Source organism: Cinclus cinclus, chromosome 3 (assembly GCF_963662255.1).
Source record: "Cinclus cinclus chromosome 3, bCinCin1.1, whole genome shotgun sequence".
NCBI lineage: Eukaryota > Metazoa > Chordata > Aves > Passeriformes > Cinclidae > Cinclus > Cinclus cinclus.
In genome coordinates this window covers 116,196,101-116,313,827 of record NC_085048.1, presented here as the reverse complement: position 1 = coordinate 116,313,827, position 117,727 = coordinate 116,196,101, and the positions used below count along the sequence as shown (strand labels likewise).

Sequence of the window (117,727 nt, the reverse complement as noted above, 5' to 3'; positions counted from 1 at the left end):
TCAATATTCCATGCAAAGTTTCCTGTAGCAAGGTGGATTTTGTGTTTGGGATTTGGGTTTGGTTTTTTGTTTTTGTTCTTATTTTTTTCCCACTATATCTTAAAGTATAATTCCTGCATACACACTAGATTTAAATGGAAAAGCATTTTTCTTCTCCATGTATATAGGAAAAATGCTTGCAGTTAACCCATTCTCAGTGGGACTCCTGTTTGTGCTTTTCTTCTGGCTTTGAGCCTCAGTGTGAAAACCATCCAGACATTTTCTAAATACAAGAAATATTTGTAGCTACAGTTTATGGTTTTAAATAAACCGTAAATTACCACCCAGTTGGATTTATTAGAGCTTATTTGGGTTTGCATGATTCACACTCAGTATTTTTCTTGCTGCATTGTTTCTTGAGGTGTATGAACCAATGGACTGTAGTTTGTGGAAGGCTGTGCACGGATCTGAAGGTCAAAGTCCAACAAGACCAAAGACTGGAAGAGCTTAGCACAAGGTGCCTTTATTTCCACACCCTGACAGATCTCTGCATCCTTGCTGCTGGCCACACTACAGAGTGGATCAGCTCCTGCCAGCACGTGTCCTGATCTGCCTCCTTCCTCCAGTGTCCTCTGTTCCACTTCCCTTGGGAGTGATATCGGTGGCAGTAAAGGCTCCTTCCCTGGCAGATCAGAGCATGGCTCAGTCCTACACAGTGGCTGTCCCACGGGGTCCCTCACTTCAGGAGAGCCTGCAGTGGCACGCCCTCGGGAGCGCTGATTTCTGGCGGCGCTTTTACTCTGGAAGAAAAAAAAAAGAGTCACGTTTGGGCTGATGGACAGAAAAGCGGGAAGGCCAACGCACCGCACTGGGTTGTCCCTTCTTCCCCTGCCACCCACAGAAGGGGAATTGCAGGCAGCAGAGAGGGATGTCCCCCGATCTGGTCAGAATCCACGTGCAGGGCAGGATGGAGGTGGCGTGGATGTGACTCACTGTGGCTTCTCGATGTCCTCGATGCCTTCGGGAAGGCGCGCGTTGAGCGTCTCCGGCAGCAGAAAGGCCACGGCACCGCTGCACACCGCGACCCCGCAGTACGTCACCTCTGGCAGGGACCGCCACACCTCGTCCAGCAGGAACACCAGTGGGGCCAGGGACCCTCCCAGGCGTGCCAGGAAGGAGGTGTACCCCATCCCATTCTGCCTGGAAAGGTGCACACCAACATGGGAAAGAGAGGGCTACTTGTGTCATGTCAGACCTCTGCCCCTTCCCCTGCAATTTTCTCTTAAGTGCTGAGGTTTTCTCCCCCCATGGCTTTTTCCTCTGCCATTTTTTTCCTTTTCTTTCTTCGTATCTTCCTAAAATCATCATATTTCCCAGAGATCAGCTGTAGCTGCTGAGAGAAATAGATTTACGTCTATTATGATAAAGAAGCTGCAGTTTCACACTAAGAATACCTGCTCTAAAGCTGTTTCCACTTTAAATGTCTAAAACCCTGAGAGCATTTTCTGATAGTAAGACTAGTGAGTCTTCCAACCTGCTTAGAGCAAATCCAAGTTCCTCCTTCTACCAGGTACTTCCAGGCAGGTGGAATACACTAGAGATACATGTGAATGTTTTTGGTTCCAGGAAGGAGACCCTGGAGAAATAAGACCCTTTTGAGGGGATGGGTGGCACTTCACACTGATGACAAGGATCCCAGCACCTGCCTGTGCATATACAGAACAAGCACTGCAGAAGGAACCAACAATTTTGTCTTTGTCAATGTCACTGAGCATGAAAGATACAAAATGATCTGGGATAAAAGGTAGCTGATCACTGTGACCACTTTGGTTTAAATGTGAATCATTCCCTGCATACAACAGACCTTTCAAAGCTAAAGGACTAAATGGCAGAGGAGGGTACCCTGGGCAGGAAGGGACAGAAGTGAAGTAAGCCACAAGGCCTGCTGTGATTCATGAGGGTTTTCTCAGACTTGCACAAAGAAATCAGTGAGGTGATTCCCTCTGCCAGATTTAACTATATACCAACCTATGCAAATGCTAAATCTGGTGTTGTGTTACCATTACTCAGGTATGTCAAATAAGCTCTGTTTTTTCCTCCTGAAAGGCTGGTTAATCCCTGCTCTAATATCATCCAATGTCCAAAACACTCTCAAACGTGGTAGTGTGTGTCCCTTGTAAAACCTGATATTTCAAGTTATTATTTTCAGGCTCTTTTAACAGTTCCTGACAGATTATCACAGGGAACAAAGACTTTACTAACCACAGGTGCTTTATGGAGTGCAAAGACCTTCCCACACAGAATACTCCTCACCTTTCCATTCATCTTCCTATCAGCACAATGTATAGCACCAGATGAAAAGAAGGGTGGCTTTCTGCCTCTCTCTTGTGTGTATATGAAATCCCTAGAACCTGCCACTTCCAGAGGCAAGGGGCCAGTGCTGGCTGATGGCCAAGGCCTGAGGGCAGCTCCCCAGCCAGGCCCTGGAGATGTGCCCAGGTGGGTGGCATCTCTTACCTCAGAATGGTGGGGTAGAGCTCTGAGGTGTACAAGAAGATGGTGGTGAAGGCAGCTTCTGAGAAACCCTTGCCCATAACGGCCACTACAGAACGCAGGGAGGTGAAGGCTGCGGGGAAGAAAAGGCATTTATGGCAATGAGCTGCCTCTAGGAAGAAACTTCCAGGTATAGGAAGGGAGAAGGTTTGGTGCTCCCACATGCAAAACAGGAATCTTCATAGCCCTGGGGCTGTTGTTTCCGAAAGTTGGATCTGTAGGTTTAGTATTAGCCCAGGTGGGCGCTGAACTGATGTCAGAATAGGTCCTGACCCTGTCTCATAGACACCCTTCAGGTGGAGGACTTCTGTGCACAGAATTCCCCGTGGACAAATCCACGACTCTCCTCCAGCATTGCACAGAATGGACTCCCCCCCTCTTTAGCAAGTCCTGAGTAGAGCAGAAGAGCATCTCACTCTTGGGGATGGCGATGTTGGCTCCTATGCAGACTCCGGTCAGGATGAGTGTCCATGCCTGGCTCGGCCGCCGGCCAAGTCGGTTCACCAGCACGTACATGACCATCTTGGCTGGAATCTCAATGATGCCAAAGACAAACTGGGAGAGGTAGATGCTGAGCCCAAAGCCAGTCAGGTTCAGGCTCATGCCGTAATAAGAGAAGGCAACGCCAAACCTGCAAGGAGTGGGTGGAGATGGGACTGAGGAAAATTCCTCTGGGAACTGCAGGATGAATTCCCCCCCTGTGGAGTGACACAGCTTACCACACCACGCCAGAGCACAGAGAGATCTTCCTCAGAACTGGGGTCCTGAACAAGCTGATGTAGGAGTAATTCCCTCCAATGTTTCTGTCTGTTGCCATCCTTGTGAGGGCCTGGCAGAGATGAAAGAAAGAGAGAAAGAAAGAAAAGAAAAGAAAGAAAGAGAGAAAGAAAGAAAGAGAGAAAGGAAAGAAAAGAAAGAAAGAAAAGAAAGAAAAGAAAGAAAGAAAAGAAAGAAAGAAAAGAAAGAAAGAAAAGAAAGAAAGAAAGAAAGAAAGAAAGAAAGAAAGAAAGAAAGAAAGAAAGAAAGAAAGAAAGAAAAGAAAGAAAGAAAGAAAAAGAAAGAAAGAAAGAAAGAAAGAAATCTCAGCTGCTGTGCTTTCAAGATACAGACATGAAACCCTAGACAGGCTGGGGGGCTTTGCCCTTTTCGGCTTCAGATCCACCTTGAATTTTCCATACATTCCCTTTGCAGCGCCATTCTCTGAGCATACATTGTCAAAGGCATGTTTTTCTACAACTTTACAGACTGCCTGCTATTTTAGACCTCTTTTTTTTTTTTTTTTTTTTTTTTTTTTTCCCTCATGGCTCCTTCTTCCTTCTCACCTCCATGCCCCGTGTAGCAGAGAAGTCTGTAGAGAAATGGCAGATGGAAAAGTCAGTGTTGGCCAGTTCCACCCCCTTCCTCAGGTGGCTTCCTGCTGTTGTATGAAGAGCTAACAGTGAGCTCCATGCTTTGTTCTTAGGAGTGCATTCATTTAAAGAGTAATTATTTATCCATCTACTTATATAAATACAGAATACCTAAAAAGCCAGGCACTGAGAAGTGAGCCCTGCCTGTGAAGAAGAAGGAGTGAGTGCTTGTCCACAAAGCCTTTTGGCAATTGATGGAGGGGTAAGTACCAGCAGAGTTAATAAATTCTACTCACTGTGTATTTACTCCAGTATCCAGTCCACTGAGACCACTTGCTACAGAAAAAATGAGTGGAAAGACACTCCACCTAATGGATGGGATTTCTGGGCTTATGGGACCTGAACTGGTGCTTTATCTTTAGGAGTGAATTTCTTCTTTCTAGAGCAAAATGCCCACAGTGCCCTACAGACCACACTGCAGGCTAAGAATTGCTCCAGGTGTCAAACAGGAGTAAAATAGAGAGAGACAAAGTGGGAAAAGAAGAACATGCATCTGTATCCCCAGTTCCTTACCTCTGGTGAGACAGCAAAGTCTTTCCTTCCATTCATTCTTGCACATCTGAGCAGGTGCCTGTGGGCTTGCTTCACTTTGCCCTTGGCTATGAGCCACCTGGCAGACTCTGGGACCCACCTGCAGGTGCAAGGAGAGGAGACTGTTCCTGTTGGAGATGCCTGTTTTCCACCCCATACACATGGCTCTGCCATCTTCTCCATGAGATTTCCACCTCAGCTAAATCCAGCAACTGTGGTGCATGGGAAGAGTAGTGGGGCACTCTTTTGACATGCTCTTCTTCTACCCCTAAGGCATGAGCAGATTGAAGTTTCAAACTCTCATCAATTAAAACTGGCCCCAGGGAGTTTTTTATTGATACATTTGTGATTTCTTGGTCCCTTTAAATTTTGTAATTGTCAGGTATTAAAACCACAATGTAGAAAGGATTCAGTGAGATCTATACATACTTAGTTAGTTGCTGAAATGATTTGGTTTTCATAATAATCAAAGCTTTCTGTACACTGGAGTTTCCCACTGGAATGGTTTGAGACCAGATCCCTACAATCCAATGCTTGTGATTCATGTGCCCTAAATCAGATTACAGTAAAACTAATGAACAACTGGTGTTACTATTCAAGCAGGAATTGAAAGTGATGTGTTGAGCAAAAATGCTTGGAGAATTGGTCTTGTTGAAAGTTTCCATCTCCTACCCACAAGCTTACAACTTAGGAAATAAAGAGAAGGAAAGATGGCATTTTGCACTCATTGCCACTGTCTCTAGAGAGTAATGCAATGTCTTTTGGTTGTCTGATGTCTTCACTGAGTTCTGACATTGTGTCAATAATATCTAGAGAGTGCTAAATTAGATTTTAATTCCATACTTCAGAGACTTTCAATTTTCTGCAATCACCGGCCTTATGGGTGCTTGAAGACTAGAGCATAATTTGTTGGAGAACTAGTCTCCATAAAAGATAGCAACATAAGAAGAAAAATCCAACAGTTATGATTAAAAGGGTTGGTCCAAATGCATTTGTGAATTTCAGCACTTCCAAGGACTCTTTTTTTTTTTTTTTAATGGCTGGTTGTCCTAGAAAGAGAGCAAAACAACTTGAACTATAAAAAGTCAGCAGAACATGTATTTTAGTTATGTTGGACTTGATCAGTGAAATACCAGAAGTTACTCTTTACACTGAATCAACTCCGTATTCTACTTTTTATTAATTACTACCTGGGGAAAGTAAAAGGAAAAAAAAATAAGTTTATTTGATTAAATGAACCATCTCCCACTTTAAGGCTTAGGGGATGTCAGGTATTTCTTAAGATTACAGGGGAGAAGTTGCCCATAGAAAGCAGGTGTATTTGGCCCATCAGGATGGATACATACCTGAGAAAAGCCTTGGGAAGTGACTGACCTAGCCTGAAGGCATCAGTGACTTTCATGGAAAAGTTGGTGCCAAAAGTATCCTTCCCAGTGAGGTGGGGACAGAGAATGGATAATTTTTTTATCTTGGCTTTACTAAGGATTAAAGCCTGGATCTGGTTGTGTCTTCCTTTATTGGAATCTGTTTTCTTTGCTCCGAGTCTGACAGAGCTGGCAGCACCAAATCCTGCTTCCACCTGTCATCCAGATGCCTCAGCCCTAGTCCTGCCTCCTCCTTGTCCCCAAAACTGTGACATAACCTTGGCTCCTGGCCTTGCTGGAGAGACAAAACCCAGACCACTCCAGTTTTCCAGAGCTGCCACGCTTTGGCAATCCAGATACGGGACACGGACGAGTCCTGCGAATCCCTGAGCTAATCCTAGGTTCCACAGAGCAGGCAAATCCCAGCGTGCTTCCTTTCTGGTGGCTGCACTCACCACAGGCAGACGATGCTCAGGAGGCAAGGTCCTGTCACAGCCACCAGCAGCCAGTGCCATTCCCGCACCAGGTACGCTGCCAGGGCCAGCAGCATGTTCCCAACGCTCCAGAAGATGCTGCTCAGGATCCCGGTGAAGGTGCGGTGCTGGATGTCCACCCACTCCATCCCTGGAAGAGGAAGGCAGCATTCAGCTGGGACACGCAGGATTTCTCCAGGAAAGGAAGGCCTGCAGGGCTTTTTAACAAGGGCAAAGCAAGGCAACGTGCCGCTAAAATAAAACTTTAAGGAAAGAAATGCTGGACTTGTGTCAAGGAACAGTTCTAAAACCACTCTTGGTGGTGGAGATTTTTTTTTTTTTTATTATTCCATTCAATAGCATTCAGTTGCTCTTGTTCATCACCCAGATTTTTTTTTTCCACTAACTGTCTTGCCTGCACAAGTTTCCCATTTCTCTGTCCACCCGTTATTTCAGATTAAACAAATACATTGAGAAGAATTGTTGTTCACATGGAATCCACCCGGAGCAGAGAGCAGAACACGTGTAAAGCCAGAGGGGCTCTCCTTGTTCCTGTGTGTGAACCAAAAGCCAGTTTTCCTCTGAAGGTTTGCACATCTTGCTACAGCCTCTAACAATCAGAAATGTCCCTCCCAAGCTCTACTACCATTTGCAGGAATCAACCTCTACAACAATAAACAAACACGGCAGGCCTTGGGATTTGTCAGGTCTTGTGTGGGCTTTACCAGTACTGAAACCATTTTAGCTTGATTTTGGCCAGATCTGCAAAAATCCTGGAAATTTCTGCTGCAACTGTAATTTGTTCTTGGGTACAACACTTTTTGCCCTGTATGTCCCAACTGTATCTACAAAATCATACAGTGGTTTACCGGATATCCTGAAATTTGGAACTTGTTTTTATTATATAATTACCTAAATCGTTCAGCTTCATTTTTGCCTAGTTTTGTATGATTTCTATGTTTTGGGGGTTTTTTTGGTAGCTTTTCTCGTTGTAAAATGCAGATTGGTAATTTAGGCAAACTGTGAGCAAACTCCAAACTGGGGAAGTAGAAACATCCTGTAAATGACACATCATCCTCTCGTGCTGAGGACAGGGCCATGCTGCTGAATTGCCCTAACAGTGTGTGCTGGAAATGTGAGAACTTTTTATCAGAGGAAAGGGGCAGAAGCTTTGGAATATGGCTCTTATTGTTCTGATGACTGGACTTGACAGGAATTCGGTCAGCTTGTTACAACACAAGTACTAACAAGTGGTTGTTGTATTTTGAGTAGACTGTTAAATAAAAACTGCAAATTTCAGTTTTGGGATCCTTGCAGGAGGGAAATTGCACAGGCAGCGATTTTCAGCCCCTTGTTCCTACCAAGTCTGCCCTGCCTGGTATTCAAGTCCTTTCCCACCCACTGCCTGCCAGGAGCCCCCCCTGACAGCCACAGCCCCTCCACACTCACCCAAAGGCAGGACAATGAGGGAGAGGCCACTCAGGGCCACCCCAGTGAGGGTCCGTGTGATGGCCAGCATCGTGTAGGACACAGAGGCGGCGCTCAGCATCCCAAAAACCACGGAGCACACCAGGGACAGCTGGAGCATGGTCTTCCGTCCGAACCTGCCACGAGCACAGGCTGGGTTACAGTGGCTGGAAACCTGTCACAGCAGCAGGGTTTGAACTGGGCAAACCAGAGATTTTAGAGGAAAATTAAAGGATGCAGCATCCTGGAGAGGAGGAAAGCGCTCTGGATTAAGCTGGTGCCACAGTGGTGCAATCCCATGCAGAGCCCACCCCATAAACATTGGGACTTTCCAGTGGAAAGGCCAGCACTGCTCAGAAGAACCAATCTAGCTCTCCTGGCCAACACCACCACCAAAAGCAGTGACGCCAGCTTGAAATCCCGTGTTGCTGTCACACCCTGCTCCCTCCAGTGTCAATGTCCTTCTCCCATGGCTTACTCAGGACTGGCCACTGCCACCACCCTCAAGGAGGGGACAGAGTCATGATACTTTCACCCTGCTCCTTGGAAGGAAAACAAAAGAATCCAATTGTCAGCCCACATGTGCAGATAGCCCTGAAATCCTAAGGGGTTTCTGAGGAGTCTGCCAGGATGTTGCTCTCCTGGGGGTTCCTTACCCCATTGTCCAGAGTCTTGTGTGGAGAGTGTGGAGAAATACAAAAGATCAAATGCACACAAATGCACGTGTATATAAATAAACACACTCTCTTACAGACAGAGAAATATGTCTGCACGTGTTTCAACACAACCTGTGAAAATCTAAACATCGAAGTGGAGCACAAGGTGTCGTTCTCCTGACGAACATCAGCACTGCATGTCAGGAAAGCTTAGGCTCAAGCTGCAATTGCAGATTAAGACTGCCAGCAAGTGATGTTCAGTCCACAAGGACCAAAGTCCTGCTCTGATCCCAGAATTAGGGCTCTCCCAGTGGCCACCTGAGAAGGATGGTGGCAGGAACAATTGCTCCAGGGGGAAAAGTGGCATGCCAGGACATAATGCCACAGTAAAATTCCCAAAAGTAATCAAAATCTACTTCATTCAGCAGCTGATAAATGAATCTACTAGCAAAATCCCCCAACTTGTGGCTTTGGTACAGGGAGTTTGCTGGGTCTGCTTTGAAATTTAAGGTGAGACAGTTTGCAAAAGACTTCATGATGCCCCTGGGTAAGAACAGGAAGCACCCAGAAACCCACCAGAATTGGATCCTGTTTCCAATGGGTAACTGCCCAAGAAAAGAAGACACATTTTTAAAATTAAGATTTTTCCTTGAAAATAAAGTAAGGAGGATATAAAACCATAATATTCCCTGCAGGACTCAAGGCAGCTATTTAAAGAACCATTACTAGACTCTCAAATAATGCACACTGCCTGCTGGGAAAACCAGGAGTGACTGGCAGGGCTGAACTTCAGGATACAGGGAGGCTGCTAGAAATAATGCCATTAAATTGTCTTCAAAGAGAGTGGTAGGAAAGCACAACCTCTGAAAGATCGTAGAAAATACAATGAAAGGAGCAGACTGAACAAGCATGAAAATTAATAAGAAAGCCATTGTCGTAAAAACAACCCCAATTTGGAAGTCTGCCAAAGCATTATTGAACCAATTCAGTACAAGGACAAGGCACAAAAGGAGTCTTTGGAGAAGAGCAGGCAGTAACAGAAACAATATATATGTATTTTTGCATATATTTGTTCACAGTGAAGGGTTTTGGAGGGTTTACCTGGGTAAAATTTGTCAGCGGAGTAGTTATCAAATCCAAATATCTGTAATGGTTTAGGAAAAAACTGAACCTGAACAGTAGAAAAACACCAAATGCTTTTCCCTCTGGGGCACCAGAGATGAAATCTCTGTTTTACTGTTAGCAAAAAGAAGTGGGATCTCATCTCTGTCAGAGAAAAGGAAGGTTGCTAATGGGAGGTCGACTTTAAAAGAGATGATAGGTGACCTGTGGGGGGGGGGAACATCTGAGGTTTAACCTAATGATTCTTAATTTTCCTCTTGCTTCCCTAGCCACTATTCATTGCTGTGTGGATGTTTGCCTAGAGCAAAACTGTTTATCTCTCATAATGCCAAAATCTTCCTACTGAGCAGCTGTGGTCAGTTCAGAGGCTCCCTTTTAAATGAGAAGTTTAAATTGTTTCTCTGTTTTAGATTAATCTGCCCAGAAATTTTGTCTTCTGACTGTCTCATCCAGGCAGGAGTCCTTCAGCTCCTTCTGCAAAGTCTCCAAACTCAGACCTCATCTCTGCCAGACTCAGCATCACCTCCCCAGTTGCTCCCTTCCCAGATTATTTGTAAATGTGCTGAAAAGCACAAAAATCCAAGCACAGGCCCTTCCCTTGACACAACAGAGCACTTGCATCCTCCCTTCTTCTTGGCTTTTCATTATTTATTCATGCTGAGACCTGCCTTCTTGCCCTAGGACAGCTTAGTTTCTTAAGAATTCTGTTATTCTCTCTGGAATTCTTTGATTCTGTGATTCTGTGAAGGAGTGTTTGGTAAGGAGACTGAGATGGTGTCTCCTCTGCTGACACGCCTATTGATTGACACAACAAAATCCTGTACATTTGTATGGCTTGGATCTTTTAGAAAAACCCAGCTGATTCTTCACTGGTGTGTCCTACCTCCCCCTGAGTGTCTGGCTCCACTTTTCATGGGAAAGTGTCAGGCACTCCTGAGATCTTATCTGGAGACCAGTTCAAAGCTTTTCTATCCCCAAGATGCTGTAGGGCTCCAGGACAATGTTTCCCTCACCCCTGGCATTTAACTGGCATTCCTCTGGTGTATTTCTCTCTGCCTTCTTCTGTCAGCTTACTTCAAAGCTCCAACTCCCAACACCTGCCTCTACACACTCTCCCACTGTAAGCACACACTCCTTTATGTCTCACACTGCAGTCTTTTTATTTCCAGGGGCTCCTTTTATGCCTTGATCCTCAGCTGGTTCTTCCCCATCACAATCAGTTTGTGAAACAAATTACTTTTCATTTTGTTCTACCTTGTGAGACCTTATTTTCTGCCATATTTAGTCTCGCTCCTTTTCCTGATTTTGAATTTCTCTCTCTCCAGCTGTGCTATAAAGCTATTGTAGATACAAAGCCAAGGCACACAGTTTGAAAATGAGCCAAGTGTCTTGGGTCCTTGTAAAATATGTATACTCATATACCCATAGGTAAAGATATGGATGTAAAAATTCCCATCTGTAGCACTAAAGTCTCTGGGTCCTTCACATTTCAGGTTCCCCTTTGCAGTGATTTTGCAGTACTCTATTATCTACTACTTGCTGTACTCTAATTCCTCCCAGAGGAAGGAAATCAGGAAGCAGTTTCCCAATAATGAATAGTGTACAGGGAGTAGGACATCCCAACTGTGTTCCTGGACTCTGTCCTCTGATGGCATTTTCTGGTTTTGCTGTTGGCAAAAATATTTAGATTCTTAACTAATGTCCTTTCTAGGTTATTACTTGGGGTTTTTTTTTTGTTTTGTTTTGTTTTTTCCCCAGGTTTATATTGTCACATCCCACATTTAACCAGAGAGAGCAAATTTGTTCCTTTTTCTTCATTGCTTCAGCTCTTCCTTGAGGAATAAATACCTCCCTGCTTGTAAATAATATAATCTCCTTACCCTGATTCTCTAGGAATTAGAGAGTCAGATTTTGCTTGCTGGAGACCCTTTTGAGCTATGGCAAGCATTTGCTCTGAGCCCCTCACTTGGGTGTCATTAGCCAATTTGTGTATAACTTGCAAGGAGTTAACTCTTTTAGCCTTTGTTCAGCTTTGTATCAATCAGCTTTCTCCAGTTTTAGACAGGCTTTTTGTTTTTTTGAAACTGGTCTTGCAGACTGGATATTTTTTTATTTGTTTGTTTGTTTGTTATTGTTCCTGCAGCAATTCTAACCACAGTCAGCAGTGCATATGACTGCTAACCAAGGCCAGAGCTGCTTCTCTGATCCGGGAAGAATTCCCTGGCTCACTGATCCAGGAAGCGTTCACTCCCTGCGTTGCTTCCCAGTAGGGCTCAAATCCGATTTCCAAGTGAGAGGCTGGATTCTCCCTTTGCAATTTCCTCCCTTCCCCGCCTCTCTGATTGCCTGTTGAAGGCCACATCTTTGGGGAATTCTCTCCGTGAAGCCGAAGCCCCAGAGGAGCAGCCCGGGAGGGGTCAGACCTGTCGGAAAGGTACCCGAACACCACGGCCCCCATCGTGACGCCGATGAAGAAGAAGGTTGCTGTTGCCTGGTTCAGCCCACGCTGATCACACACGAGATCCCACTGAAACACAAGGCCAAAGTGACACTTAGTGCCCAGCTCAGTCTCCACTGCCTTCTCACACTCCTTCACTCTGGTGGTCAGACCTCTGTATCTTGAAGTTTGTATCTGCCGAGTCTGATGGAGGGGTGGAATCCTGCACTACACTGCACATCAGACAGTGCAAGAGTCCTGGAAAATGGAAAGCTGCATCTTACAAAAGTCCCAGTTATCCATCCCCCATTGTGACAGCTTCTCTGTGAACACTTCATGGAATGACAAAACTGTAGAAGATGCTCAGTTGGAAGGGACCCATCCAAGTCATGGAGTACAACTCCTGGCCCTGTACAGGACCATCCTCCACTCCATGCCTGTGAGCATTGTCCAAATGCTTCTGGAGCTCTGTCAGGCTTGGTGCTGTGACCACTGCCCTGGGGAGCCTGTTCCAGTGCTCAACCACCCTCTGGCTGAAGAATTTTTCTCTGATATTCAACCTAAACCTCCCCTGACACAACTTCAGGCCATTCCCATGGATCCTGTCACTGGACACCACAGAGAAAAAAAACAGTGTCTGCCCCTCCTCCTCCCTTTGTGGGGATGTTGAAGATGCCAGTGAAGTCTCCCCTCAGTCTCCTCCAGGCTGGACAGACCAAGTGCCCTCAGCCACTCCTTGTATGGCTTCCCCTCCAAACCCTTCACCATCCTGGTGGCTCTCCTTTGAATGCTCTCCAATAGCTGAATGTCTCTTTTATATTGTGGTGCCCAAAACTGCCCCCAGGTGAGATGCCCCAGTGCAGAGGAGAGCAGAGGGGACAATCCCCTCCTCTGACCGGTTGGTGATGCTGTGCTTGATGCACCTCAATACATGCCTGGGCATCCGAAAACTTTCCTGGGTACCACGCATGGAGAGTTCCCCATGAAGTTTTCTTCTCCTGACCTCTGCAAGACCTGCCCAGGTGCAAGTCTCCCCCAGCTCCCTCTGTTGTGCCCCTGAGACTGCCCTGGTGAGCTGGGCACTGGAGGGTGTCCCACTGCAGAGAGCTGTCACACCCCTCAGCGAGCATTGGGGAATGTTGTGTTGATAACTGGTTTCTCTTGCCCTGTTGCCCAGTTTCCTTGGAAGTTATCTGTGCAGGGAAGAAGGAGGGCAGAGGGGAAGTAAGGTCAAATACTTGCTCTTAATACTAACCTATTGATTTCTTGCTAAGGAGTTTGTTTGGACATTCATCCTAATTTAGTCAATGTACATATTTTTATTTTCTTGGAAACGCAAATATCACTAATCTCTACAGAATGCTATGGTGAAGCCGCAGAGTTAATTTTTTCTGCAAAAATGAGACAAAATTTAATCATCAACCCAGACTTACATCCGCTCCGACAAGGCCAGTCAGATCTTGAGCAACCTTTCCTGCTACAAAAGCAGAATTCCAGAGGAAGCCCCGGTCCCTTGAACAGGTCCTGAGGCCACTGGCCCATGGAAGCAGCATCACAAGGCTCCATGCTGCTCCTCCTCCTGCCCTTTCCCTCAGAACTCCTTCACATCTTTCTCCCTGAGCCACTGCAGAAATGAGGTGCAGACCCTGTGCACACATGACCCTCATCTCGGTGCCTGATGAAAGCAGGAATGGTTGGATGGTGGGGAGGAAGCGCCAGCTCTAAGCTAAGACTTGTCCCTGCTCCCACTGAGACAATCAGCACTATCTTTCTAACCCAACTGTGCCCTTTTTGCCTGACCAGATTTTCCCTTCCCTGAGACCTTGTGTGATTTGGACTGTTTTCCAAGGAAAGTAAAGCATTAACACCCAGAGGTATCACTGCTAGCCCTGGAAAAGTGTTTCAGAAGGGGGGTTGTTAATATTTGGTGGGCAGGGACCTTTTGCAGGCTCAAGGTTATGGCTGGTTATGAGCTCCATCTCAGTGGAAGAGCCTCAGAGACAACATTTGATTTGGCATCAAGAGATATTGGTGGTAAGAGAAGAGAGGCAGCACCACCCAGGTGGTGAAGAGGAGAAAGGTGAAGATCAGTGGGGGGGGGGGTGGGGGGGTGGCCAAGGGAATAGAAGTTAGAAAGTGTTTGGAAAACCAAGACAGGAAATCAAGAGCTCATATGAAACCCTGGCAGGGTGCAATCCTGTGCAAACGCCATGAGGCCCACACAGAGGAAATCCTGCATCTGTGTCTTTCCTCTGCTATCTCAGCCCCTCCCGAAACTCTCAATCATCTGGAGAAATTAAGATGATTATAATGAGAAATGTTGGCATCAATCTAAGCAAGATGAGATGCTCACAGAAATAATATTAATAAATGTTAGCTCCTAATACTGAGCTTCAGAGAGCTTCCCCCTCCCAGGATATCTTCTCTGAACAGGTCATGTCCACTGGTTACAGTGCACAGATTTCCCTCTCATTCTGTACACTCAGCAAACACCTCTCCATCTCCTCAAAGCACAGAGCTAATTTCAATTTGGCTGTATCACAGGCCAGGAATTACCTGGGTGGAGATGGTGGAGGTGAACTGCGAGTGGTCATAGACCCATCCATGCTGGCAGTGCTGGATGATGGATTTGTTTTCTGGTTGCAGAGAGGAGTTGAGCAGCAGGTGGAACTGAGGGTGTGAGAACATCTCACAGGAACTGAAAGTGCCATCAGGCTTCCGAGGGATGCTGATGAGCAGAACTTCCTCCATGGTGAGATTCACAAATGCCTCTTGGTGTGGAATTGCACAGTGATGAGAGGGGGTAGCAGCAAGAAAATTGTGCAGCAGGAAATGCATGGGAAGGTTGATTCTTGGGAGGCAGAGCATGGCCAGAATCAAAATCTGGAATCTGCCAAAGCCCCCAATTTCCAGCAAGAGATCCTCAAATTTCATTTTTCCTGTGGAATTTGCTCATTCAGAGCAGCTATGTACCAAGGAGCAGCACCATGAGCTTGAAAAGCAGCCTCTGAACTCGGAGCTCAGCTTCCCGTGGCTTTTCATACAGCCACCTCTTTGAACTTTGAGACCTTGCTGAAAGGTGTCAAAAGTCACAGTCTCCACTTAGGGAATAGCCAAAGAAATTATCCTGTGTGCCCACAACACATCCCTTTCAAACAGACCCAGCACAGGGCACCTACTCCTTTTGGAGTCTTTTCCTCCTGCTGTGGTTTTGGAGAGGGACACCTACATTAGGAAGGCAGGCCGTGGGGAGAGCCCTGTGAGAGCACTCTCATTTCTCATGTGAAGGTCCTGCAGCAAACTCTGCCTGGTGAGAGTTGGTCACCAGCCAGACCTGCTGGACCGTAACAGAGGCCTCTGGAAGAGAGGGGTGTCCCACTGTGTCAGGGCATCCAAGGACACCAAACTTGGCTGCTGAGCACTTGCTAAGAGTGTCTTGGTGTGGTTTGTGTCAAGCCCTTGGAGCAGGGAGCTCAGAGAGGCTGCCTGGAAGGGAGATGTGTCTCAGGATGGATGCAAGCAGACAGGTGTGCCCTCTGGGGTGAAAATGTGAATGAGGGCCACCTGCTCACTCGTGCCCTGCAAAGAATGGAAAAACTGAAAATGTTTCCCCACAAAGTCCTGCTTTCCACCTGGAAAGGTGTTTTTTCCAGGAGCAAGACAAGGAGTTGATGAGAGCTGCAGCGCTGGCACGCAGAGGCTGCACCTCTCATGCTGGGGGCCATGACATACTCTGCGAGGGTCCAGCCCCGTGCTGCTGTGCTCTGGGGACAGATGTGACAGCCAAAGGAGTGAGTGAACCTGCAACACCCGACAGGGCCACAGGCACTGCTGCCTCTGCTGCACAGGTTGGGGATGAGATTGGGGCAGTGAAATACGAAGCAGTGGGAGAAGGGGCTGCCTCTGTCTTGGAGTCCCTGCAGGATCTCCTCCTGCAAGTCCCTTCCCATCCACCTCACACCTGGGGACAAGACACGAGTCTGCTTCCCTTGCAGCAAGCCTGCTCCGAGCAGACTGTGCCCATGGGGATAACACATCCCAGAAGGTTCTGTCCCAAGTTCAAGGGGCAGAGCATCTCACAGCAAGCAGGGCAAGCTTGCTCTAAGTTATCTCCCGCTGCATTTTCACCTCTCTCCTCGCCGTCTGTGCCGTCCCTGTGCTCTTGAGTGGTGGTAGGTGCTGATGTGTCATCTCCAACCTTTCTCCAAGCTCTCGCCCTGGCACATGCTCTGCTTAAAAGCAGCTCCAGTTTCATTCACCATGAAAATAGGGTCGTTTTGTGTTGGGATGCAGGCACAGCAATAGTCTGGGCTCAGGGAATGTTGGAAGTGGTGCTGGATGCCAGGTGCTGCCAGGAGCTTGCCTGTCTGCATTGCCTTGCCCTGCAGCCAAGGGCTGGGAACAAGGGGCTGTAGAGCAGCAGGTAGTGATGAGGAGATCCAAAAAAAGCTTTTCACAGGGCTCCTGCTGCGGCTGATTGCCCAGACCGGGTGTCGCCCAGACGTGAAGTGATGCGAGGGCACAGGGCAGGATAACACCACGATCTGTGACCTTAAGATACCTTTCCCTTTTCTGCAGCATACCTGCCCACCCATGTTTCATTAATGTGCTGCCCCAGTGCTTGGTATGAGCCCTTTCAGTGCTCATCCCGGGACAGGCACGAAGGAAGCACAGACGAGTGAAGCAGGGACAACTCACAATGCTTTGCCTCCAGGGTTACAGTTTAAGCTGAAGTTGAACTAAGGGACTTTTTTTTTTTTTTTTTTTCATAACCAGTCTTCTAAGAGCAAGGGGGAAGACACTCTAATTGATGTGTTGCTGAAGATTTAAACTGCAAACAGATCCAGCCTCCCCATCAGAAATGAGATTACAGATCATTGTTCTGCAACTCCTGGGACTCTGCTGCTTGTACTGCATTGCTTAAAATGTACATCACTCTATTTGTTTAACCCAAATGTGCTCCTTTAACCAGTCACCAGGTTTACTTAATGTCCAACACATGTGCAAGGTCTGTGACTGATTTGACTGAATTAACAACATGGTTAATTAGACCTGACTCAAACTGCTTGAACATGCCCAGTGAGAGCAGTCAGACTTCTCTACTGCTGCTGTAGAGCACATAATGCTGAAAGGAAGAGTTTACTTTTTACTTCACACATGTAACACTTCCTTTTGCAATCTTTCTTTCTGCTCCTTTTCGGGATGCCAACTACTTGTTGAGAGGGTTGGATTATTAAATTGTTTGGTCACTAAGGTGTTTGGTTTTCTGTTTCCACCAGTAATTTCCTAACACCTGTGGTGCTGTAATAGCCCAGATGGTGCAAGGAGTGTAGGAGCTGATTTGCTCCTTCAGCAATTGGAGCCACTCACAGGCATCTCAGCTGCTGCAGAGTAGCTGGAGATCTGGTCAGTGCCTGCAGGCTGGTGCTTAAATTATAATTTTCTCTGTTGTCTCCAAGTTACACCTAAGTGCCATGAATACCTGTGTCCATCAAAGCCACCGAGCTGGAGTTGCTGTAAGAGGGCAGAAGAGTCCCCTTCTCACTGCAGCTCAGTGCAGGCTCTGATGCCTGCAGGAAGGAGATGGGAAGCTCCATTTTTTCTCTCTAATTTGTAAAGACAGTTTAGACAGGGAGATCCCACAGAGCTGGCAGTGGCAGCTGAGGATTCCTGCAGTGTCAGTCTGAGGTGCACTGTGCTGCAGCAGCGTGTCCAAAGGCTCTTGGCAGGATGTGTGCACACCAGATTTTGTAGCTCAGTCAGAGAAAAAGAAGGTGCAGCCAACAAAGAGGTCCTGGGGCTCCTGAAGGTTTATTCCATTCTGACTTGCTGCCATGTTAAGAAGACTCTGCTTTTCATTGCTTGCAGTTGTCTTGTGTGCAGCTGTTTTACTCTACAAATGACAGCTGTTTTGCGGGTAGACTGGTTCTAGCCAAAGCTTTTCTTACCTGTGAAAATTACAACATTGATTCTGTCTTAGTGTGAAAGAACACAAGCCAGCCACTTCCATATCTTTTGCTGTGTGTGGTCATGGATCCACAGCCAGCACTTGAATGCTCCCTGCTACCCAGAGAGATCCCCCATGGCATCTAGACTTTGCAAAGCGTATTTAAAAAATTTGTTGTTGCTGTTGTTGTTAAAAAAGCTGGCTTTTCTCTCTGACATGTGCTGTTCTGGGAGTGAATGGCTGAGCCTGCTGCCTTCAGTGTGGCTGTAAATAAGGTTCATGGTGAAGGAACATGTGTTGCAACACCAATAAACGGGAGAAAACACCAATGAAAAGGTAGACAGGCTTTTAATGGCATGATCCAGAATCCCCTTTTAATAACAAATCTAATGACAGCTGTGTCTGGTATGAACAAGAAATGACATAATAGTTTATTTTTTTTAAGATGTGATCTGAAATTAAGACAAATGCCAGGTGGGTCTGTACACAGACAGGGCTTCTGTGATGCATGCCAGATTTTATGGCCAAGAAATTTGCCATGCAGTTGAACCAGATTGTGGTTCCTCAGTCGGAGTCCTACATTCTGTTTGCAGTGTGTAAACATTCTCCAGCTGCTTTCCTAAAGAATGCAAAGAAGATATGTAGAGAGATTCAGCCTTGGGATTCAGTCACATTTCCAGGCAGGCAGTACCACGGAGCAGAAGTCCTGTCTCCAGAGTGTGCCAGAGGCAAAGGAAAACATCGGTGCGCCAGGTACGTCTGAGTGTAGAGTCACATGCTATCGTGTTAAAAGGAGATATATAAAATTATCTGTGTTTCCAGCTCCAATTCCTGTCTGGAGAAGAAGCAGCAGGTCCCATACCCCAGCAGTCCTGCCGACACTGGTTGCACACATGGGGGTACCCCCATGTCCTGCAGAGCTCATCCCATCCCACAGGCAGGGACGGTCCCACGCCTGTGCCATGCATTCCCAAGGAAACATCAGCCCCAGCCTCCTCCAGGGAACCTGTGCCAGAGCTCCCTGCACTCCAGGCAGGGCAATATGGGCCAAGCTAGAGGCAGAGCAGCTGCTGAGGAGCACTGTGCTGACACCAGTCCTGCAGTATCTTCCCCAAAGCAGAGCTCTCACCCCTGAGGCCCTTCTGGTTCAGGAGCTAAGAGCAGGATGAATTATTATCATGATCCCTACCAGGAACCCAGCTCTGGATTTGCTTTGGTAGCTTCTTTCCTCCTTCAGCACAGAGGACATCAGTGTTTACTTTAAACCTGCTTTCCAGCCATTTGCAGCTCCAGAAATAAAAGGGATAATGTTCCTCCTTATGACCCAGCACACTGGCCTGCATGGGGCAGGACCTGCTGCACAGGGTGATGGCCAAGTCTGCCACAGGCTCTACAGAATTCAGGAGGGCTTCAACCCCCCCAGGCAGAAAGGGACTGACCAGGAGGGAACTTACAGTGACTTTGAAGACAAGATTTGCTGGAGGAGCTACATTAGTTGAAGTGACAGGAGGGTGATGGTATAAATCACTGTCATTTCATGGGATTCTGGCTGTACTCAGGATCACAGATCACCTCAGCCTGCAGGCAGAGCTATTCCCTGGCCTCACAAAGATACCAACCCCAATGCTCATGGAGATCTGAGTATCAGCTGGCTCTGCTGCCACTGGCAGCATAGTCCCAGCACCTGGGAATGCAGCACCTGCTGCTGCTGCTGCTGAAGAGCAGAGCCCCTGTGGGTTCTGCAAAAGACCTCGGGAGCCAGCACACAGTCAGCCCACTGGGCTCAGCAGCCCAGTTACAGGCACATTCCACACCAGGAAAGGGCCTGAACAGCAGCCCAAGCTCCGTTCCTCATGTGGAGGTGCAGGAGTAGCTGGCCAAAATAACAAAGGTGGTTGCAAACTCTCGGGTGGTCCCTGTGGGCTTTGTCAAACCAGCCTAGCACTGCTGGAGCACAGGCATGTTTCAGTTCAGCCAGAAGAAACTAATTTGATACCAAACTCATTAAGTCACAGTGGCACTTTTACTGTGTTCACAGGATTAATTTAACTGCAGGTGACTGATGTGTGGGGCGAGGCCTTAGGTGGGAATTGGTGTCTGTGCATGTGGAATAGTGGTGGGATCACGCCGTGGGTTGATGAACTGTACAGAGAAGAAAAAAGTGTGCTGAGGGACCACTGAGTTGCCCCAGGAGCTGCCCAGGCTATCAGTGATCATCTTCTTACCTAGGATCTGCAGTGAGAAAACACCTCTGTGTTGGAAAGGAGTAATGTGAAAGATTTTCTTGCCCCAACACAACCTGCTTTGGATCAAAACGTTTCACCACCAAACTCTCAGTGCTTGAGTTAGCCAGGGGGCATCCACGTGAACAGCGATGCTCCAGATCCTGATCCATGCCCCCCAGAGCTGTGTGTCAGTCCAGCAGCTGTTGCAGGTCTGGTGGCAAGCAGGACAGCTGTCAGCCACCCAGGCTGGCATGTTTTGGCCCTGGTTTGTGCTCAGGCAGGTGGAGCCTCCCAGCTGACACACACTTTGGTAGAGTGGTACCTGTTCCTCCATCCACATTCACTGCACACAGCAGTCAGCCCTGCACACATCTGAAGTCACAGATGAGACTTTTCTGAAGGAAGCAGGATTCTTTTTAACCTTTAGTCACTATATATAATGGTCACTACTTATATTGTTATAATAATATATATATTATAATATTCTTTACTTAAAAAGGGGCAAGCAAAGTCTCCTGCCTCTCACTGGTTCCAAGTACTACTGACCCAGAGATATTTGCTACTGAAACACCTTTTGCACCAAGGCAAGCAGAAGTGCCTGTGCTGCCAACCAGACAAATGAGTTCAGCAGCTCCATCCATCCATCCATCCATCCGTGTGTTTGAGCCTCTCCACAGTATCAGTCTGAATGGTGCCATCTGTCCTTTTTCTCCCTCTGCTCATATAACCCATCACCACATTGGCTTAGCACTGAGAGCTGCATTTCGGATTCCCCACTTGGCACATCCCTCTTGTATCCCTGTTTCTTTGCAGGCAGCTCCTGGCTGGCCAGCAGCCATTGTCTCCTTTTCACCAGCCAAGGTGCCAATCTCAGCTGTTGGGCAAGGCCCCTGAGAGTGAGGACTCAGCACGACACCGGGCAGTCCCAAAGACTTTTGTAGTCCCAAAACACATGAACAAGACCTGTCTCTCCCTACCCATTCAGATGAACACACAGATCAAGGAACAGTGGTGGCGTGTCCCAGGAGTTCCCTCAAAACACAGATGGGCACAATCACCTGCAAGGACATGGCCACACGCCCCCAGCAGTGCTTGAGCAGCCTTATGTACCCTCAAGGTTTGACAGAGCTTGCATGAGACTCATAGCAGAGAACAACAGGTTCTTGCTTCTCCCACCTTTCTGGGATGTGACAGCCACCATGTCCTCTGATGCTACTCTAGACCCTCTGGCATTCCAGAACCACCTAACTTTTCCCTAATGTCACAGGCCTCATCCCTCATCCCCTGTCCCCAGACAGGTTCTCCTCTGTTTGCTCCAGCTATGGCAGATGCTCCTTCAACTTTCCTGCAGGGCAGTAGAAGAAGAGAGGACTCAGAGGAAATTCTGAGTGTGCTGCTGCCCTGGACAGGAGCAGCTCCATCCAGGAGGGCATGACCTGGGCACACCATGCTGTTGATGCACTCTCCTGCTGCTCTCCATGGCAGGGAGAGCTGGGAAGCAGGGCTGTGCAGGAGCAGGGAGTCGGGCAGCACAATCGCAAGGAGACATGAAATCCTGGTCTCAGATCTTTGCAGACCCAGCTGCACCCTCAGCCCAGCCCTGTCAAACAACACTGTGAGCAGTGTTATTTTCTTTGCTGGCCATCTTTCCCTTTCTTTCTGAAAGCTGTGGGACCTGTCAGGTGGCTCTCCAGTATATACCAGCTTTGGCATGTATCCTGGTGGGACCAGGAATCTACTGCACCACAGAGAGAGATTGATATCTTGGTGTCACCAGAATCCTGCCTGCTTCTTGTGGTGGGGTCATGGTAGACAGACCTTTTAGAAGACAACTCAGTTTCACAGAAACCTTTTAATAAGAAAAAGTCCCCATAGTCCTGTGAAAGACTTCACTGGATGGTTGCTTCACAATTAAAAGCCTGCCTGATTTCTTCGTCTGCTGCTCTCGGCTGCTCTGACTTCCTTGCTTCCGTGTGCTAGAGGAAGACCACAGATCCACAGAACCATAGAATGGTTTGGGTTGGAAGGGACCTTAAAGATAATCCAGTTTCAGTCCCCTGCTATGGGCAGGGATACCTTCGACTAGACCAGGATGCTCAGGGCCCTGTCCAACCCAGCCTTGTCTCTGCCCTGGAGCTTCCTTCCTGACACAGGGCCACAGAAAACTGTATTTTAAACTTTTTCCTGAACAAATACACTGTGCTTTATTGACTTCCCATGGTGAGGCAGGTTGGCTAACCCTGTTAATAGTCCTGTAGTCCTCTTTCAAAGCTCTTTCAATGTCATTTTTGGCATGTGCATTAAGACCGGCATGGACCATCTGGTAAAGGTTTACTAAGACAAATCAAGTCTTACCATCTGAGCATTCTAAAATTAATAGACCTCCAATATATTAATAGGAGTCCCATTATGATTTATACTTCTGGAAAGAATCTGTCTTTCAGTTTATTCTGTTTTCTAGTTTCTAAACCTGCAGCACATACTTAGGCTCTAGTCTGACCCACACCTCAAACTCAGAGAAAGTTATAGTGCCACCAGAGGAGGTGGCCACAGTCTCTGTGTGTCCTTCTGTTGTGTGACCAGAAGGTGAACCAGAGTGATGAAATGGACCAGATGAAAACCAAACTGGCAAATCAGCAGTTGGTGTCATGCTGGACCAGCATTTCCAGCCACTTCATCAAACAGCTGCTGCAGTGTAAATGTGGTGGAACTGTGCAATGAAGCATGTGGAACTGGGAGGGATGTTGCTTTTGATGGCAACATCCGCTCAGTCCATCAGACCACAGCCTGAGTTCCCTCAGTTCCCAGTGCTGCTCTGCAAAGATGAGGGCATGGTTTCAGACTAAGCTGTGCTGCTTACTTGGCCAGGGTGAACCACATCAAAAGAAAACACTTTGAACTAGGTGCAATAAATTCTTAGCACTGGCAACACTGAGACTGTCATATGAAGAGGTAATTCCTGTCTCCTGTTTCTACACATTTCCCTGTTCAGGTGTGACAGGCGTACCCTTTTCTCCTAGTCACCCTGTCACAGCTCTCACACTCCTTTCCAGGACTCCTGTAGATATGAGCAGCTTCAGGATTTCTTGAACTTGATGGCCATCAGTGTGACTGTTTGCATTCATATTCAAATGAATCAAGCTTATTACTGTTCAGATTCCTCTGTCAAGCTTTGTTGTCTGGAAACAGTAAATATTTGCAGGTAGTTGCAACTATAAGAATGGGTGTACAGAGCAGCTGTATTTTTGTTCTGCCTTATGCAAAGACTCTTTTAGGCATGACAGTGGTGTGAAGCATAAAGTATTTGGGTCTGGAGTGTTTTCTCCTGTGAGGCGTGGGGAAAATTTTGTCCACTTCAAGATCTCATCAAGATCAGACAGATATCAGTCCTCCTTGCTTTCACTTTCAAGCCTTACTAATTAGTCTGGGGGATAAACAGTTGGTTGCTTTAGCTCTAGCTGAGTGCCAAGCTTCTGCCCAGATAACATTACTTGAAGAGCACAGCCCTTGCTTTTATGTTTACATTGTTCATCCTTAACGTGTGGCAGAGGTGAGCACCAAGGAAAAGACATAAACCCCACCTCTGCCACTCAGCCCACTGTCCCCTCAGATAGCAGTGTAAGTGGCCATGGCATGCCAGCAAACCTCTCATTGCAAAGCAGCAGGTTTTGAGTATACTACAGGATGATAATTTCCCACCCTGCCGTGTAGGGGAACTTTCAACCACAGTGCCAAAATTCACAAACACCAAGAGCGTGACAATAAAACACAAGGAATTCAGGTGCAAGGGGCACCCAGGCTAAAGGCATCCAGTGGCTATTCACATCTTCACGATGGAGCAGTGTTTGGTGGACTGCAGGTCTGCAGCACCAACCACGCTCAGCCTGACCCAGGAATCACCCTTGCTGGGGGATGTGGTGTCCACAGATCACAGTTTGGTAGTTGTGACAGAAGTGACTGCAGTGTGCTCCCTTCTAGCAAGAGCTCTTGATTTCCCAGCAAGCTGCCAGCACTCCTCTACTTCCACGCACCACACAGGCATCTGCTGAAACAGCAGCAGTGTCTGAGCAGCGATGCTAGACAGCCTCCTCTGTGGGACATACCAGAGCAGGTAGGAGCATCCAGCAAGACCTGCCTGTCTCCTAATTCCCACCCGTAGAGGCACCTCTGGAAAGAAGAGCCCTCTCCTCCTTATCCCTTCTCTTAACTCAGCACACAAAGATGCATCCATCCCTCTTGAATAAGCTAGTGGCAATCCCTTGCTAACAGGTGGTGGGAGGTGAGCCAACACACAGGGAGAAGGTGATGGACGACCAAGGCTGCTGTTTTCCCAGCAAGGAGAAAGGAAGGAGCTGCCTGAAGGACAGGAGCCTTCCTCTTTAGCAGGCCTTGCTCTTGTCACCTCTGCTCCTCTTTCCACAGCTGGAGTCGATGTTGAGGACTGGTATTGCTAACAGAGAGGGGGATCCCTGGGGAGGGAGGCAGGTCAGGCACTGGGCAGGCTGCCTGGGTCACGGTTCGGTGCTGTGCGTTAGCAAGCGCGAGCTGCGGGCTGGGTGTCTCCCTTGGAAAGGCTCCGTGGACTCGGAGGCTGCCAGGCCCGTGGGAGCTGATTGCGGTGTGGGGTGAGAGTGAGTGAAGCATTCAAGTACAGCTACTGCTATACACTCGTGGGTCCAGCATGGAAGGCTGTGCTGCAGCAGCTCAAAGTGTATACTATATGTGGAAGTTACCCAGTCTGCCGGGCTCGCAGAAGAAGGTCATTATCTGGCAGCTGCCTTACTTTCCAGGGACACCTGCTTTCCTTTGGTTGCTGGACTTTGAGTCTGGGTTTTTCCTCTTTGTCGTTTTTTGGCCGTGCCAGGAGATGGCAGGGAATCTCCTGTAGGCCCCGGGGCCTGAGCTGAGGGCTGAGGTCGGGGGGAAGGAGGAACTCGCTGAGGAGCAGTCCCTGGTTTATGCTGCCGGCAGGGAGAAGGACTTTCCCTCCGAGGCAGCAGCTGGCTTCTGGGGGAAGTACTGGGGTTCCTGGAAGGAATGACAGGGCTCCGAGGGGATGCACCACTGGACCTCTGCGAGCTGCTCCGTGGAGGAAGAGAACTGGAACTCGGTGACGAAGGAAGCCGACTTTGCACCTGTGTTGTTCGGCCCTCATATGGGACACTTCCAGCTGGTCTCTGTGTCTGAAGCCTGCAGAGGAAGGAAACAGAAGGGAGGATGAAGAGGAATTTTTTAAGGGACTGTTGGGCTCCTGGCAGGATCGGCATGAACGCTGCCAGGCAGTTACAAGGAGTCTCCAGCACCAGGATGACAGAACCTACGCTGTGAACCAGATGGGGCACCAGTTTGAACACCATCCTGTAACTCAATGCAGTTTACTGCTAAGTGTTTGCATTGATCCTCCAGCACTCTCTGAGTCAACACACAGACATGGTATCTGGGACTCTTCTTAACATGCAGAAGGGATGCAGCAACCTCTTCCAAGGCAGGAGATAAAATTTGGGAATGTGGGCATGAGTTGGATTGCACCAGTTGGCCTCTGATGGTAACTGTGATGGAAGACAAACCAACTGAGGCAATCCCAGCTGGCAGCCTTGCTGCCCTCTCAGTTCTAATCGCAGCAGTCAGGCCAGGTCCCCCTGCAGTCATGGCTGTGCTGCAAAACCCCAGCTCAACACTGGGGGCATCTGCTATTATCAGACCAAGTGAAAGGGCTTAAAAAAAGAAAGGTCTCAAAGCCGGGGCAAGCGAAGAGAGGCTTCAAAAGAAGAAGACAGAGAGGTGAGAATTTCACACACCTGCCGGCTAAAAAGACTGTAGGAAACAAGGATGGACTATGCATTCAAGCCAAGTAAAGGATGAAGTCATAGGAGGTGAACAAAGCCCTGGCTGTGTCTCCTCAACAAGCCCAGCTCTTTGCACTTCTCACCATTTTGGTCTTACCTGCAGGCAGCAGCTGCATCCTGTGGGGAACTGCCCAGCCCTGCCACCACGGCAGCCACGGAGCTCTCCGACCTCGCCATCTCCAGCGGCGTCTTCACCGGCACGATGGGACGAGGAATTCTGCTCCTTGTGCTTGCGCTTCTCTCTTCTCTCCCCAGCAGCGCAGCCTTCTTCTCTCCCTTCTGTGGGATGGAGTCATCAGAGTCGTGGGTGTCCTCCTCAGAACCGGTGGCTGACAGGGTTTCGGAGGCTCGCCGCCGCTCGTCGCTGGACGAGGCCGAGGAGGAGGCGCCTGAGGCCAGCCGGAGGAGGCGGCTCTGTCTCTTTTCCATCACCAGGCGAGCCAGGTCGGGTTGCTTTGCCCTCTTATAAAGCCTTTCTTTGGCCGAGAGTGAAGTTGAAAGGTCCGAGCCAGTGTCCTCCTCAGAGAACAAAATGGGTATCCGACTTCTATACCTGGAGCCCAGCGGCCTCCTGGGGCCCTGCTGCGGCGTCTCGAGGAGGGTCTCTGCTCGCTTCAGGTGCTCTGTGGCTGATGCTGCCTTCTCGAGGCCAGGCTCCCTTGTAGCCACCTTGTCAGGCTCTTCTGAGAGCTCCGGCTCATCCTCGGGAAGCTTTGGCATGCCGTTGGGAAGGGCCGGCTGCTCCCCCCCAGTCTCTGAAGCGGTCTCGACGGGGTTGGCCGAAAGCGCGCAGCTCTCCGTCTCTGCCCCTTCCAGCCCGGAATGAATGCTTCCATTCTCCACCAGCACCAGGTTGTGGTGGTCCAGCTCCTCCTCGATGATGACCTCCTCGAACTGCCCCGGGGGGCAGTACTCGTCGTGCCGCGTCAGCTGCCCGCTGGAAGACATCACATTCAGGTGGGTCTTCTCAGCAATGTGAACAAACGTGCGCTCCACTTTGGTAAACGGGGAGGAAGCTGTAGCCACTGCCACGGGAGGCTTTGGTTCAGATTTAAGGACTGAGGACAGGGTCCCTGGCTCAGACACATCCAACTGGCTGCCCATGGGCTGCGGCCGCTCGCTCTGGGGCGTCAGAGCAGCAAGAGTGCCCAGATCAACTTCTGGAGGTAAGTCTGCGGCCACTGGAGACTTCTTCAGATCACCTGGTGAAAACAGCACTAGTGTTTTTGAGCCTTCCTCCAGCTCCAGGTCGCCATCGGCAGTGGATGCTCGACCCTTGGACCCCTTCTGGTCATCGGCCAGGAGCGTGGATGGTGCGCACTCCTGGCTGCGTTCCGTGCTCTTCTGACTCAGGTCACTGCTGGAATCGCTGTGCATGTCAATCTCATTGCCCTCCTCCTCCTCCTCCTCCTCCCCCTCATCTTCCTCCTCCTCGTAGTCTTCCTCCCCTTCTTCCTCCTCCTCCTCCTCCTCCTCTTTTCCATTCATTTCCAGATAAGGTTCCAGAGGTTTGCAAGGAGCAGTCAAGACAATATTTGAGAAATCAACTTTCTTTATCCGCTGGGATAACTTAGGCTTTTCCCAGTAGTTGCACAGATCTTTTCTGAAGTCTTGGTAAGGCAAACTTAAAGGGACTGCCTTGGGCAGGCCATTCATTTCAAATGACTTCAGCATGTATGCCTGCAGGAAAACAAATGTGACAAAAGAAGAGGGTGAGTTAGCATTCAGACACAGCATTGACAGAGAAGACATTAGGACCAGCAGCAGCAGGAAAAATGCCATGGAAAGCATCTAATCCATCACACTTCCAAAATACATGCCTGAGCAGTCATCACTCCATCATTTGATTCATACACACTTTAGAAAGGAGAGATTCACAGATACTTATCAATGAAGGAAAAAAAAAAACAGTGCCAAAGAAGTTTCTTTGTTAGCAGTCTTTAACCTTGACCTAACAGAACAATTTTCAAGCAGGTCTTCAGGATTTTTTCACATTTTTCCATCTTCTTCAGCATTTATATATTTATTTCAGTATTTATATATTTACATAATCACTCCTTCCTCACTGGAACCACTTAGCAACTCTCTTTTATGCCCAGGCCACAGTGAACTCAAGGGGCACCTCTGGGCTGGATAAGTTTCCTAATCACTTTCCATTCCCATCCCTGTAATTGTCCCTGGGGCAGTAACACTTGTAGTGCTGCTGTGCTCTCCTGGTGCACCATCCATCCCCTCTTCTGCTCCCCCATCCCTGCAGCAACTCCTCATTCTGTCTCCTACAGGCTTCTGCTCCCACTAAAATCATCAGCAAGTCATGACAGCTGGCACATGAAGTGTCATTAGCAGACCCTGGGGTGTCCAACCAGAAGAAGTGAAGGGCACACAGGACGGGTGGTGGGGAGACTGTTTCTCCAGCAGCAGCCTGTGGCAGTAGCAGGCTGTGTAATGACTGCAAATGTCCTTACAGAAAAACAGTAGCTCACACACACATGCACACACTCGACCAAACAAGGGCAAAACAAATAGGGAATGCCTGTCAAGCATGGCCTAATTAACAATCAGTTGCAAATTAAAATCACATCAGCGCCACTCTGCAGAATGGATTTAAAACCAAATAATTTACAGCACATTTCTCTTAGGGCTTGGAAACTGTAACCTTTCCATAAAATCAAATGGTCAATAACGTTACCCTTGAAAAGTCCTAATCACAAACAGCAGGACTCCAAACATCTGCATTTTCCAGTGGCATTCTACAGTGCCAGAGGATATTTAGGCTACACAACTAAACATGCACCTACTTAACCATGTGAGCTCCAGAGCTGCTAACAGCTACCACATCCCCTGCCCATGGGAATGGATCTTTTTGTCTCTACTGGGGAGAAAAAACCCTCAGTGGCTTTTCAGTCCAATGGCACAATTAAAAATTGTGCTGAAAATCTGTAGGGGCTGAGCCTGAAAAATGTACTTCTTTAATGCTCCTGTACAACAGAGACATTTCAAATAGATTGGTGGGTAGCATCAAGCTGTTCTGTGTGGTGGTAAGTTGTTACACAGTTAATATTTCTTTTTATATCTTATAAATTAAAACACAGGCTGGTTTTGGCAATGCCTCTGGAATCCAATGCTGCTTCTCTTCTTTCATTAAAGCTGAAGCCCGGCCCCGAAGATGGCCATGTTTGATTAGCCTGGTTTGGGCTTTTGTATCAGGATGGCAGATGTGGAACTTGGATTGCTAAGAGGCACTAACCACCCTTTGCAAAGGAAATTACCCACGTGGCTTCTTCCCTCAGGTATTTCTTGGAAATAACTTCATTCAACAGCCTAGGATTGGATGATGCATGTTGGCTGGGTTTGTTTTTCCCAAGAGCTACATCCACAGTGCTACTCCTGGAATCCTAAACAACAAGATGCACTTCCCCAGTGGGGATGGGACCTGACCAACATCTTGCCTTGTGCTGAGCAAGGAAAGAGCTCCACAACCCCAACAACAGTTCCTCTGCTGCTATATCTCACACCATTCTCTAGATGCTGTGTTTGATGATGCAGATGACAACTGCTGTTTTTCTTTGCATAGTGAAATATGCACCTGAGTAGACCTTCCAATCTCTTCCCAGCCCTTGGCTTGTGTCATCTCTTCTGCTTTTTGGTCAAGGTGAGCTGAATCCAGCCCTTCAGAGCACATCCTATACAGGCTAGAGATATGGCTTCTGTGCCCTGCAGTCTGCCCCACCAACAGCCCTGTCTCCAGCAAACCCTCTTTCCTCAAAAGCTTTTCCCTTGCAAGACATCAGAAGTTTTTCTGAGATCAGGTTGCACTAAGCAATAACGTATGACATGAAGCAGGACAGCAAGATGTTGATGTAAGAAAAACCGTAGTTCTTCATTTCTTGTGCTCTGGTGCCCCTTTGCTACCATTGAGTCATGCTGTAGGTAACTTTCTAAATTCCATATACTTCCACTTCTACAAATTCCTTGCAGTATTTGGTAAATAGACTGCTTTTCTGTCTGACATTTAAATTTCTCCATGTAATTTCTACTTCCCTTTATGGACACTGCACCCTAAGCACAACAGTGACTGCTTTGCTTCTGCCTTTGGGAAACTTGGACTGCTTAACCTGCTGCATGCAGTACCCCAAAAACTGCCAGGACACATTCCCTAAAGCAGCCCGAGACAGGCAGTGCTTTGTTATTTGTAAACACACCACGGAGAAAGTCCAAATAACACAAATATCCACTACAAAAAATTCTGCTGAACAAGGTCCCTCCAGTTTGAAACCCTCACTAGAGAAACTTGGGTCCTGTCTGGACAGTCATTATGTGTCTTCTGTACTACAGCACACTCAGCTGCTCTAGGATTATTACCCAAAGGCCAGAGAAGAACTTTCCTGCTGTGGTGTACTACTGGGGAGGAACTGAGGGAAGATGTCAGAAGATCAGAAGTGGAGAAGCTTAGCTTGTATCTTGTAGAATAAAAAAGATAAAAGGAACCTCTGAAGATGTCTGCTCCAACCACCCCTCAAAGCAGGACCAACTTAGAGCTGGCTGTGCTGGGCCCATGTCCAGCTGAGTTTTAAGCACCTCCAAGGATGGAAATCCCACAGCCTCTTTGGGAGCCTCTCCAAGAGTTTGAGGCTCGTCATGGTGAAAAAGGGGGAGAGGTGTTGGTACCTAATTCCTATATCTAACTTTCTTTTCATACAACTTTTGTCCATAACATCTCATCCTTTCATTATGCACCTCTGAGAAGAGAATGGCATCTCCATCCATCAGGCAGTTCAAGGAAGAAATAAGATGCCACACCAATCCTCTTTTTAGGGCAGAACAAGCCCAGATCTCTCAGCCTCTCCTCATGTCAGATCCTGGCAGCCCTCTGTCAGGGTCACTCTCCTCTGAGCAGGAACTCTGCCATGAGCTAAGGCAGCCACATTTTCCTGCTTGTTCGGCCTCAGATCTCCACTCCTGACTCCCTCTTGTCATTCACTTGTCCAGGAATACCTACAGCATTACATGTGTCTGAGCATGTGTTCCTCACTAAGTCAGCACATATTTCACCCCCTTTAACATTGTCTCTTAATAAACTTGTCTTAGGTTATTATTATGAAGTGCTTGTGAGTGCTGCCCAAACAAATATTTTAGGACTTTACCCACTTTAAGGTCAAACCTAGAAACTCCCAGATGGAACTTCTGGGAACAGAAGGCAACTGGGTTGCCAGAGATAGAAAAAAAATCTGAAAGGATGTGGGACAGTTCAGGGTCTTCAAAACTTATCAACCTATTAAAAACATCAAAACCACTGCCCTCTTCCAAGTTCATTAATGTAAAGGAGTGCCCCCTACCAACAGCAGCATTCATGAGGGTGGTGACAGATTTGGAAAAAAGAGGCATCACTTGCCCTATAAATCACCAGTGTGGCCAGTAAACAAACCAACAGTGGTATTTCATTATGGATTGCCAACAGTTTTTTGCCAATACTGCAACTTCAGCTGCTGCAGTTCCAAACATTGTCGAGATGGTGACACTGCTACAGGGTCTGCTCATACTTGGATGGCTACCCTAGATGTGAAAGACATGCTTTTCATAATTCCCCTCCTTGACCACCTTTTCTTTTCATTATTGCTTGACCTCTTTATGGACTACTGAGGAAAGGCAAATCACGGGAATGATGTAACTGCACATGAATGTATTAGAATTGTTAGTAAGTGAACTGAGATTGTTCCAACAACTCCGTCCCATACACCTTATTCACATAGAACGAGGATTCATTGGGCATGGGTCTCATTGTAATCTATGGCAAAAGGGCCAGAACAGGTGGAGACACCACTGGAGTTTAGCTCCCACCCTTTCAGTGATACCAAAATGAGGAGCTCCTGTGAAACAGGCAGAACAGATAAAGAAAGGATAGAGTGTGATCATGAGGGGACCTTCCCACCTCCCAGATGTAGTTCACAAGGGTGCAGTGTCAGCTGCAGGCACTGCTCAGAACCCTATACTAGTCTGTCTATCTGGGAAGTACCAGTGGAATTATGAAAGACTGGCTCAGCATACTCCCCCCACCCACTGAAAATTCAGAGTGGCAATGGCTCAGGTTTCACAGCCATGATCGCTGAAGGCTGGTCCAAAGAGGAAGAAATCTGATGGGTATTTCACATTCCATAATATCTCCAAGCCAATGGTCCTGTCAAATGAATTCAGGGGTTATGATACGAGATGGAAATTCAGGTCTCGCTTCAAATCTTACGCTGCAGTTAATCGAAGCTTTTGGATTGGACACACAGTATTACCTAAAGCACTGCGTGCTCATCTCCCTCAGTCTCCCAGCTCACCAGGTCTTGGGAAATACTAGTTATGGATTTGACCAAAACTTGGGAGATCACGTGAAAAAAACCACACAAATCTGACCTGGGGAACTAAGGAAAATGTATTTGGAAGTGGCACAAGAACAATACAACCACATGGAATTGCAATGTCTCTGAGCCACCATTAATATTTATGACTAATAGGGAAATGATTGATATGATTTATCATCATCCCCAGCACATCTGTACTAATATACTATGAGGAATGTATATTCCAAGGGTGTGGAGAGTGCCACAATGTGGTGTCTGGTCTTTTTAGAGTAACAATGACATGATTTGTTCAGAGCTCAGCATACCCTTCTGGGGCACACCAAGTGGCTCAGCAGTGATGGAGCACGGTCTGCTGAGGGACAGTGATGCCAACACACACACTGGGTTTATTGACACTTTGTCACCTTTGGAGGAAGCAGCCTCTTACAACAGTGTGGACAAATTAAAAGGAAGTCATGAGACCAATGGCAGTACGTGTGTCCTGGGTAATCCAAAATATGTGTCTTGTATTCCGTATCTTTCCTATGCCAACCTTCCCAAGATTATCAGTGTCCTTTTAAAAAGCAGGGACAGGCACACTGTACTCTCTTGTTTCTCCCAGGGGTGCCAAGAGAGTTGCCTAGGGCAGGTTCTCAGAGCCTCCACAAGGCAGAAGCCCTCTTTTGTCTTTTCTCTGGGCTTTAGAGAATTTCCTAATACCATTTTGGCTGCTGTTGCTGGAAGCAACCCCTGTTTCTGGAGCTGGGGAGTACGTTTTCCTTGGATCTTTTCACTGCTGCTGCCCAGGACATCCCAGAAAGTCAGACCCCCTTCCCTCTCCACAAGTTCCAGCCACTGCCCCAGCTCCACCCACCACTGCTGATGGAACTGCCACTGCCAGGAGAGCCCCTGTTGGGTGGTGTAGAGCAGACAACCTGGCAGCATTGCCTTTTGGTTTTGGACAATAAGAAATGGTACTTTCACGATTTTTGGTTTTGTCCCTGTTCCCCGTTGGTCGCTTTTCAGGGGAAGAGGGAGATCTGTAATTGCAAAGGTTCAGTCGCTGTGTTATGTTTTTCCTTTTCTGTGTTTCCTCTCTTGGCCATGGGGTCAGCTCCACCAGCTTGTCCTTACCAACAATATATTTGTGACAAGTGGACCTGCAGTGGGGTGGGCTCTGGAATCTATTCCCATACCCCAGCTGACAGCATTCCAAGATCGAATGATGTTATGTAACCTTACTGGACAAATCAAAGCATGGACTAATTCAACTCATGTGGCACTGGAAGAAGTAATGTTACAAATGAAGGCAACATCAGAAATGGCTTTGCAAAACACGCTAAAATTAGACTTTGATTATGGCCTGAAAATGGAGTGTGTGGATGTGCGAGTCCGTCTGACGACACCTGCTCCATTCACATACCGAACACACCTAAGGATATTTGTGAACAACTAGATTATATGAAGTATATAGCACGACCAAATAGAGATCTTGGATGTAGTATGGAAAATGGACATTGCACAAGCTCCTCTATGGATTAGGGTTTTCACTTATTGGCCGGCTACAGAGCTTATCACAATCTCTGTTACTAGTTTTTGTTGTAATTACTACATTTTGTTGATTATTATCAGTGATAACCCAGGAAATGTTCTGTCAGATATGTGCAAGATCTGTATGGATAGAAATGAAACGTGGAAGAGGGGGAAAAGGATTCACCCTAGAGAGATACCCTAAAAATCAATTAGATGAAATTAAGTTAGTCTTAGGATGTCCCCTGTGGTCAAGAGAAAGAAACATGCAGTCCATGATGTCCTTCAGTGTGCAACAACGTTATGGCTGTTGTTTGTGTGCCTGTGGACAGGGGGTGAGTAACATGATGAGCGCTAAGTGTTGGTTTATGTTGGTGACAAAGTGACAATGCTGGGCCCCTCACTGACCCTTCACGTGGCTCGAGCTAGGTGAAACCACTGGATGTTGTCCGTGGGTTGAAGTGGGCTCTCACAGCCCAATATTGTTCCAGTGCCAGCCATCAGCCTCCCCCTTCACCCTCCACAACAAGCTGTGTTATAACTCTGGTCCATCAAGAAGATTAGGATGTGTACACAGACTCTCTGGAGCACCACTGACAGCTGACTCAGTGGGTGGAGGAGGACTGAAGTGATTACTTCACCTTTTGTATCAACTTTAAGTTCTGACCAAAAGTAAACAAGACCCTCATTAAGCCTTATTTGCATGTTATCTTTCACACACCTTAGAATGCAAATCAGGAGGAAAAGGGCATATATATACACCTTACATACATGATGACAGTCACCAAAATCCCACCTATGACGTGTGATTGTTCCACCCCTTTGGAAAGCACCAAAAATTATTGTATAAAAGAAGGGGGACATTGGGGCGAAGAAAAAGTACCATCCATCAAGCTGAATCATGGAAGTTCTTACTTAACTTGGCCAGATCTATAGTATTGATAAATTGCATTATTTGTGAATTTGTGATCGAGTTCTTATTGCACACAATCAGACCCAGTGTCAAGACCACATTCTCTATGAATCTGTACCTGTGAAAGTTCTTTTGGAACTCAGGTAGACTCACTGTGGTGAACTGGGAATAATTAGCAATTGAGCCAGCCACACCCAGCCCCCCTGGTGGCTGAGGACTTGGTTTATTTTCTGTCAAAATGTCCATACCCTTAATGCAACACATGGTACAGAGTGGGCTCAGTGTCCTCCAAAAAAGCCTGCTCTCCTAAGCAGCTCTGCACTGATGTGGGGAAAAGGGAAAAGAGAACAGTTTCCCATATAAGCCTAATAAATTTTCCCTTTTACTTTGGAATTTGAGATTTTTTTTTTTTTCCTCTCCCATGTCTTGTAAGCAAAAATCAACCAGATACAGTAAAAAAATCCTCACAAAATGTATCTCACATAAATTCAGGAAATGATGCACTTCTGGATACACTATCCACTGTTCTGTTTCAGACCATGCTCAAAACCATGGCGTCACTGGATTCTTCTGCAGAGCATGACAGACATACACATCTGCCACACACACTGCCAGCCTCTCAGGGGCAAAGTTAAACACATTTTGAAGCATGGAGAAGATCAGCTTTGGACCTTGCTAAAGGCAGACTCAGAAGAATCCTTCCTGACCCTCCATGGAATTCCCAGGAGAAAAGGGGACTCAAACACCCAGAGACTACAGCCTTATCCAGGCTCTTCCTCCCAGACCATCACCTGCCTGCACAAACTGCTGCCTGCCTTTGAGGAGCTGGAGCCTTGTGATTGTTCTGCATGAGGGAAATTTCCACCACCCTTTCCACAGGTACCAGAGCCTTCGCATGCCTTGAATTAAAATCACAGCATGGCTTTCCCAAAGTACATGAAACACATCTCTAACAGTCACATAACTTTGTTTCTATTCCCAGATGTGTCTTAACTGCAAGTTTTTAGTGATCACGTGCATAAGCAGTAATGGAACTCTCACTGTTCTAGCAGATCTCCTTCAACTCCCTGTGCAGCGCTCCCATATATCCAAGGATGAGCAGGGGACACCTTCCCAGAGCAAAGGAAGTAGAAAAACAAAGCAAGCAAGAAAATAAAAAACTCAGCCATCAACAAGATGCTGCCTTTGATTCTTTAATAAGGTTTTGGTAGTATACAAGCTTTTTTTGTTGTTTGTTTGTTTTTTTCTTTTTCTTTTTTTTCCCGATTGTCTGGATTAACATACATGGATTTAAAAAAGGCACAAAATCCATTGCACAGCTTCTGTTTCATTTGTTTTTGATGACATTGCCTGTTCATTGTGGTTTCAAGTGTAGGATTTTACAGTACTCTGCAGCATTTACAGCATGATCTACATACAGGTAATCAATGCATGCTTTTATACAGGAGACAGAATTCAAATTCTCTCTCAGTATTTCTATATACACAATAATACAGTCTTTTTCTTCTGAAAAAAAAGCTTTAAATTGGTCTTGCATGCTTGGTATACCAGAAGAATTAGTGCAAGCATATATTACAACGTTATTGCAGTACAAAAAGGGGTTGACCTTAGGCTCTTAAGGGATTAGATAAGGAAGAATAAAAAGACTCGAGGAAAACAAGCTTTGGATCCCTATAGTCAACTAAGTCCTTCCAAATGGATCCCTACACAGTACTGCCTTTAAAGCTACAGCAGGCTGCGTCCCCAACATCTCCCTGCTGCCTTCCCCCTGAGATGAACTTCCACAGCTTCTGCAAACCTTTCTGGCCCTAGCAGTCCATGAGGACTCCTGGCAGCTTGAGGAATCCCTTCTGCTGGACCTCTTAATACTGGAGATCTGCTTGAAGGGGACTGACTGCACCGAGATCCACTGCTTCAAGCAAACTCAAGTCCTAGCACATAGAGTTTCTCAAGCAAAGCAGCAAGCACAACAGGTTCCCTACAGCTTTTGTTTCCTCTCAGCAGCAATGACCACAGAAACCCACATTCACCTCCTACTCAAGCAGCAGCTGGTTAAATATGGTTTGGACTCTCCTGCTTAGCAGCAACAGAAGTCTAACAGGTGACACAAGGTAATGCAAAGGAAGGATATGCTGGTCCCTGAGATTCTTCATGGGTGCTGAAAAGTCTGAGAAGCAGAAATCAAGTTCTCAACACGACGTTAATTGTTCCACTGGGAATGGGAAGAGGCCTTAGTCCTGAGAGATGCAGATGGCACACAGACAGCAAGAGCTGTAGTCCAGTCTTCCCTGTAACATCTTTTATTTGGATACAATCAGGACCTTAGCATATCCTGGAAGTGACATTATCCTCTGCCAACATAGACTAAGTTTGATCGGGACTGGGAGGTCTGGCAGGACTGACAACAGTGTGTGGAAAAAAACTAGAATCTGAGTTTCTGAAGCAACTCTTTCTTCAAACCAGCATCCCATGAGGTAAAAGTAGCAGGGGTCTTAGAGCTGCCATGTTTACTTGCAGGATCTCTGTGTTCCAAGAATCAGCACCATAAATGTTAGAGATGTTCTTCTAACCAGCATCTTACCATCATTGCTCCACAGCCTTTTTCTTCGTTCTTTTTACCAAGGTGAATACGACAATCCAGTCCTGTGCTGGATAAGTGCTCTGCTCCTCACTGTTTGTGCTTTCACGTGTTGGGTTTGTGCCAGTTTTCCTGGTGTCTTGGATGGAAGCAAAAGCTCTGTAAAGGTGGGATGCCTGCCACTCAGCTTCCCAACTCTGGACCCACCAGTGTCTCCAGAGAGAGCCAAGGCAGAGCTCCCTGTCTGAGAGGACATGGGGACCACTTCATTTTTATCACTCATTGGAGACTCAGGAAACAGTGAGTGAAGTGGAAGGAAATGATAATCCAAAAATTCCTCTAGTCCCTAACTGTAAAGGCAACTTAATAGCAGCAAGAAAGAAGACGAATAATATTCTGAAAGCTAAACATCTTCCTAAGTCATAAAAATAACCAGGAGTCAGCAGCGCTGAGTAAGAACCTGATCTGGTAGGGGTTTTCCAGGAAGGGCCAAGCTGAAGGGGCAAAAGTCCCACGGAAATCCTCCTTATCTGACTTGTTCAGAGGAAATTTGCCATTACTGTGTTTCATGCTGCCAGATAATTAATTGCACTCATAATTACGCTGAGAAACTTGTTGGAGTTGTTGGAGGAAACCCTAGGAATTTTTACGAGGCAAGTGCACTAGATGAGGTAACTCATTGAACTACTTTGCATATGAAAAAATAAAACCTCCAAACATAAAGCAATTTTCTTTTCAAACACTAGAAGACGTGCAAGTAAATGAAAAATGGGGATTGCTTCCAATCCCCAGGTTACATGGTTAGCAGCTTGTTCAAAATGTACATTCATCGTAACATCATTTTTTTTTCAATGGCAGGTGTGACATAAAGAAGTTGCAATACAGCAAATAACACTTTGAAACATTTCCCAGAAATTAATCTTTGCGCTGTCCCCTGGAACTGCCAACGCAGGCTTGTGTTACAGTGACCCACACACAAAACACGTGGCATAAAGACACAACAAAAAGCAAGGTAGTGCCACAATGATCAGCCTTTATGTGTTTTATTTCACGTTTCAGTATTACCCAAAATAGGTGTTTGCATACGATAAATTATGTCTCAAGTGCCAGCACTGCTCTCATCACTAGAATACTCTGCCACTGGCTGACAGCAAAAGGAGAGATAGGTATTTATATCACAACACACTGAATGAACAGACCTGGGCTGGGCCAGGTTGCTGAAATCAGACCTGCAGCATGCAGAGGAGGCCGGGTGTACCGCCTGAACCAGACACCTTAAAGATACTTTCTGTAAGTGGCTGAGATTTGTATCTTTGCAACAGACTTCTCAGCATCTGGGGGTGTGCAGAGTGGCCCACGACTGGGACGGAAATTGTTCCGTAAGGCAGGACCACGCGCGACCGTTCGCACGCCACGAGTGGGTGGTGCACACACACACACACAAACACACAGACCATCAGCAATGGAAAGCTCCAGCATAAAGCATCCCAAAACCATCCTGGGGACAACACTGAAATCAGGAAGCACGTCTGGCTTACTTTGGTCAGACTCTTCAGAAATTATTTTCCAGTTACTCTGGGAAAAGCTGGAAACTACAGGGAAGCAGGTCAAGAAAAAGGTGTACCCCATGTTCTCCAGCTGAGAAATAAATGAGGTGTTATTTTCACAATAAACATTAACAGGATTTTGGAGTTTGTAAATTATCCATTCTTTTAAAGACTTCAGACCTTGTCTTCTAGGAAATGCAATTTTGTTTTTTTCAGCTAGCTTCTTGCAGCCCATCTGTTACTGCCAAGCAGAGCTAGGGAGATATTTGATAACTATCTCCAAGTTGTTCTTTCCCATTTTTACCAAAGGGGAACAAGAAAAGCAAAAATAAAAGGAAAAGCTTCTTTTTTGAATAGATTGGGATAAAAGAGCCCTTTCTTATTCAATGTGAAAGTAGCAAAATGGTCTCAGCTTCAGGTAAAGTTCTGAGAGTGTCATGAATCAGTCTCTAATGACAACCGTTAATAAAATGTGTCATTCATATAACCCAGCAGCTGACAACATAAATAAATTCTACTATGTGGCTGTAATACAAATGTAACTGGATACCACAGAGACTCCATGTAGCTTAAGGAACAGATGCCAGACCCACTGGATGAACATGGTTGGTATCTCACACCAATCCCTCCAAATAAGCAGTAGAAAAATCTTCTGTTTTCAAGAATAATCTTGTGCTGCTGTCAAGCTCCTAAAAGTTCCACATATACGTATCACGGAAGACCGATGGCAGCGTGAGAGGGAAGGATGCTAGAAAAACAGGAAAAGGACTGAACACATCTTTCCATGCTTTCTCACCTTCAGTCTCACAGTGCATCCTATTGTTGAGCTATTTTACAAGACAGGAGTGAACTAGAAATGGTTGTATTTTCTTGCCTTAATTTATTTACAAAGGATCAACAGCACCAGATTGAAATAGTGCATTTTTCCACAGGAGAGCAAGGGAAGTCCCTGGTGATTTGCAGCCACAGAAATGCCTCAGTGATATTTTTTTGTATTTGGTATATAGGTCCCACCCAGTGTCCTGACAATTTACAGATTATGAAAAAGATTCAGCCTCCTGAAATTCCCTTTGTGCAACCAAACATCTGGCTTCATCCTGACATGTTCTGAAAAGGCTTTTTTTGCTGCTGGCTTCCCCATGTCAAATAGCAGGGAAGTGACTCATGGGAAAAATAAAGCACTTGGAGATCTTTAGAATTGAAAAGCCCATAGGAAGGTAGGAATACTACAAGTTCTGTTTCTGAACAAACTCTGGAAAGGCAAAACTGAGGTGTTTGCTCTGGCTTCCCAGACTGCAGAAGGGTCTTTCTGACTGCAGAAGGCTTCCATTACAAAACAAATCACCAAAACTCTCAAAAGAGGCTGCACACGTTGGGGCAGAGCAGTCAGTGGCACAGATGGTACCAGAGCCTGGCAATGCTACTAAAACAGAAGACAAATGAGGTAGATAAACACTCCAAAGTGAAATCTTTGGAAGAAATGTTTGAAGCACAGAGCAGAGAAGTGTCCCAAATGACACTTGTTTTGTTTCTCATCTCAAGTTCTCACAGCCTAGGTGAGTTGGAAAGAGGTGTGTGTTCACTGGCTTTAGAGCCACTTTTGGAAAAGAAACAGTCCAGCTACTGAAGAGCCACTCAACTCTGTGCCCATGAAAGGGCTGGGGAAGGTGCTGAAAACACCTTTGCTTATTGTGGCTGATCAGTTCAAGCAACAGGCTTCTTTCCTGAGGTCCTGTATGTAAAAAATATAGCAAGAAGGAAAAAAAAGACTGTTGACTGGTTCTCAAGGGCATGCTGCCTTCTTGTGTAACACCTGGGTTTGGCTGCTCCAGAGGCAGCTGGGGAGGGCAGGGTGTTAAAAGGAATCATACAAGAAACAAAGAGCTTGTGTAAAACAAGATAATTTGGTGGCGTAATGGCAGTGGCTTGATAAGGGAAGAACAGTCATTGTATGTGGCAAAATAAAGAACACCAATCCCCAAGAAGGAGTCCACCAGTCTGATACCTGCAGTTTAAGACAGACAACTTGAGGAAACACTGGGGTGTTAAAGTTTACAGTTAATGAAGAGTGTCAGTTCTGTTGCACTTAAAATTGTCCTCTCCTGACAGCTTGAAATGCCCCATTTGGTTCGAAACCTCCCCAGTTTCCCAGCTCCTAGGCTGGAGAATGGGGACAGTCAATTTGCCAGCCCAGAAAACATCCATTTGGAAGAACTTGAAGAGTTTGTAACTGGAGTTGCAACGTTTTCTCACTCATAGAGACCAGGCACTAATTTAAACAGAACTTAAGAGATGCTCACTACAACAGAAGTGGTGTTCAGTCAGCTATTTACATGGTTTTCAAATGCAGGTGGTACCTGTGTCTTAAGGGAAAGAGCATTGCCAGCTGTCTAAATTTAGCTGCTGAAGCAGATAGTAACTGGGGGGAGCTTGCTAAGTCCTAAAGATTCCAGGTCTTGAAACTCATGTGACTGCCCTGAAAATGGAAGGCATCCTCCATCCTCATTGTTGAAATCAAGCTGCCTTTAAGCAGTGTGATCCTCACAGATTCCATGTAGAGCTGGGACTGCTCCAGTTGCCAAAACGTGCCATTTTTTTCCAATTTCCTCCAAGAAAGTCAGAGGGAGGGAAGGCCCCTTGGCTGCTCAAAGTGCTATAGGGATTCTATGGGGCACCACGAGCTGTACAATGCATAAGAAACCAGTGTAGGAGAAACACTGTGCAGGTTCTTGGGAATAGCAAAGGCAGAAGGTAGTGCAGGTATCCAGGGATGCAATAAGAATGCAGGGGATGAGGTTCCATGAATGGCAATGGAGGTAAACCACTTGGTTTACCAACATGTGGAGTGGGACACACACAGGCAACCAAGGTAGAGTAAAAAAAGACTTTGTTATACGAGGAAGAGATGGGAGAGGCAAATTGGAGCAAAGAGGAAACCAGATGTAAGAGAACTTCTCAGTGAGGTGAAGGGGGTTCTGCATGTGAAGTCTGCCAGCAGCTTGGGGCTACAGCAAACTGCTGCTGTTCCTGTACCCAGGTTCAGATTTGAACAGAAGCTGGCTGGCAGCTGCTGAGCAATGTCTCTGCTTACAGAGCAATGATGGGATCCTAGAGGAGAACATCAGCTGCCTTATCTCAATCCAGCCTGGAGGCCACTGTCCAAGCACAGCTTCTCCATTCTGGGCAGGGGGGTGTCAGCTGCCATTCAGCCCAACAAACACAACTTCTAAACAAGCTAGTCCCTTTCAGAACAACAGGCCTGCAGCAGCCCTGACCACCACAATGCCCAGGTTCAGACACACAACAAAGAGGAGTGGTAGGACAAGAGTGACTTCATCATGAAGAGGTAGCATAGGGATGGGGTTACATCATCCATATGGCTGTTCTACAGGGCATTTCTATCTTGCCTTCTGTCATCACTGCAACAAAGAGACTTTAAAGAGTGAAAGAGGTGATGGGCTATAACTCATTCACATGCCTGCCCCCCAACAATAGTAATAAAGAAGAGGAATGGTAGACAAGGTCAAGATCACACCAGGGATTTTTGTCATCATGGGGGTATCATGAGGATACTCCTAATGAAAACTGGCATCTGCAGAACTGCACCTGTGTCAGTGCAACCTATTTTCAGTCAACCCCCTCCCACCAGAACTGTCTCCCCTGAAAGTGAACGCGTGCTGGCATAACCACATTTGCCCAGTGCTAGCTTAACCCAAGCACTTACAGTAACATTTTCACAGAAATCATATCTCATTAGCTCCTTCCCGAGGGAAGGAGGCTGAAGAGGGAGCAATAAATTGGAAACATCTCCCGTTCTGCATAGAAAGAAAGTGAAAGGAGCCAAGAGGCCAAGATATAAAAAGATGGCTTTTATATGTATATACAAGTGATGAATATTTGCTCACTGAAGTAGATCATGAGATCCCAGCAACAGCTTCATGTCCTGATGCCAATGATCTCTGTGAAGGAGCGACAAATGCTCAGTTCCAATTTGGATTCTGAGGACAACAAGCGCTATGTACAATGGGAAGTAAAAGAAGAGTATCTCCCTCAGAATGCAAATCCCATTCTTGGACCCTTCTGATGAACACAATTTGCCTAAGAGTCTGATGCTGAAAGGGAATTTTATTTCACTAGTGTTGATTCCCATTGGCTTATTCCATCTGAAGAACTAAAAAACCCCTACCAAACATAAAAGGATGAATAACTAGGGCAACTAACTTTTCAGCCCACAGCCCCATGACCAATTTTCATGTCAATAGCCTTCTATCAGTTGGGTTTTTTGCCAGCTGAATTTGGACATATTTACACTTATAATTGCAGTGATTATAAATTAAACACAAATAAATGCAATATAAATGTAATCTACATAAGGTTTTTTTTTTTAGAATTGCACTGCAACTAGTTTCAATATTAATTTATTACATTTCCATATATATAGAAAAGACCTCTTTTCACATGTCTTTAATTTGCCAACTGTTCCTTAACAATATGCAAATTCCATAGTAATTCATACAGCATTAGATGAAGATGTTAAAAAAACCCTTTAAACTGACTATTTTTAATACTTTTTGCATAATACTTTAACATCATGATTCCAGCCATTAGCACCAATTAATTTGTTCAGAATTAAATTGTAAAAGACATATTGATCATGAAATAAGACTTCCCATAAAACCCAGGTGACAGCAACATGTCCAATTATTCTGGTATAGAGCCCAAATTTGATGGTTTAATATGACTGGTTTAGAAACCCACCTTACAGAGACTGAACAGCAAAGAATTCAGTGTCTTTTAATAATGTATTTCAGTGATTTACCACACACCTATGTCTTCAAAATGAGCATCTTGCTTCTAGGTTTACCTCTGCTATTTTATCTTCCAGCACTTACACTTGTATCTTTGCCTGGCAGGTTAAAACCCTTCTTGCTCTATTCTGGCAGAGACACCAAACAGCAATCTTGTCACTTCTTAGTTTGGTATTTAATGACAGACTGCATTTCTTCCAGCTTATTCTACAAGGCAGGTTTTACAGAAGCATTTTTCTACCACTTCTTCTTTTTTAGGTTCTGAAAATCTTTTATAAAAATTTCCATACAAGACTTTGATATGTCTGGTAGTGGTCTCACCACCACAAAAGATCTCCCTCTGCTCATATCTTCCATTTTCCTGCTGATACACTGAAGAAGAATGTATTTTTTTTTTTTTTTTTTTTGCTGCTGCAGCAAAATGAGGGCTTAGATGCAGCTAATTAGTTCACCTAACTGCCACCTCATTTTGGGAGTCAGCACCTCCCAGGGAGCAATTTCTCTCATTCTGTACATGTGACTGACATCTTTCGTACTCCAAACATGACCTTGTCCCTGTGTGGATGCAATCATTACTTGGAACACAAGCAATTTATCAAGCAATTCAGATCCTTCTGCAGATCTGGTCTGTCAGTAGTTTTTCATCAAACCACCCACCTGCTGTCACTGCAAACCTTCTCCTGAGTGATTTCTTTGTTCTTCTTGACAGCCACTAAAGGCTTGGAATAGTGCTTAGTTAAGGGTAGGAGGTCAAGAGTCCTAATGAGAAACAGCCCCCCTTGTAAAAGATAACAACATATAAACATACTTTGTTCGTCTAGTTGGCTTTCAATTTATTAATAACTTTCACTGGAAGAAAGTCTTACTGAAGTCTATATAAATCAACCATCTTCATAAATCAGATTTTTGAACTTAGAAGAGCAGTATCAAGTTCATGTGAATAGTGTTATGATGAGTAGCATTAGATAGACTACTGACATTTGAAATGTATGTGTGGACTTAATTTATGTAAGACTACTTATGGGCTAGTCATTGTTTTTGTCTGATATAAATACCCAGTTATCTAGTTTGTTCCTTTTTCTGACTGGCAAAACTAAAAACTGTTTGATTTTTCTTTAAAAATAGAACAAGAGTAATTTTAATTCCTAAAACTGACCTTGAAAAGCAAACATCAGTGTTTTGGATGACATGAACAAAAATTATTAAGAGTTACTGATTTAAAGTCTAGTGCTTTCACAAATTCCATTCTTTTCTGGAATCTGCTCTTCCATTAAAGTCTCTGTTGAAGATGGAAAAAATAACATCAGAGCACAGTCTACTTAAGGAAATCATCCCTTCTCATGTCACTTTGAGAAGAGCAAAGCCTTGCTCTTTCTGGTATCTGTGCTTGACAAAGGAACTGCCAAATAGGTTTAGGCTAGTGGTTAATTCAACCCAAGTATTTTTGGCAACGCCCAGTACCTTTTTAAAAAATAAAGCTCATGGAAAAAATTGCATATAAAGATTTTGTCTGAACAGTAAACTGTCCGTTTCAGACATGATCTTGGGGCAAATCAAAAGAAATTGAAGTCACTGGTTCAAGAATGACTGTGGGAAGAGGCTGGCCACACCTGTGCCAAATCTTCACAAGGAAGGTGTGTTGCCCTCCATCCCAATCTCCATCCCTGCACCCCCAGGATGTTCTGTCAGCATGTCAGCCTGCCAGGCCATGTCCTGCAGCATGCAGACACACTGGGCCAGGTCTTAGGAGCTTCAGAAAGCACCACCCACCCTGTCTGAGGCTGCACTACCTGCTCTTGCTTATGGGGGAGGGTGAATCTATTTTTAAGGGAGCCTCAGGTAGGGCAGATGTACCAACAAAAAGCACTGCTTGGGAGGAGTTGTTCCTTGTAAGCCCAATGGAAACACCCTACCTATGCAGTGATACTTCCATGTCACAACTTTCTTGCAACACCCACGCTTGCTCTAACCCATTTTCACATCTGTCTGAGCTTTCTGCATGTTTTCTTGCCCGTGTCCTACACTTATATATTTTCTGCACGGTATTGCACTTTGGACTTGCACTTCCCTAGAGCCCTGAGACCAGGAACAGCCCCTTCTTCCTCCACCTTAACATCCATACTGCCTGTTCTCCCAGAAGATAAGACCAAAGGCTCATGGCAATAGGAGATAGGTACTAACTACATTCAGTTGACTACCTAAGGTCTTCCTACAGTCTGGTGTTTCACACTGCAACTCTACTAAGAAGGGCAATGTATTTCTGCAAACACAGGAAATAAGGATACTTATGACAATTTAAATTAACTTTGATCTCCCTTTTCTTTTGAGATTCAGAGTTTTAGCAAAGGGCTTCATGGGCTCTGTATACCAGGAGCTGAGGCCACTTTATTTCTCAAATGAGATCTGTTATCACAGGCATTTCCAAGCAAGGCCAAGAAGCAGGACTGCTCTGCCATTGAAAAGCTGCAGTTACCTAAAATTTCTGGAATTTAAAAACAGTGTAATATACAGCTGGATCAGTAAGAAAATCTTTGCTATCCAACTCGACAGTCAGTGCCTCTGAGGGCAGGGAGGAAAATTTGGAGCAGCTTAGGAGTGGAGAGCAGACAAACAGTCCCACTGTCACGTAACAGAGGCACAGCCAGAGAGACAGAAATGTGTGGTTACCATACGGAAACCAAACTGCAACAAAAGCAAGGGGATTTCCAAAGCCAAAGCAACGAAGAGATACATGATTGTAACTCCACAAGAGGGACAAACCTGAGGTCCTGCCTCAGGTGAGCTTTGAGTGGGAGTCTGCCTATATCTAGATGGAGTAAAACCGCCTACAGATTCGGCCCAGTGTAAGACACCAACAGAGATCCTTGAACCGATTTGCTGAGGAAAAAAAATCACTTGCTGATACCTCCAGTCTCTCCATTCCAGTCATAACTTGACATTATCTGTTGCTCGACCGCGCGCGTTCCGTGAGGCAGCCCTGCACTTCCTACCCCGAGGCCGCGGGACGCGCGGGGAAAGCTCATCCAGGGTTTTCAGATGAGCCCTGGCTTCCACCTCTTTCACACACCACGCGTTCACCACGTGCGTTCTCATCTTCGGCCTCGCTGCCGCCCCTCGCTCAGGCTGCCGGGAGGTTTAGAAAGGCAGATGTTTTCAGTCTCTGTGGGGTCTGGTTGCAGGGGCTTTGGAAGTTACAGTACCTTAGGCCAGTGTTGTCTGGGATTCAATATTGCATTAAGTGGTGACACATTGTGGGCGGGTGGGATCTATTATTGCATTATGGAGGCTGCTGCTTCCCTGAACAGGCTATGTTTTGTGTGTGAAGCGGGCCCACACCTGCTGGAGCTGGGACCTGGAAATGCGGAGGACGGAAGGCATGAGTCTGTGGTTTCCTGCCGTGAGGGGCATGTGCCTGCGGTGGGGCATGCGCACGGGGCTGCTCTCCGCCGAACGGCTGCGCTGTATGAAAGTGCCACCAACGTGAGGGTAGTGTTCTGTCTCCAGGGTTGAGGAGGAGAAAACGGAGGACGCCAGTCTTCTCAGGGGGCTGTACCTCGGGAGGGAGTGCTGAGAAGGCCTGTCCTCCTCCAACTGAAAAAGACCAAGAAGAGTGGAGGAAAAGGTGTCAGGCAAAGAGTTGACTCGCCCCTGGTTTGTGATGCGCATGCTGCGGACATCTTCGCTGGCGGATGAAAAATGCTTTTGCTCTACACAGGGCCTTACTTACTGCTCTCTACGGCTATCAGTTCCCAGGGATGCTATGGGCACCGTGGAAGCCTGCCATGCTCTCCCCAGCCACAGGTGTACCAGAGTGACACCGGCACTGCCAGGCTCAGCTACTCTGTCCCCTCCTCTGGCTCTTCAGGCCACGTGCCTCACCTTACTGTTCCACTGGCAGGGCTCATCTCGGCATGTCACTAGGCTATTCGTACATCTTGCACCTAGGTAAGAGTCAAACTCTGAACACATTTGGAAACCACATGGATGATAAAAGGTGAAACAGAGCTAAAATGATTATGTGTATTTGAAAGTGAGGGATTCTCAGGGGCTCTTTCAATTACTCGCATTAAAACTCACTCCAGGGATTGAAAAAGCAAGTTTGGGTCTGTTAGTAGACTTTTCTCATACTTAACACTGCTGGACTCCGGATACATTTTTATATTGAGTACCTGCAGGGGGAGTGTTAATGCTTCTTAGTTTTGGCAGGCAGTGGATAGACAGCAGCTGGACAGGCAGGCAGAGTATAATTCTCCTTTCAGTGAGAAATTCAAAACACAGGACCACAGGAGGACATGAGGAGAAGATGCACTCTTAGGTTCCTTTTCTGCTTTTGTGATCCTGGGACAGCCAGGAGAGGAAGTACACCCACTGAAGACAGTTTGTGTCAGGATGAGATTGCAGTCCCTACCTTCCCTTTATGCTCTGAATGGAAGAAAAAGGCATTAGGGGAACGACTTCAGATCCTTCACCCTGGAAGTGCTAAGCCCTTCCTTGTCTTTCTACCTCTTTTATGAAACTAGCACTTTCACAAGGGTCAGCAGTCTCAGTCTTCAAAACAGGACTTTTTTTTCCTGCAGTCACTTTTTTCCTTTCAAAGGAAGGAAGGGAAAATGGGAAACATATTCCCTTCCTTGTGCTGCATTATTTTTCAGGAAGTCTCTGCAGGTGAAATGTGGAAAGGTGATACTGGCTTTTCTTTAAGCCAAAACTGCTCTCCTTACCTTACTGGAGATGTTGCCCTCGCACTAGAAAAAGAGCTGAATGTCATCCAGCGTCATCTCTTTCCTGTCACCTTCAATATCTTTGCAGTGCTTTGAGGCAGATATCTTATCTTCAGAAGTGCCTGAGAGCTACTCAGTTCGTGGTTGGCATTAAATGTGAAAAGCAATTATTCACAGTCCTAAATGTACTGCATGTCACAGCATAGATCAGAGTCTCAGATAATAATAATGTAATGCTGTCATACAGAGTACTTGAGAGAAACAAATAAAATCTAGACAGCAACTCTAATTTCTCCTAAAGACAACCATCTATTCTTTGCATAGGTTAGCAGTTCAGCCCTGGGTGTGCTATTTGTAAGCTGTTCAGTGTTACTGGAATTTTTACTCCTAATTTTTGTTCCATGTTTGGGTTCAGCACATTGTACGATTTCCAAGGTATATATCATCCCAATATGGTAAAGACTTCTCAGATCTCAAAGGATCACTCCAGCTACCCAGAGAGACATCCTCTACAGCACAGGACCAAGGAACTTGCCCAGGCCATGAAGAAGCAATTACAACACCCCACCAGTAAGTGCACTTTGGTATTGCTGCCTCCAGGATGAAGCTGAGCTTACAGACATGCCACCTTTTTTCATTGATGCTCCAATGCTTAAATTACTCAGTGCTGAAGGTGCTGCCCCCCTTCATCCCTTGGCAGCAATCAGGCTGGACCACCTTCCATCAGGCCTATTCTGCTCTGTTTGGACAGGATCAGTAGGGTACTTTGTATGTGAAGTCCCAGAAGAATGTGATATTGATAGATTTCAATATGTTTTACAGATACAAAATGTAATTAGGAATGTCTACTGAGTTTAAGGTTTTGATTGCTATTACCTGATATACCAATAACCTATGCATATATATCACATATATATATATATATATATATATATATATATATATATATATATATAAAGAACATATGTGAATATGACTTCTACTGGCATCCTTTTACTGATCCTTTATTCCTGACACATGGATGGACAGGGACCCTGAATCTCAAGAGTGTAGGAGGCCAACTCTACCTTCATCCTTCTCCATCAGCTGACAAACTTCTCAGGTGGAGGGAAGACAGAGGAGCTGACTGTCAAAGAATCACATCATCTACAACAGGCATCAAATGCAGACCAAGGAGAATTACACTGAGTGAGGAGCAATGAGCCTTCCCCTCTGCCAATGCCCACTTCTCACCGCTAAGAAATGGTCCCTCAGCTGCCCTCAGAGCAGCCCAAAGATGATGCTGTGGAAGAGAAAGGAAACCAAGACACACGACACCTTTTCCCCTGCTGCCCTCTCAGGCTCGAGACACGGACAATTTTAAGCAGGTCCACTTGTGGGAATCTCCTGGCTGTGTGAGAAAAGAGGCCAAAGATAGCATCAAGATGGTTTTAAACAGTGATTTTAACTACACAGCTGAGTTGGTGAGGAATAATATACTAGTGCCTCTTCACACTGGGACCTTTTCTAACAGATAAACTCCAGGACTCTAAGAATCAGCCTAAGCAAAGTGCTCTCTGAAACCTGCAGAATATATTCAATATATTCATCAATATATTCATCCTATCCTTATTCAAGGATAGGTAAAGCAGAGTAAATGCCATCTCCCACTTTAATTTTTTACTTCTGTTGTGGTTTTTAGATGAGACATCACTTGGACAGGCATGTTTTAGGCAGGTGAATCCTCAAACATTTTGTACAATGACAACTGCACTAGCAGCAGGGGAGACTGAGAGTCAAGAAGTACCTATGAGCACAGACCTGAGCAGAGTCAGAAATCATTTCTGAAACTCATAAATGTATGAACACTTGTAAGTCTTTTCACTGCAGAAGGCAGCACTAAGTTGCCATCCCTGTCAAGTATCAGTGAATTTATACAGCATACTTAAGAATTTGACAGGTTTTTAAATTATATTGTGGGGTATGGGTTTAAATTATTTCCAACAGTAACAGCAACCCTATGTCAGGATTAATAGGTAAACAGAAGTGCAGGTTCAATCTTTTCTTCCACTCATTCTTTATCTATTTCTATATATTTTTTTTTTAATCTGCACACCAGTGCATAAAGAAAAAAACCCCTGAGTCTTATTAGTACATCCCTGAAATGCATACATTAAAGTAAACCCTTAGAGCTCTGTTAAACAGATGCACTGAGTGGAGCTCAGAGAGAAAGGCTTGAACAGGACACAGTATATGTTCTCCCTTCCTACCAGGTCTTCCCATGAGATCTGTGCTCCATGGCAACCCTTTTCTCATCATCTGAAACTGGGAGATACCTAATATGTGAGAATATTTGGCTCAGAAACTCCCCCAGGCTATTCAGAGCCTCCTCTGTACTTGACTTTCCTCACAGAGGCATCTGATCATTCTGTGCTCCCTCTTACACCCACGGAGTTTTGACGAAGACAGCACCATCTCTCACATTCGAGCTACAATATCTGTCTTCTGAAATACTGGCATATCTGAAGAAACATCTGAGTTCTTAGTGAGGATAATTCAGGGAACTAACGCTTGTCAGCCTGGAAAGGACAAGGAGCAAATCCTCCTGGAAGAAGGCATTTCCAAACATATGAAGAAGAAGAAAGAAGGAGAAAGAAGGAGGAAGAAGGAGGAAGAAGGAGGAAGAAGGAGGAAGAAGGAGGAAGAAGGAGGAAGAAGGAGGAAGAAGGAGGAAGAAGGAGGAAGAAGGAGGAAGAAGGAGGAAGAAGGAGGAAGAAGGAGGAAGAAGGAGGAAGAAGGAGGAAGAAGGAGGAAGAAGGAGGAAGAAGGAGGAAGAAGGAGGAAGAAGGAGGAAGAAGGAGGAAGAAGGAGGAAGAAGGAGGAAGAAGGAGGAAGAAGGAGGAAGAAGGAGGAAGAAGGAGGAAGAAGGAGGAAGAAGGAGGAAGAAGGAGGAAGAAGGAGGAAGAAGGAGGAAGAAGGAGGAAGAAGGAGGAAGAAGGAGGAAGAAGGAGGAAGAAGGAGGAAGGAGGAGGAAGAAGGAGGAAGAAGGAGGAAGAAGGAGGAAGAAGGAGGAAGAAGGAGGAAGAAGGAGGAAGAAAGGAAGAAGGAGAAGCAGAAAAAGAAGCGGAAGAAGGAGCAGAAGTAGAAGAAGCAGAAGAAGAAGACAAAGAAGAACCAGACAGAAGAAGAAGAAGAAGATAAAGAAGGTGCAGTCAGCATGGATATATGAAGGGGAAATCATGTCTGATGAACCTGAGAGCTTTCTGCACTGAGAGGACTGGGTGGGAGGTTGTTGATCCTGACTTTTGTAAGGTTTCTGACACTGTCTCCCATAAAATCTTCATAGACAAAACAATGAAATATGGGCTAGATAAGTAGATAGTGAACTAGACTGAAAACTGGGTGGGCTCCTGGCCAGAAAATACTGTGTTTGGAGAAAAAATGTCCAGTCATTAATGGTGTAGCCAGGGGCTGATAATGCAGCCACTACTATTGAACAACTTAATCAGTGACCTGGATGTACCTTCTGCAGATTGACAGATGACACAATCCTGGGAGGAGTGGCTGACACACCAGAAGGTTGTGCTCACATTCAGAGGTGCCTGGGTAGGCTGGTGAAATGGGAAAAAGGAATTTCACTAAGTTCAGCAAAGGGAAGTGGGGAGGACCAGAACACACTGCGGCCACGTGTTTTGGAAGCAGTTTGACAGAAAAGTACCTGGAGGTCCTGGTGGACTCCAAACTGAACACAAGCCAGTAAGGTGCCTTGGGGGCAAAAAGGGCCAACAGCCCCTGAGGATGCATCAGGAGTGCAGCCAGCAGGCTGAAGGAGATGGCCCTTCCCCTCTGCTCAGCACTGGTGAGTCACATCTGGAGTGCTGTGTTCCAGTTCTGAGCTGCCCAGTACAAGAGTCACGTGGACACGCTGGAGACAATCCAGAGAATGGCCACAAAAATGATGAAGGGACTGGAAGACCTTCCAGAGGCTGACAGAGCTGGGACTGTTTAGACTGGAGAAGAGATGGCTCAGGGGGATTCTTAACACTTATAAATACCTGATGGGAAGATGGATCCAAACTCTTCTTAGTGATGTCCAGTGAAAGGAAAAGTAGAAAGGAACAGAGATTGAAATACAGGAAATTCCATTTAAATGCTTTAAAAAGTTTTTTAACCTTGTTTGATTGAACACTGGAACAGGTTGCCCAGAAAAGTTGTGGAGTCTCCATCCTCAGAGACACTTTGACTGGACACTGTCCTGAGCACCCTTCTCTAGGTGATCCACCTTGGAGGACAGGGTAGAACTAGATGATCTCTAGAGGTCCCTTCCAAACTCAGGCATGCTGTGATTCTATGACAATCCACAAGTCACTGTCTTTCTGCAAGTTACAAGTGAAGGCTCATAGACTGGATCCAGAGAATGGAAAAACAAAAGGAAGCATGAGAGCAGGGATTTCTCATTTGCTTTCACTGCCTATGCTGCTGACACCAAGGGATAATCACCAGTTTTTGGGACACCAGAATGAGGTAAAACGGGTAAAACAAAGCTTACTACTTCAGTCATGGTAATTCAGCATTTAGTGAAATTTTGACCTATCTTACGGGGTCAGTTCATATTTAAAGATAAGGAAGATTTACTCATCTACACAAACACACACACACACACACACACACACACAGAGTCATCGTTTTAATCAAACCCAGTGAAGCACAAGCATGAGCTACAGGAAACATCTGCCATTGCTAATGAGGCCTCCAGTATTTTCACTAGTTAAGTCCTTGGTCAATGTCTTATTAGTATCCTAGCCATCTGTCCTTCCATATTTGCTGCACCTGAGGAAAACAGGTTTCTACTTTCCTTTAGGCACCAAGTCCCTTTGAGAGTTAATAGCTGTTTTTTTAACAGCAAATGGAAAAATATGAGTATTACTGCACAGCTGCAGTGGTAACTGAAGGATTCAGACATCAAAGGAGGAACAACTAAATCCCAGTCAGCTAAAGAAGTCCAGTGTTGGTCTATGTGTACAAAGCTAGGCCACAGTGTTAATAGAGGGTATTTCAGAACATAGGAACAAAAAAATGCAGTTCGCTGGAGAATAAAGGCTGCCTCATATATTAGCAGTAATCACCCCAATCCCATTAATTTACCTTTTTTGCCTGCTTTTTAAATATCACTGTGCAGTGATAAGTAGTCTTTGTGCTGCAACATATCCAGTTCCCCCAGTCATTTCACATAGGGGTGTATGTGCTCTGCCCAAGAAGGCCTCTCCAGCCTTCTTTAGCCACACTAAATATGTCAGTGAAGTGTCCCTGCTGTTGTTTGCAGCTGTTTCTTATCAGCTGGCTCTTCCCACGTTCATTGCATCTTGCACATCTTGCACTGACCAGGCCCCAAAGTGTACAGACCACAGCAAATTCAGACAGAGACCCTTCCAACTCTGCCAATCTTGCCTTATGCAATTTCTAGATACCTGGGGCATTCAACATACCGGCTTTATACAGCAAACACTTCTACCTAGGAACCTTGCAACTGGAATGCAGTCTCCATGAGAAGCATGTGCTCCTTCTGTTCCATGCTCAGCAGGTCAGCCCCACTGATGCCTGCTGTCAGCATTTCTATCCAACCTGGAAATGCTGCAGCCTCATACACCTTAGCAAGGAACACTTTGCCTGGTGATTTGCAAAGATTTGCTTTGGTTCCTTTCACATAGATTCTTGTCTCATTCATGGTTTTCTTCTTGTACCTCTCAGGGATCCAGAGAAGAGAAGAATCTAGGCAAGACCTGAACAGAAGGATGTTTTTTTAACGTGCTCCAGTCCAGTGGACACTTGCTTGGAGAATAAGCTCAAGAGGGAAGCAGAAACGAAATTACCATCTTCCAGACAGGAATAAGCAGACTGCACACACGTCTGTCATAGGAGGGTATCCCTGTGTACATGACCCAAAGCTTGCCTGCTCTTTGCTGTGCTTATGGATCCCATGTGTTTGAGAGATCTTCATCAACATATAAATACAAAAAGCTATTAGGGGAACAATTTGATGGTCTCTTGTACTGAACACTCTGGGTCAGCCTTCTTCTTCGAAATGAAGATTAGATATGACAGGAACTCTGTGCCTAGTGTATCATATTTTTCCAGCTAATCTAATAAATCACTTCCCACTGAAAACTTAACTGCTTTAAAGCACCAGAGGACCATAGGAAAAGAGCAAAACTGAAAGAAAAAAAACCCTCTACAACTATATGGAAAATACCACAAAAGGTAAAGAACATTTCTGTGAGTAAATACATCGTATCAGCAATGCCTTTCACCAAAGTAAGGCTGATGAGATTTATGTGCTGGCTACTCTGAGCTTTTTATTAGGTATTTAGAAGAAAGATTAGTTTCAGGGAGTTATTTCATGAATTGCATTGCTGTGGGCCTGTGCAATACTACTGTATGATTAGATTAGAGGGCATTCTTTTGCCATACACTCCTGTTGCTGCTGAGAAACCACGTGGAGATTTGCTAACAAGACCTCCATACAACTAAGTTACTAACAAAACTGTGGGAGAGCATAAGAAGAGTGACGAGAAATACCCAGAATCACAGCAGTGCTCTCCTCTTGCCCCTGTACCAAAATGGCTGAAAGATCTTCATAACAGTGTGTCCTTAGAAGGACATCACTGGCTTTTGGGAGCACTTCTAAGGTGTTCACAACATTTGCCAGCACTGTCAGAAGAGTTTTACAAGAGCATCCATGCTTAGAATCAAAGACTTCTCCAGCACAGCTGAGGTTTCCTAAGATGATGCTATGCTAGGCAACAAGGTACAGACCCAGGGACCTTACCTGTCTCTGAGGACCAGTAGGTTCAGATTCTCGTCTCCTTTGTCGGAGAGCTGGTGCTGAATGTAAGGGGGAGTGGGCTGGACTTCCTGTCTGCTGTTCATGTCTACTGTCAGACACTGTTTGAGAAGGTCCTTCGTGTCTATGGGAACTGTCCTCCTCAGTCACAGGCAGCATACCCCGGCTTCGCCCATCGTGAGTCTTCGGCCTCACTGCAGCATCTGCCCCCAGGCGCCTTCTCTCTTCCCCATCTTCAATAGGCCTAAGTTCCTCAGGCTCCTCATCCGTGGTTCCAGAGGTGCTTGGCTCAGCACCGGGGTGGAAGTCCTTCAGCTCTGTCTCCTTATCAATGATAACCCATTCCTTGCTGTCAAAGTCCTCCTCCTCTGCGAGCGGCACGGAGCGGAAGGCGTTGCTGAGGGCTTCGTGCTCCACGGAGGCGGACACGTCCATCCTGCCGCTCGCCTGCCGGTCAGCCTGGCCAGTGTCGATGGACAGCATCTGGGCTGGCTGCGAGGAGCACACGAGCCGTGATGGAGAGCCAGGGATATCCATTCGAGACCTACAGACACAACAAGAAGCTGTTAAAAACACATGAGGTTGGTGGTTAACCACAGGGATCATGAGAAAAAGCCCGTATAGGATTTCTCACTCATTTCTTGGTACCCTTCAGAAATACAGGCTTAAACAAAAATACTTCTTTAGAGCCTACAAGTCGTGAAGAAGTGCTGAAGTATCACAGCCAATTCAGCATCTCCTTTTCCCTGCTGACAGGACGATAACCATTTTCCCCCAACATCACCTTTCCCTTTTGTTAAATTCTACTGGCTCGTGAAAAAAAAAAACAACCTCAGACCATGTTCTGATCAATGTCTCTCATTTGGCCTGCATCTGTGCCTTGTTTTGCTTCTCTGCCTATCTCAAGAGGCCAGCAGCTTGCTGCACAAAGCCAGACCGTGTGCTGCCCAGGTTTTAGGACAACTGCAGTGTGTTTTCAACCAGGATCATCCAAAAGCCTTGCAGACTCTTCTGGGAAAAGCCTTACCATGTGTGAGACATCAAAAATTTTGACGAAGAAAGGGTAAGTAGAAAACGAGGTGAACCAAAATGTAGATAAAGCTGTGAGCACTGGATGTAATGATTAGGTTGGTCTCAACAGCCAATCCTCAAGAGTCTGCTAAAAGCAGCAGGAGGCTACAGAGGGTGAACAAACCTCCTTTCGTGTGGATCTGCTTTTCCATCAGCCGTGGAGAGCCGCTCTGACTCGGGGCTGTTGACGCGACGGTAGCGGAGGGAGCGCACTTGTGCGGTTGGGGACTCCGGAGGTACTCGGACAGGGGAACTGGGGCACACCCCGTTTCTCTGCTCCTCTTCCACCATGCACTGAGTCTGGAGAGGGTAAACACAAAAAATTTCAAGATCTGGCCCAAGACATTGATTTCCATCCTTCACTGTTGCTCTGGACTTTCTCCCGGGTACACTTTCAGCTGCATTTTCACAATCTTCACAAGCAATGTCTGAAGGGATGCGGGGTCCTTCTGACCTGGCAATTAGCGGGTATTAAAATAAGGTATGGACTTAAAACAAATTCAAATATTTAAACATCTTTACAAGGTGGCCTATGCATTTCAATTACCCTGAGTGCTGATCCAAAGGAGTTCTCATGGGTTAACCCACTACATTCACAAACCCTGACTGCTTATCCAAGATGTCTAAGAGGCTTGTTTGTCAACATTCAGTTAAGCAGGGGCCATGCGTTACATTGCAATGTATGAACTTTTACATCTGGTCTGATGGAGGCATCTCCTAATTACCAGGATAGTTTGGATTTTTTGTGGTTTTGTTTGTTTGTTTTAATCTCAGTCCTTTAAACAAACTCTTCCATGACATCCACTCAACCACAACATGTGTAAGAGCTTTCCACAGAGCTAAGGTCATGCAGGGAGCCAAGCATGTCCATGGACACAATATCATTCCATATTTCCTCTTTCATATTGCCTTATTAAATTTGATTTTTTTAAATTTAGCAGCAGACAAAGGAGCAAAAGCAGGTGACCAACACAGCTGCCCTCTGCCTTACACAGTGCTGATTTTCCTTGGAAGAGAGGGGCAAAAGCACAGAGGCAGAATGATCCAAGGGCCACAGCAGCAGCACAGGGATTTCCATTCAACCCAGCTGTGCTACCAGCCATGCAGCATCAGCTGCTACACACTGCCTCTGCATGGGGATCTGTATGGAGAATGCTTACCCTTCCCTGCCCTACATTCCCCTGACCTCCATTAATTCCACAGGGTCTGAACACAAGCAGCATCTCACTAAAATGCTGCTGATCCAGACAGTTGCCTTTGTGCATACAATGTGCACATGGCAAGCCAGTCAGTGCCCATAAATTAGCAGACCTAAACCACCCAAGCTGGAGTTGGAATATATAAACTAAAGAGCCTTTGCAGCTAGGGAGAGTAGAGGAGAACCTTCAAGCATTAGAGGAAAAGCAGAATAGATGATAATGATTTAATCTGTAATCCAGTCAGGCCAGGAGGTTAGTGACAAGTGAAGGTCAGATGTGTTTGTGAAGGGAGCAAAGTGCTGATGTAACTGCTGGGTACCATCAACTTAGTAAGATTCACAAGGAGAGAACTGGAGGATGGTGTGGGAGAACAGTGACAGTAAGCCCCATCCTTAACAAGGAAAGGGGAGAAGTGGGACAGAAGGAGATCTGAATTGTCTACATAGATAAGTAAGGATCATCTTAGTTATTAGGAAGGAAAAATATGGGAAGCTCCACTCACCCCCTAAATACAAAGAGCCAAGACAGGAAGAACCAGTTAATTCCAGTGCTTCAAGACTGGAAGATGACGGATGTGATGCTGTGAATACCAGAAGGGTGTTTAGACACACCAGTGCCCTTGTGGTTCTGATGCCTCAGATTACAAGCAGAGGTCAAGCTGTGCCCTTAGGTATCAAATCAGAAGCATCCTTCTTTTTTTCCATGTGGTGACTGTTACTTAAATAAAAACTGATCCTCTCTCAGAGAACAGTCAGACTAAAGATAGTCTAAAGTCTAGCAAAGCAAAAGGAGCGGAGAGAGTCAAACTGAAGATAACAACCCTCACAGAGAGACAGGATTTCAGCTTTGGAGAGCTTGCTGCCCTGGGCATTGCTGCACAGACTGCTGTGTAGCTACAGAACCTGTCAGAGCTGAAGTGCTCTCTGCCATGCTGACTAAGTCCCCAAGCTCCTTTGGCAGCAACCTGACAACAAAGAGCACAGTGACTGGCACGAGAGTCTCCTGGCTGTGCTGTGGAGCTTCTAGAAGCCTCTCCTGCCTTCAGCTGCTTTTATGACTGGATTTGTGAATGAGGTACCTAAGAGATGACACACAACTAGCACACAGAAAGGACTCCCCTGTGCAGTCTGACTGAAGAGCATCAAGGCATCTGGTGGTAGAAATGAAAAAAAAAACACAGAGAAGTTGCTAGGATTTTTCTGTAATACTCTTTTTTTTTTTTTAAATAAATGTTGTGTGAATACAACTGTCCCTCTCTGTCAGGCTTTTCTTATTCCATATACCTTCAAATGAAAACTTCTGGGAATGCAGAGTTACCAGTGAGAAATAAAGAACTAATCTGAACTTGGTTCATAATTTCTCAGTGTTGGGGGACGTCCTTGCTAGTGTTCCATACAGATAACACATTGATCTGAATTATTTACATTGGAGAATTCTAAGTAAATTAGATTAGATTATTTCTTGTCCATGCACAATGTTTTCTAATAAGACTAAGGATAGTGGAGAAACCTATATTGCAGAAATAAGGACTAACTTTGTACCAATAGAGACCGAAGTCAATTCTGGTGAGCCCCAGAAGACTAACAGACTTAACGTGCCAGTCTACAAATGTCCATTAAAGACAGGTTTGTGATGTGAATCTGATATGCCCTGACTACATTTTAAGTCTGATGAATGTTTCTCTGCTAACAGATTCTGTACATATCTGATGACCTGCCACTAATACTAACTTACTTGCAATATGTAAATTAACCTGATTAATAAACTAACTGACAGATTCTTATACGTGACATTTATCATGGAATCAACCTTCACTGGGGATGCCTCCAAGAAATCAGGTAACATTTACAAGGAAGGATTGACATTATGAGGAAAATCACCCGAAGTATACATTTTATGCAAGCTAAAAAAGCTTAATATGTTCTTGGAATGCAGAAATATGACAATATTAAGTAATGGTTTCTCTCATTCTTCACAGGGGTGAAACCATTGTTAAGATGCTCCTCATAGATTTTCCTACCCTTAAAAAGTTAAAAAAAGGAAGAGAAAAATGAGTGATCTTTCACGAAAAATACAGCTTATAGACACACCTCTGATTACATTAATTTACCCAAGCGGTTGGGACACAAAATTTTGGTTTATAACTTCCAAGCCTGGGACATTTCTGATATTGTATCAGCTATTCAAGGACTGGAATTTCCTTGCTTGAAGTATCAAAGTCCTAGATAATGGCAAAAAAGATTCACTTTAGTATTACTGGCCTCCAAAATGTCACTCGCATGAAGATCTAAATTAATCCCAATGGCTTGTACTCTATGAAAAAAATTGTTTGTAATTTACTCTTGCCACAGGAAAATTCTTCAATGCATTTTGGGTTTACTACACAGGATGCTACATCAGTGGATCTGAATGGCTTCTAGCAGTCTATGAAACCATTGCCCTACATCCAACAGTCAGAGGAGACAAGGAAATGTTCTTTACTTTGCTGATGCTGATCCTGAGTTTGTTGCGATTCACATCTGTCTCTTCCCAAACTTCACCCTCATTGAAAGCCATGTTTGGAGCCTGACCAAGACCTTCCACTGGCCGACCTGACAGGATGGGAGGAGCATTCTCTTGATCACTCAAATGTTCACCCTGCAGGACATCCTCAGTGTTCTCACGGAGCAGGTCCCCAGGTACCGGAGTGACATTAACCACCCTATAAAAGAGACAAGAAGAAAGGTAAAATTATCAGTATATAAAGAAGGAAGCCTATCACACTGCCCCACAGTAATTCCTTAGTAGATTTTTGGGTATTACTAAGTTGGAAAACCAGCAGTTTTCCAGATATGACATCCTGAATCAGAACAGTAGGATTCCATGTAATGGAAGTTACAAAGACAGTGGGATGGATCAGTGAAAGCATCTTGGGATCCTTGACACACAGGCTGAAAAATTCTTCACAAGTGCCCATCACACCATATTGATCTGTGAAGAAACCTCTCCTTTTGCATGACCAAATGAGGCTTACTAGGCCTTATAGTTTTTATGTTCCATAACATTACTAGGGATTATTGTTATCCCCCAAGGTCAGCCCCCCCAAAAGCACCAAGACAGAGCAGTGAACCAGGTCATATCAAGCCTTTTCGATTTGGACTCATCTGTACCTCTGAGCATCAGTCTCTGTGTACCTCTGTAGCAGCACATGAAACACCTTGTAAACAGGCTGAGCAGCTCTGCTGGACGTGTGAGCAGTGCATGCACTCAGCTGTATTCAGCCCACTATCCACAACCACAGACATAAATTAATATAAAAAAATGTCAGATCTAGCGGTGCCTGCCATGCTGCTCCAACTTCCTAGAATCATAATGGTCTCGAAATCTTAAACAAAAACAACTGACCTTGTCTGACTGGTACCACTACAACACTCACCCAAACATGGCTGCTGTCTGCCTGGTGTTCTGCTGTGGTGGAGTTGAGGTGCTGGTGGACAACAAGATATCTGTACCAGCCTTCTCCCAGTCAAAGGCTTCATTTTCAGTGATGCCCCTTTCTTTCATGCTGTTCTCGAAAACCGACATGATGAGCTGGAATAGATTTACAAGAACAATTTCTGGTAAGTAGGTGAGAGTGGCTCTCATCAAAAATCTGAAGTATGTGCACGAGGACCAAGTGCATCTTATAATCTCCTTTTTGCCTATGAAAGAAATAAAAGCAAAACTTAATAAAATTGCAACAGTTGTTTCTCAGGTTGATTTTGGCTTCGCAAGTGAAATTTCTTCAAACCTACAAAAGAAACGCATGCAACGTTCTGACACTGATTCAATGAAATCTTGCAGTTAGCTTGTTACTCCAACTCTAAATCCATAACTTCAATTCACTTTCCTCTAGATTACACAGTACATTATGCAGAATAGCAAATTTGATATGCAGAGTTCAAGGGCTGCCAGAAGACATAAACAGAACAGGAAAAGTCAGTCCTAGGATGCAGACTCATTGCAGTGTCTGGCTGAAATATGGCTTAGTCAAGAGCCCTATGTTGTGCTTAATGTACACAGTGTGGCCTGACACACTTGGCTGCCTAAGAAAATAAAACTCTAAAAAGGATGATACAATTTTCTTTATAAGATGGCAGGTACAAATGCTTGTCTAAGAGCTGTTATCCTCTAGGAGAGAATGAAACTACTGTCAATAGTTCTCTATGCACCAGTGCTTTAGCAGAGAAATCTGATGCTCTGCTGTCAAAAGAAAACTCGATGCTATAGGCCAACAGAGCTGTGAGGTCCTATATTTCTAATAAAATTATTTAGCAAAGTAATGCAGAACTGACAGGATTCAGCTGTCAGTTGTCCTCTATAGGGAGAGACAATGCGAAGGCAAATACATTAACTCATGGGATGAATCAACAGCAAGTTATGAATAAAATTTAGCATGAGCAAACATCCTATTTGCAATTATATTCCAGTTCTGCTTATCACCATGATCAGAAGGATAGGAAAGCATGCAATTTCCTACCACCTTCCACCAAACTGCAGCAAAATGTCTATCTGCAGCTTTTAGATGAGCCATCTTTTCCCTCTTTTTTTTTGACTCTGAACCCTGGAATAGGTGCACACTCCTGTGGTAATGCTACATTTGATTAACAGAATTTCCAGAGCTGGCTGTCGGTCAGACCAAGGCACAGAAAATTCTTAGGACTGTTATATTTTTTCTGACTGCTACTTTGGAAATTATTACTGTCAAGCATCTTTTAGAAATTAATATCCTCACGAACTCAAACGACACTTGCAAGAACTCCACACATTTCTAGACAGATGCCCTTATAAAAAAGCCATACTGGCTTCTGTTCTTTAGATCATCCTCACCCATCTGTCCACTAATCCCAGTCTTATCACAGCTTTTGATTCGTTGTGATGGACATGTCAGTATCAGGGAATGGTTATCTTTTGAAGCTATTTAAAAATTAGCACTGCTTCTGCCACCTTCCATTCCTTTGACATTGAAGCAGTCTGAAGTAAGAAACTATATGATAAAATTAGATGTTCAGCTGCCTTACTCTTAGCATTCCTTCAAGGACCCACTCAGTCAAAACAAGTTTTGTTACTTTCTGCTATAACTTATTCTGTAACTCTTGCACTTGACTTTTCAGGCCATTGGGGATTTTACAGCCCTTTACTGTACTCTCTGTAGGGTCTTTTTCCATGACTGAAGGATACAGGTGTTCTCATCTGCCATTATTCTCAAGCTATTAAATGCACTTACTGAGTCTTAGCTTTCCCTGAAACCTTTATATTTCTGATGAAAGGTCAAAGCTTTACAAGGAGAGAAGTGGAGTGGCAAACTGCACAGAACAGCTCCAGCAACAACTGCTGCTCCTGGAAAGCCATGCAAAAAGTCATTGGATCCTGTCTAGGGATCCTCTGCCTGCAGACAGAATATTAAGGGTCAGAAGAGTTCCCACAGTCACTGCAAGCCTCCTATGTTGAGCTTCCTTCTGCTGGGCCAGACAATGTGCAATTACAACTCTGAGTATCAAAACCACTAGTGGGATAAAGTGGGATACAGTTTCTCTATTGAAGATGTTATTGCCCATGAGGACATAAAGCTTAATTGCACATTAGGTAGTAGCATGCCATGTTTTAGGCTGATGGCCCAGAGAACAAGAGAGAAGCAGTCAATGGGGTACAAATTACCCACTAAATTCTCATGATGCATCTTGTCAAATGCCTTCTCCTGGCCAAGGCTCAGGAAAGGAATCACAATCAAACCTGAAATATCACTTATAAAAGGCACCAAAACAGTTATAAATTGTCCAGGCGCTCAAGCCTTGAATTCTTTGGAGCTTATCTAGGAAGATGGACTCTTTCAGCAAAAACCTTGGGCATAGCAAATTGCTCTTGCTCAAGTTTCTAATCTGTACTGTAATCTACAACACAGTATTTAAGAAGAAATAAATATCAGGCACACCTCTTCAGTGGCAGGGATCTCCTTTTGATATGGGAATGCTCCTGATTTTTAAGTCCTACAAGAATTTCTGGGGGGAAAACAGTAGAACTGTGATGGATGATATTTAGTAACTTGCTGTCTTGTTTTCAACTGGAATAGAGTTCATTTTATTCCCACCAGCTGGTGCAATGCTGTGTTTTGCATGTAGGATGAGAGCAGTGTTGATAATACAGTGGTGTTCTGTTGTTGCTCAGTTGTGCAAGGACTTTTCAGGGTCCCATGCTCTGCTGGTGGGGAGCTGCACCAGAAACTGTGAGGGAGCACAGCTGGGACAGCTGACCCAAACTGGCTGAAGGGATATTCCATACCATAGAGTGTCTTGCCTAGTATATAAACTGGGAAAGTTGGGTGGAAGGGACCAATTGCTTCCTGGGGACTGGCTGGGCATCAGGCAATTGTACTTTGTATCATTGCTTTTCCTGGGTTTTATTTTTTTTTTCTTAATTACAAACATGATTATTCTATTCTACTTGTTTCAATTACTGCATGGTCCTTGTCTGAACCCGTGTGGTTTTTAGATCTGTTTTTTTGGTAAATTTTTATTTTGGTAAACAGCTGCCAGCCAGAGCTAAACCACCACACTTGGTCAGTGTGAGAGAACTCAAACCAGCACTGGTTGTTCACAGGGAGTTTTTCCCAGTTGCTCTGGCACTATCTGGTACTAACTGAATCTAAAGGAAGATGTCCATATAGGAAACTTACCTTCCCACACCTGCTCAGGATGTGTACAGGGAAGCCCTTCTCTCATAGAACTGCTGATGTGATCATTTTTCCTTGAGTAAAATGCAATTCACAATGCCCTAGCTAAGAGAATAGGAGGGATTCCCAGGCAAAGGCACTTAAATTTCTGTAATTTTCCAGGACCAAAGGTCACTATTACTTTTTCAACACTCATTGCAAAAAGATCTTTGGGGAGAAAAGCCTGCCACCTCCCCAGCCATACCTGAAACTACTCCTCTACCAAATGAACTGTATGCAAGTGTAGTACAAATTATTTTCTACTACATCCTATATGCACTTTTCCAGGGAAGAAGCATGCCTCTTGCAATCATATGAGTCAGAAAACCCCAAAATGCTGCTCTAGTACCCACATCCTTCTGCTGAGAAAGTGCTGAAAGCTTGATCCTAACAATGAACCAAGACTGACAGTGATGCACTAAAGGGACAGAAATTACATCTGAGGCCACGAGCCCAAAAACACAAGGTATAAGATCCATCACCCGACACCTCAAGTCAATTTTATTCTACCCTCATTTTTCTCTCCTCTGCTTAGGCAAACTTGTGTCATCCATCCATCAGAGATTAGTGATCTCTGGTCACCCTTAGTCTCCAGTTGCAGTCTGATCTCTTTTGGACACATCATCTCAGGGGCCCAGAACTGTGACAAAATTGCCACTCAGCATGACACATGCTTAGGAGAATCTAAAACTTCAAATTCAATTCAGATTTTTAAATAAACCACGACTTTATATATTAGTAAACACACTTTCCCAATTTCCTTTATTTCTCTCTGGGTCTGATACTGGTGACAAATTCAAATGGCCTTTGGTGTAGTTTTTAATATTTCAGAGTAATACATCCAGATAAATCAACATAAAGACATCTCTGAAACTGAGATGCTTGGAGAATTTAGTGCCTGGAATAGGCCTCCAAGTCAAGCTAGAAGAGTCAGTGTTACGTGGCAAGCTGCAGATGCCAGACTTTTGTGGGGAATTCCCTTTGGAGACTTCTTGCCCACTCTGCACCTGCAAGAAACTGAAGGCAAAAAGGCAATTCACAGCTTCAGTCAAATGCCCTACTGTGAAAGCTGTTTGTGATTTGTACTACCTGAATTCTACCTGGAAACATCTCCTTCCAATTCAGTCTCATGGATGGCTTTTCGGCACCATTAGGATACAATTATTTTAAATTGGAATAGAATATAGAAGCATGTAGGTTCAAAAGAACCTTTGGAAGTCTCTAATCCAACCATCTGCTCAAAGCAGAGCTAATTAAAAGGCACATATTTGTCATCCAGCCAATCTTTGGAAATCCCCAAGCATTGAAATTCCACAGCTTTTCTAAGTACCTGTTTAGCACATAAGAACCCACACTCTGAATTTTCCAACCCCCCATAAATTTAGTCACAATTTCCCTTGCTGCCTCTATTCTCCCCACAATGGTCCTTGAGGCAGTGAAAGACAGCAATGAGATCCCAACTTTGACTTCTCTACTCAAGAACAAACAAATCCAGCTCCCTCTGCATCTCATCAGTCCACTTCCATCCCTCTGTAGCTCTCCCTCTTAGTGGCAAATGTCATTTTCCCACTGCACTATCCAGAAAGTATTTGCCTCTTCTTTTCCTTTCAATTTTTAAAATATTTGTGGTTGCTAGGCTACAACATGTACATGGCTAAACCACAGAGGCACTGTTAGAGAGAGTTTGTTGGACACCCTCCTACCACTTTCCCATTCATTTGATGCACTATCAACAGGACCAGGCACTCAGATAAGACTGCACAGATCTGCTTATAAAATGTTTCCATCACTCTAATGCACAGGGAAAACCACTGTGATAAAAAAAGCAACACAGAATCAAGTTGCTTCAGTTCTGTTGTGTTAGTCTGAGTTACTCACATACATGCAGAGAGGAAACACTGAACGGGAGGAAAAAACCCTATGTTAGATGAATATTAAGGAAAGAGATAACAATGGCCAAGGCCTATATGAGTCTGCAAGAAATCAAAGGGGGTGGTGTGCACCATTGAGCTGTCAGTAGAGGCACTTAGACCTTGGCATGCTGTGCCAAAGTTCTGTCATGTTTGGAGTACCTCAAAATTTTTGTGTCTTAATGAAAGCCAGAAGTACCGTGTTGTTTGGGAAGAACTATGTGGTGTAGAGTCCAGGATTATTTTGGACAGGGTGGTGGAAGGAGATGAAGAAACTTTTGAGAATATGAAGAACTGTACAGTCCAGCTTCTTTCTCCTGGTTCTAGGAAAGGCATTCCTAAGCCAGATATAAACACATTCATAGAAACCTGAAAAAAAAACCTAAATGCCAATCTAGAGTGCCATGCATCATACTGGTAACAAAGGTAGGCTCCCACCTGATAGTCTGGCTTGGTGAAGTAGTCCAGGCTTGCAATGTGATCCAGGAAAAGGTGGAATTCTGAAGGCATGTGTTTTAGCAGCATTCGGTGTTCATACTTTTCTTTTATCATGCCAACCTGCTCCTGGGAAAAAACCACAACAAACAAAAAAAGTTTTAGAGCCAAGAATCTCTTCCATTGCTTCATATTTATAAAGACTTATCATTCCTGGAACACAGACTCTTTCTAGACCCATACAGTGTCTACACACTTCTCCTGTTTGCTGTCCAAGGCACAAGGAGGTTCAGCACTGCAGGCAGAGGTCAGAGGGGGATCTTGAGTCAGAAGCTTGCTGCACAAGTGACCTACTTCTTTCCAGGGATTTTTTTTCTTTAGCACAAAGTATTTCCAAGACAACATGAACATTTAGCTTTATTCTGTTTGACTTTCTCATTTCAAATCCCATTTGGCTTGTTTAGGACAGCAAGGTGTTACCCTCTTGTCTTTCTAAAGGCTCTTTTTATTTGTCAGAACGACAGCTCAGTAGTTCCACTGGTACTGTTTACTTTCCAAGAAAAAAGAAAGAACAATGTGATAAAATATGACTAACAATGTGCATAAAAAAATGTCTAATTACTCCAAATATGAGAAGCCCAGCCTGTGTATCACAACACACAAAAGCAGGGTAGCATCTTACAGCAAGACCTGATGAAAAGGAGATTCTGGCTTGACTCCAGAAAAAAAGCTGCACTGAGCTGCAGGAGGAATAATAAAGAGTGATGACAATTAAAATGTAGCACCCTCTCTTAAGCACAGACACCACTTTTCCTACCTTATCTTTGATCTTTCTCCATGGAAGCTGACCAACAGCAAACTCCACCAACATGTAAAAGAGGGACCACAGATCATCATGTCTACCCATCTCCTGGAGGAAAGAGAGATTGAGACTGAGGAGCAAAGTTCCACACTGCTGAGGGGTCCAGGTGTACTCTCCAGACGAGCTACCTCATTTTAAAGGGCAGCAAGAGAAGCCATAATTCCCAGACAATGATTAAGGCCAAATTAAAGGCTAAAGATCCATATTTACTAATGGGACATGGAATAACCTAGATTAAGAAAAACCCCAAGCTGTATATAGAACACAGCTTTTATTATTATTTTTTTAAGTCTAAATATTATTCAAATTTGCCCAGAGGTGTTTGCAAAAGACTCACCATCACACACCACAACAATTTACAGATTTATAACATTTCCAAATACAACTCTCCTCCCGTGTTAGTGAATGGGAAATAGAAACATGGGGATAAAGGCTGAAATTATCAAAGCACATGAAGACATTTTTGGTGCTCAACTTCCAATGTCTAGGATATGTTTTCTCAAAATAGCCTGCATTATACAGCAATTTTGGTGTCTAAATATACATTCAGCTGATGCCAGCTACAGCTGGGCCTACTCAGCTCTTGCAAAAATTATACCTCAGGTTTCTCTGTGTCTCTCAAGAAAGAGAAAGAATTCATGACAGCATTCAGCTGCCCTCCTCACATCACACTTTCCACCTTTTGCAGACAATAACTTCCTCCTTCCCTAAAAAAACCTCACATTTATTTGTATGTCACAGGTAATCCTACAGTCTCATCCTAATTAAGGCCAGAAACCTGGACGTAATGCAGGAGGGCTGATAGTTTCCATATGGAAGGCACTTAGAAGATGCTGAGTTGGAGGTGACCCATCAGGATCATCAAGTCCAACTCCTGGCCCTGTGCAGGACACCACAAGAATCAGACCCTGTGCCTGAGAGCGCTGTCCAAACTTACTTTTTACTGTCTGCAAAGGAACAGTACTGAAATAGGAGAGAGTAGTGTTTTGAGAATAATGCTAGGTGAGCCTTCTAGAAGCATTTATAATGAAACAGGCCAGACACTATGTAAATAATAGTTCTTTTCAGGAAAAAAAAACAACAACTAGTTTTTCCCAGGTGGTTCTTCTCCTGATGGCACAGTGTTAATGTTAAAAATTACAGATGAAGAATGGATTTGGGGACCATGCACTTGGTAACTCCTGGCCAAGTTCTGCTACAAACTAGCAGCAAGCAGCCTGGCACTTAAACAGATTTCCCCATCAGTGTGGTTTACTTTTGCCCTTAAAAAGTGTCTGGTAATACAATAATTACAATTTTAAAGTCTGCCAACTAGAGAGGACCCATAACTGAAGTGTAAATTTGATTTCACAGTTAACATCCTTAACTGCCTAATGGAAATACTAACTTCCATAGACAACTAGCCAGACCTGGCACCTCTTGCTCCTTTGCTCCCAAAAACAGGTTTCTGAGGGGGAAATTATCTTACTGGTAACTCCTTATAACTCCAAAATACTCACCCTGTTTTTGTGTGCATTCACGGAGGCATAGCGAACGGTTCCTCGGAAACCAGCAACGTTACGAGGCTGGAGGGAGACAGGAGAAAAATCTCAGAAACAGAGAGGATGACTGAATCCCCTGTGCAGCCAACTCCTGAGAACTGCTTGTCTAAACTGCTATTTTGTATGCACCCAAGGAATACAAGGCTCTTACTGCCTTCCTGTGCTCTAGCAGCTACACAGAGAGCGATCTCCGATTCTGTGTTTCTAGGAAAGCTCACTCTACAGAGGAGGCAAGGTGGTTACAGTGCTGTGTTAGAACAGTAATAGTCCAGGCATGGAGATAAGAACATTGAGCAGGATCAGATTTTCTTTTTTAAACTCCAGGTCAAGGGAAAAGCTAGTAAGAAAGTACAAAACTGAGTCATGAGCAAAATGAGCTAAGCAAAGCCTGAAGGTGGCCTGGTCAGGATGGAAATGGGGATCACCTCCTCTGACAGATGACCACAAATGTTTGCTGACACTGCTGGTCAGCATCTTCTGCAAGACTTCAACAAGTTATGAAGCTCTGACTTTTAGAGTTCTTGTTTTTTTCCAGATTCTTCCCAGTATATCCTATCTTTATTTTCTCTTTCCCCTATTCTCTTTTTCATGTCCTTGGGAATGAAAGGCTTGATGTAGTGGGTGTGGAAAGGCAGTCCTCCTGTGACTTATTTGTCCCATCTGGAGGCTTTTTCTGCTTTGCTGGCTGAGCAACTGTTCCAACTCTTTCTACTGCTGCCTCCACAAGAACATTAGACCATGTGAGTTCACTTAATGCAGATGTCATTCTGAAAAAGCTTGCATTTAAATTATGGCATCCACCAAATTCTCTTAGTTGAACTAGAAGCACCAGAATTAACAAGACTTAACAGCAGTGCTTTCAAAATTCTTGGGGTAATCCAGGTTCAGGACCATACTTCTTTCATCATAAGGCTAAGCCTGGGCAAAGAAGTAAACATATTCAAAATGAAGGTCCTACTCCATCAGAAAATCGAGCATATTAATAACAAGTTAATTGAGTAACTTGTCCCACAGAGAGTAGTGGATTCAGCTTTGTTCTTTCAGCTGTGCCTGTACTTTCAGAACTAAGCCTAAAACTCTGTACTTTTATTCTAGGGCACCCTTCTGTCACTTTAAATATGTACAATTCAGTTGCTTCCTTTTGGGTATGGGGAGGTTGCTCTGAATTTTGATATTCTCAGAAAGAATTAAATTTCAAATCTTTTTTTAACAAGTTCACTAACACCATGTAACATATCCACACCTGTGTGGTGTACAATTCAGCTTTTAACTTATAATAACTCTAAGCAAAAATAAAAAAAAGAAAGCTGCAAGGCTATCTTACAACTCTTTTATGCTAATCAAATACTCCCCAAAGAGAACCCATATGCATATCCTGTGCACTTAATCCAGCATTTAATCTTGCAGTACACCAACTTGAGCTATAAGATACTTATTTAGCAGCAGGTAATAGCAGAGATATTGTATTTGTGATCATGTACCTCATTGCTCCAAGAACTACTTAATTCAGGCTTCCCACTGACAAATGACTGCAAAATATTTTTCAGAATTCCAGAGAATTCACCCATGTGAGTTCCTGAAAAGCAGAATACTGGCCACTGGAATATAGCCAACACCATAAATTTGCTCTACACATTCAAAAGAAAGAAGACATTCCTCTTCTCCATAATGAATGGAAGATAGCATGCTTGGATACTTTTCATGAATCACAAGGATGTACTGTGAACAATTCTAACATGTAACCTGTAATGTTTTCAGAACAAAAATAATTCAATTTTTGCAGTTCGTGCAAGTACTGAACCAAGTACCACATGCACTGGCTTCAGTATGTCTCTAAAAATTGTTTTAGATCAATACTTACTATTTCTGGCAGACAGGCTATCAGTGCAGTCTTTAATTAGATCTGTTCTGAAACCAACGCCAAGCAGTTTGCAAGCACTGGTTGCAAACCTCTCCTCTCTCAGAAGCAAAGCAAAGCCCAGCTTCTGGAGCAGGTCTTTAACCATGCATTGGCCAACATGACTGGCTGCTCCTGAGCTGTCCCACACCTGAAGCCAGAGGGCTTTCCCTCCACTCCTCTCTCACGTGGGACCTCAGGGAAGGGAGACTACTACAACCGAGCAAGACTTTGCACTAGCTTTGACAGGACCTTTAGAGTCCTTTGAACAAAACAGGCAGATGTCAACTGTCTATGTCTGCTGCTCAAAAAGGTTGCACCTCTTTTAACCACATTTGCCTGCCCTGCCAGTCACAAGGAATTGGTCACTGCAATCAAGTATTTCCCAGGCTGTGGAGATACCTTGTTTTCCATCCAAACAAATAGTTCCTCACGGAGCATTGATTGCAGCACACGCTGCATACCCAACTACTACTGACTTTTCTTCTGAATTCATAAACATTAGTTTTCCAGATGATTTCTCTACACACTTAATTTCTTCCAGTTAATAAACTTCATCCCACCACTGCACTCGCCAGCAGTGGAAAAGAGCCTGGATAAAGCATCCTTGTCGTCCACACCAGTCCACGCGTCACACGGAATTGAAATTACAACAGTTAGGAGCTTCAGACTCTGGAGTCATATATAGTCCAGCTGATTTGAATCCCCAAAATTATGAATATATAATAAGCTATCAAGATGGAATACAATTTTAAACCATAGCTGATTTTTTTTTTACACATCAGTATTGCTATTAAAAAAATGTTGTAAAGTGCATCCTTTCTTCCACTGACATTGCATCTGCTACAAAGCTAAATTATTTTACTACACAGTGCTGCAGTGTGTTAGAAGATTGGCTTAAAATGAGTTTCAGCTTGGGAGAATATGTCAGATCATTGCCACAGACCAAAATCTATATTCTGTGTTCCTCTCACTGCATTAGCAGTGTAGACTACCTCACAGACAGAGAAAGAACTAGGTAACAAAATCGTGTACGACGTGGATGCATTTTCCAAACTGTGCTCTAGTACACCCATAATTCTCCAGGTCAAACACTCAGGATCATTTCAAGTGCCAACAGTGTTCCCATGATTCACATGAAGTCTGGCTTTCCTGCACACTCCCCTTTCATTTGAGGAGTGCTCATGTTTCCCCATGAATGTGAATTCCTGCTCCTCACACCATGTTCATTCACAGAGATTAAAATTATTTCTTTTGCTTCACTGGCAAAAGAAAACTGGATATTTTCAATGTACCAGTTTCCAGCTGCCTTCCTAAAACCTTGCATTGGGATGCCAGTACATTCCTCCTGCTGTTTTTTGAGACTGGTATTCTCATGACCACAACCATTGGTTCCTCTCCAGCTTTCTGGAAGCCTGTGCAGACACCTCATGAGATGCACCACCTTTGCCCCTGGCAGGCCTGCTGTCATCTAAGATATTAACCCATCTCTCCTGGAATCAGGAAAAGGACTTTTCAGCAGTAAGAACATGAAAAAAAAAGTTAGCACAGTTTGAAGAGAAAGTGGTAATGAGAGGGGAAATGCCACAGATCATGGAAAGCATTTGGAGATATATCTTGGATAGAAATGACTTGTTGGAAAGGTTGTGGTAAGAAGGCAAAGTGAAAGAAAGCCTTATCTGAACTAAGAGGAAGTATCCCTGTGACCTCTAGGAACCTTCTGCTTCTTCAGACAGGCTCATGAGGGAGATGTAGGGATATGCCTCTCCAACTCTTCTGGTGGGGACAAAATCCACACCTCTTCTATGCATTTTGACTTTTTAATTTAAACAGCAGCATTTTGTAGAATCATTAATGACTGCATCATATTTCATGCTCATGGGGAGTCAGAAATGAATAGAGGAAGCTGGAGACAGAAAGGTAAGATGAGAAAACTCCCCTCCCCTTGCCTCTGAAACCACAGAATTGACAAAATCAATCTGGCACCACCCAAATATCTGCCAGCCCCTCAGGCAGACTCCCAAGTGTTCTAGGCCTCTGCATCACATTTAGGTAGATGTCACGATCCTGCTGAAAAACAAACAGATCATGAGAGAAAAAAAGAAAACCAGGTGTAATTTGGACTTCCATATATAACAAAAGCACAAACCAAAATGAAAACCCAGAAGCATGGTGATGGCTCACTCACAACTCATAGCAGAGATGGTTACGAGCAGCGGATGGGAAGCCAACGCATCAAACACAGCCTCAAAAGAAGAGCCCAAAAGAACTGTAAAACAGAGAGAAACCCAAAGAAAAACATGATAAAAAAAACAACAAAATGAGGAAAAAAATTAAACAGAAATGAATTAAAAAACATTCAATATTGTATCCCAACAGAAACCTGTGTCTTGTTTAGTTGTTGCCATCTCCCATCACCCTTCTCAGGGCATTTGGCCCATCCTGTGCTGAATTTCATTTTCACACAAAGCCTTGTGTGAGCCTGTGATTTGTGAGTGCTCTGTAATGGTGAGAGGGGGCCCTCTACAGAGAACCTTCCCCTGCCTGCATATCACACCTAATAACTGGAAAAACAAGGCTGAGAGCAGTCATGCAGACAGCCTTACCACAGGTCACCTGTACACTGCTACTGTGATTTTCCTTCCTACAATTATCTGATGTGTACACCTCCCTTCCTCCCCTAACCAAACTGATCTAACAGCCTGCAAGGGGATTTGCTCCCTCATCTCTTGCCCTTTTCATCCACAGCAAGTTCTAACATTAGCATGTAACTTTCCAAAAAATCAATAGCAATGTCTCCTTTCCTATTTGAACTGTTATGGGTTCTCACCCAAGATAGTTGTGTTTTTTTGGTTTTTTTTTTTTTTTTTTCCTGAAACCACTACCTTGCTTTCTCACAATCAATCTCCATACAAACAGTGGCTTGCCAACTTTACAGGTTTCACACCTGCCAACTTCAGGCATGTTCCCTTCCCTGGTGACTGCTGCTGTGATCCACTGTCCATGGGGGGAAGCAGAATGGTGGTTTGGGAGACAGCAGGATGAAGCTCAGTGCTGCTTTTAGGTCACATGAGCAGTCATTGTATCTGTGAATGGCACAGTAAAGAAATCTGAGGGACATCCTCATCAGAGGCAAGAATTAATATTCTAATATATTATATTACATTACCTTAAAACTCAATTCAGTGACCTGAGGAAAGACCTTGACTGACAGATACTTATTCCAACAGAAGTCAAGTAATCAAAAGCAATCCACACAACGGAGTTTCTTATTCAAGTCTCACTATTCCCTTTCCTAATAATGTGCAAATTCTAAGAATTCCATAAATTTTGCATATAATTTAGTTTTGAGAAAGCTATTTAAGTCTGCTACTATTCTTTCAAAATCAAAACACACAAAACAGTTCAGTTAAAATGCCATTGTTCCTACTTTACTTTAGGAAAGTTCAAAATTTCCAATGAATTTGACATCATTAAAGACCCAAGACATTTTGTCTTTATTATTAATAGCAATCATCATGTGATTCTTGCACCTGAACTTGTACTGAAGATGAGAAGGCTTTTCTCACAGTAAAAAAAAAAAAAAAAAAAAAAAAAAAAAAAAAAAAATTATTTTTTAAAGTCAAAAGCTTATTTCAGTTGTAATCCTATTATTCAGTTATCACGATTTGAACATGAGAGCTTTGGCCTCAGAGCTGCACTAGTTTCTTGTACTCAAGGTCCCATAAGGCAACAAGCAATACAGAATATCCCAATGGAAAGAAGAGAGTGCTAAGTAAGAAAGATAAGTTTTTCATCTGCTGAACCAGACCAAGGGAACTACTGAAATGGAAATGTTTTAGAGTCACATCTCCTTTGGGGTTTAGAGCTCAAAATGCTTTTCTGGAACCAGATGGAGACGATTCTTTTCTATCAAAAGGAGGAAGACAAAAGGAAGCTGTGGCAATCACTGCGGTGCAGCACAGTGAAGTTCAAACCTCCCCACCTTCTGAAGAGACACAAAACCCACATCTCCCTCCTTCCAGGGTACAGTCTCATCCCTAAGCCACAGGGTGCTTTGAGATGCAAGTTTAAGAGCATACAAGTTAAAAAGGATACCTTTTGCATGAAATAAATTTATAATTATTACCAAGAGGGAGGAAATGTATGACCTGGCAGCAAATGCACTTACCTGACTGAGGGGAGATCTGACCTGCAATCCAACATTCACTCACCTAGGGAACAAAGCCTCTGTTCCCTCATCACTGGCCACAGCAAGAGCTTTATATTCCTCCCTCTGTTTTCCAGTGGGAAGAGTAATCAGAGCATCAAGTGGAATAGCAGCAACCAGAAGGAATGACACATTCAGATGTCATGCATACCCCCCTGCAGCTTGGTAGTAAAAGCACTCAAGAGACGGAAAATGGATCTCAGTCCCCTGCAGTTATACATAAAATTTGAGCTTGAGTTGTCCTTCCTTTTTCTTCTCCCCTTTAGCAATTGCTGTGTAAAATAAAATCAACAGCAAACTGATGTAGATGATCTGAGGTCACCCTCATTGACCCTGGGCTTTACGGTGAAGAAAGCAGAGAAACAGCCACATGTAGCAAGACACCAGATTCCCTGCCTGCTAAGAGTTTCAAATCCATCACTTAGTATGCTTTCCATATATTTAATTCCAACAGCATTGGATTTCTACAACTGTGACATTTAAAAATCAGATCATAATCTCCCTTCTGAAATCCAAATTTGCTACTCCAGCAATGAAAGTAACAATGAGAACCTTAAAGTACTTTTTGTGACTATTTGTTTTATAACTAACCCGTTCCCAGTGAAATTGCACTTCTCTTTATTAAATGTGCAATATTTTTAAGACCAAGGTCCATTCTTTTTCCTTCTCCTTTTCTCTGAACAAGCGTGACTGTGCTATGTTTTCAGCCTTCCCTGTGATTCCCTTTGGACAATACAAAGTCTGAGACAAAAATTATGTTCCCTCCCAAGCTAACATCATAATACAGCTCCACAAATCTCTTATTCTACTCCAAAACGTTCATTCCTTACATAGTACTACAGATTTACATGTATTTCAAGTACAAAGCAAATATAAAGCAAATGGGCTTTATATGTCTGAATATCTGGGGTATTAAGAGGCAGTTGTTCCTGTCTTCTGTGTTATTTTATAGCTCATTTTCCAGTGGGGGGGGGGAAACTACTTATTATTAAAACATGCCATCATCTACTCTTCTAATACCTTGCTCACTGCAGCGAAGTTTATTTTAACACTACACACAGACATTTGGAAAGTAAATACCTTTCTCTCAATTAGCTGACACATTTCTTCAGCCTTCCTCATGTTCTTCTGCACAGGCTGTGTGCACTGTCCTGCCTACACCATCATCCCTGTGCCCACTGACTCCCAGAGCCGCCCTCGTGCATGTGCAGTCTCTCCAGCAAGGCACTGCAAACTACTGCAGTGCAGTCTGAGCCACAAGGAGATCCAGATCTAATCAATGGGCTGCAGCTGACTAAGCTAAAATAAAATGCTTGCTGAGCAGAACTGTCCACTGTCATATCCTGCAATGGGAGAAAGGCATCAAGAAAAACATAGCTTTTATTTTCATATAAATAATTAAGATCAAGCTGCCAAACCCTTGAACACTTTCAATTAATATTTGTGGAGCCACAGGGAATATGTTTGTGAAGTCAGGGTACCACAGACAGGGGAAAGACACAATGCTTTCTGTACTGCACGTGACAAAACAGGCAGAGCCAAGCAAGGAGTTCTTGTCCAAAACTTGACCTACATTAGCACAGAAAACCTTCATGACTCAGAACACCTCCATTACATAAGCATATGTTGTTCATCATCTGCATAACAGTGTTTATGTTCACTTCCCCCTTCAAGTTCACATTTTCTTCTTAGCCCTAGCCCTCCATATCAGATTCTGCTAGTCCAGCTCTCTGCTGTAAAAATTAATTCAAAATGAAAAATTTGACTTGTGCACATTCTAAAGAAGAAAATTTGACATATTTTAAGAAACCAAAATGTTCTCAGTTCATTCCTCAGTTGCTTACTTCTGTTGTCTTAACACTGACTACTGTTATTGCTGCTTGGCAAAGGTGGGTTATACAATCAGGATGTCATGGTGAATAAAACTGCTCATGTCTCTATCTGAACCACAGCAGAAGGCTGCATCATGGGGAAATAACAGCTAAATCCCTAAAAAAGATCACTGCATCCTGTAATACCAAATTTGTTACGAAAGGTCTTGGGATTCTCCACAAAGTGGATTTTTGGGTGGGAGGGAATCAGGAAAGTGGAGAACATCGTGAAGAAAAAATTGGGACTTGTTTCTCAGAAAAGTATCCCCTGCAAGCACTTACTAACTGGTATTTTACAGACCTTAATAAAATTCCTTTCCTTCATCTTCTTGTGCATGTTATAATCACAATCTTTTCAATCACTCTTCACGCAAGTTTGTCATTATTGTCTTTTGAACGCTGCTTAGATCTGCAACAGCTTCTTTGAAACTGGATGGGTGGTATCTTATGCAGCTTCAACTGTTACCTCATCTAGATTCATACAAAGGCACTAAAAAGCTGCTGTAGTTTTCATCACCCTATTCTGTACAGACCATAACATTTACATCACTGGCTCTGTTCATCCCAGGTAACCTGTCTCCAGTCCTAAAGGAGATGCTTCTGGATATCCTGCAGGTAGGTCACAGGGAGCTGGGCAGATGCATTCTGTTTCATCTGACATGTGCAATACTAATTTTTAAAAAGGCATGACGTTGGTTCAGGCCCCACAGACCAGAATGAAAATTTGACACTCTCCTAAAGTACAAAATCAGCAGAAATGTTAACTAGCTGGGATAGCTACCTTTCTAATTAGGAAAAGTCTACGCAGCTTTTCCAAGGGAAAGTAGCATATCACCAACAGTTTTCTCTGCAGCCTTTGTGCATATAGGCAAGGGCAAGCTAGTCCATACAGTGCAGCCAAGTTTTCAAAAATATCAGCCTCTCAAAAGGTCCACACTACAAGAAATTGCACTGCAAAATATGTTTCGCTCTCATTTGAGTGGTGTCATCTATAATTGTCCTTTAAAGAGGAAATAAGCAAGAAGTTTTGAAATCAGCCAAATTCAAAACATGATTTCCTTTATATCAAAGTTTATCTATGAGGCTGATTCTTAAAGTTTAACAAAAAACTTTGGCATGAAAAGCATGAAAATTTTCATTTAATTTCCCCCCTCACTTTATGGCATTTATAAGCAGCACAGTAACCCAATAACTAATAGAGCTGTAGGAGCTGTGACAGCACTCAACAAAGCAAGGGTGTGAGGGAGCCCAGGAACTTTGATCAGGACAGTGTGGGCCACACTGAGCCTGCAGTTATGGTGGTGATGGGCCACAGGGCCTGGTTCCCCACATGAACAAGAGCAACAGAATCTTCACAGAGCCTCTGGAAGGGAGAATCAAAAACCCTGCAATGCAAGGAAAAAGGGACAGCTAGTGGTAACGCTTAAAGGAGTAACAGATGGAAATTCCCAAGAGAAGGGAAAGCTGGCAGCAGAAGGGAGGCTCCTGCCTCACATCCAGATCTGCAGGTGCAGAACAGATGAAGTACCGTGGGTACTGGTGAGGAGGAACAAAACCTTGCCAGGAGAGCTACCTGAGCCTGAATCAAATGTCCGTACAAGGAAGCAAAGGTGAGCGAATCTTCAGGTCGCTGAAGATTGATTCCTGCAAGAAATAAAAGTCCCCATCTGCTGACCTAATTCGATGTCTCAAGAGCTTTGTGGCTTGTTGGGAAGCCTGATATGGCATAATAAGGACAGATTGCCAAGTTTGTGTGGCCACACTTACAGCTCATTCGCGGGAGCCCCAAAAGCGCTGGCTTTCGAGCAGTGACCTTGGATACTCTAAGAGTGACTACACACACCGAGGCACAGAGGTCTGGCTGCTCTCCTAAATCCTGCCTGGGAGAAGCTTAGGCAGCAGCAGATGCATTGTGCAAATCAACACCAAGCTGTCAAAGATGGGGCTTTGGTTTCTGTGACCACATGTCCCTCTTTGAGGAAAAAGAACTGCTGGTGGAAGAAGGGACCTGTTTGACACAGTGGCAAGAGCATCTTTACAAAGACTTTGCATCTCTTGCTAATCAGTGAGGAGGATTTAAAGCAGGACAGGATTGCTGAATCCTGAAGAGAAATGGAAGAACAGAGACTGTGAGGAGGTGCCCCAGGAGAGGATGATAGAAGCTTCCACATCTCTCTTGGAGAAGCAGCACAACAGAGGACCTACCTCGAGTGCCTGTCCAAAGCCTCCTATATGTGTGCAACAAACAGGAGCAGTTAGTGCTCTATGTGGCATTGCAAATCTATGATCTCACTGAGATTTTAGAGAGACTTGGTGGGACTGCTTGCACGGCTTGAGTGCTGCAATGAATAGGAAAAAGGACTGGGAAGGCAAGGAGGTGCATTTCCACCGGGATGGCTTGAATGTATGAAGCTTCCCTTGGAGCAGGGGACAGGACAGTCACTACTGAGGGGTAAGTGATCAGCACAGGTAGTATAATTAGCTGTAAGCACCTGCCCCTCACTGCCTGATCGAGCATTAAAAACAGATGAAACCTTCTTTACAAAACTCAAGGAAGCCTTGCAATTGCAAACCCTGGTACTCACATGGGACTTGGATTACACCTACATCTACTGCTGCTTCATCTACATATTGCAGAGAAAACATGGCAGGGTGAAGCAATCCAGGAGTTTTCTCGTGAGCAGTGAGCAGAACCAGAAAAATAAGAAATGGAGATTTGTAGTCATAAGGGAAGGACAACAAGGGAAGAGAAACAGAGTTTCCAGGGGAACCCGGTGGAGAACAAGCTGTCCATGAATCAGCAGTGCCCTGGGGGACAAGAAGGCCAGTGGGATCCTGGGCTGCATTAGGAACTGCATTGCCAGCAGGTCAGGGAGGGGATCCTGCCCCTCTGCTCAGCCCTGGTGAGGCCAGCCTGGAGTGCTGAGTCCAGTTCTGGGATCCTCGGGGCAAGAGAGACAAGGAGCTCCTGGAGTGGGTCCAGCAGAGGGTGACAAAGATGAGGAAGGGGCTGGAGCACCTCAGTTGTGAGGAAAGGCTGAGGGAGCTGGGCCCGCTCGTCCTGGAGAAGAGACACTGAGAGGGAACCTCATCCATGTCTGTCAGTGTCTGCAGGGAGGGGGCAGAGCACGGACCAGGCTCTGCTCGGCAGGGCCGGGCAGTGGCACCAGGGGACACAAGAGGGCAGGAACTGAGGCTCGGGAAGCTCCACCCGAACATGGGGAAGAACTTTTTCCCTGTGCAGTGCCCGAGCACTGGGACAGATTGCCCAGAGTGGTTGTGGAGTCTCCCTCGCTGGGGACGTTCAAGAAGCATCCGGACACATCCTGTGCCATGACCCTGCATGAGCAGGGAGGCTGGATCTGACGCCCCACTGTGGTCCCTTCCAAATTTACCCATTCTGTGAATCTGTGTGTGATTCTTCTCTCCAGCATTAGATCACTGACCCAAAGCTTGGAAGTCTCAAAGTTCAAAACCTTCCTCTCCTACAGGAGTTCCTGCATTCTCACTTGACAGCAGAGCACCACAAACACCATGTATTTAAACCACAGGCAGAATGGGAGAAGGCATGTTGAAATCTCTCTCATTTAAGCTTTATAGCTGTGCACAGCATAAGATAAATTCCCTAGAAAAGGGATGTTGGGAGACTCAGAACCCTGAAGAAGGCACTGTTTACTGTGAATAAGTAATTTTTCCACTGTCTTTCATGAGAAAACCTAAGTCTTGAGCACCAAAAGATGCTACTAAGATTAATGAACCAGGAATAGTTTGTGAATTTATCACTGACAGTACACCCTTGAGAAATGAAAAATTTCAGGTCAAAAGTACTTTGCTGAAGACAGATGACAGATCTTACCCAGAATTTGTCACTTTTCAAACGGGAGAGAGTGTAGCTTAGAGGCAGGGAAGAGCAGTAAGAAATCAGCATCTCCTCAAGCAGTTCTGGCAAGCTGCCAGGCTGTTCCTTGTTCAGGAACTCATCCTTGCAAGTGTTTGAAAACAAAACACACTGAAAATATGAATTATTTTTTGTCCACTAGCAGTCTGTCCAGTTTTTCGTAATAGCCAGAGTCCCCCTGGGTAACCAGGGTGTTGGCTGTGATCCAAATGCCAGAAATGTTGTTGGTAGCCAAAGTAAAAGCCTTCCGTAAGGCTCTAAGCAGCTCCCAGCACACCACAGACACCACAGGGCTACATGACCAGTGCACATCTGCTCTGCCTGTCCAAAGGAGTAACTATCAAAGCCTGACTTCTACAATCTGCAAAGAAATACCAAACAATGAGACTGTTGAGAACAGCTGAGCTTTCCTGATTGCCAACAGAGGGAAGAAAAGTTTGCCGATGCTTCCTTACACACTATCTGGTCCCAACTATCTTTTGTCTTTATTGAGCAGTGTAAGTTCTCACAGACTGTTGCCCAGCAGACTTTGTAACATGTGGCAATGGGCAAGGAGTAGAGGGGTAAAACCATTCCTATGAAAGCACATCGGTGCCACAATAGCTTTTCTCCAAGGACTAGCATTTGTGATAATATTAGCATCCCACATAAGGGAGATCAGTTTTGTTTTCCTAGAAGCACAGGATTAATTCAGATTTGGAATAAATTTGGATTTAGTTACATCAAGTGGGCCATAACTTTACAAATGCTGAGATATCAAGCTCAAATGTCAAGTAGCCATCCTCTGCAGAGACAGAAATCAAAATCCGTAACACTCAAAGGCTCAGGAGAGTAACAGCTCCCTATGTAAAAGCTGCTGGGATAGCCCTTGAAAGAAGGTCTGGGAAGCCAGAGTGGTAATAAGTGAGGATAGAGAAAAATAATGCCTAGTGAAGATTATGCAAGATAGAAATGATCCCGCTTTAAAGTTTTAATCAATCTCTAGACAGTAAGAGGCAAGAGCTAAGTTAAAAAAGACAAAACAAAACAAAAATCCAACAAATCCACAGAACCCTAAAGACCTGGCTCATTATCTGTATTACCAGAAAGTCATTCAGAGTTTTTCTGAAAAGATGATAATAAGATTGTGGCTCTGAATTTCAGAGGATATGAAAACAGCTGGTACTTGTACAGTATTATTCATAAAGTATGACAATGCTGTTGAAACTGTAGGAAACTGCAGAGAACCTATGTGAGCAGAAAACTTCCATTAAAAATTGAGTATGACTGAAAGCAACATCCAGACAGGCAACAAAAAAAGAGAGTGAGCCCCCTTCCCTCACCTATCTTGTGCATTGTACCTCAGAACCAAACCACAGAAATACTATGCTCAGGATGATTATATTATAAATCTGAAAAATGTATTCTTCACGGATAAATGAATGGAAAGAGAATGGAGAAAAAGAATAGTTCACCTCGCTAGCTTAAAATAAGCGCTTCAGTGAAACAAGTGATAAAGTTCTTATTTAAAAAAAACAACAACAAACACAAAACCACCACAAAATGTCTCCTTTGTCTTGCCTTCATACCACCCTTCACCTCCATCTCCTTCCTAATCCTCAGTGCATTACTTGGGCAACGATCACACTGTGCTTCTCCAGACAAATGCCTTGGTCTGATAAGTGGGAATCGGTGGTATCAGGCAGCAGGGACATAAAAGAACCAAACAGTCCAGTGATAACTATTATATAATATTAAAAGGCACTGAAGTGAATCTTTATGTGTTTTTTTTTTCTGTATCATTTCTGCCAAAAAGCCTGACCCCCTGAAGTGTGGTGTGGGAGAATGGGTACATTAGGTATATGACATTTTTTACCCTGTATGATCCTCCTACATCCCAAATGAATGGAGACTTTTCACCACTTCCAGGAAAGCACACTCCCATCTGTCAGGGAATGGCATGTATCTTTTTAGGAAAAGATCATATGTCATTCATCCTTTTATGAGACCCATCTGAGGCAATCAAGCAAGAACCACCAGACTGACCAGAATGAAGAGAAACCTTCTCAGAGTCCTGCACTCTGACAAAGCTCCCCTCACCAACACCAGTCCAAGTAGGATGCAGCTTGCAAGACACAGCTGAAGAATCTTTTCCCTGGAAAAGGCTGGATGTAGAGCTGTTTCTAAAAACAGGTCCTGGGAGCTAACTAAAAGTGAACCAGTTTTAAATTATGGTGAGAAAGGAACAAAACAGTGGATTCCAAAGAAGAGACATTTGGAAAAATTAATTTCTTTAATTGCAAAGCAAGAAGAGTATTCAAATAATGTGACTTTAAATACAGACATAAATAATTATTTGAGAAATGAAGAAATTTTGCAGAAAACAAAAAGCCAGTTTCAATCTGTAATGGACTTCAATTCTGACTGCAGAAAGAAGAAAGGAGTGGGGCTATATTTTGTAAAGGGCAACACAAAGAAGGGTTATCCCCAAACTAGAAAGCATTGACAAGGAAGTCCTACAGTATGTAATGTGTGTCTTTCTAAGAATAAGATGCAGGCACAATCTTTGGAGCTGCTCCCAACTACAGGAAAAAGAAAAGACTTATGAATGAAGGGAAAAAAAAAAAGAAAAAAGAAAATTTTCCCAGCTATATTAGTCGACTAAAGACACAAAATCTGCTCACTGGTCTTTGCTTTCTTCCCACTCCCCAACCATACCCTGCACTACAGAGTCTCTTCATTTAGCTAGTACATTATCAAACTTCCCCAGAACAGCAATTATCTTGCAGGTGGAAAAGGTGTGCAGATCCAAAGCTGCAAGCCCGGAATGATAAACAGAGCTATTGTATGAGCACTCTCTGCTTGCACTGTGATCTGAAATAAATCTAGGAATTGTCTGACAGATTGTAGAATATCTGAAGCTTTACACATCCTTATGAGTGACCCCAGATAACACCACGGTGGAAAAAAAACTGAAGATAAAACCCATATTACACGGCACAAGTCATGTCCCCTGCTCTTACCTCCCCTCCAGGCAGGCACACTGAAATATCCCTGCTATGAAATCTGGATAGAGGCAGTAGACAGAAAACCAAAGCCAGGAAAGGTGAGAAGAGCATTATAGGCTGCAGCTCACAGTGAGCTCAGCCTCAGGGATCAGGTCAGTCTCTAACTTCTAGTACACTTTTTCATAAAAAGCTTGAAGAATACACCAATCTCTTTCCCCAGACCACAGAGAACTGAACTAGACCAGTCCCCTGGGGCTACAGAAGTTACATGGCCACCACTGAGCTCACCCTCTTTGTTAGCGCATATTGTACTCAATAAGTATTGCAAGCCTGTGGAAAACATGATTATCCTGAAGGAAATAAAAGGGGGAAAAAAAAGTGCCACACATCTTTCAGGACAAAAACTATCATCCCTTCTTAGATTCCCAACTCAGCTTGCTGCTTCTCACCTTGCAGAAAATGCAGTCCAATACAATGATCATGCACAACAGCAACACACCAAAGAGAAGCACAAAACCTTTCCATTCCTAATCAGCTGCAGAAATGGAAAAACACTCTTTGAAATGTACTTACTGGTCGGACTTCCCCAGTAGTGTTGGTGTACTGACGGGCCAGACCAAAGTCTAACATGTAGCACTTCCTGTATGTTGAAGGTAAGCGGCCCATGGCAAAGTTGGACTGGACAAAGGAAAGCAAAAAAAAAAAAAAATCAAAATTGACACCAGCAGCTTGGGTAACAGTGGCCATTTCTTAACAAAATTTCATCATGTAGCTCCACATGCCTCTGGTGGAAACAAGTCACAGATAAATTTTAAGATGCACCTTCAGCATCATGATTAGAGAACCACTGCCTTGATAAGAAGTTCACTTTAAAGATAAGAGACTGTGGAGTCTCAATATTGCTAAAATTCACATTAGATTAGTTACATTTCTGCTGCTCCGAGAAAGAGCTACATTTAACACTGCTAGTTCTGCAGTGGGAACTCCATGACTTGCATAATAGGCTTCTGCTCATGGTTCAGCTGCTAGCATGAATTATTCTGCCCTAACTTCCAGGATCCCCACTTACTGCATTTCATTGCCTAGATCATGTGAACATTCAGGCACATAGAAACCACCAGGTTTCATTCTCAGTAAATAAACCAATAACAAGCCAATGGAGCAGCTCCTTTTTTTAACCTCAATCTTAAAAGTTCTATGCTTTACCATTATGGGTGGCTGCTGAAGTGTTTGTAGCCAATCACATCAGTGACTGCTTTTCAGCTGAATCTGGTCAGCCAAAGGCAGCTGATTCTAATAGGAGCAAATGAAGGAAGTTGGTCTCAGGTATGGCATAGTAACAAGTTTTCAGGTCAACAAGTAAAGAACTGTAGGAAGAAGACTGGCTTCTACAATTAGAATGATAAAGAAAATCGTAAAGAAAAAGCAAAGACTCAGAATTACTGTGCTTTGCCTAGGCAGATGACCAACGATGTGACTGTGTTTCTGACACTGGAAACTGTGCTCCAGCTTTTTTGGTAATCACTCATATGGGATTAAGAGCATGATTTAGTCAAGTCAAATAGGTGAATTAACATTTACTCAAGTGATGCGTCACAGAACAAGACTCCCTTTCTGAACAACTTTTACAGTGATAATTGGCTGGATTCCAAAGGACCATTCAGAACTAGACTGCTTCATCATAGGATCTTGAGTGGTGCAACTCTATGACTGACAGCTACCAACCCACCACGGAGCAGCCTCTGCCAATAAAAGCTGGTTTGCTATGCACTTAAAGGAAGGACAATGTATTACTATTCTGTACCTACAGAAAATAGCCAACATGTCAGACAGCGGGAGTGTGCAAGGAAGCTTAAATATATCTGCTGAGACCTGCCCATACTGAGAGTGCCTTTATTGAATCAAGCAGAACATACAGACATAAAACCAAAAGGAACATTTCCAAACCAACATACAGGCTTGATGTCACGATGCAGGAATCCCACAGAGTGAATGGCTTCTATTGATTCCAGAATCTGTTTGCCCAATCGCAGCGTTGTGCTCAGTGTGAAAGTCCCTCGAGGCTGACTCCTTCTGAGATCTGCAAGATTTCGGCCCTGAAACAGTCAATAGAACACTTAAACCATCACAAGAAAGCAGAGCCTTTCACGTCTGTGAGTTCTAACATGCAACCACAAGAAAGCAGACATGCTACTCAGAGAGGAGCTCAGGTCATGTGTGCTACATTTATTGCGTAAGATCTTCCAGATATTTTTGTTTTAGCTTTTAAGTGATGCACTTGCTGATAAGAAGATACCAGACTGTAATCTGGGGAAGTCAGCTGATCACTATTTGTGCACAAATGGACAGCAGTGCTTCAGACTATGAGACCAGCACCTCCTTACTGTTAAACACAGACCATACAGAAGCTGATTCAAGAACAACCTCTGCCTGTTCTCTGAGCCACCTAAAGATTAGAGCAGTACAAATTTGACAAGGAGGTCATGATGCTGCAGTTTTCTCAGAAACTTCCTAGCACACATTGTCTGGTTCAAGCTCAAGCCAGCATTTTTGTGGCAACACCACAATGGGGAACGTTGTCCATCAAAACAATCATACCCAAAATCAGGAGAGGTGGATTTTTCCACTGACTTAATACTTAACAAAACAAATTGCTAATTTACCTCCAGTTAATTAAATTTCTGAGGAAAAACAAAAGGGCTACCAGCTATGCATGAAAATAAAGTCAATTTAGGAAAGAAAAAGGAAAAAATGACAGAGTAAATGCAAAAAAAATCCCTGTTTTCTTTGATCCATCTGTCATCTCAGTTTTGTCTATATCTCTTTAGCTTTGTAAAGAGAAGCTACTAAAATGAATGTATTCCATGGCAGAGTGCTGCTCTAACCCACAGAACTACTGCATTTACCAACCCATTAAAAACATTAGGAATAAGAGCCTGCTGTTTCAGAGAACATTCACAAAGAACAAAAGCTATAGGGACATGCTGTTCATTACTATGCTTTAGAATCTCTTGATTCTGCTTCTGTAAAGACATACAAAGAAGACATCTAGCATCTATAGAAGACATATGCTTATAATACAAGTCCACACGAATTCAAGCAGAACTCCCAACAGCAAAGAGACATAAGATTCCAAACAGTTGAGGAGACAACAGAGATTGCTCTCCAAATGCCATCTCTTCATCCACTCATTTCCAGTTCTCAAGTTATTTACAGGCATAAAGGTGCCAGCTGGCTCATGTAGCACATGACAAGTCTCTCAAATTGTTTTGAGCCATGTTTCACTTCAGGCTCTGGACTCTTGAAGAATCACAACTGATAGAAGCCAGCTCATGGAAACAGCCAAGCCACAGCAGTCCACCCAGCTTTGCTCCTTAACATGAACAAAATCAAACTAAACCACCCCTCTAGTGCTTATCTTCTTGAATTTCTGACACTTCACCAGAGGCAGCACAGCTTTGTCATTGCTGTTATGAAACATCCAAGTTACTGAACTGACAGCAGATCTTGCTTTCCACTGTAAAGCTGTTCCTTGAACACCAGCTCTTTTATCCAACAGTAACACGGAAAGCAAGGCTCATTTTCTTCAGGGCTGCACACTGAAATGTGCTATAAGTTTCCTCAGCTGCTACTGCTACCAGGAAAAGACACAAAATGAGCATTATTTTCCAAATAAACACCATCAGGCTGATTATGGAATAGTGCAGATGCAATGAATTGCGAAGCTTGAGTGTGGAAGCCTCAGTCCTGGTGACTGAAGAGTAAGGGAGAACTGCAGTACACAACAGTCAGAGGGACACGTGGTAAACCATGCCTCAGCAAGTCTTGAGGTCGAAGGAGAATTTTAGTCTGAATAGTGATGGTGCAGAATTAGCTAAAACCTTGTGTATCAACGTCTTCAGCAAACAATGAAATTATTTTTAGCTCTGCCTACTCTGCGAGCTCAGTTACACAGTCAGGAACGAGCTAGAAAGTAAGAGAATCCATGCAGAGAAATTTCTTTCCAAGACAAAGGCTTGGTAAGGACAGGATTGGGAGGATAGGAGCCTTGCTCTTCCATGAGCTCCAGCTAGCCCTTTCACGAATCATATTCATACTCACACTGCAGCAGCAGCAGCAGCAGTAGCCAGGGTTGTTTAAAGGATTTTATCTATCTATAACAGCAGCTGGGATGCCAACAGTACATAGAATGCAAACCCAAGCACCAGGAGTTTACTGGGTTTAAACAACTGTATTGCAAAGAAGAACTACAAAAGAATCAAAGGTTTATTTTAAAGAAATACTGGGATCTTCTGCTACCTGTCTTACTTCACCTACTGTCTAGCAGTGCAGTCACCATGAGCTACCCAAGTATTTGCCCTTACTGACTTGATACCAGCAGTGTTCAATCAGGAGTAAACACTTCCACAGCACAAACTGAGTTACTGCTGAGCTTGGGAGAGAGAGGGGAGCCAGAGATTATGGCCTTCCACAGAGAAATTGTGCTGCTGCTGTGACACCACTGCTCTCACTCTGAGCTCTGACACAAGACATGTTTTGAATGCTGCATCACAACTCAGCAGGAGGCATTTCAAAGAGCTGCCACTGCTGCACAATGCTGTGGGTTGCTCCTATGAGCATGCTGAATTGAGTGCTTTCCCCAGAAAATTGACAGAAAGCCATGTTAAACAGAAAAGCAGAGATATGAAATATTTTAGCACATATTGACGACTGGAGCCATCCCAAGGGATATCAGAGCAACACCAGCCCTTCTCACTGTCTTCCATTCCACCCTTTTCTCTGTGTACAACCAAGTCTTTACACAACTACTTGGTTTTATTCTCTCAGTGTAAATCCTTCCAATAGCGATTCCATCTTTATTGGACAGACAGGAAGGGCAAAGAACAGAACTCACCTGAAGCTGCATGACCACGTAATTAAACTTCTCATTTCTTCCACAGCCAATAAATCTGCAAACGTGATCCTTCCCTGAAAAGAAACAGAAATGAACATAATAGAACACAAGACAAGAACCCTGTGATCATGATGTTTAGAGAAATGGTTTCTGATTCTGGGCTGGCACCTGGTATCAGGTAAGGAGTTTTGCATAAAAAACTGAACTCAGCTCACTGCACCAACTTTACTCAGTACAAGCTGACTTGAACACACCACCACCACACTTACCTACTAGCACTGTTTACCCTGAAACAGCTAATCTAGTGCTACCTCAACACAAACAAACCCTGATTTTTATAGTCACAGACACCTGGAAAAGAAAGATGTTTATAGAAATACTACAATGAAACATTAAAGCAATTTCATAACAACAGAAGAAAAAAAAATCGGAGCTGTTCAGTGTCAAGTTCTCTCATGATGTTAGTACAAACTATACTTATTCAGGAAAAATCAAACATACTCTGCCACCCCACAATACTCAGCTGGTCCTCAGTGGGGGGAGCAGAGGCTGTGGCTTCAGACCCTGACCTGTAATGGATTTGTGATGGATTACTCTCTGGATTCTCGAATGGGAAGGATGGGGCATGAATTGCCCTAATAGCAGACTGCTGATAACAGACCAAAGGTTGATGCACACCACAATGGCGAACTCCTGGTTTCCTGGTGGGGTTTCTAGGCAGGGAAGGGTGTGAGAATCATTGCATAACTTTGCGCTATGTTTCTTGGTAACACTTGAGCAATGGTGATTTGAATTAGTTTTTAAAACCAAAGTTTAAAGGAAAAAAAAGGGAACAACATGAACACATAGAGTAATGAGTAACTGCACTGCCTGTAACACCCTCAGGGCAGTGCTACTGTTGACACTGTGTGTACCACAGGCCTGGGGCATCAGAAACTGCTGGGGACAGCAAGACATGACAGATTAGGGACGTGGAGGGCAGGAGGAGACAAAGGAGCAACTTTCTCACTGGAGAACCAGAGCTCTAACCAGAGCAGTGCACACAGCTGTGGAATATGGAGCTCCATCCCAGAACACTTACAGCATCAAGAGCCTGCCTTTTAAGGCCCAGCATCATCCCACACCAGAACAACCATACTCTCGCTCTTATCACAAAGAGAAAACAGAGCTGCTGCCAACTGGAACTGGAGGAATAGATACGTTGACTTCTCCTTAATACCTTTGGAAGAGAAGGTTTTAAACAGACAAACAAACAAAAACACCAGTCCTAGTATCCACCTGTATCTGGTTAGATGAACAAGAAGGTTACGTATGTGAAGACCCTTCCTGACTTTGGCATGGACATTATCCAGTCTCAGGACTGAATGTGCAAGACCATGCCGACATCATCAAGGAATATCATAAACCATCGTATTTCAGGAAAAGATATTCAGAGATTAGGAAAGTACTCTCCTTAGTATATCACAGAAGGGGCCCACAAGGATCTTAGAGTACAACTCCTGGCCCTGCACAGGACCATCCTCAATACTCACTCCATGTGCCTAAGAGCATTGTCCAAACACCTCCTGGACTCTGTCAGGCTTGGCGCTGTGACCACTGCCCTGGGGAGCCTGTTCCAGTGCCCAACCACCCTCTGGGTGAAGAACCTTTTCCTAATCTCCAGCCTAAATCTCCTGTGACACAACTCCACACCATTCCCTCAGGTCCTGTCACTGGTCACCAGAGACAAGAGATGAGTGCTTCTCCCTCTGCTGTCCCTCACAGAAGTTGTAGCTGCAGTGAAGTCTCCCCGCAGCCTCCTCCAGGGTGGACAAACCAAGTGACCTCAGCCACTCCTCACACAGCTTCCCCTCAAGACACTTCACCATCCTCATCACCTTCCTTAGGACACTCCCTAACAATTTCATATATTTTTTAATACTACAGTGCCCAAAACTGTCCCCAGCACTTGAGGTGAGGCTACCCCAGCTCAGAGCAGAGCAGGACAATCCCCTCCCTTGCTCAGCAGGCAGTGCTGTGCCTGGTGCTCCCCAGGATCCCCAGGTCACTTTCCATGGCACTGATCTGCAACCTTTCATTCCCCAGTCTGCACATCCAGGGTTGCCCCAGGTGTTCAGCTGTTTTTCAGTGCCTCCCAGAATCATCTTCTCCATATCTTCACCAGGCACTGAAGTGAAACTGATGGACCTGTAGTTTCTGGAGTCCTCCTTCTTTTCCTTCTTTGACAATTGGGACAGTGTTCACCAGCTTCCAGTCATCTGGGACCTCTCTGGATTTCCAAGACCACTCAAAAATCCTTGAGAGAGGTTTTGCAATGACATCAGCTGGCTCTTTGAGGATTCTTGGATGAATTCCATTGGGCCACATAGATTTTTAGGGATCCAGCTGGAGCAGCAGACTGCACAATTTCAGGGTCAACTGGGAACTGATCATTCTCACAGTCAAGGTCTTTCAAGCTCAGGGCACTGAGACCCCCTTGGTCCATCAGCCACGCTGAAGACAAAGAATGCATTAAACACCTCTGCCTTGTTCCTGACTCTGTGAGGTAACCATCCTCACACTGTAACAGGCCGATGACATTTTTACACTGCCTATTGCCATCAAGATATTTGAAGAGTCCTCTCTTCTCATACATGCCCTCCTCAAGCATGGAGATCATAGCAGAGAGCAGCAAAGCATATTTTAACCCAGAAAAGATGTATGGGGGTGTATGTATGTATGTATGCAAAGATGTATGTATTTTTCCAAGGTATATTTGGTATAGGAAGCCTCACAACTGTTTTACTGCACTATCTGCCAGATGACACTTGGTCCTTTGCTAGACTGCTCTTCTCAACAGTTGTACAGATATTCCAGAAGGTCACAAGTTATGCCATAGAAAATATGCTCTCTATCTGCATCTGTTTGTTACTAAAACAAAGCAAAGAACAAAGAGTTTTGGCCAGTTAATTAACTAACACTGGAGGAATACATCAGCCCAATGTTCACAAGCACTGGCTTGAGAAAAGTTTCAGAGTGTTTTATTTTGTTCACAGGCATTTAGTTAAGGCAAAATTTAAATGTTCAGCCACAGAAAAATATTCTTTCTACTGCAGTCTTTTAACTGCATTGAATATAATAATGTCCCATATAATATGGGGTAAAAAATATTGCAGTCACTGAAATGGTCTTCACTGTCCTTATTCTGAAGAAACTTAAAAATTACAATCAATAATTATGTTCTCATGTATAAGAACTCCTTCAACCCTTGGAGAGATATTAATCACCTTGTAGAGATATGATTAAAGTCCCCATTTGAATACTTTAAAACATTCATTACATGAAAAGCTTTCATTACACAGCCCCTAAAAGAACTTAAATTAAGATCCTTTTTTGAGTCTATTTTTTCATATACATCAATTTCAAGCTGGTGGACACCAGTATTCATTCTAATTTTCTACTCATTTAAGTTCTTAAATATCCCTGATGTATTTTCAATGCAGCAATGAAACGAATCAAATAAATACTAAAAAGGAAATGTGACATTATTGCTGCAACTTGGAGTTGGGGTTTTTTTGCAATAGACTCCATATTTTCTGAGTCTTCACACGTGTTTTCACCAGAAAAAACAGTAACCACTCTTCTCCACAAAGAAATTTTAAAAATTATTATTTTAATTTTATGCTTAAATTCTGTGATTCATCTCCATAGAGTAGCTGTCTCATTCCTATCAGCTCCCCCAAAACACTGAAGTAACTTCTGCTGCATGAATTATCATAAATCTCATAGCAATTGTTACTCTTATCACTGCTACCTTAACAATTGTTGCATTTTCTCCTGAACAAGACCAGCACTGATACAACACCACCAGATCATCAGTGCCCACCAGGATGATGGAAAGGAAAGGAAAATGTAACATTAACAAAACATGCCAGAAAACTGGATTTGTTCAACCTTTAGGAAGGCAATAGAAGGGAAACTATCTGATGGTCTGAGCCACCTAATGCAAGAGTGTCAAGAAGAGGGAGCCTGACTTTCCTCAGAGCTTGTCCTGGTTTTGGCTGGGCTGGAGTTCATTTTACTCCTAGCAGCTGTCACAGGGCTGTGTGTTGTATTTAGGATGATAACAATGTTGGTAATAAATGAATGTTTAGGCTGTTTCTTAGTAGTCCCTACCCTAAGTCAAGGACTTTCAGTGTCTCCCTGCTCTGCCAGTGAGGAGCCGCACAAGAAGCGAGAAGGGAGCTGTGAGAGACTGGAAAGGTTGATGTCTCAAGACATTTTGGGATGCATGTGTGTGGGGTCAAAGACAGGTTTGGCCTTGCCCTGGCAGTGCACCCCAGAGACAGTATCCCAGCCTGGCAGAGCTGCCCAATGTCACACTGGAGAAAATGCCCCACACCCCATTCACAGAGCCCCTAACCCAGCTCCTGAGTGGCCAAATCACCAGAATTCCCATCTGGGGGAAGGGCCCAGGAAGGCCAAGGGGTATTTAAGGCCAAATACGTGGTGAGCACATCTTGACCCTACCTCCTCTTGGAGTTTCTATCAGCTGAATGTTGTTGGAGCCCTGGAGTTGGCAGCTGTATATGGCCTTTCCTGTATCATTTCTGTCCTCTCTTCTTCTTCTCATTCCCTCTTATTGAGTAACTTAAAATCAAACAGGCTTAGAGTTTGTGGAGTGGGCTAAGTCAACGCTTTGAGAAGTGTTTTGTGTTGACTGAATGCTGCTCCTAACACTTTGCCGAAGTTATCTGATTTTCTAAGGTTACCACTAAAGTCTATTTTGTTGTTTTGACCCCTTGAGAAGATCTTGTCAGTATTTCTTCTTGTGTGTCCAACTCAAGAGTGCATGAACAACCATAAGCCCTGTTAAAAGCTGCATTGAGAGGTTTTTGGGGCCTTGCAGGAGCACAGATGGAACAGCTGACCTGAATGGGCCAAAGGGATACTGCTTACCATGGGATGTCATGCCTGGTATAAAAACTGGGGCCAATTCACCAGGAGCCACAGACCAGTACTTGGGAATGCACTGGGCATCACTCAGAGAGTGGTGCAACGCTTTTATTTCTTGGGTTGTATTTCCCCCTTTCATTTTCTTATTTCCCTTTTCATTACTACTGTTATTGTTTTTATTTCAATTAATAAACTGTTCTCATCTCAGACCCTGGGTTTTTTTGTTTTTCCACTGCTCCCCATCCCAGGGGGAAAGGGGTGCTGAGTGCCAGCCAGGGTTAACCCATGACAGAAGCACACAGAGAGGCACTGGGCATGAGCTGCAACACGGGAAGTTCCTATTAGGTATGATTTCTTTATTCCTCCATGAGGATGGTGAAACTCTGGAACAGGAGTCCAGAGAGGTTATTCAAAACTTTACTGATAAAAGCTCAGATCAACCAGATCTATTTCTTTTCTGCTTGGAACATGACGCTGTACTAGAGACCTCCAGAGGTCCTCCCCGAGACCGTAAATTTTCTTCTGGATCCATGTCTGGAAAAACACTGGGCAAAGTCCAAGTGCTTAGGTCACTAAGCATAACATAACTTGCTCAAGCACTTGGCACTGCTGGGGTCTCTGATATGCACAGCTATGGACATGTAGCTGTACAATTGCTCTTACTGGAATTTGGAAAGCTGCAGTTGTTTCTCGATGCTCTACATTATAGCGTGATAGCATTTTACAGCTATCCTTTATTTGTCTGTCAGTGTCAGGTTTATCAGCTTATCACAGGTTTTGTATTGTGGGGATATTGAATTCACTTCTGTACAAATACTGTAAAGAAATGGAGGATTCATCAGGATTAAGAAATGAAATGAGAGTTATTTTGATCATCTTCTGACTTGGAAATGCTGCCTTTAGCTTGGCAGTGCTGACTCACATAGACTTCTTTCCTCTGCAGTTACAAACTTTCATGTCTGGCCAGACAAACAAACTGACTTCTGGGACTCGTTAACTCAGCTGGACAAAGGAGTTTTGAACATGAAAGAAGACAAATTCTGTGCTGGAAGTAAGGCTTAAATAACTACATTACTCAACAGCAATCAGCTAGGATTTAACCAACCGGGTTAACCTTGCTAGTGCTTCTGTAATAAATCAATAAACTAATGGACACAAAACCCAAAAGGCTGGCCATTGTCCCCTAATCAAACAGCATGATTTCCTCCAGTTTTTCCCCCAAAACTAACTACTTGAAGAGGAGTAACTGATAACAGATCCCACACAGGTCAAGGCACAATACTGCTGGAGCAAAAATTCAAAACAATCTCCAAAAAGAACGGTTTAAATCCTTTTTCCGCAACGCCATGACCTTCTCCCACCCAATGGCACCACAGTTGGCACAGAAATCATGTGTACCAAATGCCAGTTCATTCAAACACTTCCACATGGAAAAAATGGTTAGAGAGGCTCAACTTAAGTCTGTGAATCTGCCACCCTGTGATGGCCTAAAAGCCTGACAAGGGCAATTTATGCTGCTTTCTAGTCTTTGCAGATAGCTTGCTTATATACACCTAGCAAAATACTGTAGAAACATATAAACCGTGTCAACAAAAGTAACAGAAACTGAATCACAGAGAGTTAAGGCACCACTTTAAGACAAAAAAAGAAAACCTCACACATGCAATAAGAACAAAAACCCTGAGGACTGGTGAGTAAGGAAAGCGAGGTTCCTTTTCTCCCATTATTTTTCTAGGAAGCTCTTATCTGTCCAACCCCTGGCAATGAAGAGGGAACGAGCAGTACAGACTGGCTTTACTATCTGCTGTAACAAAATCAAGTACTCAAAAACTACACTGCCTGTGACCGTGCTGCATCTTGCACAACTACTCAATATGCAGAAGATCTCTGCACTGCAGAATAATATTAATCAGTTCTACACAATGAAAATGGTCACACTGAAAAGAAGGCATTTACAAAGAAAACAACACACTGAAGAGAGCTTAGCAATATCTGGCAGCCAAGTGAGATCAAAAGCAAATACTTAGGGCCTTGCAGCCTCATACCAGGGCAACACTGCCACTGCAGATGAACAGAAAACAGTGCTCAGCACTAGAATAATCTGGCCATTTTAAATTACAATCTGCTAGGCTGCTGCAAATAGAATCCCAGCATAGGAGACTGAATGTTGTGGCCACATCCATATTTAGAGAGCCTATGGATCAGAAGGCATATAAAGTGCACTCCTTGTGAGAGATCCTTGGGCAGTGCTCTGGTCTCACAAGTCCCCAGGGTGCTCCCAGAGACACCTATTAAGAAGTGGGTAAGGAGAGGTAGAATACTTTTGAATTCAAAGCATCTGCTTTTGAGCCTCACGCAGCCCCAGCTGAGCATCTCGAGGGAACACAATTCCTGGTCTGGCATCTAAGATGCTTTCCACACCTCTCTCTGCAGAAGCCCACTGGATTTAATTGAGGATACTGGTTTACAGTTTCTGCAATTAAGGTTGCTGTTTCAAAGGCAGACTGACAGGGACAGCCCAAGCCAGGCACCTCAAAAGCTGTGCCAGAGCTGTTCTCACAGAGATGTGGCATTTTGATTACCCTTCAAGATCTCATAGATAAGAAACAGAGTCTGTGTAGTACTGAGGCTCCTTTGCACCTGAGCATTGCTCCACAGCAAATCAAGCATCAGGAAAAAAAAAAATCACAAGAGACAGCAGGCAGGTTCTGTCCACTTGTATTTCAAAGGGTTAGAAAAACACTGAAGAGATGGAAAAACATCTGCTCATCCAGATGTGATAGTACTCTCCCTTCCATATGTTCAATGATAGGAAACCATCAGATTTTTTCTCCTCAGGATTCAAAAAAAACAGGAGCCTCAGAGTCCTGGTTTATAAAAGCAGTGAGATTTTAAAGAAAGCCTCCCATACTGCCTTAAATCGTCACAGCCACCACATGTCAGCATTCCCAGAGTGGATTTTGGTCATGTAAGGCTTCCTCTGGGCAAAGAGACCATGAAGTTCTATTTCAGGAACACACCAAGTAGTCCCCAAATCCTAAATCAGAGTCCAAACCAACAAATGCACCTTCAGACAGGAGGGCAGATTAGAACTAAGCCAAAGCAAAATCCCCTGAATCCATGAAGACTGTAGCATAAAATCCCCAAGCCATATATATCTGCTGGAGATGTATAGGCATGAACTCACTGATCAGCAGCTACTGTACAGCTCACTAATGGAGACATTGGTTAAGAGGCTGAAACACAAAAAACCCAGCCAAAGCCTTTCTTGCTCTCTGGATATGCAAGTTACTCATCCACTTAGCCATACAGATCTTATTTCCATTTACTTTTTAATGTATCCAAAGGTTTGTCTACACAGCAACACACTGGCAGGTACAACTAAACCAGCAACATCCTCTGCTGTAGAAAATCTGCAGGAAATGTTTTGCCAGTGCAGCTTAGGCTTGGTTTCAAAATGCTTGACTGCAAAGTAGAAAATCCCAATACACTAAAATTGTGCGCAAATGGTACGATCACACACACGCCTCACTTAAAGATAGTTTTACATTAGTGATCAAGGTAATAAAATGAGGGCTTGGCACAAAAATAGTATTCTGACAGAGAACCTGTATTCATGCACAAGTTCACTGTGCAAATGTGCCCAAACTATCTTTGAAACAGTTTCTGAATTTGCTATTGGTAAGATTTTCAAACCTAGTATAGTGTAATTCTCTGGTAGCTTCTCTAGGAGAAACAAGAGAAAAAGGTAAACAGTGCTTCACAAGGATTAAAATACAAAGCTATCTTGTGGTGCTCTGATTAGAATTAGAATTGGTCAGACAGAGTAGCACCAGACAGAATAACCTGAGCCCTGGAAGTCCAGCCTGAACAAGGACATCTTCTACAGCAACTTTGTGGAAACAGAAGGTTTTGATTTTGACTAATAAAGTCTATAGAAGGCAAGAAAAAAGACACAAAACATTGCTAAAAACTTCTTGGGTAAAGGTGAAGCAACAGCACAACTGAGAGCATCATCTCATCACTGGCAGGAGCAAGAAACTCCATAAACTGACTCCTCAATAGTGTTTCACCATAAAAGGGCACTACTACTGGTCCTTCACAGACTCAAGACAGTGAACAGATTTGGAAGTTTGGGCAGAAGATGATTTATGATCCCTGCAAGTAATGATGCAAGTTAGGAAAAACTTTGCCTTTGGGAAACATATTAATATCTCAACAGATGCAGAAAACTCACTATACATCTAGAGATTCAAATCAAGTATGAGCAGAACAAAATGACTCTACAGAGCAGGTGAGAGTTGCTGATGTGTCAGTGATCTCACACAGCCAGGCTCAAGTATCTCAGAACCATTTCTGTTAGAAAGGACCTCTTAAGACCATCCAGCCCCTGTTCAAGCAGAGACAGCTGGAGCAAGTTGTTCATGGTCACATCCAACTGGGTTTTCAGCATCTCAAACCATCTCTCTGGGTAACCTGTTCCAGCACATGACCACCCTCACAGCAGAAAACTACACATGGTGTTTATCAGAAGGTACAGAGACTCTCTAGTAGAGTCATTACCTGGTTGGTTCCCCAGCTGTTCTGTGTGCATTGCTAGTGCAGGATGGACATTGTGAGGGACCCACCTGCAGCTGTGTTCTCCATGTGGCTATTCCACAAACTGTCCCAGAAAGCCTAACTGCTGGCAACACCAACCAGGAGCTGCTGCACTCAAAAGGTCAGTCTGCACCCAAACCAGGCCTACAGGATGAGCCAACCATCTCTGTCCCAAACTCTGCCAAACTCCAGCAACTTGTAAGATTCTGATCACGAGATCTGGAAAGAGCAGCGGCTCATTCATTAGTCCTTTAAGGTTGGTGTGACACCTAAATAGAAAACAATAAAGCTGCACTATTTAAGAAGGACTGCAATTTTGAATTCTACCAGAAAAGTACAGGGGGATTTTAGACAACATTGTTCTCTTGCTTTTCATCTGGAAATCCATGAACTGACTGTACCACCTATGGTAATACCAAAAAATCACTCACCAAGTACTGGAAAAAGGCAGCACGTCCCTTTCTGAAATGTTTCTCACCTCTTTGCAACACTCACAGAGAAAACATATACAATACGTGATTCCCTATGCTCTCAACCCAATTTCTTATTTTAACTTTATCATTTATTTCAGTGAAGCATTTGGGGACTAACCTTCAACCAAAAAAAAGCTAAATTCCTCACAGAACAGCTTGATTTGTAAAAACATGGCTAAAGTAATTTGTCATTCTTACATGCAGGATAGTTGATGCACAGCCAATTTTGCTTCCTCTATCCTTTCTGTCCCTTCCCTGAATATTTACTAACTGCTTTGCCAAGGAGCTTTTCCTAGTTCCACATACCACCACTCCCTCTCCCCAGTTACCAGCATCATCCTGTACACAAATGTGGGTGTTTTTACAAGCATTTGGTATTCTCAACAATCTTCCAGAAATAAATATTAGTCAACACCTTGCACATTTTCTGATGCTAGTCCTGGTCTAGTGATTTCAGGTCATAGCTTTTCAAGAATTCCCTGTCCTGGATGCAGCACCTATTGGCACTGCCCAGCATGACAACATTGTCTCGTGGTACTCTAAAATCCATCATTCTGCACAGTCACACCCTCACTCAATTCAGAGCAGTTTCAAGTGTACAACCAGACAAAAGAAAAAAATCTCAAAAACACTCTTATTGCAGTGCATTCAGATCTCAGACACCTGCTCTGCTGTTCTCTGCAAGCTTGCGTATCCAGGCCTTTCTCAGATCAACAAGAGTCCTCATAATGACCTGGGCTGATTTCTTCTTTACACAGCTCAGCTGCATCTAATAATCCAGAGGATTCAAAAGAGGCCTTATCAGTCCTCCTCTTGGGAGAGCTGAAATGTGGAAAACGACTTGACCTTCAAAAATAATTCACTGGCTTTTACCTAGAGGCGATCTGTCACGAACATTGAGTAGCTCGTTTCACAAGGCCTGCAACATTCTCACCCTTAAATTCAACCACACATCTCTGGAGATTTTGTACAAAGGGATAGACTCATAGGGTCACAACATAATCTCTGAAGCATGAGCCCTGGTGATAAGGATCCTACTCACTGTTTCAGCAGGTGTTTCCTCAGCCCAAGTGGGAATCCTACAGAAAGGAACATTCCTTCAAATTTATATTATACCATAACACATAAACTGTACCTGGCAATAGCTGGCTTTGCCTTCAAAAGGAAATCTATGCACAATACCCTTCAGCCAACAGCAGTTCTCAGTTCCTCAAAGGCAGATTTAGAAATTCCTTGTTTACATCCCTTCATAGCAATCTTTTTAGTAAAGTCCCCCTACTTCAGCCAGGAACAGCTCCCTTGCACCCTCATTAAGAATAGGCACATCACTTCATGCTTTGCCTCCAGGACAGTGAGGTACAGGAAATATGAGCTAACATTCAGTTTCCCTATAGCTCCTGTTGTCCACTTTTTGCACTCCTCTACTAGTCAACCATTTTACTTGGAGACTCTGTCATGATTCAGTGCTCCAGGTCCTCTGGGAGGCAACCTCATTTCTTAATCAGACACTACTTTCTCTATTCCTTATTTTCTAATCAGTATCAGTAGATTGCACAGACCAGTGGACCAACAGTTCAGTCTAAGTCTGATCATTGTCCTTACATCCTGGCAGATAAAATAGTCCCTGTTCCTTGATCTCACTTGAGTTGCAGAATGTAACTTTCTGAGCTGGTGACTTAACATGGCATCTCATATAGATGGAAGCTGAAGAAAAAGCTATAAAAAACATTTGCAACTTCGGATTCTATTTGTTAACATGCACAGTGACTTGTAGCACTTCCAAAGGGCTTTTTGCCTTACCTTGAAGCTTTTTCAGGACAGCCACTTCCATCTTGAGAACTTGCTTGGGCTGCTGAGCTGATTCCACCTTCAAGGCCACATTCTCACGGGTCAGCAAATCCATTGCCTCATAGATCTCCCCAAAGCCACCTCCACCGATCTTCTTCAGCTGGATAAGCACAGAGAGGTTTGGTACAATGTACACAAGAAGGAACATCAAGCTGGCTCTCACAAAGCCAGCTCCTCGACTGCGTAGGGAGAACAAGCTCAGCTCCCAATCTGTGCTGTGCCTGAATCCCTTCACTGCACAGCTTGGCCAAAGTCCAGCTACCCACTTCACTGTGCTATGTATAAATTCTTTGCTCTAACATCCAAGAACAAGGCTAGCAAGCAATGACAGGTGATAGTTTTAAAAGCAAATGATAATGCCTATTGCCTCCATGATGTTCTTGCCAAAATTCAAGGAGAGACTGTTCAAGGAGATAGCAGAAGAGCTGTCCAGACCGTGGCAGATGCAAACTGCCACTCCCCCCAACAAATAAACTTCTCTGCTATAAAACGTAACCATGGTAGTTGGAACTAATCTTTCAAGAAATAAGTGAAATGAAGTTTACATCTCATTCAATGGATTAAAAAAAAATACAGAACAAAACATCTACTGGAATGTTTTACAAGATGCTTTACCTGCTCTGGTAGTGAAGTTACTTCAGTGTCACATTTCAAAGAACTACCAACAGAATTACCTCCAAACAGTTGTGCACAAGCCACCAGTACAACTCCCATTCTTTGTCAGTCTATTTTTCTCTTTAGTTTGAAACCCAACCAAATGATGCTTTTTGTGTCTCTGAGCAAAATTAAAGACTGTTTCACAATAGGATTACACTACTTCAATTGGCATAAACTCAAAGCCAAAGATGTCTAAGTTTCAGCATATTTGATATGTACCTTCTAGAGATAAACTGTCTGCCTGTTCTCGAGTAAGTCAGACATTCAGAGAGCAAATCAGGATCCTCTGCCTTTCCTGGAAGGTGATTCCTTGATCTTCCTTCTGCTGAGACTTGACAGCATATGTGCATAGAGTTACATATAACCATGTATAATACAGACTCCTCATGTGTTGCTAGAGTCAATGTCTATGCTGGGAGAATCATTTCATATTTGTTTCTCTTAGATATATTTAAAGCCTACTGTGCTGCCCAGGAGGAAATTCAGGTTTAGAGCAGAGATAGATCAGGGCTCCCTTGATCTGCTTAGCACTTGTTCATTGCAGCCCTTGCCTTCAGTATTTTGTGTTCCTTCTGTTAACAACTCCTCGGGAAGTCCTGAGTGCCACTTCTTTCCAACAGCAGCAGTAACACTTCGAGAGGAAAATAAGTTTCAGTCAGACAGTTAGTCAAACATGGATCTTGCACAATGTTTAATGAGGTTTAGATGGTATAATGATAATTTAGATGTACCACCAAAGGCCTGTTCTGTGCATCTCTCCAGTTAGTTGAAGAAAGAGCCCTACCTACCATGGGCAGGGTTTTTTCCTCCCAAAGGTGACCCAGATTATTTGCTTTTCTGGCTCCCAGGTCAAGAAAAAGTGTTCCACATGCAGAAGGAAGTGTTTTCCATACTAACAGCTTTGGCAGGCAGCCTTGTCTCTGAAGCAATTACTTGATAAGCCTTTTAAAGTTGCTGTCCAGAGCAACTTCTTGTCATTTTTCCTCATGACCTTCCACAGGGCTAAACAGCCATATTCACACAGTAAACAGCCAATAACTAGGTCACCACAGATTATTCATAAATTATTACACTTCAGCCCTACTTCCAATTGGAAATTTACACTAAATGAGCTGGCTATTAAAAATCTTCCTTTCAAAACAATGTTACAGTGAACATAGCAACAACATATAAGCTAATACCTCAGGATTCAGTGCAGGAGATCTTCTGTGGTCAGATATATTAATGAGAAAGGGAAAGGGACAGTAAAAGCTACAGAAGGCAAAAAGGAAAACTGGGATCTGGAGGGACTTTGAGAAAGATTAAAAAACGCGCAGGCAGAAAATGGGTAAGATAGTGAGCAAAAGTCAACAGTGAAAAATACAACACAACGTAGCTGGGATGGAGAAAAAATAAAGACCCAAATGTCTCACTGTGTAGATTAATTCAAGAAATAGATCTGGAGAGAAATATTGCTGAGGCAGCACAGACACACATAATGATCCTTTTTCCATTCACTGGCCCTAACAGGAACAGCTCTGATGGTCCAACACAGTTGTAAAAATGCAAAGGTGTCACAATACAAATGGAACAACACCGTGATATGACTAGGATAGGTTCTGTAGGAAGGTCCAGTCACATATGATGCTCAGTGTTGAACACCTTGCTCTTGAAGCCCTCACTGAATTGGGAGTCGCTCATTTTAAGAGTAAAAGAATGATCAGGAGTCTGGAAAAACTAAGGACAGGCTAGGACTGCTACCTCAGAAAAAGCAAAGGAATGTATGCATCAGAGAAGCAGGTTCAGGAAAAAAAGTACAATACTGAGACTGCCCACCTGGCAAAACAGCCAAACTGAAGGTTACACAAAGGTCTACAGAGAAACAAATGGGAGAGCACAGGAGATCAAGATCAAAGCTTCTGCTGAAACAGAAAACTGATTTTATACATATATTCCAGCCAATGCAAGGCTGTCAAAACTGCCTTCGCTTCCTTGCATCCTCGCTCACACTCTTCCAGAATTTATTCTCTGGCATACTTTTCCCAGGACACCAGATGGTATCATCTACTCAACATCATCACTAGCACTGCCATAATTATTGATTTTTCAGCAACATCCAGAGGCCATCAGCAGCATTTCCTTTGCTTTGTTCCAGAGCAAGCTGTTGTAAGTCAAGATCTTGACTGAGGTCAGGGGCTTATGACACATGCATTGCCTCATTATCTGGGTGGTCCGTGGGAGTTTACTTTCTAAGGTGAACTCAGGACAGCCTTGTGTTGGACACAAAGGAGAGATGGGCACATACCACTCAAAAAACCCCAAACCAGTAATGAAACTGCAAACACAAAGTCAAGGAAGAGAATGAAACATCTAACCAGAATCACCAAATGGTAATCATGAGTCATCATCAGCCCATGTGAAGCCTCACTGCCTTGGGGATATTCTCCTCTGGTCCTGTTTCCTACCTTCAACAGCCCACTTGCTGTCATGACTGGGATACAGGCTGCCAACACCAGCAGGATTCATTCCACCTAATTGCACAAGCCCCTGGGTGTGAGCTGGGTGTCCAGGTGTCTATTCCAGGCTGTGGAATCAAATGAATAGTTCATCTGACCAAACAGGTAGGTATTTGCACTTGGACACAGATGGATCCCTTATACGTTTTCTTTAAATATTCTGAAATATTTTCAATTTATCCTGAAAAAGACTCTTGCAGCACAATCTTCCAAAGCCTACTAAAAAAACCTCAAAACAACAACAGCAACACACAGCCTTCTCACTGAGCAAAAATCAGTATTTTCACACAGAGTTCAAAAAACCAAGGCAACAAACAACTCCAGCCAAAAACAGGCTTGAATACAAATTTAATCTTTTATTCCAGAAGCATATACGACACCACTCTAAACAGTTTGCTTTCCAAGGATATTAAATAAAGACCAGACCTTCCCAGGATAACATTGCAGGACCAAAGAAGGAATGGTTTGGTGTCACGATTGTGGCAATGCAAAGCTCTAAATCCAGGGCAAAGGACCAAATGAAAAACCAGCAACCTTTAGTGAACTCAGCCAGGGTCAAGGCTGTCATCTATGGACTTCAAAGATTTTACAAGGTCAAACAGTGACCACTGTGGCTGTCGTCTAAGAGCACTTTGATAGCCAAGCCTGCAATTCTGCAGCCCAACTCAATGGGCTACTTGATCCAGAAATGGCCAGTAGGCCTCATCTGATTAACAGCTGAGGAAATGCTCATCAAACTCTCCAGAGCCCATTCCACTTGCTGAAGAGGACTGGATCTGATCTCAAGGGAAACAATCTCATGTAAAACAGGCATGAACTGAGAAGCCAACCAAGAACTCAGCCAGACACGTTCTAAATCAACTGAAAACCTGTCACAGCCCACTTAAAGCAATTAAGTCTGACAAAGAACCTTCCTTGTCCCAGGTTCCCTCTTGGAATCATAAATGGCCTTTCTGAACAAGACAAGGTAAAGAATCCATCAAAGTTTTGTGGGGCTTCCAGCAAGGTCTGAAAAATAAATAGGAGAGCTTCAGATCAAGAAGCTCAGAATCCTGAAAGAAGACAAAACATGGATTGCACCTAGCAAGAGAACATACACATGTACACGAGTCATCACTTGTCTTCAAAGCTCAGTGCAGGAGCTGCCAACTCTGTCTTGCTAATAAGTGTCAGTTGTGAATCCCCAGTAAAAGGCATTTATGTGAAATAAAGAGATACATCAAAATTCAGCTTTAACATCCTTATCTAGTTCAAAGCAAGTGCAAGTTACGTTTTACTTTGTTCCCTCCCCTGATCAAAACTGTTCACATCATTCAGAGCACAAGTGGATCAAGACCCTCTGAGGACTCAGCAAAAGTCATGTGGTTCCAGTACTGTCTAAATTTCATCTAGTCAAAGCATCAGAAATGTCTGCAAGTAAACTACAAAGAATACTTCTAAATCTACAAATTTTGATAAAAACCATAAGCACATCCTGCCCATGTCTTTTTTCAAAAATAAGAACAAAAATATTACTGCTGTCAGATAGCCAAACTTTACTGACTTCGAGTGGCAGGAAAATGAACTACCAACAGGCTAACTGCAGAGAACCAGCATCTTCATTTGTCAAAGCTTTGTCAGCCAGTAGAAAGGAGGAAAGGAATTCAAGGAATACATTACACCAATCTAAAATTAGAAATCAGCTCAATAGTGGAAGTATGCCAGCACTAAGAGCTACAAGGTTCAAGCATATGCCCAGCCAGAGACACTGGGAGGACAAATTACACAAAAGACCTTCTGGCAGTTGTACCCCAGCATTACATAAATATGCCACACACCTGCCTGAGCAGGATCCATCACCCACAGCAAAGACTGGACCATACAGCTGGCACAGATTCAGAAAGATCTGTGACAAAAGGAAAAAAATGCTACTCCTGACATTACAGCTGTATGCCCACTTTAAGGTACAGTCCCTTTTTCCTCGGTCACTTGATCCTACACTGTCCATTTCCTTGAGCCACCAGAAGTATTTTCATAGTTTTTCCAGATTACTCCAAGCCCCCCACAGCTTGTGGTTCTGACTGGTCCCACAGCAGAAGGCCTGCCAAAAAGGAAAGGGTCTGCACTTCACACTTTTTTTTGGGGTGGGGTGATGACAGTTCAATGAAGGTTAACAATGCACAAGTCAGCTGGTCAGGTTCCCAGTGCTACTCAGAACTGGGAAAAAGGATTTCTCATTGCTATTTACAACCTTTAGCAAGTCATGTCATTTCTCAGAGACTTCAAGAGGGGCAATGACTTCACTGCAGTATTTAAGGCTAATGTGAGACATTATAAAACAGAAAAGGTTATTCCTCTAATTAGAGGTTGATGCTGTTGGCAATACAGCTGCAGATTTCTATCTTCTCTAAGGCAGAGTTAGAGGGTAGAGATTCTAGTGGACCTCAGTCACAGATTCATGCAACGATGAAGCACTGAATCCCACATTTAGTGCCTCTACCAACTGTAAAATTGGTTTGAAATGCTCCCTGTGAGCATCAGTGAGCATATTTTAGATTTTACTTGGAGTTTTTGGTGCCTGTAAGAATTCTGCTGTTGCCAAGAATGAAGTTACTTTGTTTAGGCTTCGTTACAAAAATACTCCCATCATTTCAGAAGTTTTAGCACTCCTGTCTATGGAGGAGAAACTCCAAGATTGATTAATAGGGAATGGTACAAGCTAAAGTTAGCCAAGGTAAAGGAGAACAGAGAATCCCAGAATCACAGAACTATTTGGGTTGGAAGAGACCTCTGGAGATCACCTAGTCCAAGCCCTCTGTCACGACTGGATCACCTAGAGCTGGTGACACAAGAACCCATCCAGGTGGGTTTGGAATGTCTCCAGAGAAGGAGACTCCACAATCTCCCTGGGCAGCCTCTTCCAATCCTCTGCCACCCTCAATGTAAACGAGTTCTTCTGTTAAGCAGGAATGAGTATTAGCAGTCATGCACCAGAAGCAAAGGCATCAGGAGAGTGCTGAAATTCAGCCTGGCAAAGAACATGCACCTATCTGACCAAATTGCAGGCTCTGGGGAAATTTCCATTTGTGCAGATAAAAGCTGCAACCATTATTTTCTGAGACATTGGTAAGCACAGGGCATGTTTCAAGTACTATATGTCAATTAACCTGCCCATGGATCATCCCTCCAAAACAAGTACATGTGCTCCAGTCCAGAGCTGCAGGAGCACAGCAAAGCTTTCCTTCAGCTGTGACAGAAAGCTTTAGGAGGAGCAAAGGGGTTGTCTCCATTTTGGTGTCTAATCACAGAGAAAACTGAGCTTTTCCACTGGCTCTCAAGAAGCCAGGAGAATGAAGATCAGTTTGAATTGCTTAAATATAAATAGGCTGTTCAGCAATAGGCCAGACAGAAAAGTGAAGGCTGTGGAGAAAGCTGGAACAAAGTGAAGAGAAACAGGCAATGGGGAACAACAAGAACAAGCCTGGGTTTAATAAAAGGATAATGTTTTGTCTGAAGTGGGCTACTGAAAAAAAAAACCTATTCCCACAGTCTGGAACTGAAATGAACTCGGAGTCCCAAGCTTCTTTAGTCCTCTGCTCTCCACACTCCACTGCAAAACTCACAGGGCCACTGTACCACAGCCAGTCAGCATAAAGAACAACTCAGCACTACTTACTGCAAGTCGTTTGCAGTTCAAACTAGGGAGGCTTCTGCTGGGAGTTTAGTGATTCAGAGAGTGCTGGTAATCCCAGTTCAAAATTAAGACAATGGTATACATGAGATTTAAATGTTTTCACAGCATTTTAAAAGCAAAGCCTGTCCAGCTTGCACAACAGATGAGGTAAGAACTAGAACACTTAACATGGTGATAAAAGTATCCTAATAAATTTGCAGAGGTTGAACCAGTTAGTTAAGCATGGGCTTTCTGCCTCTTGAAGTAGCTGACATTCCAACCCAAAACATTTGGTGCTACATTATTTTATTGTAATGCAATTTATTTACAGTCATGTCTGTAGTATTCTTTGCCACAGTAATTTGAAATTTAAGTTTCCTGCTAAAACATTACTCAGTCTGCTAAAACAGTTGAATCCTACCTAAAAATCCTTGGCAGTTTTAGCCTTCCAAAAATACCACTCTAAACCCCTTGTTCCTGAAGTATCTTGCAAACATGTCAAACCCTACCACTTCACTGTTTCTTGCCCGAGGCCAGGATTAAGCGGGGAAGTTGCTGTGCTAGTGCAGGAGGAGGAGGAGGAGGAGGAGGTCTGTTTGGACCATTAAAACCAGAGCTACTCACCACTTTCCAGCGATCTTTGACCACGTAGTTGGTCGGGAGAATGTCGACCTGTTCCCCTCCACCACTCATGTTTGGTTCGTCCTTGATGACTGCTGCTAGGCACTGCATTTGCCAGCCAGAGAGTATTTCAGTAGCTCCCAGTTTAAATGAGCCATTTATCTGGGAAAAAGAAAAACAAAAAAAAAAGGGCGGCAGGGGCAATGAATGATAAAATTATTACAGGTCATAGGGTAAGTACATGCTGCGTTTCCACAGGTCTTGCTTTTGACTCAATCAGAACCAGCCTCTCAGGAAAGAAGGCAAACTCACCCTGCAAACACCTGAGCTCACTCCATGCATAACCTGACAGACACAGCCCTGCTCCAAGTCAGCAGCACAAACTAAAGGGTGACAATCACCAGCTACACCATGCAGGAGAGTCCACGGCTTTTGGGTTTGACAGTGCAATGAGAATCCAACACCAAAATATTGCAAGGGCTCTTACTGTTACCAGGCAAAGTCTTGCTTTAGCAGAGCAGCTGCTACCTCAGCAGTTTTTATGGCTTACATTGGATGATATCCAACACAAATCAGAAAGGTTTGCCAGGTATTGCATTCAATAAGCCTTAAAGGTCTGAACAGGGTAGGAGGACTGTACAGGGCCAGGGTTACAGACACATCACTATAATGAACAGCCAAGCAGAGCAGATGGGGAATGTTAGAAAAGGCTTCAGCCAGGTGTAAGTTAGTCCAACTCATACCCTACACAGAGTGCTAAAGATGATCAAATTAAAATACAGAGATAATGAGCCTGTGGTGTTCATCTTGCCCCTTTTTCCTGCCTTCATATGGAGCTCCAGATAGCCTATGCTGATATTAATTATAAGGGGTTTTTGTTATAAATCTGCAAAAATTACTTTCAGAAACACATTAACTTGGCTTCCCTAGAAGTAAATGAATGAAAGAGACCTAATAAAAGATCTTGCTCAGATATTTTACTGGCTTTAGAAGTCAGCTGGATCTTTTACTAAGCATGCATCTTGGCAGTTCTGTTGTCATTCCCCAAAAAGATGTATATTTTCCTTTCTAAAAATGAGTGTTAGTGTAGCAGTCTGGTTGCAGACTTAGATTAACAACATAAATACCGAATTTAAAAAAAAATACTGGAACCGGTCATCAACCATCACATTTCTTCAGGTCCACAGAAAAGGGGAAAAAAGTTACCAGTTAATTATGAGCTCAAGTAGAGAAAAGAACTAATTCCCTAGTAATAAAAGGACTGAGAGGGAAGGTTATGAAATGGCCAGCATGTAGTGTGCACAAGGAAGCAGCAGACAGAAAGAAGTATGTCAAAAGTGCAAGACAAAGGATGATCAAACTAAACATGAACAAAAGATATCAGAGATCTTATAAAAATCTTCACAAAAGAAGATTCTATTCCAGATATAGAAGATAACTACATGGAAAAAAAAAAGAGCAGCAGACTAACTCAGCAAGAGGGCTGCTGAGAAATGTTCAATCCAGTATCTGCTAAAGGACAATCATAAATGATAGAACAGAAGTAAGAAAAAACTGGGTATTAAAGAGATTCAGAAGAAAGGTGCTGCAAAATGTTCCAAATTCTCAAAGAAAGAAGCCTGCATTTGTATGGGGTAGCTGTTCTTTCAATCATCGGGTACTGAAGTAAGAAACTGGTAAGAGAAAGTACCTGCTGTGCTTGGCAGCACAACATTTGTGCCTCTTCTTCTAATGAGCAAGTGGAATGCCATTCCCAAGTTCCTTTATGCTCACCAGAACACCTCAACTGGTCATCCCTAAGCTACCAGTGAGTGCTGAGCACATAACCTCCCTGCACATCACCTCAGGAGGCACAGGACAGAAAGCCCCTGCAAAAATCTCCCCTAATACTGGCTTTTCTTCTGGTATTTAAAGAAAAATTAGTTAATTATGGACTGTCCCAAACTTTTAATATTAAAAACACTGACACACAAATAAGTATCCCCTCCCTACTCTTGAAGGTCTTTTCACATTACCACTTCATCACTTCAGCAATGCATGTGCATAGTAAGATTTCAGTTTGGTGACAGTGGTGGAAAGTATTCCCAAGGAATTAGAGACCAAACAAGAAAGTCCACAAGCACTCAAAGCCAGGCAAGGTACAGTCACTTTCCCTGGTGCACTATTCCACTTTCCTTTATCAAAATTTTAACACATGTGTACAAAGAGATCATGGCTGTTATTTAAAGGAATCTGGCTTTGAAATAGAATAAAATCCTACTGGGTTATAGCATGAATAGCAGCCATTTGGCAACATGGAATTAGAGAACTAATTTTACAGATATGCTCTGGTATCACCAGAGTAATGCAGCCAAAGCAAATACCAATTTAATTATAGTCTGAAACAAATTCCAAGCTGTTTTAGATCACAGTAGCAGCACAAATCTAAGGTTGATTCCTGAGGCAGTACTGCAGAAACACGCTCAGGCCTATGGGCCAAGCATTACCTACATCCATAGCAAGACATAACACATTACCCAAAAAAACCCGGAGGATCACAAGGGGCAAAAGAAGGACTGAAGGTACCTTTGTGCAGAAACCATCAGCACAGAAGAAGCAAGAGATGGTCAGTGGGAGAGTGGTAAGGCAGTACCTCTCCTCCCCAGTACACAGCAGAGACCATTTCTGCATGTTAAATGTTACTCAAGCATCTTAAACCTAGACACGTCACCACACTCCTTACCTTTAAAATATATTGACCACTGGATATAAAAAGACATAATTTAAAGTACAATGACCGTGAAAACAAGAAATTTCAGCCTGTCTTTTCCTGTAAGAAACAGACAGGATGTCAAGAAATTCTTGTACGCCTGTCCCATGAAGTCATGCAAGGGAGTTGAGCAAGCCTAAGATACCCTAAAACTGCCTTCCTAGAAATGGCAAGTGAAGCACAAAGGAAAGCAGCTGAGAAGTAACAGTGACAACAGTAGGACCAAATTCCATCTCTTGGCCCTTCTCAGCATGAAGAAATGTGAAATCAACTCTTCCACACAGATCTATCCTTCAGCCAACTATATAAACATTACAAACATATAAACTTTATAGCTTTATAAATTTAGTCTTGGCATTTATAATAACAGAAATGGAAAAAAACCCCATGTTCACCAGTTCACTGTAAGTGGCAAGAGAAGTCTCAGGAGTCATTTTATGCCCTTCCAGCTTTTATTCTCTATCCTAGATACCCATGCCTGGCCAGCTTAGGTCAGGTACAGGCCTAGATGGACCTGTGGTATGACTCAGTATGGCCTGACTTGTGTTCTGGTGAGGTACTTTCAGCAGAAGGAGTGTATCTACAATATATATGCCTTCTTTAGCTCTTCAAGGTGGTCAGAGAACAGAAAATAAAGAATCAATGGAAAAAGTCTCATAAACACAGCCCAACCACTTATCTTACAAGGTTCTCTTTCATGCAAGCAACATTTGAAGCAGCTTTACTGGGAAAAAGAATACCTCATTTTACAAGATTATAGCATTCTTAAAATTAAACTTATAAATACCAAGCACACCCTGTGGGAATTCCTAATGAATATATGAGATCTTTCCTATGTTGGCTTGCTTCAGTCCCAGTATACCACAGTTGGAGTGCTCAAAATGCAGCCACACTCACACAAACAGCAAGCTCAAAACTCATCAGTCGTGAGGTGGTTATTAAACACCAGAACAAAGCTAAGGAATTTCTGTCACCAGCTTACAAAGGGTCTTAATCTCACTGTGGAGGAATTGCAATATCCCACTTCATTTCAGGACACATCCTTACCTCTGGTAGTCTATATATTAGAACAATTTAGACTGCTGTAACCCATGACCCTCTTGACTTGATCAAATTCCCCACCATGAACCAGCTCAGAAGTGTGATCCACCTTGAGAGTGGATCTCAGAGGTGTTATGAGATGTTGATGTAAACTACAGCTTTTCTTGGGTGAGACAAAATTGGATAACTGCACAATCAAAAGAAGTAGCCCAATAAATTGCAGTCTAGAAATCAGATTAATCTCCCTGTCCAATACCTGCATGGGAGGAGCAACAAATAACTAGTTGCAAATGGAATTTAAGCATAATTTAGCCATTCTCAACATGAACGGAACAGATGGGGTGGGCAATAAGATGAGAACATAAAAAGTAGGACTAAGAATGCTTAGAAGTAAGAAAAGAAAACCAGTGGCATTTCCAAGTGTCACTGCTCAGCAGCACTAGGGCTCAGTTAATGGCAGCAGTAGCTGCATGGACCCAGTGTCCCTCATTGTTTTTACAACATCATCTCCTTCCAACACACCAACCATAAAAATTGAATCATTCACATTGAAACAGACAAAAAAAAAAAAAAAAACCCTTACAGCTTTGCATTATGCACTAGCATTCTGTTACCAGGTTAGGAATGTGTATAAACAGTACAGGAAAAGGAGTTGATTAAAAAATACACAGTGCACCAGACTAACAGCCCCTCAGCCCTGGAATACACCATATTCCCTGCTGAACTTGGAACAGCAATGAAAAACAAGCCATACACTGTTAGGGTAGGTACAGCAGGTTATGAGCTCATAAGGTTCTGAATCCTTCCTTGAAGACACATCTTCCTTCACTGCCTGCCCCTGCTGCAGCAAGCCCCACTTAGAGAGAAGGTTCAACTCCTATCAGCTGCAGCCTGTAACCTCCTCTGTGACATATTCTTCTAGTAGGCAGGGAATGGCATCAGCCTTAGAAATTCTGGACTTGCTGTTCACAGCATTTCACTTCTGGAAAAATGAAACCATCTAAAGTAGAGGTAGCTCACGATGCTGGGATTGTTTGTCATCTTTGAACAGTTTATGACCATTAAGGAGTGACTGAGAAAAACAAACAAAAAAGCTGCAATCAAGACAGACTGCAATCAATCGAGGTGCAGATTCTGTGCTAACACAAGGCTGCACTGAGCAGAACATACATATTAAACATGGTAACAGATGCACCTTGACAGCATTATTATGGCCACCCAGTTGCACAGACAACTGAATTATCACTGCCTGCACAGGAAAAGTAACAGCATAGGACTAGAGAAAATCAAACTAACCCCCCAAACAAACAATATCACACTGCCAGAGACTGCATTCACACACATCACACAGCAGTCAGACACACCAGTAATTTCTGTGCCAAACCCACCTATCTGCAGGGAGAATCAGTACAGGTAATTATGACTACAAATCATTAGGAATGCACACCAGATAAGCATGCCTACACTGCCAGGGGTTTATGTGATCCTAATCCTCCCCAAATACATCTCAGCAGTAAAAACAAAACAATGGGGAACAGGATAATTTGAAAGGAAAGTCTATTATCTTCCACCAATCTCCTTGACAGAGTTGCTCCAAATTTGAAACAAGCAGAACATTAAATTCAACTCCAGGAAGTCCCTCTGATATCATAACCAGCTCAACCTCCACTAATTTAACAAGCAAACATTATACTTGTTTACAATGCTGACAATAAACATTTAACTGCAGCTTAAGTATCTGTACCTGCAAAATCAATATAAATCACTGCTGAAAAGCTTGAGTAGTCTGCGGACAGCCAAGACAAATATATCTGAATAAAAGCAAGAACTAAACAGAGATTGTACTTATGATATCAGAATCAATCTACACCTGACACACAGGGGCATGTTGTCATCACCTGATCCTGGACCAGAGTGTGATCAGATCCTCAGGTAATGCAAAATGTCCCATCAGGCACATACTGCCCCTTCTTTCTGCTTTTGTGCAGAGCCTGTTATTCATCTTCCATCAAATGAGGCCATTCCAAGTCAGTTTTCAGAGTGGTCAGGAGCACCTTCCTTGAGTCCTTATTCTCAAAGAATAGGATTTTATCTTGAAAAAAGCAATCAGGCACACAGCAAACTCATAACATCTGTTGCCAAATGGTCTTGTTATAACCTATTATATCAGGTTATTAAAGCCTTACCTCACAGCCTGATCAAACACTGGGTTCATCTTACCCATTCAAAGTATTTTTATGATAGATGCAGTCACCATAATCATCAAGTATTAAATAAACTTGTCAAAAAGTTATTTAGAGGTTAGGAACATAACAGTAAGTTCCTGATGAGAGATTTTGTGAATTGATTCAAATTCTGGAAGACAGGGCATTTGGCTAGGAAAATTCATATATTCATCAGTTTGCCATGTAGACTTCATCGTACCAAGCACTTTCATAAGAAAAATTAGCCTAAGTGGGTAACTGCCTCTTGCTGCACTGATGTCATAAATGAGACCAAATGGGACAAAGTTTTTTTCGGTCTTCAAGCTCAGTGCTGATCACAACAGATAGTCTCTTTATTACACAGAGGAGGTTTCCTGGGACTGACAAAAACATGACAAACCATAAGTCACTTAAGTCATCTCTCCACAGCGCTTCTGCAACCATTTTCCAATTTTTGTAAGGAACTCTTCCCCCTGTTAGAGCATGCTCAGAGGAGAAGGTTCATCCTTCGTCAGCTGCCTGCAAATCTACAATTTCATTCTCTGATCTGTCCAATCCCTTTTTAGTTTACAGAGAGCTGGCTAAGGAAACTTTCTGTGTGACCATTCAGAAGCCACACTGCAGCACTGGATTTTTGTGCCCTCACAGGCTGTGTTCCTCTCATGCTTCTTGGTGCCCTTTGCACGTGCCTCTTGGTAAATGGGGATGTTTTGTCTGGGGTCTTCTCCTGTTTTATTTGGGTTCCAAATAGTGTCTGGATGAACCAGGCAGCCAGCCCTACATGTCCACATGCCCTTTACTTGGCAAAGAGGTGGCAGCAGTTCATGGCTCCTTGCCTGTGCCTCCAGACATTTCCTGCCATCCAGGGCACAATCTGCAGCTGCACACCCAGCTACCTGCACCAGGTATGTTCTTCAACACATCTTCCTTTCTCTTAATTAACCACACTTGTTAATGTAGTTAAAGGATAAAGAAAACAATTTTGAGGCATTGAACCACTGTCCTTCCAATTACATTATTACAAATCACATTATTACAAATAACAAATTTAACAGAATCAAAACTAACAAGATTACCACAGGGTAGAGTCTAAGGTTATAGATCCCTGTGCACAAATACTTAAGTGATTCCCAATACAAAATCATGAAGGATCCTCAGAAGCCAGGCATTTATTAACTGGTTGATCATCACAACTTGTTTGATGTGATAATGGCATATTCAGTTTTCCTTATCTAAATCTTTAACAGCAAACTAGGAACACAATAAAAAAGTACATGGACCCTCCCACACAGGTTCTAAGTTGGATTTCCTAAAGAATGCCTTAATTAACACTTTACCTCCAGGCTGTATATAATGTATCTGCATTTCAGATGGAGTGGATGGACACCGAGCACACTTACTCTGCTCCTTGAACCCTCAGTGCATATAGAAAATATACTGGGTGAAGTGTTCACATCCATCCAGTAAGCTGGACTCCACTGAGATTTAAGTTCCTATTAGCTAAACACCTTCCAAAGAGAGTTTGTTATTCTCTGGAGCCATCCCTACCTTCTGTACTTTGTTAGCTATTACCTCTGCTCCCCCTGGGGCTTTATCACAAAACCAATCAGCCAAACTGATTGAATATTTCTTTGGCAGAATGGTTTTACCTCAATTCTTCCTACTCCATCCCCACTCTGGGCTGCTTCCCACTTTTCCCACTATCTCTCTTCTTCTGTAGAGCAGTCCTTCTTACACATAGTCCTGGGGTCTATCAAATTTAGCCTATGCCTCTGGTCACGGCCACAACAGCACTCTATCCCAGAGGCTGCGTGGCCACAGCTGCACTGGGGAGGAATCTGTAGGAATTACAGATTCTTCTCGTGTGGGCTGGGAATGTATCACAGCAGTTTCTGCACGTAACTGTATACTGATTCTAGCAAATTACATATTTCCTCTCCACTACAGGCTCTCTTCCTTGCTGATATGAAAAATGCCCATTCTTTCCATGAGACTCTTGCTGCATGACCCAACCCAAAAGCACACCGAGAGTCTGCAAATATGTCAACTCATTTTCCTTTGAAAATTGTTGGTGCAGCTATCCTGGAACAGCTCAAGTTGGTGCCTCTGAGGAAGAGCCTCCAACAAAGAAATCCCTGAGATACTGCACCCTCAGTCTGCTCACTGTTTCCAGTGGTGATATTTAGTCTATGAAAGGACATCCTAGAAAAATATACAAAACCTCTTGTCCATGCAGGCACAGTCTGTTTCATTTCTTTCTGCAATTGCTATGTGAGTCACTTTCCAAGGAACAAGGGTGTTATCCAGATTATGGAGAGCTCTACAAGCTGGTCAGGACTGCCTCTATAAAAGCCATTTCCATGTGTGCCAAGAATGCCATCTACTTCACAAGTACCATTACCTGCCTGCACCCTCCCAGAAAATACAAGCAATTTATTCCCATCCAAGAGTTTTCCTATCAATGGAGTTAAGCAGCTCAATGACTGAGGCATTTGCCTTCTCTTTCTGCTATCAGATTTTACACCAGCTTGTGAGGTTTACTTAGGGGGGAAAAAAAAACAACTAAAAACCAACAAAACCCCCAATGCAAACAATCAAAAACCACATCAGCAAAACCCCCAACAAAACTTTAAAATGTGTTCTTCTGGAGCAATTCATTGTCATAAACCACGTTTGTATTTTGATCCTTAATTTTCCAGTGCTATGCCAAGTAACTGCATTCTGAGAATTTCCTATTACAAAACTAATATGGTTAGAACTTGTTTCTATAAGAAAGCATCATGAACCTCATGCCATATTTTAATGTAAAAATTATTTTCTATTCATAGCTGTAGTAAAGTACAGGAAAAGTAAATTTTGTACGTGACTTGGTCAATGCTCATTGCTATTTTTCAAATCTATCTCAACCTGCAATGGGTAATTGTGCATTCTGTGGTCAGCTTGCCAGAGTAATCTGGCTCCCGGTGAATGCTTCTAATAATAAATACTCCACAGACAGCACAATTACTGGTTCAAGTCCAGCCTGGGATGTTTGGAAGGGGAAAAATGCATATAATCTCATCCCAATCAGAAACACAGGCAGCAAGAAGAAAATGTGTTTTGCAAAAGAAGCAACAAGCACACCAGAAATACCAGCTCTTGAGCTGCCACCAGCCATTAAAAGAGGCTGCAGGGCCTATGCAACCAGATAGCTCTGAGCCCTGGAAATCAAATGGCTCCTGTCATTTCCCTCAGATAACTGTCACAAGAGTGACAAACTACTTGACTACCTGCCCTTTGCTTTTCCACCTTTTACATTTTCTTTTATGTCCTGTTGGCTCAATGGACAAAGCCCCGTAAGTCTCATCTCTGCTTGAGAAGCAACCACTCCTTATTTCTTCACAGAAATGGGGAACAGCAGAAAGAAAAAAGTGCATCTTCAACAAAATGCTTCTTAATACAACCAAACTCACACTTAGACATCTATGAATGAGCCACAGAGGTCATGCATACTGAAGAGAGCACTGCTACAGAGAGCAGCACAAAAAAAGGGAGTCAATTCTGTCCTTGCCTACTGGTGGGAGACAGTAGAGTCCAGTAATCCATGCCTCATGGTTACTAAAAATCCTACACCAGAAAAAAAGGCTGGAAGGTGCATTCCACCTGAAAACTAAACTCTCTCAAATGCATGGAACTTAGCCCAAAGAAACCCTAAAAAGC

The 117,727-nt window shown here is 43.9% G+C and overlaps 2 protein-coding genes across 3 annotated transcripts; both read right to left on the bottom strand.

Moving 5' to 3' along the window:
* Window positions 1-715: 715 nt before the first annotated feature.
* Window positions 716-14,925, bottom strand: SLC22A7 (solute carrier family 22 member 7). Of its 2 annotated transcripts, none has more exons than XM_062489495.1 (10): window positions 14,548-14,925; window positions 11,978-12,081; window positions 7,759-7,913; window positions 6,292-6,460; window positions 4,455-4,572; window positions 3,252-3,361; window positions 2,949-3,163; window positions 2,497-2,605; window positions 972-1,179; window positions 716-793 (listed from the first exon to the last, which is right to left on the bottom strand). In XM_062489495.1, exons 1-10 carry the CDS (start codon window positions 14,923-14,925, stop codon window positions 716-718), a joined length of 1,644 nt encoding a protein of 547 aa, XP_062345479.1. The 2 variants fall into 2 exon arrangements, with proteins under 2 accessions (XP_062345479.1, XP_062345480.1); XM_062489496.1 differs by having other exon boundaries at window positions 716-779; window positions 973-1,179.
* Window positions 14,926-24,926: 10,001 nt separating this feature from the next.
* On the bottom strand, window positions 24,927-108,593 carry TTBK1 (tau tubulin kinase 1). Its single transcript, XM_062489494.1, has 14 exons — window positions 108,038-108,593; window positions 100,562-100,709; window positions 88,755-88,828; window positions 85,816-85,956; window positions 84,434-84,538; window positions 68,956-69,021; window positions 67,412-67,504; window positions 66,598-66,723; window positions 60,938-61,092; window positions 60,004-60,223; window positions 56,448-56,623; window positions 55,238-55,796; window positions 26,107-27,689; window positions 24,927-25,353 (listed from the first exon to the last, which is right to left on the bottom strand). The coding sequence occupies exons 1-14, from the start codon at window positions 108,143-108,145 to the stop codon at window positions 24,927-24,929; spliced, it is 3,981 nt and encodes a 1,326-aa protein (XP_062345478.1). The 5' UTR covers window positions 108,146-108,593.
* Window positions 108,594-117,727: the final 9,134 nt, after the last annotated feature.

Coding starts and splice junctions, on each gene's coding strand:
- TTBK1 (XM_062489494.1), bottom strand. CDS start 108,145: ATGCAGTGCCTAGCAGCAGTCATCAAGGACGAACCAAACATGAGTGGT. Junction 69,022..84,433: donor CTACTGGGGAAGTCCGACCA/GTAAGTACATTT, acceptor GTCTCCCTCCAG/CCTCGTAACGTTGCTGGTTT. Junction 66,724..67,411: donor GGAGAAAGATCAAAGATAAG/GTAGGAAAAGTG, acceptor GTTTTTTCCCAG/GAGCAGGTTGGCATGATAAA.
- SLC22A7 (XM_062489495.1), bottom strand. CDS start 14,925: ATGAAATTTGAGGATCTCTTGCTGGAAATTGGGGGCTTTGGCAGATTC. Junction 7,914..11,977: donor TTCGGGTACCTTTCCGACAG/GTCTGACCCCTC, acceptor TGCTCGTGGCAG/GTTCGGACGGAAGACCATGC. Junction 4,573..6,291: donor CTGAGCATCGTCTGCCTGTG/GTGAGTGCAGCC, acceptor TTGCACCTGCAG/GTGGGTCCCAGAGTCTGCCA.